The sequence below is a fragment of the Odocoileus virginianus genome, chromosome 9 (assembly GCF_023699985.2).
Source record: "Odocoileus virginianus isolate 20LAN1187 ecotype Illinois chromosome 9, Ovbor_1.2, whole genome shotgun sequence".
NCBI lineage: Eukaryota > Metazoa > Chordata > Mammalia > Artiodactyla > Cervidae > Odocoileus > Odocoileus virginianus.
Window position 1 is genome coordinate 63,715,428 of NC_069682.1, and position 144,179 is coordinate 63,859,606.

General features: G+C 43.1%; 2 long non-coding RNA genes across 2 annotated transcripts; one reads left to right on the forward strand and one right to left on the reverse strand.

Moving 5' to 3' along the window:
- Nucleotides 1–44,011: 44,011 nt before the first annotated feature.
- LOC110122281 (uncharacterized) lies at nucleotides 44,012–92,755 on the reverse strand. Its single transcript, XR_011489275.1, has 4 exons — nucleotides 92,721–92,755; nucleotides 77,650–77,775; nucleotides 75,849–76,030; nucleotides 44,012–44,263 (listed from the first exon to the last, which is right to left on the reverse strand). It is a non-coding gene; the product is annotated as an uncharacterized lncRNA (long non-coding RNA).
- On the forward strand, nucleotides 91,851–97,969 carry LOC139036510 (uncharacterized). The gene is made up of 3 exons (XR_011489276.1): nucleotides 91,851–91,932; nucleotides 94,042–94,793; nucleotides 97,740–97,969. It is a non-coding gene; the product is annotated as an uncharacterized lncRNA (long non-coding RNA).
- The last annotated feature ends 46,210 nt before the right edge of the window (nucleotides 97,970–144,179 follow it).

The window sequence follows — 144,179 nt, forward strand, 5'->3', positions numbered from 1 at the left end:
CAATATCTTCTGCCTAGAGCATTTTCATCCCATCAGTTCAGTTCAGTTCAGTTCAATCGCTCAGTCGTGTCTGACTCTTTGCAACCCCATGGACTGCAGCACACCAGGCCTCCCTGTCCATCAGCAACTCCTGGAGTTTACTCAAACTCATGTCCATTGAGTTGGTGATGCCATCCAACCATCTTATCCTCTGTCTCCCCTTCTTATCCAGCCTTCAATCTTTCCCAGCATCAGGGTCCTTTCAAATGAGTCAGTTCTTCACATCAGGTGGCCAAAGTATTGGAGTTTCAGCTTCAACATCAGTTCTTCCAATGAACATTCAGGACTGATTTCCTTTAGGAGGGACTGGTTGGATCTCCTTGCTGTCCAAGGGACTTTCAAGAGTCTTCTCCAACACCACAGTTCAAAAGCATCAATTCTTTGGTGCTCAGCTTTCTTTATAGTCCAAATCTCACATCCATACATGACTACTGGAAAAACCATAGCCTTGACTAGATGGACTTTGTTGGCAAAGTAATATCTCTGCTTTTTAATATGCTGTCTAGGTTGGTCATAACTTTTCTTCCAAGGAGTAAGCGTCTTTTTATTTCATGGCTGCAATCACCATCTGCAGTGATTTTGGAACCCAAGAAAATAAAGTCTGTCACTGTTTCCCCATGTATTTGCCATGAAGTGGTGGGACCATAGATGCCATGATCTTAGTTTTCTGAATGTTGAGCTTTAAGCCAACTTTTTCACTCTTCTTTTTCACTTTCATCAAGAGGCTCTTTAGTTCTTTTTCACTTTCTGCCATAAGGGTGGTGTTATCTGCTATCTGAGATTATTGATATTTCTTCCGGCAATCTTGATTCCAGCTTGTGCTTCCTCCAGCCCAGCATTTCTCATGATGTACTCTGCATGTAAGTTAAATAAGCAGGATGACTATATACAGCCTTGACGGACTCCTTTTCCAGTTTGGAACCAGTCTGTTGTTCCATGTCCAGTTCTAACTGTTGCTTCTTGACCTGCATACAGGTTTCTCAAGAGGCAGGTCAGGTGGTCTGGTATTCCCATCTCTTTCATCCCATATCCCTCTTGAAAAACAAAGAATTCCTCAGGGTTTAGTTTGAACATGTCCTCAACTCTCTAATCATTTTGATTTCTTTCATACCTTCTTTGCTGAGTTCTAGTACCATTTTTCTTTCTTTCCTTTTTCTTGCAATCATCACATACAGCATTAATACTGCTATATCTTTCTCATTTTTTTGCCTCTCTATTTCTTGTGATCTACTGTGAGCATCCTAAAGATTTCTTTGATATATGATCTCTCCATATATTCCTGGGCCCAATGTAGACCTGGTACATTAAACATGGGTCCAACGAATGAATGAAATGAACAGTGTGTTTGAGGATGTGTATTTGGATCAGCTCTTTCAAGTGCAGAAATAACAACCTTTAAAGCCATCTGCTAATGGAGGCTGGATGCTGACTGTAGAATGAAGGACTATTCTTCTCTTGTTATATAGTCTGAGTGGGGGCTGGAGTGCAAGACTGGTTGGGGCTGGTTGTTCTGTCCAGCCCCTCAGAAATCTCTCAAGTCCTTCCTAAATGTTTAAATGAAGTAAAGTGGTTGGCTTTATAAGTAATAGAAGTCAATTGTGTTTGCAGCATCTAATGCAGGAACGGCATTAGATGGCTGAGATGGGGCCAGTGCTGAGAACTGCTGAGTGGGCAGGAGGCCTGATTTTCAGCCTCCCTCTGCATCCATTTGTGATAATCCAGGTCTGGCTTTCAACCAGTCACTCTCTTAACGAGACTTGCATAAGACAGCCTTTGCCCCCAGCACAGACATACCCTGAATCAGGAGTTCACTTACACAGATGTCTAGAAACTCCCGCACATCTACACACACTCACTCACATTCTTTCTAAATACATTCTTTATCTTCCTTGTTATCAATGCTCTCCTAACGGACTGGCAAACATTCAGACAGAAATTGAAATATTTAGATCGACCGGGTGAGGGGGCACCTACACCCCCTTACAGAATGAACTTTCAGTGGAAAGACAGAAGGAAGTCGATATTTTGCCTTGCTTCCATGAAATCCGAGTTCTGGAGAGTAGCTTGCTCCCGGGCTAAGGCATGAGGGCTGAAAAAAAGAAATAACACACATTTGTTCTGCCTTTCTTTCTTGTTGTTTAGTCGCTAAGTGTGTGCGATTCTTTTGCCACCTTATAGACTATAGCCTGCCAGACCTCTCTTTTCATGGGATTTCCCAGGCAAGAATACTGGAGTTGGTTGCCATTCCCTTCTCTAGGGGACCTTCCTGACCCAGAAATCAAATCCGCATCTCCTTCTTGGCAGGTAGATTCTTTACCACCAAGCCGTCAGGGAAGCCCTCTACCTTTCATAGGAGAGCTCCTATCTTTCCCATTGCAGGCTTGGATCTGCTTACTGTTAGGATGATAATAATGAAGACATCAAAATAAAGATGAATGTGTATTGTTTCATGACATGGTTCAAAGACTTTACAGCAATGTGTAACATAGCCATCATGACAGTCCTGATTGGTGCTTTTATTATCTCCATTTCACAGATGAAGAAACTGAGGCTTAGGGGGGCTTACAATTTGCTTAAGATCACAGTGAGTAAGATGCCCAGCCTGGAATTAGGTTCATATGTATCTGCCCCCAGAGCCTGTATTCTTAAATGCTATATTTTATAGAACAGAGAAGCTGGTTCAAATCTCTTTGAATGAAATTCTAGGGAACCTCCCAGGAGTGAACTCATCCCATAGAAATAGGATGTCAGGTTTACCAAGCTTTGTCCCATAAAACACTGAGGAAGTATGATTTAGGAACTTATTTGAGGGTACCTCCTTGTGTGAATGTCTTAGGTTTGTCTGTAGACTCATCTTTCTGTAATCTTGTGCTGGGAACCTATGATGAGTGTGAGTGGATAAAATTATTTGACTAGAAGGTGTCAGGAAATACAGGACCCAAGCAAGGTGACTTTGGAGCTCCCCTGAAAGAAAGTGATAATCAGAAGGGGAGAAATTCACTCCCACTCTGTAAGCTCTGGGACCCAGGATGAGAGTAGGATCTCGGGGCCCCAAGAGTGGATAGAAGGGCCCTGGGGAAGACCTCACCATGTCTGGCAGAAGTAACCATACAGTTGGCAGAAGACCTGTGGCTTGGGGAAAGGAACAGTCACTGAGGACAATCAAGAAATGATGTGGGGTGGGGAAGAGCCCTGGAGAAGAAGAATAAATTTGCAGACATCAGTAGCTGATGATGTTCTTTAACTAGCACACGGGAAACACTTTTTAATTTTTTTTCATTTATTTTTATTAGTTGGAGGCTAATTACTTTACAATATTGTAGTGGTTTTTGTCATACATTGACATGAATCAGCCACAGATTTACATGTATTCCCCGTCCCGATCCCTCCTCCCACCTCCCTCTCCACCCGATTCCTATGGGTCTTCCCAGTGCACCAGGCCCGAGCACTTGTCTCATGCATCCAGCCTGGGCTGGTGATCTGTTTCACCCTAGATAATATACATGTTTCCATGCCGTTCTCTCTAAACATCCCACCCTTGCCTTCTCCCACAGAGTTCAAATTTCTGTTCTGTACATCTGTGTCTCTTTTTCTGTTTTGCATATAGGGTATCATTACCATCTTTCTAAATTCCATATATATGCGTTAGTATACTGTATTGGTCTTTATCTTTCTGGCTTACTTCACTCTGTATAATGGGCTCCAGTTTCATCCATCTCATTAGAACTGATTTAAATGAATTCTTTTTAATGGCTGAGTAATATTCCATGGTGTATATGTACCACGGCTTCCTTATCCATTTGTCTTCTGATGGGCATCTAGGTTGCTTCCATGTCCTGGCTATTATAAACAGTGATGCGGTGAACATTGGGGAAACACTTTTTTTTATGGGTTCCCTCAAATCCTTTGGAGGGGGCCCTTCTTTCCAGGGAATGTGAGTTTTTAAAATATCAGGTTGCATGTGACTGTTCAGTTGCTCAGTTGTATCTGACTCTTTGCGCATGGACTGTAACCCACTAGGCTCTGTCCACAGGGTTCTCTAGGTAATACTGGAGTGGGTTGCCTTTCCTTTCTCCAGGGGATCTTCCTGACCCAGGGATCAAACCCACGTCTCTAGCACTACAGGTGGATTCTTTACCGTCTGAGTCACCAGGGGAGCCCCAAATATCAGGTCATGCTGGTTTATAAAATGTTTTCCCCCATAACTCACTTATCACTGGTGGTGGAATGCTGGTCACAAATTCTTTCCCTCCCTGCTGCCAAGCCCTCACAGTGTAGGGTTGCTATGCTCCTACGGAGAGGCAGACTCGATTTCCCATCTGTTTAATGGGCATGAAACCCATACTTCAAAACACACAAAAAACCATTTTATCCCTGATCTAGTCTCAAAACTTCTGCAGAGGGACAACTACCCCTTCTTCTGGATGAACCTACATAAATAAACACAATCATTATGACCATCTTCACATCTAGGGTGACTCTAGGATTTAACTTACAAACAGGACCTTTTTGAGAATAAAAAGGATGCCGCTAGTAACTCTGCCAGAAATGTCCAAGCAAACTGAAGCATATGGCTTCTCTATCCCTAAGTGTTCCTAATATGGAGAGAACACTTGAAGGTGGCAAAACATTTTGAGATAATTTATTTCATTTTATGTAAAAATCCTACACTGTAGTTCATCTTAACACTGATGCTTTACCTGAAGGGCTCTTTAATCTTCAGAGAATCGAAGTGATTTTCTGATGTTCCTGACGCTAAGTAGGCATTCAATAAATGCTTATTGAACTGAATCGGTAGTTCAGTGGATGGATGGGTGAATGCATACAGGAGAATACATGAAAGTACAGAGAGTAGAAAGCCTAATCATGTCAAATTGCATGGTGTTTTCAGGGAAGTATGACTAAAACAGAGTCACCTAGATGGATGATTCTCAGACTGGCCCCAGAACACCAATGTTCTCCACATGAGGAGATATTTGAGTACCCTTGTTCAAGATCCAGGTCTTACCCTTAGATTCCTAATCTATAAAAGTGTAATAAACCTTCATAGAGATGGGAGGACCAAAGATAAAGCAAATAATTTGTTCCACAGGGTGAGTGACACAAAGAAGAACAAGAAAGATTATAGCAAACATGTCTTGGTCCAATATTATGTTCCAACATCTTGGAAATGCAGGGCATGGATGAATCTCATTTGGTCTCCCCTTTGTCCGTCTAAGTCAGTTACTATTTATAATTCCCATTTCACAGATGATGAAACTGGGGCCTAGAGAGGAAATGTTTTTGCCGAAGGTCAGTCACTCAACCACCAAATGGAAAAGTGGCCTCACATCTCTTTTGTCCATTACAGTGCTGCTGTCTCTCCTGCCCTGCGAATGGGCACTGCTCATTTTATAATCGTGCTCCCCATAGTGGACACTCCTCATTGTATCTGTAGCATTTTTAATTTGAGTGAGTGGGTCTCAATTTTTTTATCCTTATGATCCTTAAAATAATCACAACTGAATCGGATGTGAACAGCCTAACAGGTAGAACAAAGTCAAAGCAGAATTTCTCTGATTGAACCCATCCTGCACCTTCTGCATAAAACCCTTTGCCCTCTGTCGGGCACAGTTGGAAAACATTGGTCTAAAACACAGCTGAGTGGATTTGCTGCCTGGCACATCTAATCTTTTTGTCTTCAGTGACCCTAGCTTTTCTTAAAGGATCTGAAGACATGTTTAAACTCATATGAAGAAGCCCTGGAAGATCATAGAGTGTGGGAAAGGAGAGAATGGAGAAATCATCTTTCTGAGTCTTGGGAAGTAAAACCTGGGCTACCGTGGAGTTCCTGGGGAGTCCACAAGACAGATTTCCAAGAAAACTCATTCTTACAAAGCCAGGACTTCTAAAGATAGCACTGGCTCAGTGGCAATGAGGAATGACCTCTCTTCCCTCCTTCTCCCACCCCCACTCCAATTAAATCTTTTTCCTTCCTCTCCACCTGTACCTGGGGTTCTCTCCAGGCTGCAGGCAAATGTGTGCATTAATCACACACGGATCGGCCGGTGCACTGGGATGGTGGGAAGCGGCTGATTTATGAACCAGCCAAAAGTGCGGGGAGGCTGGGAGTGGGCAAGGCAGGCCCAGCTCGGGGAGCATATGGGAGCCTTTTCTCTAGGACTAGACCCATATGCTCCGCTGCAGGTCCATATGCTGTGTGGGCTGGTCCTCTCCTTTGCCAGAGTCAAGGCTGCCTGTCTGCTATAATGTGTAGGGAGCTGGATTCGCTGCGTGCCCTCCTGGCATTTAAATACACCTCCTCCAATAGTGTGAAACCTTAAGGGTTAGGTCTTGGAGTTCTTCTTGTAGACAAAAAGAGAGCCACATGTGTGCCCTTGTCAATACCAGTTATTATCATTTGCTTATTTAGGGACGTCCACAAAAGACAGATGAGACCAGATTATTGTTCTTTTTTCTTGTTTTTTTACTAGAAGAGGAAATTGAGACATAGTACTAGAACCATAAGATGCTATTACTAGTAACTGGTCTTCATTTGCCACCTGGAGTAGATAACTCAGTGCCTATAATGGCACTGGAAGCACAGTAACATTGATGGGACCTGGGTACCTCCTCAGATTTAAAAACCATAACTGATTCTTTCAGATGTGTTTCTGTTTAGTAAGCTCTAAAATGATATCATTACTTCACCCTGTTAAGTTTGTACTATTTTATCACTATACATTATTTCCTTGGCATAATTTTTTTGAAGGTATCAATAGCTTTGGAAATTTTATCACTTTTAAAAAATATTTTTAGAATTGATAAAATTTCCATTCTAGTGGGTCTGACCTCAATGATAAGATCTAATAGTTTGGAAAGATAAGATTTTATTAAACAAACATTTTATATAGAGATAGATGGGCCCAATATGGATCTAAGTGTGTTGCAGGAATTAACATATTTCATCCTATAACAAACCTATATGGTGGATAGATACTGTAATTATTATTATTCCCATTTTTACATATGAGAAAATTAAAGCACTGAAAGATGAGATATTAATAAAATAGCCCCAAAGCTATTGAAACATCTGTCCCATAATAAAATATCCCAAAGGCTATTGAAACGTCTGTCCCAAAGTGAAAGTGTTAATCGCTCCGTCGTGTCCAACTCTTTGCAACCCCATGGGCTGTAGCCCCCCAGGCTCTGTCCATAGAATTCTCCAGGCAAGAATACTGAAGTGGATAGCCATTCCTATCTCCAGGGGATCTTCCCGACCCAGGGATTGAACCTGGGTCTTCCTGCATTGCAGGCAGATTCTTTACTGTCGGAGTCACCAGGGGAGCCCTTCACTGTGGTGGAAATTTCCTTGTGTAGAAACTACGGAGCCAGGAGGCCCGCTATCTAGGACTCGGATTTGCGTTGGGTCTTCCCTTGGCCCTCACTTCTAGGGAGCCTCCTGTGTGGCAGGGCAGGGTTTAGGATTTGGAAGTCAATGTCAGAATGGAAGGGCAGAGGGAGAGGGTTGAGCTCTGGAATCTGATGGGTTCTACTTGGCAGCTGGAGCACTTTAGTCCACGCCGGAAGTGAGTCTGAGGTACCTTAGAGTTTGCATCCTCCAGGCAGGCCTGGTCCAATGACTGAGGGGGTGCAGGGGAAGGGAAGCTCCCGTACCCGGGGAGAGGCTGACCACTGTGAGGGCGACTTACACGGCAGGGTTCCCTGGAGGATCAGACTGTGGGACTTGGCCGGAAATCACACTCTTGTTTGGCTTCCCCACTGCCCTCTCCTGCTCCTTTCCTGCCTGGTTTCCCTGGGGAGCACTGCCTTTGTGAGTCACTTGTATACACATCCCTATCTCAGGGTTGTCCTTGCAGGGCTGACCCCAGACTCACTCCTTAAAGAGATCTGGGGAAAGTCTCTAAGGAGAGCTTGACGTGAAGGAGCTGCCTGGGCCAAAAAAGCAAGGATGCATGGTGGAGGGAAAGGAAAAATTAAGCATGGTAGATTTAGAATGGCAACTTATCATTTCTCTCCATTTTAATGACTTTGTAAAATGAAAAATATTGGGGAGATGAGGTTCCTCACGTGCCTGCAATTTAATCTTATAGGGATTCAGTGAGATTGGAGCCTCACGGCTGGTGGCACTGGTGGTGTCCGCATAGTTCTTCTTTCTAGCATCACAGACTAGCAAATGTTCTGTGACCTCCCTTTTTCTCTACTTGGTGTTTTCCTGTCTCTATACCTATGAACCAACTCATTGGAAAAGACCCTGATGCTGGGAAAGATTGAGGGCAGGAGGAGAAGGGGACGATGGAGGACAAGATGGTTGGATGGTGTCATTGACTCAATGGACATGAGCTTGAGCAAACTCTGGGAGATAGTGAAGGGCAGGGAAGCCTGGCTTGCTGCAGTCCATGGGGCTGCAAAGAGTCGGATGTGACTTGGCAACCAAACAACAACAACAACAACAACAACAACAACAACAACAACTCTCTATGAAAGAGGTTGATCTGTCATCAGACTCAGAGGAAGTAGGCAGGGAGGTACACACTGATCCAAAAGAGTTACTTAAAAAAAAGTAAAATTAAAGAATCCCCTTTTAATATGGAGAGATAGAGAAATGTAGATAGATATTTGCTTGTATTTTTAACATTGTATTTTATTGCTATGGATCACATATTTTGGTGAATCCATGATATCCATATGTTAAGTGAAGGTTCTATAATGCCAATGCCAATCTGACTTTAAAGAGAATTTCCAGCATCACCTCTCATAGCCCTTCATCCCATCTCCTCTCAATAGCCCTAATCTAAAATAGTTGCCATGAAAGGGAAAGCCATCCTCAGGGTTGAGCTGGGGTTGGCTTGTACTAGCTCACAAGAGCCTATGATTGACTTGCCAGGAACTGTGCAAACTAGTCGAGATCCAACTGGGGGCACAAAAGTGACCAGGTTGGGAATATTTACACCATGGAAATTGGCGAACGCTACAAGTCAGGAAATACTACAATGCATTGGCAAATGTTACAATGCTACAATGCTTCCCCATACCTGCCTAAGAAAGCTGACTATTCAGTGTTTCCCAGCGCATCACTGGAAAGTGCTCAACACTTGATCTGCCCACCTGCTGTTTGCAGGACCGATGCACTGGCTGGGTGAACAACGGGGAGTCCAGGTAAGTGTCAGGATCAGGATTGCAGCCAGGTGCTCGAGGTACTCCCTCCCTCTATCCACCGTGACCCATGTCTCAGTGTTGAAGGCTTTTCGTCCTGCCAGCAGGCTGATTCTTTCATTCAAAAAGGAGGTGCCTGGTCATCTTTCTACATTTGGAAATATGTATTTCATGAGGTAAATGAAACAATGTTTGCAACTGGCATTTTTTTCCTTCTAGACTATGTGAATATTCTGAAACTTTGGTTTCATCATTTTGCTGAGAGGGAAAGAAAGTCAGTCTGGTCCTTGGCTTGTGGATGCTGAGACTTGTGATGGGCAGACTGAAAAACATCCTCCTTGCCAGAGCTTGGGCCTCAGCCTCTGGTGAAGAGGATAGGGGGTATGAATGTATATATGTAGCATCACTAAGTTTTCATATTCATGCAATAGACATCAGTCTTGTAACAGCCCAGCAGGGAAGATGAGCATGTAAACAACTAATGATAATAAAAAGCTTCATAAAGCTTGTGACCTTATGAAGCATGCATGTTCAGTTGCTAAATCGTGTCCTACACTTTGCAACCCTATGGACTCCCAGAGGAGTCCACCAGGTTCCTCTGTCCATGGGATTTCCCAGGCAAGAACACTGGAGAGGGTTGCCATTTCCTACTCCAGAGGATCTTCCCAACTCAGGGATTGAACCTGCATCTCCTGCTTGGCAGGTAGATTCTTTACCACTGAGCCACCTGGGACTTGGGATAAACCAGGATCCTTGTGACCTTATATTATATGCTTATTGTAGGCACATGGCATAGTGTAGTAGAACCAAGCTGAGGCTTTAAGTTGAACAGATTTGTGTTTGACTTTCAGCTCAAACGCAAGAAATGAAAAAAGTGGAATACAAAATTTTATGTACACTGTGAGTAAAACTGTAAAAATGATGTCTACATGGGAACAGGCTCTGTAGTAAACAGAAAAAAGGAAAAGAGCTTTGTTTGGGGTCCTGTTTAGCCTCAAGAAAGTTATCTTCAGTTTTGTCATTTGTGAGATGGGCATACTAATACTCACCTTTCAGGGAGGGAATAGGAGCTTCAAATACAAATAAAAGGGGGTGAAATCATTCCAGGAAGACGGAACATTTTATTATGGAAATGTGGGGAAGGATTCACTTGCTGCCCAGATGGCACTAGTGGTAAAGAATCTGCCAGCCAGTGCAGGAGATGCAGGTTCAGTCCCTGGGTTGGGAAGACCCCTGAAGAAAGAAATGACAAACCCACTCCAGTATTCTCGCCTGGAAAATCCAATGGACAGAGGTGCCTGGCAGGCAATAGTCCATGGCAAAAATACACAGAAGAACTATACACAAAAAATTTTAATAACCTGGATAACCATGACTCACACACCTAGAGTCAGATATACTGGAGAATGAAGTCAAGTGGGCCTTAGGAAGGATTACTACTATGAACAAAGCTCAAGGAGATGATGGAATTCCAGATGAGCTATTTAAAATCCTAAAAGCTGATGCTGTTAAAGTGTTGCACTCAACATGCCAGCAAATTTGTAAAACTCAGCAGTGGCCATGGGACTGGAAAAGATCAGTTTTCATTCCAATCCTAAAGAAAGGTAGTGCCAGAGAATGTTTAAACTACCATACAGTTGTGCTCATTTCACATGCTAGCAATATAATGCTCAAAATCCTTCAAGCTAGGCTTTAATAATATGTGAACCAAGAACTTCCAGATGTACAAGCTAGATTTAGAAAAAGCAGAGAAACCAGGGATCAAATTGCCACATTCACTGGATCATTGAGAAAGCAAGGGGATTCCAGAAAAACATCTACTTCTGCTTTATTGACTATGCTGAAGTCTTTGACTCTGTGGATTATAACGAACTGTAACAAATCTTTAAAGAGGTTGGAACACTGGACCACCTTACACCTGTCTCCTGAGAAACCTGTATGCAGGTCAAGAAGCAACTGCTACAACTGGACATTGAACAATGAACTGGTTCAAAATTGGGAAAGGAGAATGTCAAGGCTGTATATTGTCACCCTGCTTATTTAATTGATATGCAGAGTACATCATGAGAAAAGCCAGGGTGGGTGAATCACAGGCTGGAATCAAGATTGGCAGGAGAAATATCAACAACCTCAAATACACAGATGATACCACCCTAATGGCAGAAAGTGAAGAGGAACTAAAGAGCCTCTTAATGAGGGTGAAAGAGGAGAGTGAAAAAGCGGGCTTAAAACTCAACATTCAAAAAACTAAGATCATGGCATCTGGTTCCATTACTTCATGGCAAATAGAAGGGGGAAAAAGTGAAGACAGTGGCAGATTTTATTTTCTTAGGCTCCAAAATCATTGTGGACAGTGACTACAGCCATGAAATTAAAAGATGCTTGCTCCTTGGAAGGAAAGCTATGACAGATCTAGACACCATATTAAAAAATAGAGACATCACTTTGTCAACAAATGTCCATCTAGTCAAAGCTTTGGTTTTTCCAGTAGTCATGTGTGGATGTGAGAGTTGGACCATAAAGAAGGCTGAGCGCCAAATAATTGATGCTTTCAAATTGGGTTTTGAGCAAACTCTGGGAGACAGATAAGAACAGGGAAGCCTGGAGTGCTGCAGCCAATGGGTTAGCAAAGATTCGGATATGACCGAGTGACTCAGCACCACCACATGGGGAAATATGATGTGACAGAAATGTAAAAAGTGGGCAGATATTTATGGGATAGAATATTTGAGCTTTCTAAGAGATCAGTGAAATTTTGATATCCTCTCAATATCAAGGCTATATGTGGAGAGGAGCAAGATTCTAATTTCTCTAACTGTAAAATCCTTGGACTTGCTCCCCCTAAGTCAAGCTTCAACCTTTGTGCAAAGGAAATATGTCCTTCATCACTCTCTCCATCTTCTCTTTATTTCTGTTCCTTCAAGTTCAAGCACAAGAACAAGAAGATGCCAAGAGAACACTAGATTCTTCCTTCTTTGGGGCAATTGACAGTGCTCCCAGAGGCAGGACTGAGCCTCTCTGAGCATATCTGAATTGCCTTTTAGGGCAGCCCTTTTGTGACGTGAGTGCAGTGATGAAAGGCCACAGATCTGTGGCTCTAGGTGGAATACCAGGATGGGACTGGATTATTTGGGAAGCCTTCTCTAAGTTCAAGGACTGGACTCAAATCTCCAGTGGTATGAAAAGTCTCTCTGGGAGACTGAGATTCATCCTTTCTTTCCCTGCCTCTCCACTCCTTTCTCCCATCCACGGACCTCATTGTATGGAATGTCCTGCTGGGAAGTCTCACACTGTAGCATTTGGAGGTATCGGCTTTAAGAAGCTTGGTATCCTTCGTTAGGTATTTTAGTCATGATTTTAAACACAATCCATTGTGCCAATTGTAATATTTTTCCCTGGGAATAAAAACACAAAAAGATACCACAAATAAGTGACTGCCACTCTGAAAATTGCTCCTTTTGGTCGAACTCTTTCATCGTTTATTTTTAAGGGTTTTTTAAATTTACTATGCAACAGCATTATAATGGCAATAACAAAAACTGCAAATAAAGCTGTTTTCATTTTTCATGTTTACTCCAGACCCTGTTCCCATGCAGACATAATTTTTATAGTTTTACTCACAATGTACATATAATTTTGTATTCTGTTTTGTGCATTAAACACTATATCATAAACAAATGTTGAGTTTCTTTGTCATATTGCTAATTAACATTTTTATTGGCTGCATACTATTCCATCAAGCTGGTATAATTTTACTTACATAATCATTTCTCTGTGGATATTTATGCTACTTAGAATTATTTTTAATTATACATTAAACATGCACAGAAATAAATATCTTCACACACAGTCCTTTTATCATTTTTTGGTGTTTGTTTTTAAAAGATTACAGTCTTTGAATAAAATTCTCAAATTTTGCAGAATGATTTAAAAATATTTTTGAGTACAAGCTTACAGTGTGACCAGTGATATTCACCAGCTTCATCAGACATTTGTTCCTGGTGGATTATTACCCTTGTTTAGAGGTATTATTACTAAATGTGATTGAGCAAGGAAGACCACAGAAGAACCAGGCACATGCTGGGTTAGACATAAGAATAGGCACACCAAGCTTGTAAAAGTGTAGGCTAGAGGTGTGACATCACATACTTCTGTCAGATGGACATGACACATTTGAGAGTGAATATGAAAAGTGTTATAGTCACTTAGTTGTGTCTGGCTCTGTGTGACCTCAAGTACTACAGCCCTCCAGACTCCTCTGCCCATGGAATTTTCCAGGCAAGAATATTGGAGCAGGTTGCCATTTCCTACTCCATGGGATCACCACAACACAGGGATTGAACTCGTGTCTCTTGCGTCCCCTGCATTGGCAGGCGGATTCTTAACCTGCACAGTAAAACTGCCTACATCACAGCGCCCCCTGCCGCACAACTCTACAATGTAACCTTCACCGTTCGTGTCACATCTGATGCATGCCGCTCAGTGAATGTCATGGGAGCAAAGCATATTGGCAGAGCATCCCAGTCTTGAAAAACGGCTGGCGGACCCATCAAGAACAGTTATAGACCAGCAACTAGGGGCTGCCCATCCTATGGGCCAGGTAGGATCAGATAGAAATTGTAGCCATTTCTTGACCCTCCAGCCATTGCTTGACCCTCCAGCCATTGCTTGACCCTCCAGAGGTACAGAGAGAGCTGGCTTCTTTGGTCCTCTGTCCTCCAGTGCCCAGCAGAAAAATGATTCCTTCCAAGCCTGGCTAGGTTAGGAAGGAGTTGCTAAATTTCTGCTGGCCTGTGACCTCAGTGATTCTAGTCCTGTGAGATGTTGAGTACAAGTGGCTGAATAGTTCTGAGGCTGGGATTTGATTTATGATTACAAGTAATTTTGTGTGTATCTTACTTTTATTACTTTCTCTCTGCATTTTCTTCTTCCTCATCGCTAATTTGCTCAAGTTTCTCTAACCCTAAAAGGTTTTTTAAAAAGTCACAACCCTTCTCTGCTTCCTTGACTTTACCCCCAAAATGTGGACATTTGTTTTTTCTTTTCAATTTGTCTTCCGTGAAATGCTGAGTAAAAATAAATGATTAACATGCTGTTTGACAAAGAGATGGCTAATTAGATGGTAGAAAAATTGGGCAAATTCTGTTTATTTCTTCCAGCAAACATCTCAGACTATCTCTTTCTTCAATCTCTTCTCTCCCAGCTCATAAGGGCCTCATTTGCCATTTCCTTGTTTCCCCTCTGATCTAATAGTAGCTGTCCACCAAGCAAAATGCTGCCACATGGATGCCACGATACAGAGCTGAGAACCACTAACTCCATGCTGCTTCCACAAACAGTTATAGGACAGAATTTACACTTGTTTTCAAACAGTTTTGTGAATCAATAAGACATATTTCCTTCTGATCTTTTTTTCTTTTTATGGACTCTGTTTCATTAATCTTTTTCTGCAAGTTTTTAAATTGAAGTGTAGTTGATTTAAAATGGATTAGTTTCAGGTGTACACCAAAATGATTTAGTTTATTCAGAGTATATATATATATATATGTGTGTGTGTGTGTGTGTGTGTGTGTGTGTGTGTGTATGTATATGTATGTGTTTATATATATATATAATTTATTCAGATTCTTTTCAGATTATTTTCCCTTATAGATTATTGCAAAATATTAAGCAGAGTACCTCACGCTATACAGTAGGTCCTTTTTGATTATCTAGTTCATATTTAGTAGTGTGTATCTGTTAATCCCAAACTCCCAAATTTGTCCCCCTGTCCTTTCCCCTTTGGTAACCTTGAGTTTGCTTTCTATGTCTGTGTGTCTATTTTTGTTTTGTATATAAGTTCATTTGTATCCCCCCCCCTTTTTTTTAAGATTCCACACATAAGCCGTTTCTGATCTGTTAAATTTAGGAAATTCAGCTAAATGAAATATTTTCAGATAGAGTGGTTTCTTCATGACTAGGTAAAAAGGATTTTTCAGATACATTTTCTGATTATATATTACCCAAAATTTTATTTCAAAATTCCACTGGCCTTGACAACTTTGTAAAGATGGTGACTGCTAAACTTCTTAACTGAAAAGTTACTATTTTTTCTCTTTGTAATGAATAAACATCTTGATGGTAAAGATAACAACTCCATTTCATTTTGTTTTCTATTAAGTGAAGTGAAGTCGCTCAGTCATGTCCGACTCTGCGACCCCATAGACAGTAGCCTGCCAGGCTCCGCAATCCATGGGATTTTTCAGGCAAGAATGCTGGAGTAGGCTGCCATTTCCTTCTCCAGGGGATCTTTCCAACCCAGGGATCGAACCAGGGTCTCCTGCATTGCAGACAGACAGAGGCTTTACCATCTGAGCCACTAGGGAAGCCCTTGTTTTCTATTAAGTAAGATGAAATCTTTTCTTTTCCTTGTCTTTTGAACCTTATCTTTGTCCAGTGGGTGGACTGATAATGTAAGGGCAAGCAGAATATTCAGTTATTATTTGGGGAGTATTGATGTCAGGACACAGGCTGTGATGATATGTGAAAATTAGAATAAGGTCATCTGACACACTCTGGGAGCATCCTGGAAGAAATTTAGGAATGAGGAAGAACAATTTTATTTCTGAAGTAGCTCTTAAAAATCCATTTTAAAACATGTTTATGTATTTATGTATTTATTGGGCGGTCCTGGGTCCTTGTTGCTGCCCGTGGCTTTCTCTAGCTGCAGTGAGCGGAGGCTCCTCTTCATTGTGGTGCACGGGCTTCTCATTGCACTGGCTTCTCTTATTGTGGAGCCCCGGCTCTAGGTGCATGCGGGCTTCAGTAGTTGTGCACGTGGGCTCAGCAATTGCATTGTGTGGGCCCAGAGTTGTGACTTGTGGGCTCAGTAGCTGTGGCATAAGGCTTAGTTACTCCATGGCATGTGAAATTTTCCCGGGCCAGGGATCGAACCCATGTCCCCTGCATTGGCAAGCAGATTCTTATCCAGTGCATCACCAGGGAAGTAGTTCTTAAGACCTCTGAGCATCATTTTCGTCAGCTGAAAATATGGATAATAATAACCCTCATAGGGATATAGTGAAGATTAACATCAAATGATGCCCAGACATTTCCTCACACAGCGCCCTGCACAAAATCAGTCTCATGACATCGTCATTGTCTTTAGGATTTTAAAAGGCGAGTGCTCAGATCCTGGACTTCCCTTCCTGCTTCTGCCATGCATGGGGATTCCTTGCTCTGTCCATTGCCATTTCCAGCCTCTTGCCATTTCCTAGAACCTAAAACGACTGAGAAAGGAAATTGTTGCCTGTTTCCTGCAACATGCAGCCCTGATGCAAACTCGTTTTAAATTCACACTGGTGAAAAATGGGCCTGCATCCTACTGTGAATTTAAATACTTACAACCCAGGAATAAACGGATCGCATGGCTCATTTATCTCACAGCCATTAATTAATGGTGGTTAATTGTAGTTATGAGCTGTTGAATTCCAGACTCTTGTACCCATACATTTTCTTTAATGTATGCAGAAATCCGTGGAGGCAGTCAGTTAGGAACTGGAAACTTACTACCCCACCTCTTCAACTTCATCTTCTCAGCACTATCCCTTATTGCACTGACTCCGCAGGCTGGCCCAGGTCGGGGGCTGAGGCTCCACCATGCATGGCTTCCTGGGACACTCCCTTCAATGGTTATTGTCTACCCCACTGCTGGGACAGACCTGCTTGGCTGAACTTTCTTTATATGTTCTGCCTGTGAGAAGTAGGGCTTCCCAGGTGGTGCTAGTGGTAAAGACCCCACCTCCCAGAGCAGGAGACACAGGAGACGGGGTTTCCATCCCTGGGTTGGGAAGATCCTCTGGGGGAAGGCATGGCAAACCACCCCAGTATTCATGCCTGGAAAATCCCAAGGACAGAGGAACCTTGAGGGCTATGGTCCATAGGGTTGAAAAAGTCGGACACAACTGAAGTGATCTAGCACACATGTACACACTGTGAGAAGTAACTCTGTAACAAAGATGAAAAAACTAAAAAAAAAAAAAAAATCTGGCAATTCCAGGAAGAGATTTTCATGTCAGATAGGATCAGATCTTTGGCTAGAGGGAAAATTATACTTTTGAATATTTCTGTTGTCTTATCCATGGAGGAGTCTGCCAGAGAAGAGCCTGGAATGGATAAATTAAGACATGTCTAAATGGAGAAGCCATGCCTCAGACTCTTTCAAGTAAGACTTCTGGAGCCATCAGTAGTCTCACAGCTCAATAGTTAGCACTGGATTAGGAGTGTGATGGAATTGTAAGGTGGTCTGCAAGATTCCTGCACTCTCAGTGATACACCCTAGATAACATTCACTCAGGACTTCCCTGGTGGTCCCTTGGTTAAGACTCTGTTCTTCCAACGCAGGGGGCACTGGTCAGGGAACTAAGATCTCGCATATCACACAGAGCAGCCAAAAATAAATAAATAAATAAAATAAATTAAAAAAATAGATAATACTCTCCCCCAAAGTGTGGTGGGTCTTACCCAATCAGGGGAGCCCTTTTAACCAAGGGGTTAGAGGTTAAGAAACAAACATAGGGAGATTTAAAACTGCAGCAAATGCTGTCCTTGTTGACCTTGAAGGAGCCAACTACCAAATTACGGAAGGGGCCTGTGAGTGGCCTCTGGGAGCCAAAGTAACCTCTGGCTGACAACCAGCGAGAGGATGGGGGTCCCCAGTAATACAACTGTTAGGAAGTAAACAGTCTCAGGGAATTCAGAGCTGAACTTTACCCAGTTGAACCTCCAGATGAGGACGCAGCTAGCTGGCATTTTGATCTCCAGCCTTGTGAGCCCCTGAGCAAAGAACATAGCTAAAATGCACCAGATTCCTAATCTATGGAGAAAGGGAGATAATAAATTTGTATTTTTCTCAGCTGCTAAGTTTGAGGTGAATTGTTCTACAGCAATATATTATAAATTCATGGAATTTGTGCTATTCCCTCAACTTACAAGGGTTATTATCACAGCCAGTACTTTTTTTTCCAGTTAGAGTCCATTGTCTATCACAGCACACAGAGTTTGGGCTGATGGATTCATCTTCTGGAAAATCTTGAAGCATGTCATCCCTGTGCTTTAAAATGGACAGTGGCTTTACACTGCTTATAGAATCAAGGGTCCCCTTAATCATATCAGTGATGTTGGGAGGAGAACTAACTTTGCCTGGCAGGGGGTAGTGGTGCAACTTTTAAAATGCACCAGTGGTGAACTGGGGTGGGAAACTAATGCAGGATGACACACAGGTGAATGTGATACCTGTAGATTTTTAAGATGTTTAAGGGGTGTAATAATTTTAAGGACAATGGACTGGGAGACTGGCATAATTGATGCATTAGAAAAAAATTGAAATTCTGAAGGTGATTAGTCACCAGTATAACTGAAAGAGTGAAAATCAGAGGACTTTCTTGACAACTATAAAGGAAGTTTCACCTCTGGCAGCTGGAGGACAGAAAAAGGCTGATAGTTGGGCCCAGAACACAATGATAAGGGTTGTAGGTCTCCAAAGAAGGTTACATCTTCAACCCTACTATATCTTCTGTGCTGAGACATCAAGATGCTCACTGGGACTTCTCTGGTGGTCTAGTGGTTAAGAACCTGCCTGCCAACGCAGGGGATATGGGTTAAATCCCTGGTCAGGGAAGATTCCACATGTCATGGGGCAACTGAGCCCATGAACCACAACCACTGAAGCCTGTGCATTCTAGAGCCCTTGCTCTGCAAGAAGAGAAGCCCGGCTGACCACAAATAGAGAAAGCCCATGTACAAAGACAAAGACTCGGTGCAGCCCAACATAAATAGAAATGTTTAGGAGAAGGAAATGGCAGCCCACTTCAGTATTCTTGCCTGGAGAATCACATGGACAGAGGAACCTGGTGGGCTGCAGTTCATGGGATCACAAAGAGTCGGACATGACTGAAATGACTTTGCAGCAGCAGCAGTCCTCACTAAGAAAAAAAATGCTCACAGAGGATGCTTTTGCTTCATTACAATATGAGTTACACTTCAAACACATTTGTCCCTTTGGAATATCCTCTATATTTCCTTCTAGATATAATGGGTTTATTAAACAACAACAGAAAACTCTATTGGTGACCCCCAACATTATAGAATTTCCCTGGATTAGTTCTTCTTAATCTATGTGTGATGATGCTCTGATGAAAAGCAAATTTAACATCTAGTGAAACAGAATCAGAATTCTAGCTTTTTCTATTTCCTTGGAAAAGTTGACTGTAATCTGTGTGTGTGTGTGCGTGCGCACACACACACACTATGGCTACATGTTTGGGAACCTTTAATATCCTCCCAAAGTTCTTAGGAAGGCAAACATCTTTGCAGCCAGGCATGCCATAGATCATGACCTAGTGCCCATGTACTACATGCATGTCTGCATGCTCGGTTGCTAAGTCTTGTCTGACTCTTTGTTTTATTTATTTATTTTTTTTGTCTGACTCTTTGTGACTCTATGGACAGTAGCCCACCAGGCTCCTCTGTCCATGGGATTCTCCAGGCAAGAATCCTGGAGTTGGTAGCCATTTCCTTCTCCAGGGGATCTTCCTGACCTAGGGATTGAGCCTGAATCTCTTGTATCCGCTGCATTGGTAGGTGAATTCTTTACCACTGAGTCACCTGGGAAGCCAGCCTACATGCTTGGGGGATGCCAGCGTGCCAGTTATAAATTATTGCCCTGTGATCTGAGCCCACCCTGCCCAGCTCATCCTAGTCAACTCCCTGGGGGCTTCTCCGAGCTCAGGCTGGGGGAGTGCCCAGTTCCCCGGAGGAGGGGGAACCTCTTGCTGTGATGGTGTCTAATTGTTTCTAGATTGAGTATTTCCCTGGAACAGCAGTCCCAGCCGGTGTTTCCTGAATTAACATGCTCACTGAAGGATTGAGGATGGTGATTAGACTCGACAGCATCCGTTTCGGTGGGACAGTCGCAACGCCACAGAGCTACGTGGGACGGTGAGGAGATTTATTTATGTGGAATGGAGACATATGGGTGGAATCATTCGCTCCCTTTCCTCTGTAATTAAAACATCTGGGAGCCCCAAAGGGCTGGGGAATGAGAAGAAAACAGCGCACAGCTCTTCCTTGCCCAGCTCTGAACAATGCAGCTGTGGGACTGTGACATCAGAGGTGCTGACCACCTGGCCTGGGCTGGTTTGGGAACTGCCATCCCACCAAAGGCCAGGTCAGTTGCAAACATGACTTTGGGGGGGTCTTGTCTTTGGTGCTTCGCTTTATTTTTGTCTGAAAGTGCACAACCTAAGTTTCTTTCTGAAGATCTTTTTTAGAGTGTTTTACAAAAAAAATGGGGGTGGTGATAAATGAAAGGGAAAATGTAGGGCTCAATTTAGGGGCTGGTGTAGATTGTGGCATTTTTGGTCACATGACAAATTGGGGACCATGGAAGTTGTTTTCCCTGAGATGGAAGGAGACCTTGGTTCCTCTTACTCAGGATCCCTCATCTAAGACCTAGACCTCAAATGGATCCCATTAGCCTAGTTTCAGGCCCCTCAGCAAATATGCTGCCCTCTGCTTTCTTTAGAGGGGACTGAGGTGTGATGGTTTAGCAGAAGACCATTTTCAGGAGACCTGGATTGACTAGAATCAGGGACCAGTTCTTTCTCTGGGATTCACTTCTTTGTTTCTCATCCACACCCCCCCACCCCGCCCCACCCTCCACTCAGGACTCCATCTCCCCAGCCATTCAAGCAAGGAAGCTTTACAAAGCACCATCATCTCCCAAGTGCTGCACTTGGTGACGGGGACAGAAATCAGGGCTCTCAAATAGGTCACTTGATCTCGAATGAGACAGAAAACAATTCAAAAATGCACTTGATAAGAAACTGAGTAGTCTATGTCTTGTGAGCATGCAGAGGAGAGCATGGGCCTTTGCCTCCTCTATCTTGATTCCTGAATGAAATAGTGGTACCCATTATTGAAGTCTCTGTTCTGCACATCACACGGGGAGCCCAGTGCCATCAGCAGGAAAGTATGTAGGTGTGTATTTACTGAGTACTTCTTAAGTGCCTAGAGGCTTCTCGGGTGGTGCTAGTGGTAAGGAACCTGATTGCCAATGCAGGAAACATACAGACACGAGTTCAACAAGTTCAATCCTTGGGTCGGAAGATCCCCTGGAGGAGGGCATGGTTACCCGCTCCAGTGTTCTTGCCTAGTGCATGATGTATTTGATTTCTTTTCATCTTCAAAGTAACTCTTTGAGCTGAGTATTATTCTGTCCATTGCACAGGTCAGGAAACCAAGATGCTAAGTGAAGAGAGTGGCCCGGTTGGCATTTGGACCCTCAAGTGATTAAATCAAATGGACGTGTTTTTCTGTCTCACTAAGCTGCAGTTTTCTTGGACTTTGTCATTGCTGCTATGGAATAAGCACTCTTCTGGGAACCCTGTGACAGCTTAAAGCCCCCCTGTGACTCCTCCTGCCCTCGACATTGGCCCACCCGCTAACCTGTCACCAGCGCTGCCCAGGTTCTTTGTCTCAGAATCCGGTTTCCTGGACTTCACTCAGCTTATGTAACCTCTGTCCCTGCTGAGCAGGGTTCTTTCGCCTCCGTCCAGACTCCACTGGGCTGTGACTCAGCTGAATGCCTGGGTTACGTCTTCTTTGTCTCTGAAACTTTTAAATCTGTTTGTCACTGGGGATCACAGGGCCTGACACACATGTTTCACATCTGCAAAGTGAGTCAACTGCTTTATGGATTTTCCCCACCATAGCTTCTTACCATCAGCATTTATTAATCCACAACTGTTTATAGGACCATCTTGTTTGGGCATCTTGTCTGTCTTGGAGCAGCAGACCGACAAGATATACAAACAAGATGGTCCTATAATATCACAAAGCAGGAGACCCGGGTTTGATCCCTGGGTCAGGAAGATCCACTAGAGGAGGAAATGGCAACCCACTCCAGTATTCTTACCTGCAGAATCCCTTGGACAGAGGAGCCTGACAGGTTGTGGTCCATAGGGTTACAGAGAGTCGGACAAGACAGAAGCAACTTAGCACATACGCCCTGTTTTCATGGCAATTACAGCCCAGTGCCTGCTTGAAATAATCTCTATTTGTAAATTGCCTTTGGGAGGCCAGCCCTAGCTGGGTGGCATTCCCTTTATCTGGTCATATGAATCCCTGCCCAGCCTCCTCCCAAGCAATCTCTTCCCAGCACAGCTAAGTTTCCAGGATCCCTTAAGAGAGAACTTACCTGTTCACCTAACAGAGGATCATGTCTCTGGAATCCTGGGGAGAGTTTGAGAAAGCCCTGCTCACGTGGAGTGAAAAAGCCCTACCAAATTTACAGGCTAAATTTGTCCCCAAGATTCAATTAAGACCAATCCCCTTCCTGATGAAAGAGTCTGACATCCATTCAGGCATAAATATTTATGCCTGATAGACTTTTTCCTCAACAGCAACACAATCTGCAGTGACAACATTAAAAATATGAATACATTCCTGGTGAAGACTCCATTATCAGTACTAATAATAACAGTTTCAGCATGTGTCACAAGGCGATGCATGCAAATGCGGGGCTCGTCTGTCAGAAGCAGTTGGAAGTGGACTGGCGGGTCTGTCACACGCCTTGGTTGCAGCCGGTGAGACCTCATTTCACAGACAACGGTCCCGTGTACTCATTTGCCAGCATAATGCTCTGCGCTCATGTATCACCCTTCATTCAAAGATCATGCATCAGCTTGGCAGACTCTGCCGGTGGCTCCGTGAAGCCAAAACATCTGGATGAGAAGTGAAAAACCCAGTCTTTCAGCAAGTCAGCGCAGCCAGACATCTTCCCTCATGTATTTGTTTAATGCCTACTGTCTTCGACGGATGTTTCATCTACACGCTGTCAAACATGCAGATGAAAGACAGATTCCTTTCCCTAATTCAGCTAAAATTTGGGTACTGGGAAAACACAATGCTTCTTATAACATCCGCGACATCTGTTATTCGTTTGAAAGGCTTTGGTTTTCTTGTGGGCAGTTTTTCTTGGAATCGAGCTAAGCTTGTGCCAGAAGGTGGGTGCTATCTGGTTTCTATCCTGGTGTTTCGAACCTCGAGGGTTTCTAGAGATATGGATAGTTGAGAGTAAGCATCGTTTTTCTAAATGACACTCTTCCAAACTATAAATATGAAATCTACATTGGGATTTATGGATAAATGACATTGTGAGCCTGAACAGCTTACTCCAGTATCTATGGTCCTATTAATTACCAATGGGGTGTAACGACAAATTGTTATGTCTGTAATGGAAGTGAGGGAAAGGTGCCATTTATATGTCAGAATTATCAAAGAGTTCCTGCTAGACATAGTTCAGAGGAGGAAGGACTGAAAGATGAAAATACATAGCAGTTGCTTCCCACATGTGAAGCAAGAGTCTGCGAAAACAGGACCTAGAAAAGAATCTGGTAGAGTGACTTTATCAATGAACAAGGAATGATTGGAAGGGAAGACTGTGGATATTTAGGGAGGCTTGTCTGAATCCCACCAATCACTCTGGGTGGTCATGCCAAGCATTGGAAACTTATTCTTGGCAAGGAGGCTGGACAAAGGACACTGGCACCACCAGTGCCAAGTCCCAGTTGCGTAACTATTGCTGTCAAAGAGGGTGGGCCATGTGAAACTAACTTTTGGCCATTTTCAAATAAAGGAAACTATCCAGCCTAATGGTGAAATGATGAAATGTGTCTAACTTGGGCCCTATTTCCACTTGCACCATGTTAATGGACTTCTGAACTGGCAGTATTTATGAAAAATAAATCTAAGAGCCAGGTAGGAACCTACACCATTTTCCCAATCTATCTTGGCTCCTAGTGCTCAGGGTGAGCAGAGAGAAAGTTCTTCAAGCATAGGAGAGGATAGATAATGTCAAAAAAAGTGCTCAGTCCTCAATTGCTAGGTCGTGTTCACCTCTTTGTGACCCCACGGGCAATAGTCCGTCAGGTACTTCTGTGCATGGATTTCTCCAGACAAGAATACTGGGACAGGTTGACATTTCCTCCTCCAGGGGATCCTCCTGACCAGGGATCAAACTTGCTAACCCACATCTCCTGCGGCTCCTACACTGGCAGGCGGGTTCTTTACGACTGAGCCACCTGGGAAGCCTTGATGTCAAAAAAAGGAGACTTATTTGAATAATTAGAAAAAACATCTCCGTGTTAAATAGTTATTCTAAGAAAAGAAAAGTTCATAAAAGTTAGAATTTGCATCTTCAACAATATTCTAGAGGATAGTGCACGTAAAAAGTGTGAGGAGGCAGGAAATAACATGAGACTAGTAAAGAATGGATACAGATGAAATATAAGATTGTTGAATTTAAAACTACAACTGAGTCACTACTAACCCATTAGATACTCAGAGCATTGTCCAACACATATTTCTGTAATGGTGACAATGTTCTAAGTTAAGGGTCAGCACACTTGTTTATATAAAGGATCAGATGGTATTTAAGTCTTTGAAGGTAACATAAACTCCATTGCATATTCTTCATGTTTTTAAGCAAAAATTTTTAAGAATAAAGAACATTTCAGCCAATGGGCCTTTATAATTATGATATAAAACTTTATTGTGCATGCAAAGCCCATTATTGTGTACACTGTGGGTTTAATATGAAATCAGTAATTCCATTCAGAAGAATTGTATGATACTGACATGAAAAAATGTTGGAAGAAAAAAAATTTAATCTTTTATTAACAAGTTGTAATGATTTTGACCACTACAACAGCTTCACTGTTTTAATGTTTCTATCCATCATGCACTGAATCTCCATTAGACAAGAGCAGAGGAAAGTGAATGAAGCAAATATCTTGAAAAAATTATAAAAGAATAATGATGAGATAAAAGAGGACAGATCCAAGGAGAATTCTAGGAGGATGGAAAGAAAAGAGAGGAGAGACAAAATAAAGGAAGGAAAGAAAAAAAAAATTAGGTCTTAAGTGTCTTTGTTCGGTGAACTGACTCAACATGATAATATTATCAAAATGTAATGAAAAGGCAGCAATGCTGAGATGTAGCCTAATGAAATTATTTTGAATTTGAAAGTTAAAATAGATTTTGCAACAAGCCCTCTTGCATGAAAATAAATAGATTATCTAGAAAGGAACAAACACCAGAATGGTCTCAGATCTTCTAGGGAACTCTAAATGCTTTAGACAATGGTTATAGAGTTTTGAGGAAAAAAAATCCTGAGATTTAACAAATTTTACTTAGATAAAATGGATATGCCTGGGTTAGAGCTTGAGAAATCCATTTTCAGAAAGACAGATCCTCAGAAAGTCAACACTCATTTAAAAGGAAAAATTCTCATTTAAATAACCTTGTAGAGAAGATTCCACACAGCAAAAAAGCTACAAAACAAGAAGAAAGAAAAGCTCCCAAATCCAAGAATAAAAAAATCATGGTGTTAAAGAATTGGAAGAAAACAGTTAAAACTGAAAAATACAGAGTTAAACATAAAATTTTTTTTACTGTGGTTATAATATATATGTACTTGGCAAAATCAAGGAATAAATAATACAAAATTTATTTTATGCCAATAAGTGATGACACATTTATTACATCAATCAGACTTGGACCTGACTGAGGAAAAGAGAAAGTAAACTTGTTCAAACTGTCTCAAATATGTCCATGTTTGTATGTGGACTTATTTAGGTCACATTTATTCAGTGCTTATTTTATGATATGCTTTTGACATGGGTTTTTCTCTACACAACAGGCTTTCTCATCAATCATATGATGGTGTTAGAGACAACTCTATCAGGAAATATCATCAAAGGTGGCAGCTTTCTTCCTGAATTTGAAGATGTTTATTCTAGAAGGTCTCTATCTTTTTCTCATGAGTTTCTGGCCTCTAGTGAGTGTTGTCATATCCTTATAAACGGAAGCATTCTGATTTTATGAGATACTTCAGTAGCAATTTATGGTTTCCATCATTTCTCTCACCCAACAGTAATAGATCAGTTTAATTCTCAAATTATTTATGTTTTCATATATCTTCAGGGGAAAGTTAAAAGCACCATAAGATATTAAATGAGCTTCCCTTATTAATGGGTGGTCTCATCCAATTGATAAAGTAAGCCCAAGGGTCATGTAAATACAGAGGAGACCAAAAGTTTGTCTAATCCAAAGACTGAAGGAAGGGAAATGTTTGCCATGGCAGATCTGTCACTGTGTAATCGAAACATCTGGTGCATCATTGTGCTCTGTCATTCAGCCGTGTCCCACTCCCTGCGACCCCAGGGACTGTAGCCCGCCAGGCTCCTCTGTCCATGGGATCTTCCCAGCAAGAACACTGGAGTGGGTTGCCATTTCCTCCTCCGGGGGATCTTCCCGATCCAGGGATCCAACTTGCTGACCCACATCTCCTGTGGCTCCTATATTGGCAGGCGGAGTCTTCACCACCGAACCACCTGGGAAGCCCAAACGTCTGGTATGACTCTGAAATTTCATGTACTTCCTCATTCTCTACCTTTCCCCAAAGAAACAGAAATGAAGCACTCAATAAGAGAGTAAATGTACCAGTTATTATAATAAATGCAAGTGTTTCAAATCCTTTTACTAAAAGATACAGGACTTCTTAAAATCCTTTCACTAAAAGATGAATTGAATTAAAAAATAACCCAACTTTGTGCCACCTTCAGGAGGTATGTCTAAATGTCCACTGATAAATATTAAAACTCAAAGTATTAGAAAAGATATTCCAGGCATATGCAAACAAACAGAAAGCAGAGACAGAGAATTGATGTTACCCAAAGTATAATTTAAAGCACAATACAGTGAATAGGATAATGAATAGTTTATGTGATAAAATGTGTGATCACAAATTATGCTGTCATAGTTTGTTTAACTATATTTCATATATATCATTATCAAATGATATAAAAATGTTAAAAATGAACTAAAAATTTTAAATGCAATTACCTGGGATATGAAACAAAACAATTTCATTTTTTTCATAGATCATGAAGACAAAGGTCTATTTATGGAATTTTCTATTAAAATTTATTAGGCTCAGTATAGGAGTGTTTAACATTAGGTTGCATAACAAAAAAACTATTTCCAATATCCCCAGAAATATACTAAAATTTAACATATTCTTAGACATGAAAGTGAAAGGGTTAGTTGCTCAGCTGTGTCTGACTTTTTGTGACTCAATGGACTGTAGCCCACCAGGTTCCTTTGTCCATAGAATTCTCTAGGCAAGAAGACTGGAGTGGGTTTCCATTCCCTTCTCCAGGGGATCTTCCTGACTCAGGGATTGAACCTGTGTCTTCTGCATCGCAGGCTATTTACCATCTGAGCCACCAGTGAAGCCCTTAGCCATGAAGAAATCCTCAATAAATTCTCATGAGTAGAAATTAGACAGTTCCTGTTCTCTAACCAGAGGACACTAGATTCTAGAAACTGAAAGAATAGACTTGAGTGAAAACCGCTTGGAAAGTGTGGAGGAAGAAAAATCCTCAATTAAAAGTTAAAAGCTAGCATTAACTCTTTAGAAAACAATGGACTTAGTGCATTCAAATCTCATGGGATATAGTCAAAACTACACTAGATAAGAAAATCATAATATTAGTGTTCAATAATCAAGAATTAAAGGAAAATATTCAACTTGAGAAGTTGTTTGGAGGTTGGCAAAATCAGCATGAAAGTAGCTCAAGAAAAGAAATTTTAAAAAAGAGTTTTGAAAAAAGAATTCAGGGGACTTCCCTGGTACTCCAGTGGCTGAGAATCTGCTCTCCCAATGCAGAGGTCCCCGGTTCAATCCCCAGTCAGAGAACTAGATCCCACATGGTCCGATTAAAACCTGGTGAAGCCAAATAAAAATAACAAATATTTTTTTCTTTTTAAATAAAAAGAAAATTCAAGAAATACTAAAAAATTTTAAATTATGTGCGAGCCTAATCAAGAAAAATCAAACACGGAATTCCCTGGTAGTCCAGTGGTTAGGATTCTTCACTTCTACTGGAGGGGGCACAGGTTTGATCCCTGGATGGGGGAACTAAGATCTCATGTGCTGCGTGATATGGCCAAAAAAATTTTTTTTTTAATTTAGAAAAAATTAAAAAAAAAACAAACAAACAAGGACATTTTGCAGATGGGAAAAATGGAACCCAAAAAGCTGAAGGAGCATGACTGAAGTCATACCTCTCATACAATGGTTCAGGTGAGGGATGATGGTGAATTGAATCAAGACATTGGCAGTAAGACTGCCGATAAGAGATTCCTTAAAGAGGTGGACAGAGATCCAGGCACCACCTTCTTGGAACAGGTAGTTGATCCTTTGGTCTTGGTCATCAGTTGTGTGATAATAGCCCTGACCTTGGAATCACAGAAGTCTAGGCACAAAGCCTGTCCTTGACAACTTGCTTGCTGTGTGACTTGAGGCAAGTTACTAAATTTCCCTATTGTCAATTTCCTCATCTAAAAAAATTAGGTTAGCAATCATTCTTGCTTCATAATGATCTTGTAAAGATTAAGTGAGATAATGAATGGATGTAAAATTTTACATAATGAATCCTTAGTAAAATTTTGCTGTTGTAATTACTTTATTATTAGTGTTACTAAAAGTGGGGTCTGGCTGCTTGCCACTCAAAAGCCGAGAAAGAAACAAGGTTGGTTGGAAGGAAACTTTGCTTTATTTCAGAGGCAGGCAAAGAGGGGTAGGTGGGGGCAGAATCCTATCCAAAGGCCAGCTCTTGCCCCTTCAATGACGACCAGTGAATGAGAGCTTTTATAGGCAGAGGGAGGGGGCTACATAAAGAAAAAGAAGTCAGCTCTGATAGTCATCTTGAAATTGGTCCTGCAGCAGTCTCATCAGCATTATCTTGACTGTTTTAAGTACAGTTAGTCTTCAGTTCCAGGGTCCATCTGTTTCCATTTCTTTGAGGCCAGGTTTTTAGAACCATGGCAGCTTTTGTCTTGCCTACAGCCTGGTCATCATGTTATTAACTTCTACCTGGAGGATGTTTTGATATCTACAAAACAGGACATGGCTCAGAATATTATTTCTAGGCCCTTGAGGAGGAGCAAAAAGTCCTTGATTTTGTTTAATGACTAAACTATTATTATTTGATCTTGCTTGACTGTTTTCCTTTGCTTCTTCATTTTCTAACTTCTTTGATTAAACTAACTCTGTGGTTGGACTTTCCTGGTGGTCCAGTGGTTAAAACTCTGCACTTCCATTGCAGGTGGAGAAGGTGGTGAGGCTAAAAAAACACAAAAAACAACCAAACCAAACCAAACCAAAAAAAAAAAAAAAAAAAACAAACACTTAAGCTTATCCTTTGGCTAAAGTTTTTCTGCAGACAAAAGGCAGACAGAAGACCTGGGGGGAGGGACCACAGGGTCATGTTCTGTCTGAGTAGCAGTGGAAGAACAAAAGAGGAGATTAGTTGACAACCACAGGGAAGGACCTTGAGAGGCTGCTTGATGGTTCCTTCTCTGAGGCAAGAGTGTTGGAAGATCAGAGAGGGTGCGGTAGAGACGGCATGAGCGTTCCAGGTTCCATCAGGAGTGAGGCAACCAGTAGGCGTTCTAGGTACTCCTTCCTGACCACTGATTGGAATCCTCTCAACTCCTGTGTCTTGCTTTCTTTCTCTTTTCTTTCCTTTTGGAAAACTAATGCTCCAAGTTTCTGCCTCAGTACCCCAAAGCTCTTTCTCTCTGTCCCCACCTCCATCCAGATTCCTCCTTCAGTTCCCTTGGCATCTTGCAGCCCCATCCCTGTGTTTTTCTGTGTCTGACATCCAATTCCAAAATGTTTACTAAGAATCAGCTATGTTCCGGGCAGAAAGAAAGCATGCATGCTCTTCTCCTCATGGAGCTTGTCCCTTCTAGGAAAGGAGACATCACACTCTCCTCTTGAGGCTCAATGTTCCTTGGTGGTTATTTAAAAAGTTGCCTGAGCCACTGATTCCAGAAGGGGGTGATCCTAGAAGAAGGGAAGGAAAACGATGCAGAAACTTCCATTCTTAGACTTTGAAGATTTTATTACTGCATACTCTGGAGCAGGTTCCCCATGAGGAAGCAGGGATACTGGGATAAGATGACATAGTCATGTGCTATCTTCCCTGGACACTTTCATCCCACTGGGAGAAATAGATGGAAAATTGGTTAACAGATTAATCAAGTAACTAAAACTTGTGAAGCACATAAATGGCCATGAGAGAGAATAAAAGGAATCAAGCCTGCTCTCCTTACATGAGGTGGTGGTTATAAGTTTGCACATGTGTGCTTAGTCACTTGGTCACGTCTGACTCTTTGTGGTCCCGTGGACTGTAGCCCACCAGGCTCCTCTGTGAATAGAATTTTTCAGGCAAGAATACTGGAGCAGGTTGCCATTTCCTACTCCAGGGGATCTTTCTTATCTAGGGATTGAACCTGTGTCTCTTATCTCTGGCATTGGCAGGCAGGTTCTTTACCACTAGCACCCCTTGGGAAGTGTAAATAGTTACTTTTCAGCTCTTCAGATCAAAGAATAGTTTAGAAATATTAAACTGAGGACCTCTAGCATTTTTTAATGAAACTTTCACTTTGGAATGACTTTAGGTTTATAGCAAAGACAAAGGATAGAGAGTTTTTGCATGGCCTTTCCTAAGGCTAACATCTTATAGAGTCAGGGTGTTTTTGTTTACTAGCTAAGTTGTGTCCTATTCTTTTATGACCCCATGTACTGTAGCCCCCCAGACTCCTTTGTCCATAGGATTTCCCAGGCAAGAATCCTGGAGCGTGTTGCCATTTCCTCCTCCAAGGGATCTTCCTGACCCAGGGATCAAACCCGTGTCTCCTGCGTCTCTTGCATTAGCAGGTGGATTCTTTACCAATGTGCCACCAGAGAAGCCCATAGCTAGGGTACTTCTGTCCAAACTTTGAAGCTAAAGTTGGTCCATCACTAATAACAAAGCTGCCCACTTTATTTGGATTTCACCAGCTTTTTCACTGTTATCTATCTTTCTGTTCCAAAATCTAATTAGGGAGAACACATTGTGTTTAGCCTAGCATCTTTGGAATCCTCGTGTATTCATGCCTCCATGATTTATTTAGCACACAGATATAAAAGCAGGTACTGAGAGTAAAGCATCCTTTGCATAGGTAGTCTGTGTACTCACGTGCACAGACAAATCCTTAGGAAACTGGACAGCTATTACTGCGCCAGCCACTGATGTCAGCCAGGCCTGTTGTATTTTTCAATTCATCTCCAGTGGGCATCTGAGACAGATACTGCTTTCCCACCCAAAGTCTCTCTCCAAATTCGATTCTTTAAGCAAAACTGGCCTTGGAATACAGCATTTATAAATTACCTGTGAGGGCCTGTAAACATCAGATTGCTTTTTTTAAATTTAATTGCCCTTTTGAATTTTTCATCCAGAGACAGGGCGAGTCGGGGAGACACGTGGGAGGTGTACCGGTGAATTCCAGAACGGTTTCCGTCCGTCAAATGGACAGCCCGCCCAGAAAGATTAACCCAGATTCCCCCAAAGAAATCTGTGTCAAATTGATGCTGAGTTGGGCTGGCATCTGAGGAGAATCTTGACATGGCAAGATTAACCCTCTCAGTGCCCTGGGGCTCTGGGAGAAAAGACTTTCAAAGGCTCACCTGTGCAGAGCTAAGCGCTGAAATTCTCTGCATCAGGCATTCAGCAAGGGAGGAGGTCAGGGCAAGGGATGAGGAGGTGTTATTACTCAGAAGGGATTTCCCACCTGATTGCACTGGATTTGTCACTGATGCTTTATCACACCACACACTGGCTCTGCTTTTGCCATAGAGGAAAACTGCAGCTGACTGGGTACAGACGGTGTGGTCCACAGCCCAGCTCGGACACCCACCTGCCACCAGATGAGTAACCCAGTGTTCTGGATCCTCTGGTCCCTGACAAGACTTGCATCAAATGCTAATGAACCTCTGTCCCTCCTGGATTTCTCAATCTTGATTCACTCCCCCTCGGAGCATTTTCACTTGGATGGGTGACCTCCTCTGCTAATTCTTGTAGAACCTCTTCGAGCTTCCTCTATACACACTGCTGTATATGAAACAGATAATTAATCAGAATCTGTAGCATAGGGAATGCTACTCAGGACTGTGTAATGGCCTCTATGGGAATAGAATCTACAAAAGAGTAGATACATGGATACGTTTAACTGATTCACTTTGCTGTACAGTTGAAACTAACACATCATTGTTAAATCAACTACACTTCAATAAATTTTTTTTAAAAAAGCTTCCTTTGATTCTGAGTTGTTAACCACCTCCCTCTTCTCCACATCGCATGGATTGTGCATATCTTTTTAAGGGTTTCTCTACAAGAAAAATGACTGATATCAAGTGTTACTAATCAGAGGCTTAGGAAGAGGATGATTTGAGACAGAGAGACACACGGAGAAGATGCTCCAGGGCCTAGGAACTATTTTGTAAAACATAATTTTATTTATTCGTTTGTTTATTTTGGGATATGCTGGGTCTTCGTCGCTGCATGCAGGCCTTGGTTGTGGTAAGTGGGGGCTACTCTCTAGTTACAATGTGAGGGCTTCTCACTGCACTGGCTTCTGTTGCGGAGCACCGGCTCGAGGGTGCGCGGACTTCAGTCACTGCGGCACACGGGCTCAATAGTTGTGGTTTCTGGGCTCTAGTACCCAGGCTCAGCAGTTGGGGCACACAGATTTAGTTGTCCATGGCATGTGAAATACTTCCAGACCAGGGATCAGACCCATGTCTCCTGCATTGGCAGGCAGATTCTTTATCACTGAGCCACCAGGGAAGCCCCAGGAGCTCACTATTTTTTGAGTGTCAAACACAAGGTCTCATATCACTCCTTTCCACATTGAGGCAGGTAGCAAAGGTCCAGGATGTGCCTCTGCGCCACCCCACACCCCCGAACTCAGCCAGAAAAGGAAGCTCAAGACTCAGTTCTGAGCCCTGACTCAGGCCACTCTAGTGAGCCTTGTTTGTTTGAATCAGGTTTATGATGTGTGCAGAACTTACTCCATCTGTCACTCTGCATAGAGGATACGATCTTTTTTCTAGTTTCTCCCAAGCAAGGAGTGGATGGTGAATCACTTGTTCAGTGTTTTGAGCTGAACCTCAGACTTTAAGGAAAATCCAGCATCTTTAGCTACCATTACAACTGCGATTGGCATTTCAGGGGTTTACTGTGACATTAACTATAAGGGCATCACCTGTGAAAAGAAGCATCCAGGATTGCCCTGGGTTCCAAATGGGCAACCATGGACCATATCTTGATGCTGGATGTGTTTTATTTGGCCACACAGAGTTAGCATGATTGGCCTTGGATGGGACACATACTCTCTAATAAGCCACAGTCCCCACCACTCCCTATATTTTTGGCCCAGTCTGCTTCATAGATTTGTCTTACATGTGGTGGGTTGAATGGTGGGTCCCCAAAGATATGTCCAAACACTAACCCCAGGAACCTATGTTTGTCACCCTATTTGGAAAAAGGGCCTTTGCACATATAATTAATACAATTAAGTTGATGTGAGCTCATCCTGGATTTAGGGTACACCCCAAATCTGATGGCAGATGTCTTTCCTTCTGAGAGAAAGGCAGAGGTAGATTTGAGACAAAGAGACACAGAGAAGGTGAAGTGAAGATAAAAACAGAGGGTGGCATGATCCTACCACAAACCCAGGAAGGCCTGGGGCCCCCAGAAACTAAGAGTTAGGAGAAGAGTCTTCCCTAGAGCCTTTGGAGAGAACACAGTCTATCAAGACCTGATTTTGGATTCTGAACTGTTAGGGGATAAATTGCTTTTGTTTAAGGCAACAGATTTGTGTTAATTTGCTCTAGCAGCCATAGGGAACTAATACACCCCTCTAGTCATAACACAGCTCTGTGTTTCTCTTTGTTTCATAGCCTGTGTGTGTGTGTGCGTATGATTTGTGTGAGTATGTATTTAACTGCCTTTGAGACTCACCTGGCTGCTAGACATCGTTCTCCTGTGTTTACATCCTTCTTCTCCGTCTGTATCTTTTCTCCATCCTTGTGGTGCATGTGCTTTTTGTCCATCCAGCACCCTCTTCCCCTTGCTCGAGAGACTGAAGCCACTGCTCTGATAATAGGGACACATGGCCCAGGCTGGGTCAGTCCTGGTTCCCCCCTATCTTCACAGCCATAGCGATCAGTTCAAAGACAGCATGTGATTCATCTTCAGAGTCATTCCTTGGATGTTTCTAACTTGAATTGACAGGAGAAAACTTTTCCTCTCTAGTCACGGAACTGTCAGTTTGCGAACGCTAAGAGTCTCACTGACAATTTTGCAGGAGTCTGTGCAGGGAAGAGGTAAGAGGCCGATGTTCAGAAAGGAGGGACAAGAAGCAGTAGTATTTTGTTGCTGTGTTAGTTCAAATTGAGTTTCTCCAGTCACCTGTGACTGAGAACTCCTAGAATAATAGACCCCTAAATACTGAGCATGTTGGGTTTTCCTCTGTGGTCTGTATTTTTTTTTTTCTCAACTGGAGAAATGGAAGGGAAGTGCTAGCCCTTGCTCGATGATTTTGCTCTGGATCTCACCTCTGGGCTCCACACACACGCACACACATCTGGTTATTGGGTGCCCCATTCTAATCGAACATGAGCAACAATGAACTTGCCCATTGTCAGTGGTTGCTGGTAAATGATGCCATCAACTACCTCCCTGCTCAAGCCAGAGTTATTTTCATCTTTTCCTTTTTAAATATAACTGTTTTTTAAAAAAATTTTATTTATTTGGCTGGGCCGGGTCTTAGTTGCAGTATGAGAGTTCTTTTTCAGTTGCGGCATGTGGGATCTAGTTCCCCAACCAGTGATCGAACCCAGGCCCCCTGCATTGGGAGCTGAGTCTTAGCCACTGGACCACTAGGGAAGTCCCTTCTTTCATCTTTTCTTTCACCATCTTTTCACTCACATCTGCTCACCTCCCCATTTCCATTTCAAATGATCTCTTCAGACTCAACACAAAATCCACCTACTCCAAGAGTTTTCCATAGGACACCTACCTCAAGCTTCCATTCGGGCCCAAGTGTCCCTGTGCCATGCTTCCCTGCTGTTGCTCTTTAGTCGCTCAGTGGTGTCTGACTCTTTGCGACCCCGTGGATTGCAGCCCACCAGGTTCCTCTGTCCATGGGGTTTCCCAGGCAAGGATACTGGAGTGGTTTGCCATTTACTTCTCCAGGGGATCTTCCAGACCCAGGGATTGAACCCGAGTTCCCTGCTTCACAAGCAGACATTTTACCATTGAGCCACCCGGGAAGCCTTCTACACTTCCCTATAACGTGCATATTTCTATCTTAAATTTCTGTAATTGATTTTCTGAAGGGGGAATCCCTGCCATCTCACGTCTAGAAAAGACCAGTGGAAGTCTCCATGTAGAAGAATTCATGAAGGCAGTATGCGTTCAGGTCTTTTGCTTTGAGTAATTAATTAACCACAAAGATTTTTGAGTGCCTCCTAAATGGCCCATTCTCTGGCAGGGACCGTGCATGCAGTGGTGGGCAGAATCAGACACATTTTTGTCCTCTTGTGGCTTATCCTCTAGGGCAGGTGTGGAAGACCACATAGAGATGCACCATCCAGATCCCTCCAAGGAAGGACAGGAATGTGGTCAGCAGAGAACCACATCAGCATCTGGCTCCACTGCAGAGGGCTGCTTCCTCAAGGTCATGCCCTCCCAGGTGCAGCCATGAGCAAGTGGGGTGTCAGTGAGCAAGCCACTCGACCTCTCTGGACCTCAAATTCCTCAACTGTAAAAGGGCTTGGTGGTAGCATAGTAATAGTGCTCAGTTGCTTAGTTGTATCTGGTTCTTTGCGATGCCATGGACCATATGTAGCCCTCCAGGCTCCTCTGTCCACAGACGTTTCCAGTCAAGAATACTGGAATAGGCTGCTATTTCCACCTCTAGGGGATCTTTCTGACCCAGGGATCAAACCTGGGTCTCCTGCATTGCAGGAAGATTCTTTACCACGGCACCACCTGGATGATAACAATTTCATTCACTTCACTGTTCATTTTACTTTTTCATGAGTTTTTCATGGTTATAAGGATTCAATCAAGCAATAGATTTAAACATACATCAGAGTGCCCAGGTTTGCCCAAGTTCAAGTTTCTGAGAGTGAGAACTTCCTTAAATGTTGCATTGTCTCTTGCCTTAGCCTACGCTAGATCCTTTCAGGAATATCACAGTTGTCAATCCATTCCAATATTTGTTTCTTGTTCATTAAGATCCACTCAATTCCTCTCTTTTCTGTTTCCTTCAACAGAAATAATTATTAAAGATTCATTCGTATTAGTCTAGAGCAGTGCAGTTCAGTTCAGTTGCTCAGTTGTGTCTGATTCTTTCTGACCCCATGGACTGCAGTACACTAGGCTTCCCTGTCCATCACCAGCTCTCAGAGCTTACTCAAACTCATGTCCATTGAGTTGGTGGTGCCATCCAATCATCTCCTCCTCTATCTTCCCCTTCTCCTCCTGTCTTCAGTCTTTCTCAGCATCAGGGTCTTTTCAAATGAGTCAGTTCTTCGTATCAGGTGGTGAAAGTATTGGAGTTCCAGCTTCAGCATCAGTCCTTCCAATGAATATTCAGGACTGATTTCCTTTAAGATGGACTGGTTAGGTCTCCTTGCAGTCCAAGGGACTCTCAAGAGTCTTCTCCAACACCACAGTTCAAAAGCATCAGTGCTTCGGCACTCAGCTTTCTTTACAGTCCAACTCTCACATCCATACATGACTACTGGAAAAACCATAGCTTTGACTAGACAGACCTTTGTTGGCAAAGTAATATCTCTGATTTTTAATACGCTGTCTAGGTCTAGAGCAGGGGTTGACAAATTGTGACCAAGGGCCGAATTCAGCCACGTGTGCTCGTTTTCATGTTTTCTATGACTGCTTTTGCAGCAGAGTTGTATTAATGCAACAGAAAGAAAAAAGGCTCACAGAGCCTCAGACATTTACTATCCGATACTTCACAGACAAGTCTTAGCCACTGGACCATCAGGGAAGTCCCTTGTTCACCATCCTCTTATGGGCCTTTGATGCTGAGGGTTTGGGCAGGTCCAGTTGGGCCTGTGGTTAGAAACCCTCTCCCTCTAAACCCAGTGATGATACTCCTTTGATGGGACAATGAAGACCTTTGCCTTTTAAATTAGGCTGACACAGAACTCAGCAAGTCAAGTCCCCCTTTCTCTTGCCTCTATTTATCATGAATATGTTGAACTTCTCAGCTGGCAAAGGGTAAAACAGTTGATAGCAGATGAATTAGATATCAATTAATTTCTAAAGCAAACCTAATGGGCATTTAAGAAGAGAATTTAATGTCTCATTTACTCTCTATAGCTATCTTGTTAAATGCCAATTAAGTATCTAAATATTTCCTACTAGCTTAATGAATTATAATAAGTAATAAGTGATTACCACTTTTTCCTAAGATCTTGGCACTTCTTGACTTCTAGTGTAATGATACAGGATTTTTTTCTTGTCCTATTTATGATACAGATAAGATACACTCCAACCTTCTTAATGAGTGTTGGCTACCATATCTAGTCATAAAGAATACAATTTATAGTCAATTCTGAAAATTAAAAAAAAAGTATTGAAATGCATACAGCTAGAGAACATGTGAGTAATAAAGATTTTTACTTGGAAAATTAAGGGAGTGCTTTAAAAATGTTAACTACAAAATGCCTGCTATTTTTTTACCTATTCTGCAAACCATTTCTAAATACTGAAGCAGAATGTGTGTTAATAGACTCAAACCATGAGTGGATGGGAGTGTGGCTGTGATTGGTCTGGTGCACAAAAACCTAAAGCCAGGCTGGACGGGACCCTGGACCCCAATAGAGATGGGGAAAGTGGAAGAGGCCTGGCCTAGGGTCTAGTCCTTTAGGGTTGTATTGGTCCCTCTGCGGGAACAGGGCAAACCCCAGGTGTGCTCAGCCAGGCTTTGACATCTGACAGCGCCCTGTGGGGCTGGGAAGGGCTAGCAGCAGATGTCCATGTGGCAGTTTTTGGACTGCCCTTCCACTCTAGGAAGATGCTCTTCTTTGCTGGGGGTGGTGTGGAGAGTGAAGAAGCAGCTTGTGGAAGAGGATTTTTGGAGGATGGTGGGAAGGAGTGGGGAACCCTGATCTGAGTAACACAGGGCCTTGAGCAGTCCCCTCAAGCAGATTATAAATTACACATTCATGTCTTTCAGACTAGGCCCTGATGCAGGTGGCACCAGACCCAAGGTCAAGGGTGTGGAATTTGGGATCAGTTAGACTTGAACATGAGGCTCAACTTGCCATCTACATATCAGGTGAGCTTTTAGGCAACAACTTCTGAGTCTCAGTTTCCTTGTTTGTAAAATAGGGACAGTTTCTCCCTCAAGAGTTTCATATGATGATGAAGAAAGATGGTTTATTGAGAGCGTGCAAGAACTTGCAAATATGATTGATGGCCAGGTGGCTTTATTTCTGTTTCTGAGAATGTCTGGTTTGGGACTACTCATTTGACCCTGTTCCTTTCCAAGGGAAGTTGGTTCAGTTATAAGTGTTCTGAGGCTTGGACGAGTCCCATGCAAAGAGCCTGTGTGCCTTTTCTAACAACGTGGACACTGCATACAACCTTCACATCTCAACCTTGAGAGGGGAAAAGCCCATTTTATTGCCCCAGAGATGCAGAGATGAAGCAGTAGCTGCTGCATGTCAATCATTACTTCTCCCCAAGCCCCCTCTTCAGGAAACACCCTGCTCCAAACACACCGCAAAGCCGGAGGAGGAGGAGGGTTCTCTCAACTGGGCACAGGGGGGCAGTCCCACCCCGATTTGCAAGGACAGCCTGCTCTTTGATGAGGCCATTCATCCCGGCCCCGGCACAATTACTGTCGCTTACATAAACAGTTATGAGGCATTCGGATGACAAATGTCAGGCAGCCATTCAAGTCACGTTTTTGAAAAATATTTTTATTACAGGAAAATGCTCATGTTGTGGGCATGAAAAGAAAAAAAAAAAAAAAAAGGGAAGCAAATCAAAACCAGCAGAGACAATAACCAGAGTGGATCTCTGAGTTCAACTAGGCCTCTCTTCTTTCACCTTGAGGCTCATGTCAGCAAACTATCAAAGGGAAAACAAAAAGAGATGAAGCTACAGCTAACTCTACATGTATTGACCAGCAACATGGGCCTCTATTATGTTTGCTGGGAAAATATTCTATTGCTTATCATATGGGGAAAATTCAGAGCATGTAGAGATGTTCTGAAGATTAAATTAGTGAGTACATATGAATTTCATAGAGCTTTTTCTTAACTGAACAGTTGTTTACTGTTGTTATTATTGCTATTATTATCATGTGGGTCAATTGACTTTCAGCTTCTTCAGCCTTCCTCTATACCCATAAAAATGGCTCTTCTATTATAAGGAAGGAGAGGGAGGATTTTTGAATCATTCTGACTTAATATCTATTTAAATACTGTCATAATACATAGAAAAAAGTGCTTGGAAGGAAATGCGTGTGTAATAGGCAGAATGTATGTGTGTGTCTGTCACTCAGTCCTGTCTGACTCTTTATGACCCTATGGACGGTAGCCCACCAGGTTCCTCTGTTCATGAGACCCTTCAGGCAAGAACAGTGGAGTAGGTTGCCATGCCCTCCTCTAGGGGATCTTCCCAACCCAGGGATCAAACCCACATCGCTTGTGTTTCCTGCATTGGCAGGTGGGTTCTTTACCACTGTGCCACCTGGAAGCCCAATAGGTAGAATAATGACCCCCAAATGTCCACATTGTAACCTCTGAAACCTGTGAATGTGTTACCTTACATGTCAGAAGGGGCTTTGCAGATGTAATCAGTCAAAGACCTTGAGATGGGAGATTATCTTGGATAATCTGGGTGAGCCCAGTGTAATCACAGGGGTCCTTATCAATGAAAGGAAAAACAGAGGACAGTCAAAATCAAAGAAGGAGATACGACAGAGATGAGAGTAGAGACTAGTGTGATGCCATTGCTGGAAGGTGACCGTGAACTAAGGAATGTGGGCAAGCTCTTGAAGTTGGAAAAAGCAAGTTATGGTTCTGCCCTGGAGTCCCCAAGAGGAACTCAATCCTGCCAACATCTTGGCTTTCTCCCTATCAGGCTTATTTTCAGACTTTTGAGCTCCAGAAGATAAGATAATAAGCTGAAAGTACAAGGGAAAGTATTAGTTGCTCAGTCATGTCCGACTCTTTGTGACCACATTGACTGTAGCCCACCAGGCTCCTCTGTCCACGGAATTCTCCAGGCAAGAATACTGGAGCGTTGCCATTCCTTTCTCCAGTGGATCTTCAGACCCAGGGATTGAACTTGGGTCTCCTACATTGCAGACAGATTCATGTCTTGGGTCTTCCATCTGGGAAGACCAAGATAATAAGTTAGTGGGTGGTAATTTGTTATAACAGCAATAGGAAATTAAAATAGCATCAAAGCTATAGGTAAAAGATTTATGAAAAATTTTAGTTTTCTTTCTCTTGAACCTGTCTCTGTTTTCCCAAGTAAGTTTAAGAAGTAAATGATCAATTACAGATGCATACCATGTGACAGTGCTGGCTATTTTTTTTTAATTTATTCATTTGGCTGCATTGGGTCTTAGTTGCAGCACACAGGATCTTTGGTGTAGTACACAGGTTTCTCTGGTTGTGGCAGGCAAGTTCAGTAGTTGCAGCACATGGGCTTAGTTGCCCTGCAGCATGTGGGATCTTAGTTCCCTGACCAGGGATGGAACCTGGGTCCCCTGCATTGCAAAGTGAATTCTAAACCACTGGACAGTCAGGCAAATCCTGCCAGTTTTGTTCTTATGCTGCTGTAGAAAGTACCCAACCATGCAGACTGGAGTTACCACTAATGTATGCTCATCACACATCACTGAGTTTATCATCGTTCCTGGCCTCCTGTACTGTGTATGTAAAGCAAAGGGTATGGCTCTTGTAAAAATGTAGATTCTTTCTTCATTACTGAGCAGGAAAATGCAAACCCCAAAGAGGTACTACCACACAGCACTGGAATCATGAAAATTAAGGAGATGAAGAAGAATACAAGTGTTTCTGAGGGTATGGTTCAACCCCACCTCACATACACTCCTCATGGGTATGTAGAATGGTTAATACCACTTTGGAAAACTGGTATTTGCTTAAAAAGTTAAGCATACACATGGCTTATGATCCAGTTGTTTCAGTCTCAGGTATTTACCCCAAAGAAATGTTTTCACAAAGGCTTAACAATGAATGTTTGTAGTGGCTTTATTCAAAGTAGTCAAAATCGGGAAACAATGATGTCCCTGGTGGTTCAGTGGCTAAGACCCCGTGCTCCCCAATGCTGGGTGGGGGGGGGGGGTGTCCGTATTCCATCCCTAGTTGGGGAACTAGATTCCACAAGCTGCAACTAAGACCCAGTGTGGCCAAGTCAATAAATAAAGATAAGTATTTTAAAAATCTAGAAACAACTTAAAGACCCATTAACTGGTAAATGGAGAAACAAAACAAAGTACATATACATCATGGAATAGTACTCCATGAGCAACTAATAAGGTCAACTACAATGGTGAATCTCAAAAGCATTCTTCCCAGTGAAAAAAAGCCAGGCCCAAAGGGGAGCATATACTATATGATTCTGTTTACATAAATGTCAGCCAATCTACAGTGACAAAAAAACTCAGACAAGTGGTTACTAGGGGACAGAGCAACAAGAAGGAAGGATCGCCAAGATGCACAATCTTTAGGGGGTGATGGAACTTTTTAGGGTTTTGATTGTCAAGGTGGTTTCATGTGCATTGATGACTGCAAAAATGCATTAAATTCTGCAGTTTAAATGAATGTGATTTATTCCACAATTAGTTGATAAAGAAATCAAAAGTAGATTCTGATCCAGAGCTGGGCAAGCCAGCAGCATTTGTATTAATGTGTGTGCTAAGTCATTTCAGTCGTGTCTAACTCTTTGCGACCCTATCGATGGTAGCCCACCAGGCTTCTCTGTCCATGGGATTTCCCAGGCAAGAATACTGGAGTGGGTTCCCATCCCTGCCTCCAGAGGATCTTCCTGACCCAGGAATCGAACTCACGTCTCTTATGTTTCCTGCTTTGGCAGGTGGGTTCTTTACCCCTAGCACCACCTGGGAAGCTCGCATTTGCACTAATAGTTGTTCCCAACTGCTGGTCCCAAGACTACCCTGTAAGGAGGAAGGTTCTGAAATGTCCACTTTTAACCTCTTCTACTTGAAGCAGATACATTTATTTTCCTTTTTTGCTAAGAAAATATAGATCTTCAGTTGGACACTCACTCAATTTCCTGTCTCCGACCAGCCACATACTATAAAGTACTTGAGTTTGTGCAGCAGCTTGGATCTATATAGGGTAAAACACTTCAAAAGGTGTTTCCAGTGCTTTTGCAGTGGGCTTAGCATCCCACCTCTCACCTTTTCATCCTATCCCTGGCTTAAGCTCTAAATGGAAGCACATATGATTAACGACAAAACTTGCACTGGGATTACCGTGCTCTCACTCTAAATCTTTGAACAGATTTCTAACCTTCACTGAAACATTGGTTTTCAGGTGTGATTAGGAGACAATAAAAATGTGGCGTGGGGGACATTGAAACCATAGAGTTAATACTTTCTGACCACTGGGATTAGAGATAATTTAAGACCCAAGCAGAAAGGCTGCTGGCCATCTTGTGCTCTTGCTTGGTGATATTCATTGTGCACTGGTCAGAGCTGAGTTTCTTTGGAGGTTGTAAGGCATCCATATGTAAAATAATCTCATGGACAAAAAACCTTCACAAATCTTCACATACTTGACACTCTGAAGAATAACGCTTCATTGAGAAGCAGTTTCTGGGTGGTCCTCAAGATTCTCTCTCTAGCCAAAAGACTGTTTCTTCTTCTCATTACAGTTATATCCATGTGCAATCCAAACACATATCTTGACAAAATAAGAAGTTATAGTTTAGGAATATGAATAGTAAGTAGTGAAATGAATGCTGTATTAATAAGTTCCAAATTCCTTGTGTACTGGTCCAAATAAAATAAACAAATAAGCAAACAAACATGAGAAAATCATTGGATATAACTGTGACATTTTGTAGATTTCATGAACTGCTTTCCCTTTTAGACCAATGTGTCTTTAAATCTTTGGTCAAACATTGAGAAAGAAACTATTCATGGCTGTCTTTCGGCCTGCATTTACTCAAAACTTACACCACATACAAAAGATGTTCTGCCTTCAGTATCCAGATTGCATCAATTGCACGTCTGTTCCTCTAGCTGTTTATTCAGCATAGTGTCAGTTTCATAGATTCATGGAAACATGGAGAAGGTAGGGAGTATGGTTCTCCTCCAGGACCATCAAGTTTAATGTATATTACTTAGTGCTTAGCTCATAGTAGCAAGTCAGTAAAAGTTTGATTTCTGACAAAATAATTGACTTTCAAAGGTTTTAAAAATAATCTTTTAAATCTGGTACAAGATTGAACAGAAAGATTGCTAAGGCTTAGTTCAGAAGCCAAATGACTAAAGTGACCTTTTTATGAATGCCAGATGCCATTTTTGTCTTCCTGCTTGGAAAAAAAAAAAGCAAAACCAGAGTCACCTGGCTAAGTGGCTTCCTAAGTGTCCCCCCTCCTCAGCTCCTCAAGACTTTATGAAACAAACAACAACAAAACTCCTCTAAAGCTAAACTAACGTGAAATAACCCAGAGTTTGAACTTGTCGCATGACTGTCGCTTTAAATTTTAATGCGAACTCGGGAATAGATTTGTGAACAGCAAGGTAAAGCAAAGGCCATGAAATATTGATTCTGTACATTTTCTTATGCATTTTTATTCTCCAATTTAGTAAATTTTTCATCCCGCCTGCACTTAGAGGCTGCCTATGAAGTCGTTACCACCAATTGTATTAGCTGTTGTAAATAAATAATCATCGCTTGGGCTGTCTGCATGACAGGAGGTGGACAGGACCCCACTTCTTCGGAGCACAAACTTTCCACAGCCCAGTCCAAAGAAGAGGAAAGGGTTGATCACCATTTTCCACACGGCACAGCGGCAGATGCTTTCTAAAGGAAGGAGGGTTTTAAATAAAGCAACGATGAACATTTCAGCAGAGAAGGTACTATCATCATGACAATTACCCATTTTGGCCTGACATGAGATGTCACTGATTTTTGTTATTAAAATAAGAACATGAGGATAGAATGTCATGACATATGTGATTCTTGGACACACTCTAAGATAAGAGGGAAATATTTCACAGCCCACTTTTAAAAAGTATAGTTGATGTAAGTATGAGAGCTCACTCAGTTGTGTCCAACTCTTTGTGACCCCATGGACTGCAGGCTGTCAGGCTCTTCTGCCCATGGAATTTTCCAGGCAAGAATACTGGAATGGGTTGCTATTTCCTATTTCAGGGGCTCTTCCCGACCCAGGGATGGAACCTGTGTCTCCTGCTTGGCAGGTGGATTCTTTACCACTAAGCCCCTGGGAAGCCACGGGTGTAATATAGTGATTCACAATTGTTAAAGGTTATACTTCATTTATAGATATAAAATATTTGCTATATTCCCTGTGTTGTACACAATAACCTTGTCGCTTTTTTTTGTGTGTGTGCCTAATAGCTTGTACCTCCTAATTTTCTTCCTTTGTATTACCCCTCCTCTTTTCCCTCTCCCCACTGGTAACCACTAGTTTATTAAGATGATATCTAAGCCTCCTTCTTTTTTTGTTATATTCACTAATTTCTTGTATTTTTTAGATTTCACATATAAGTGCTACCATACAGTGTTTGTCTTTCTTGGTCTCACTTATTTTGCTTAGCATAATGCCCTCCAAGTCCATCCATGTGGCTGCAAATGGAAAATTTTCAATCTTTTATATGGTTGAGTAGTAGTTATATACATATATATATATACACACATGGATGTATATATAAAAGTATATATATCACATTTCCTTTATCTATTCATCTGTTGATGGACACTTAGATTGCTTTCACAGCCTTACTTTAGAGAAAATAAAATGCAAGACTTTCACCACTAACCCCTGTGTACTCACTCATTTTATCAATCACATGAAAAAAACAGCACCTTTGTCTTTATTCCATCATCAGCTTCTTTTTCCTAGACTACATATCTACACACCTACATTCAATATCTGATAAGATGGGAGAGCCCAAAGAAAGATGGAAAACCGTTCTGATGAAAAGTTCTGCATGGGAGCATCCAGTGTGGTTCTGTCTCTTGTGAAAACGCCTGTGATTCTTTGTACAGTTTTGTACATGGTCACAACTTCTCTGTTATTAGGTCAGATTAGCCATCTCTCCAGTTTCCAGATCACACGGACCAAAGACTCATACGGGACCGCAGACCCCCTGGGTCCCAAATGTCATACTTCACTTTTCCCAAACACAACAGGAAAGGAGGGGGTGTAACATCAGGCTGAATATTTAGCCTTGAAATAGATGAAAATATATCTCCTCTTAATGTAATGAGCAATGTGGTTATCCTGTTAGGTGAATAACAGGTTCCCTCATCCTCATTTTCCTCCCTGTTCTATATTTATTAAAGTCACACATGCTTGCTAATTGTAGGGAAAACTTGACCTCTGAAAACAACGAAGATTAGTTGAATTCTCCACCCCTCTGCCACCTGCCAGAAAAGCAATAACACAGGAGGAGCGTAAAAATCCCCAGTAACATGCTACTTTAGGTTTTACCTTGGTGTTCATTTTAATAGTCTTTTAGTTGTCTTTAAACCCTTTCAAAGCCATTGCTAGTTCCGAAGTTCACTTTTAAAAACATATTTATTTATTTCTTTTTGGCTGTGCTGGGTCTTGGCTGCTGAGCGGGCTTTTTCTCTAGTTGTGGAGAGCGGGGGCTACTGTCCAGTTGCCTCGTCCATGCTTCTCACTGTGGGGGCATCTCTTGCTGCGGATCACGGGCTTTAGGGTGCTGGGCTTCAGTAGGCGTGCTCCCAGGCCCTAGAGCACAGCCTCAGTAGCTGTGGTGCACAGACCCCGTTGCCCTGCAGCATGTGGGACCCTCCACAACCAGGGATCGAACCTGCGTCTCCTGCATTGGCAGGCAGACTCTGTACCGCTGATCCACCAGGGAAGCCCCGCTGTTTCCTTTCAAATCTTTAAATATTTGATTCATAGGCTATCTAGATGTATGGTGCCAAAGGAAAGTAAAAAGATATTTAATTGCCTAAATGGGTCCAAGTAGGATTTGTTTTTTTTCCTTTTTCTAGGTTTGGTAGGTTTTGTGCTTGTTCAGGAAATCTGCATATTGGGAGAGTAATCTTATCTGACTCCGTAATCATTTGATCACACTGAATATTGTTGCCTTAGGCCATACACCCTGCACAGGTGTCCACCTCCATATACTGTCAGCTTAAGACAAAAACGGTGCCCACACAAGAGAAGCAAGGTTCATCAAGTAAGATTAAATGTTTCGATTAGACGTCAAGGTGAGCACACACATATATCTCCTCTTAAACTCTTTTTAAACTCTACTCCACTTCTGGCCAAATCCTCATTCGAGAAATAACAAAGGGAAGGAGTGGGCAGCGGAGAGCTGAAAACCAGGAAATGGCCCAATACAGCTATGGGAGACTGAGAAAGTGTGGGTAGACATAGGATAGAAAGTATTGGACTGAGAAATATACCAAGGGTTCAACTTATAACTCTTTCTAAGAAAGGGCACTCATACCACAAGTGACATAAAGGGATTCTAATGAAATCTTACACACTTACATGGAGGAGTAAGACTTGGATGCACGGACAGGCCACGTGGAAGAGGATGACCTCCTTTTCTCATAATTTAGTTTATTTATTTTTAATTGATGGATAATTGCTGCAGAGTATTGTTTTGGTTTCTGCCAAACATCAGCATGAATCAGCCATAGGTATTCCTATGTCCCCTCCCCCTGGAGCCTCCCTCCCATTCTACCCCTACCCCAGTCTGAGCTCCCTGAGTCATACAGGAAATTCTTATTAGCTATCTAGTTTACATATGGTAATGTATATTTCCATGTTACTCTCTCCATACATCCCACCCTCTCCTTCTCCACCCCATGTGTCCATAAGTCTGTTCTCTATGTCTGCGGAGGATGACCTCCTAAATTTGGGCTTCACTTGAACTTTAAGGATCAACATCATTTGCATCAGTAGCGCTCTGAGAGTCCAGGATTAGTGTGGTAGCCACATGAAGAAGAAAGGGGCCACCGTGGTGAAGACTTGTGCATCATGGAAAGATGCGGGTGGATACCCTGAGGGAAATCCTCCAGTTTCCCTAATTAGGCACAGGATGTGCTGAAGGTGAAGGAGGCGCCCCTGGTGGCACCTTGCCTCTGTGACTTGCGCTGAAAAAGATCAGAAGCTTCTGAACCAGGGCCACTGGGAAGACCTAGCATCAAGTAGCTGCCACATCAAAGAAAGTCCTCCCGGGGGGGATTATAGAGGCATTTCCTCCAAGTGTCAAGCAGTAGCACCAGGAAGGAGCCTGGGCATCGCCAAAGTTTATACTGGAGTAGAGGCTGTGCCAAATTAAAAGTGAATGCAAAACACACAGCTGAGAACAACAACAGCTTCACCAGGCATGGAAAGAATTGCTGCAGAGATAAATATTCCTGTGAACACTGCTCACAGCTCAGGCTTCCTCCCAACTCCCCTCCGGCTGCTCAATAACAATGAGAGTGTTATAAATTTACACCGAAGAAGCCCTCCAGTTGGAGATCTGTGAGGCCAAGAACAACCAAAGGGAACCAGAAGGGGAAGCAAAGACAATTTACTCAAAATGTTTATGGAAAAACACCAGCCCCGCTTACATATCCCATGGCTTAAAGATGAAGATCTAAAGCGGCACCATCAGCTCTGTGAAACATTTCAAATTACAAAAGATTGAGAAAATGCATGCAATATGCAAAGGATGGAAGAATCAAAGACAATGTCGAGAATGTCTTCTTGTGTTTTTAATACTATGGAAGAAATGGGGTCTCTGAAAACAGGTGAGAAGTGAAATAGCAATAAGATTTACGTGAAAACAGAGGTGGGCAAAATGTAGGGAGTGTAAAAAAGAAAATTATATTACTTAAGAGAGAGGGAAATAAGAACAGACTTCAGTATCTGTTTTAGGAATCCTAAAATGAAAAGGCAGCACCGCAAGGGTTAAATATGTGCATGCATGCTAAATCGCTCAGTCATGTCAGATTCTTTGCCATGTGGAGATGTGGAGCTTGATCTAAATTGATCAAGAATGATTGGAATGGGGACTTCCCTGGTGGTCCAGTGGTTAAGAATCTGAGCTTCCAGAGCAGGGGGCACAGGTTTGATCCCTGGCGGGGGAACTAAGATCTCTCATGCTGCATGGTGCAGCCAAAAAAATAAACAAAAATAAATTTGAAAAAAAAAATACTATTAGAGTGGGGACCCCAGTTCAATTCCTGGGTCAGGAAGCTCCGCTGGAGAAGGGATAGGCTACCCACTCCAGTATTCTGGCCTGGAGAATTCCAAGGACTATAGTCCATGGGGTCATAAAGAGTCAGACCCAACTGAGCGACTTGCACTTTCACTTCACTTTTACTTTAGAGTGGGGAGGAAAGAGCCAAAATAAGGATGGTGATGAGAAAGAAGAGGTGAGAAGTAGGAAATAGGAGATGGAAATGAGATGGAACAGATCTAATTTGTTCCTGAAAAAGATCCATGAAGAAAAATAAGAAAGCAGTGATCAGAGACATAATAGAAGAAACATTTCTGAGCCAAAAAAAAAAAAAAAGAATTTTTTGGAAAAGCCATAGTGTGAGCATGAGTGAAATACCTAAATATGCTTGGTAATTTTGCTTTCATCTTAAGGAAAAAGGAAGAGAGAATGAGAAGAACATAAGAAAGGGTGTGTGCTAAGTTGCTTCAGTTTTGCCCAACTCTTTGCAACTCTCTGGACTGTAGCCCGCCAGGCTCCTCTGTCTGTGGGATCCTCCAGGCAAGAACACTGGACTGGGCTGCTGTGCCCTCCTCCAGGGAATTTTCCCAACCCAGAAATCGAACCCGAGCCTCTTACATTTCCTGCATTGACAGGAAGGTTCTTTACCACTAGTGCCACCTGGGAAGCCCCTAAGAAGGGGAAGGTTTGTTAAACAGAAAGAATGAGAAATTCAGCCAGCTCTGGACTTCTTTTCTGCCACCAGAAATGTTAGGGGGAAAAAAAATGGAGTTATGTCTGTATTACTTTCATGATAAGAAAGCTGTGATGCAGGGCTTCTAAACTCGGCCCAGATTCTGTTCATATATAAAAATAAGAAAAAAAAAAAAAAAAAAGAAAAAAGGAAGAGAGGGGGAGAAGGAGAGATTGATTCTAATTGAGACCTTGATACCATTTCTGTTACTTCCAATCCATGCTCAAAGCAGCCAGATTGATCTTAAAATGTATATCAGATCATGTCACTTCTCTTTCCCATCAATGCTAAAACAAAACAAAACAAAAATCAAAACGCCCATAAAAGCTGCCACTGACTATCTGGTTTCACCTGCAGCCACAGTTTTCTTTGTTCCCTGTCCTCCACCCACCCTGGCTCCTTCTCATTCCCAAATGTGCCAGTCAGCTCTTTCTCACTTGATGGTTTTCCTGGATATTATTCACTCTGCCCAGATTCTGCTGCCTCCACTATTCCCCATACTAACTTCTATTCATCCTTCAAGTTTCATATACATGCCACTTCTTCAGAGTTGCCTTTCCTTGGCTTCTGCTTTAAATTAAGTGAAAGTGAATGTTAGTCATTCACTTCTTATCTGACTCTTTTGCGACCCCATGGACTGTAGCCTGCCAGGCTCCTCTGTCCATGGAATTCTTCAGGCAAGAATACTGGAGTGGGTAGCCATTCCCTTCTCCAGAGGATCTTCCCCACCCAAGGATCGAACCTGGGGTTCTTGCATTGCAGGCAGATTCTTTACTGTCTGAGCTAGCAGAGAAGCCTTGTTAAACTAGCTCACCTCATAATATTCTGTCTCTGCCTTTTTTTTCTATTATGATAAAGTTCACACCCCAAAAGGTAACACTGTACCCAGTAGGCAATTACTACCCATTGCCCCTCCTCTTGGGCCCTGACAACCACCTGCTGTGTTCTGTCTATCAATCTATCTATTCTGGATATTTTATATAAATGGAATCATATAGTTTGTGATCGTTTATGACTTTTTTTTCCACTTAGCATGGCATTTTCAGGTTCATTCAGGTTGCAGCATGCATTAGTACTTAATTCCTTTTTTAAGGCTAGATACTGTATTGTATGTATCAATATGTACCATATTGTGTTTGTCATTCATCCTCTGATGGGCGTTTGGGTTGTTTCCACCTTTGGATATTGTAGGTACTGTAGTGTTGCTGTGAACATTCATGTATAACATAAGCAGCTGATTGAGTCTGTTACGAGCTGAATGATTGTGTTCATGATGTGATGATATTAGGAGATAGAGTCTTTGGAGGGTAACTAGATTTAGGCTAGGTCGTGAGGGTGGGGCTCACTTTACGGAACTAGTGCCCTTAGAATGAGAGGAAGAGCCTCAGAGCTCCCTCTCTGCCCTGTGTGGTCACGGCGGGAGTGCAGCAATCTGCAAGCCAGGAGGAGCGAGCTCGCCAGGACCTGGTCAGCCTGGCACCCTGACCTCAGAATTCCGCCTTCTAGAACTGTGCGAAATACGCTTCCATTTTTGAAGGCACCCACCTTTGGTGTTTTGTTAGGGTAGCCCCAAGGGCTTCCCTGGTGACTCAGATCGTAAAGCGTCTGCCTGCAATGCAAGAGACCCAGGCTCGATCCCTGGGTCTGTAATATGCCCTGGAGAAGGGAATGGCAACCCACTCCAGGATTCTTGCCTGGAGAATTCCATGGACAGAGGAGCCTGGCGGGCTACAGTCCATGGGGTCGCAAAGAGTCAGACATGACTGAGCGACTAACACTTTACTATGGTAGCCCCAGCTGACTAAGACAGACTCTGCTTTCATTTCTTTGGCGGTCCCATGCTCCTTTAATTTGTTGCTCATATTCATATTCCTAGTGCAATTCTTACCTGTATTATTCTTTCTTTAGTATCTGCTTATTTATACTATGGGCTTGCCTGGTGGCTCAGTTGGTAAAGAATCTTGCCTGCAGTGCAGGAGACCTAGATTTGATTCCTGGGTCAGGAAGATCCCCTGGAGAAGAGAATGGCAACCTTTCCAGTATTCTTGCCTGGAGAATTCCATGGACAGAGGAGACTGACAGGCTACAGTCCATGGAGCTGCAGTCAGACACGACTGAGCGACTAACATTGACTGACTAGCCACACAATACATCAAACCCTTTGGGTACTAGGGACAATTGTGTTGTGTGCCACTTTAGCACCTGGTGCGATGCTGAACCACAAGAGGTAGCTGATAAATGTGTGTGAGCAGATGAGTGAATAAGGAAGTAAGTTGCCCAGATTGATACATAAGCTGATAGAACTTGAGAGTAGAGTGTTGAGGAATTTGGAAAGAGACCAGTTTTATTTATGTGGCTCGAAAACAGCCTCTCACTGTCACGAAAAAGCTGTCTCTCTCCAGTGACCAGGAATTATTTTATCGGGCATTTTTTATTTTAGAGTTTATTCCAAACTATAAAAACTTTAGAAGTCATAAATTTAGGGGAAAAAAAAGTTTTGGTTATATTTTGCTTGTTCTACTAAAGTCTCAGTTTGGTTCTGTTCACAGCAAAGACCCAGATTCTTGCTAAGAAATCCAGTTAGGGGACTCCCAAGGAACCATAGGCCACAGACCAAACTTTTCTCTCTGGATCTTTTCAGAGAGGCAGGGTCAGATGAACGTGGATGACATCCAAGGTCAATCTTGCTGGTGTTGAGATTCTGGCGTCTGAAGTTGAGTTTGGTTTCCATTGGATCTCTTGATGGCTTTTTCAATTTTCTGTGTGTCTGCACTCTCTATTTGTCATACCTGTTGTAATCTGTGCTGTCCCAGAGCAAGCATGCTGTAGAGAGCGAGGGATATATTAATACATAGCAGCTTGGGCATCTTTCAGTTCAGTTCAGTTGCTTAGTCGTGCCTGACTCTTTGCGACCCCATGAATCGCAGCACGCCAGGCCTCCCTGTCCATCACCAACTCCCAGAGTTTACTCAAACTCATATCCATTGAGTTGCTGATGCCATCCAACCATCTCATCCTCTGTCATCCCCTTCTCCTCCTGCCCCCAATCCCTCCCAGCATCAGGGTCTTTTCCAATGAGTCAACTCTTCACATGAGGTGGCCAAAGTATTGGAATTTCAGCTTCAGCACCAGTCCTTCCAAGAAATACCCAGGACTGATCTCCTTTAGGATGGACTGGTTGGATCTCCTTGCAGTCCAAGGGCCTCTCAAGAGTCTTCTCCAACACCACAGTTCAAAAGCATCAATTCTTCAGCACTCAGCTTTTTTCACAGTCCAACTCTCACATCCATACATGTGAAAACCAAAGCCTTGACTAGATGGACCTTTGTTGGCAAAGTAATGTCTCTGCTTTTTAATATGCTGTCTAGGCTGGTCATAACTTTCCCTCCAAGGAGAAAGTGTCTTTTAATTTCATGGCTGCAATCACCATCTGCAGTGATTTTGGGGCCCCAAAATATAAAGTCTGATTTACCCCCCACTCAATGTCTCTGATGCCATGCTCTTGGGTCCACTTTTGTCTGTCTACCTCCATCTATGAATCTTGTCTGTGTCTCTCTATTTTAACTTTGCTTTCTCTATTTGTCTCTTCTTCCCACTCCTCTCACTCTTTTTCCATCTCTCCTTGTCCTTGTCTGTCTCTCCTAAAGGACAGAAGCATGTACCCCACACACCACGTGTCTATCTTGCTCTCTCCCTTCAGGACGGCTGTGTTCCCTTTCAATAAACTCCTTCCTGTCTCCAAGTGGCTGGTCCTATCTCCTCTGCGATCAGAGGAGACCGGAACTGGCTGCGATGAATGTGAGGAAGTCTTTATAATGAACAGGATCTCTCTGCTGTTTACACAAACACTTTTGGCGGCACAGGGAAGCCAAGCAGACCATTTTGCAATTAAGTGTAATTAAACATGGGGGAGCGAGTAGAAAAGAGGGGGTGGGGGCTAAGTTATAGGACAAGGGGTGCTGGAAGCCAGCAGATTAACACAGGGGGGACATGGCAACCCATTCCAGGATGCTTGCCTGGAGAATCTCTTAGATTCTGATGGGCTACAGTCCATAGGGTTTCAGAGAGTCAGACATGACTGAAGTGACTTAGCAGCAGCAGGCTCTGTAATTATGCCCTGACAGTTACTAGGGGCAGGGCTCTGAGCTGGGATAAAAGGACAGGGAACTTTGTGGATAGCCGCTGCCCTGTGTGAGTTGAGTTTAATGACATAGTGGCTGGGTGCCACAGGGATATAGTGGGCTGTGGAAGCTGCAAAAAGGAGACTAGGGAGGAGGAGATCTTAGAGGTGTGGTGATAAGCTTAAGCAGAGCCTTGAAGGGAGAAATCGACTTGGGAGAGAGAAGAGCTGGAGAAGGAAGGGCCTTCTAGGCTATCGAGACAGACTAAGCCAGAGCTCAGATCAGGAAGGCCTAAGGTGCTTGCAGGGCTGAGAAAACGCTCTGATGGTAACTCATCTGAGTAGGCAGGGAAGGAGAGAAATGGACAGGTGGGACTGTGAGGGCAGGAGCAATGTATATCATGTACAGCACTTGGCTCTCACTCTAGGGAACCAGAGATGCTTTGAATTTCTGTGGCTCGGCCCCCTAGCACCTTCTGCGATGGTAGAAGTATACGTGTGATGGCAGCCACATGTGGATACTGAGGATATGAGCTCTTGAAGTGTGGCTAATAGGAATTTGCATTTTTTTAAATTGTAATTCATGAAGGCATACATTTAAATGCTTCTTAGAGGGAGTGGCTACTGTATTAGCCCAACTTTGAGAAGTCAAGGCCAGCATCTCTGGAGAGATGCCATGACCATCTTTTTGGAAGACCAGTCTGGGGCCAGAGTGTGGTGAGAGGGTTGGTGGATTGGTGGGGGAGAATAATTAGGTTGCTGATGTTTTAGGACCAGGGATACTGAACGTGATTCAGGACCTTGGCAAGGAGGTGTCACACTGAGAGTTAAGTTGGGGGCTGAGCCCTGGGAGTGGCAAGCTGCAGATGTGTCCCCACGCTGGCTGATCCCATCAGCCTGGGATCCAGCTTGGGGATGTGATGGTGACATTGTGCTTGTGTATGTGTGTCCAGCCGTGCACGCTCAGTCTTGTCCGACTCTTTGCGACCTCATGGACTATAGCCTGCCAGGCTCCTCTGCCCATGGAATTTTCCAGGCAATGATACTGGTGTGGGTTGCCTTTTGCTACTCCAGGGATTGAACCCCAGACTCCTACCTCTCCTGCACTGGCAGGCAGATTCTTTACCACTGCATCACCTGGGAGGGTGATGCTGAGAAGTTCTCTAATGGTAGCACAAGAACCAAGGGAAACTCCTGGCTCCAGTGTCCTGAATCCCAAAGGTGCCTCTCCTACTTCCTTTTCCTAAAAGCATATTTTATCTTTTGATGAAAAATGAAGTCAGTCTAAAGTAAAAAAAAAAAAAAAAATGACCAAATCCAAACAGAATTTTTGTTTGCTTGTTTTTGGTAGAAATTGACAAAACCAATCCTAAGTTATTCCTAGAAATATAAAGGTCCAGAGATAGCTACAATATCTGAATGATATCTGTGAAGCTGGGGGAGCAGTGGCTTGCTGTTTCATATCCATATATTGATAATATTTATTTTAAAGATAGGGTAATTAAAGCAACGTAAATTTGGTACAGAGATAGACAAGTCAATCAAAGGAAAAGGATAGTGCAGAAAAAGTCCTTACCATACCCAGAAACTTGGTACAAGACTGAGGTGGCATAACAAAGAGTTGTAGTGAGGGGAGGGGGTATGTTTTATTCAGTAAATGCATTGGGGAAAATGGCTATCTTTACAGGAAAAAAAAAAAGACAAAAATATTTTATTTCTACTTTAGACCATACACAAACATCAAATCTTCAAGTAATAAATACTAAAATAATAGAACTTTTAGAAGAAAATTTATGGGAATATCTTTGTGATCTTGGAGTAGAGAGGTTACTGTTTTTTTTTTTAAATAAACAAAAAATGCAAAGCAAAAAGGATAAGCTTCATAAATTTGACTAAATGAAATAAAGTCTTCCATATGCCAACAGACATTTGTATAAATAACTGACAAAAGTTTCCTCTCTGGAATGTAGGAAGCATTCCTATAAATCAACAATATAAAGACAAAGAGTCCACTAGAAAAAATGCACAAAGGATATAAACAGAGAAAGCACAGATTATGAAAGTCTAACAGCTGTACATATATAGGAAAAAATGCTCAACCACATTAATAAGTCATAGATATGCAAGTTAACATGAGACATCATTTCCCACCCATTATGCGATGCCAGTTTTCGCTGAGTACGTGAAGAAAGGGATGCTCTCACAAACTGCAGAGTGACTGTAAGTGGGTAGGTCTCATCTAGGGATCAATTTAGCAATAACGGGTCAAACTGAAGATGTGCACACTTTATGACCTGAAACTTCAATTGCTGGGTAAATAATCTTTTGCATATGTGCACAAAGACAGAAAGAAGCATTGCTTGCGAATAAGGAACATTGGATTCACCAACTGCAACAGTGACATGTATCAATGACATCCTATCAATATCAACACATATCAATACATTAATGACAACCAGTGGGGAATGGATAAGTAACTTGTAACCAGGGATGAGAGGTTACCGATCAAGATATAGGTCGCTGTGCAGGCAGTATCTGTTGAGAGATGGGATCACTGCCTAGTAAACACACCTGCATGCATTTCTGGTTCTTTATTTTCTCTTTCTGGCTTCCATATAGCTGGATTGGTGAGCTCATTCACCTGTTCATCTACGAAACATGGCTAGGCATATTTAGTGACAAATGAAGCCCTGAAAAGGGACATTTCCCCCCATTGAGTCTGTTCACAAATGGGCTATAAATTCCATATACAGCTCCAAAATAAGAGGCCAAAAATAGTCCAGACATTGGCAGCCTCACTGAGACTGCGGCTTCCCGCGGGGGCTGCTTCTGAGAAGACAACTTCATTTGGACAGATTTGCGCTGGTGTGTCTGTTAACAACATGGTCTCCTCGGTTTACAGACTTCTTGAAGATTTCCCAGGGCTTGGAGAGATGTTTGCACAAACTGGCTTCCCAAGATAAATCCCAAGTCACGTAGCCAGGGGCTGGCATTAGATTGAAAGACAGTACAAAGGAAGCTCATTAAAACCTGGCCAACAAGATCCAGCAGAGCCAGGCATCACAAATAGAATCAATAAAATATCACCTCCAAGAGGGCAGAGAGTTTTGTGTATTTTGTTCTCTGCCGAATCCCCGAATCTCATTCCTGGCACAGGAGATGGGGTTTGTAAATATTTGTGGAATGAATGAACTGAATTCGGTTCATCCAGTATTTGTTGAATTGCTACTATGTGCCGAGTTGGGAGCCGGATTTGCAAAGTACTATCAGCCTAATAGAGAAAAGAAATTTGAAAACAAATAACCACATAAGACACTGTGCTTCCAATGGTGGGGGCCTGGGTTCAGTTCTCAGTCAGGGAAATAAGATCTCACATGCTGTGTGGTGCAGCCAAAAAATTAAAAAAAAGAAAAAGAAAGCAAACAAATAACCATAATGGAATAGTTTAGGTGCTATCATCAAAATGTGTGAAACTGCTGGGAGAAAAGTAACCAGGGTAAGATTAACTGTGATGGCAAAAGAAGGAGTAGATGCAGAAAGAGGGTGACATTCCAAGGCTTTGAAGGGGAACAGGAGTGTTCAGACAGGCAAAGAGCTATTGAGAGGGCATTCCAGGTCAAAAGGGGGCCAAGGGATCCCAAGAAAATGCTTGTGTTGTGTTCAACTCTTTCCAGCCCCGTGAACTGTAGCCCGCCAGGTTCCTCTGTCGATGGGATTTTCCCAGGCAAGATACCAGAGCGAGCTGGCACTTCCTTCTCTAGAGAATCTTCCTGACCCAAGGATTGAACCTGTGTCTCTGGGGTCTCCTGCTCTGGCAGGAGATTCTTTACCCACTAAGTCACCTGGGAAGCCTGGAAAATGTCTGGAGCTGTGAAAACCAGGGGCGTATTTAGGGACCACCTTGAGGAGTCAAAGGAGCAACTGCCTAAAACAGGGGCAAAATGAGGCTTTCTCCCAATGACATGCAGAGCTACTGATGAAAAAAAGCATCACATCTACCAAGTTCCCAGGCACCATGTTACAACAGCAAATAGCATAGATAAGGCTTGGCAGCTTGAATAATCCCCAGTGCGACATGCATAAAGGGGCTGTCTTCTCTGTCTTTGAGTTTCCAAGGCCTGAAATGTGCTTGGCAAGAAGCAAATGCTCCATAAATGTTGGATGAACATAGGAAAGAACATTTCAGAGGAGTTTGCTAAATCAGGATGACAAATAAAGCAGAGGGGAAACGTTCCCAGGGGCTAAGACTCTGAACTCCCAAGGCAGGGGTCCGGGTTTGATCCCTAGTCAGGGAACTAGATTCCACAGCCTGCAACTAAGAGTCCCCATGTCACAACTAAAGATCCTATATCCTGCAGCTAAGATCCGGCACAGACAAATACATAAATCAGTCAACATTAAAAAATTAATTAAAAAAAGAAAGGGTGGGTTTAGGCTATACTTTAATGCAGAGCAAGGAAGCAGGGGAAGAGATAGAAATGGCATGGGATTTGACATTAACTTGCCCAGGTTCCAATCCTGGTCCCATCCAGTGTAGATGGGCTAGGACGAAACATTTGAAACCCACGAGCCTCTGTTTCCTCATCTGTAATACCTAGATTAAGAAGGCTAGTATAGCCATCTGTATAGCAAAGGCTTACCTGATCTGTTTTTTGGGGGGCCACACGCTCCGCATGGGTGGTTTTAGCACCTGAGACAGTTCAGTATTTAAGAGCATCCGCTGAAGTTAGACCCAGGTTGAAGTAATGCTCCACTAATTAATATAAAACTGGGTAGCATTGGGAAAGCTAGTTCACGTCTTTGTGGCTCAGTCTCATGTGAAAAATGGAGATAATGATTGTATATACCTCACACGTTTGGTGAGGATTAGAAAGTGTCATCAGTGCCAAGTACCTACAAGATCTCTTAAAATTTTTTAAAAATTATATACTTTTGGCTGTATTCGGGTCTTTGTTGCTGTACCAACTTTCTCTAGATGCAGCAAGTGGGGGCTACTCCTTGCAGTGTGTAGGCTTCTCACCGCAGTGACTTTTCTTGTTGCGGAGCACAGGCTGTAGGCATGTGAGCTTCAGGAGCTATAGCTCAGGGGTCTAGATGCCCCGCAGCATGTGGCATCTTCTTGGAGATCAAACCCATGTCCCCTGCATTGGCAGGTGAACTCCTAACCACTGGATCACCAAGGAATTCCCTACCCAGCTCTGTTAATAAATGGAGTTTGATAGTTGATTCTAGGTGGGCTTGATATTTGCTACCTCAGCTTCTAAATTGTGATACCCTGTTAGGAATATAAACTACACAAGCACTGCATTAGCTATATATGGCTGTGTATCAAATTATTCCAACTTAGTGGCTTAGAACAGTGCACATTTATTATCTTACAATTTCTGTGGGTACAGAGCACTGGCAGGGTTTAGCTGGGTTCCTACAAGACTGCGATCAAGCTGTCAGTCAGGGCTGGAGTCTCCTCTGAGTTCATCTGGGGAAGAATTGGTATATGTAGTTGGCAGAATTCAGTTTCTTGCTGGCCATTGGCCAGAGGTTGCCTTCACTTTCTAGTCATGTGGCTGGTGTTCACAAACTTAACCAAGTTCAATTGTAACTCTTCTTTGGTGTATAATCCGGAGTTAATACTGCAGTACAACTCAGCATTTGGACATTTTCCCTGATACAAGAAGTGAATACTTTTGTTAATAAAATAAGACACAAACATAATTAAAAAATTATATGTGTGCGTGTGTGTGTGTGTGTGTGTGTGTGTGTGTGTGTGTGTAAACAGAAAGAAATAAAAGAGGGAAAGATACTAAAAAGAATAAAAGAAAGTCACCTAAATTGGGTTCCCAGCCCTTCAAAGGAAACCTTGGCTGTGAAGAAAGCCTCAGTCCTTTCCTTGCACAAACTGAGGAGAGAAAAGAACTTGGAGCTAGAGGGACTTCTCTGATGGACCAGTGACTGGGATTCCGAGATCTCAATGCAGGGGACTTGGGTTTTGATTCTTGGTCCAGGAACTAGATCCCACATGCTGCAACTAAAAGCCTGCATGCAGCGACTGAAAGATCCATATGCCACATGCAACTAAGACTTGGTGCCACCAAATAAGTAAATACATGAATTAATTAATTAAAAAGAAGAAGAACTCTGAGCCAGAGCTATGGGTTTGTGAGATTCTGGTCTGAACTCAGTTGTATTTGAGGACAGAATGGGTTGTCACCTGAACTTATAAGAGGCCTTTAAGAACAGGTAGTCTCTAAACTTTAGGAAAAATCAGTCTTGTCCTAAAATGGACATGTGCCTAAAGGTAGGAAGGACTCTGTCTTCCCTCTGAGTGGCTGGGACTTGAGGGGAGCATGGCTTTGTGGCTGAATGGATTAAAGAGATGATCAGTCTCACCTAGCCCCAAAGAGGAGCAGAGGCTACTCAAATACTATCTCTCACTGCCCTAAGTGCCCCCAAAGTCCAGATGATGGCAAGCAAGACTGACCAGCTTCTTGTACCACTTACATGTTCCAAAGGACCTTGGGAACAGGTTTTCATGGGAGGGGGCAACATCAATGCTTGGGTGGATGAAGTCTACTGAAATCAATGAGAATTGATTTAGAGCATGGGGGTGACCATGTTAAAATCTCCTACCTCTTGATAGAGCCTCATGAATATTAACAAGGTTAAGATCAATAAGGAAGTGATTTTCAGATGCAAACCTGACTTCATGTGCAGATTAAAGGAAGGGAACGATGATCTGTCTTTCTGCACTGTTCCGGCTCAATGCTAGGTGGACCTAAAATCCAAAAACCCAACTGAAACCTGCAAGATGTAGATCTCATCATGCATTTTCACATTTCACCCTGTTGGACATCTTTTCTCCCTGTGCTTTGATCTAAGGACGTTCTGTGTTTGAGGCATGTTTGCAAAAATTATGTGTATGTGTTTATGTGTGTTTATTCTTTTATTGATTCATAAGTCTTGCTTCAATCAGTCTTCCCCATCATTATTTTTGATCTTCATATTTCGTTTAGACTTTTACCATGGCCTTGTAATTGGTCTCTTTGCTGTCGATCTCATCCCCCTTCGATTCATCCCACAACACACCACGAAAATGATTTATCTGAAGCTCTGTTTCGGATAAGTCCTCTGCTCAAAAATCTGTCAGATCTTCCCCATTGCCTTCAGGATGATGTCCTAATTCCTTAGTGCCCTATTTAAGACATGTCATGATTTAGCCCTAACTGCACTGATATCCCCACAAAGACATTTCAGCCAGGACCTGAACGATGGGAATGAGCTAGACCTGGGAAAACAGGAAGGGAGAATATTCTAAGCAAATGTTATAACAAATTTAAAAGGCCCTGGGGTGTAAAAGACCACAGTGTGTTAAAAAAACAGAAAGACAGTGTGTTGCTAGGCTAGGGGAGAGGACAAGGGGTTTGTAGGTAATGATCAATCAGTTATGAAACACCCTTTCCTATTTGGGTCTGTCCTGGACCTTCACTCAGGCACTTCCCTGGTAGCTCAGATGGTAGATAACTCACCTGCCAATGCAGGAGACATAAGAGATGAGGGTTTGATCCCTGAGTTAGGAAAATTCCCTGGAGGAGGGCACGACAACCCATCCAGTATTCTTGCCTGGAGAATTCCATGGACTGAGGAGCCTGGTGGGCTACAGTCCATGGGGTTGCAGAGTCAGACACAACTGAGGGATTAACACACACTGAACATTCACCCAGGATTTATTATGAAGGAAGATTCCAGGTGTTTTGAAGGGCATGTTAATCATTATCCCTGTGATGCAGGTGGTGCCCTAGGATATTTTTATATCAAGACTCTGTTCCCCTAGTAAAGAAAGAACTTGGCCAGAGGCTAGGATCCCACCTTAGTTCACTGGGAGAGGGTGCAAGAATTCTGAGAGTCACTTTTCTCAAACTTCTTTCTCAAACCATCTGTAGGACGTGGCTAAGGGTCTGTTGACTTCTGCTGGCCAAACTGGTAAGGCCAGAGCTCCTCCCCCATATTTCTGAAAAGTCACCTTCCTTCTTTGGCGCCTTTGAGTGAGGTCAAACACTTCTCGGAACACCACTTATCGGGAATTTTCTCGTGCCCTGAGCTTGGACTGGGTCACGTTCACTTAGCTGCCTTCCATTATTGACTGACCCTTTATCTTCCACTGAGATTTATTAGGACTTGAATACCAGGAGCTCTGGTACTTTAAGACATGCCCTGCACTTTATACCATGCCCAGGTCTCCCCCACTGCTGTCTCCTCTTGTTCTCATCAGCACAACGATGCAGAGCCATAGGGTATGTACTATTCTTCTCCCCCATTTGCAGATGCTGAAACTGAGGCTTAGATTTGATAAAGGATGCCCCTGGTCTCACTGTGAGTGAGAGGTAGGGTTGTGAATCTGGCTTCCTCTGCCTGATGAACATACACCTATTTCCTTTCTTCACGTCTACTCCAGGGTTCCAAAATAAGAGCTCACATAACAGGAAAAATGGATTTCAATATAAATTCATATCCCCTAGCTCAGCTTGGACCTTAACATTTCCTGCACTTGCGCAATGGCTCACCTCACAAGCCTATTCTTCTCAAGGACTATTTCAAGTCTTTTCTACTTTCCCCGAAGCTTGGATCCCAGCTCCTCAGCCACGGCTATTAGCCAATGATCTCAGCTCCTGATTTATAAAGCATCAGCTCAGAGGTCCTCACATTCCAATTACAGGACATACCAACAGGCTAAGGTCTCCCCTTCCCTGCTTTCCTGCCTCCATAGTAGAGAAATGCAGTGCCCATTGCGCTGGTCCTGCATGGAGATCTTAATCTAAGGCTGCTCCCCACCCTCTGTTTTCTTCTCTTCCCTTACTAGTGAAGTGAAATTTGTTCAGTCTGACTCTTTGTGATCCCTTGGACTGTAACCCACCAGGCTCCTCTGTTCATGGAATTCTCCAGGCAAGAATAATAGAGTGGGTAGCCATTTCCTTCTCCAGGGGATCTTCCCAACCCAGGGATTGAACCTGGGTCTCCTGAATTGCAGGCAGATTCTTTATCATCTGACCCACCAGGGAAGAGCATTTCCCTTGCTGGGTTGATCCACAAAGGAGCTCTTGACCTGGACTTTGTTCTTACCTGAGTTTCCTTTCCCAACTCTAGCTTCCCCTTCTCCTCCATCTTCTTATCCATTCTACTGTCCGATACCTCAATCAATCCCCAGCCTCACCCAGGCAAACACCCATGGGCTTCCATATTTTCTGTCTCTTTTGCCCTCACCCCCTTGCTCCTCAAAATTCTCTCTCTAATTTATTCAGTCTTTCAAATCTATCTCATCTATATATTCCATTCATACCTCATTTATCATTTATCTCTCTGTGTATCTGTCATCCATCTATCTTATCTGTCTATCATCTACTTATCACTCTTTCACTTTCACTTTCAATCCATCTAATTTATCTCTAGATTAAAGCTAGTGGAGGTGAGGGAATTCTAGTTGAGCTATTTCAAATCCTAAACGATAATGCTGTGAAAGGACTGAACTCAATAAGCCAGCAAATTTGGAAAACTCAGCAGTGGCCACAGGACTGGAAAAAGTCAGTTTTCATTCAAATCCCAAAGAAAGGCAATGCCAAAGAATACTCACACTACCACACAATTGCACTCATCTCACACGTTAGCAAAATAATGCTCAAAAATTTCCAAGCCAGGCTTCAACAGCATGTGAACTGTGAACTTCCAGATGTTCAAGCTGGATTTAGAAAAGGCAGAGGAACAAGAGATCAAATTGTCAACATCCATTGGATCATCAAAAAAGCAAGAGAGTTCCAGAGAAACATCTACTTTTGCTTTATTGACTATGCCAAAGTCTTTGATTGTGTGAATCATAATGAACTGTAGAAAATTCTTAAAGATATGGGAATGCCAGACCACCTGACCTGCCTCCTGAGACATCTGTATGCAGGTCAAAAAGCAACAGTTAGAACTGAACATGGAAATCCATGACTAATTCATTTCAATGTATGACAAAAACCACTGCAATGATGTAAAGTAATTAGCCTCCAACTAATAAAAATAAATGGAAAAAAAAAAAAAAAAGAACTGAACATGGAACAATAGACTGGTTCCAAATTGGGAAAGGAGTACGTCAAGGCTATATATTGTCACCCTGCTTATTTAACTCATATGCAGAAAACATCATGCAAAATGCCAGGCTGGATGAAGCACAAGCTGGAATCAAGATTGCCAGGAGAACTATCAATAACCTCAGCTAAGCAGATGACACCATCCTTATGGCAGAAAGCGAAGAAGAACTAAAGATCCTCTTGATGAAAGTGAAAGAGGAGAGTGAAAAAGTTGGCTTAAAAGTCAACATTCAGAAAACTAAGATCATGGTATCTGGTCCCATCACTTCATGGCAAATAAACAGGAAAACAATGGAAACAGTGAGAGACTTTATTTTGGGGGGCTCAAAAATTACTGCAAATGGTGACTGCAGCCATGAAATTAAAAGATGCTTGTTCCTTGGAAGAAAAGCTATGACCAACCTAGACAGCATATTAAAAAGCAGAGACATTACTTTGCCAACAAAGGTCCGTCTAGTCAAAGCTATGGTTTTTCCAGTAGTCATGTGTGGATGTGAGAGTTGGACTATAAAGAAAGCTGAGTGCTGAAGAATTGATGCTTTTGAACTGTGGTGTTGGAGAAGACTCTTGAGAGTCCTTTGGACTGCCAGGAGACCCAACTAGTCCATCCCAAAGGAAATCAGTCCTGAATATTCCTTGGAAGGACTGATGCTGAAGCTGAAACTCCAATACTTTGGCCACCTGACTCTAAGAGCTGTCTCATTTGAAAAGACCCTGATGCTGGGGAAGATTGAAGGCTAGAGGAGAAGGGGATGGCAGAGGATGAGATGGTTGGATGGCATCACTGACTCAATGGAAATGAGTTTGAGTAAACTCCAGGAGTTGCTGATGGACAGGGAAGCCTGGTGTGCTGCAGTCCGTGGGGTCACAAAGAGTCAGACATGACTGAGAGACTGAATTGAACTGAATCTGTCTCTAATCGAATCCAGTCTCTTTCCATCTTTTAATCTATCAATCCCTCTGAGTTCAAGTCTGTCTCAGCCTAAATTATCAAAATCTCATCCACCTTTTCAAGGACATGGTCCATATAATTTCCATTGTTCTTTTAAATGTAGTTTAATTTCACCGTTAGTACATTTTCAGTTTAAAAATGTTCAAATATTATGAAACAGAAGTCCCTACTGAACATCCTTTCCACTAGCAGGCTCACTTCCTGCCTCAGAGGTGAACCATTTATCTAGTTTGATATGTATGTACACAAACAAGTGCATAGTGCTGTGTGGTTTAGTTCTATAGTATCTTGCACATGCATGAGTGTATGCTAAGTCACTTCAGTCGTGTCTGACTCTTTGTGACCCTATGGACCATAGCCCGTCAGGCTCCTCTGTCCATGGGATTCTCCAGGCAAGAATACTGGAGTGGGTTGCCATGCCCTGCTCCAGGGGATCTTCCCGATCCAGTAATCTAACCCACATCTCTTACTTCTCCCTGCGTTGGCAAGTGGGTTCTTGGCAAGTGGGTTCTTGGCAAGTGGGTTCTTTACCATTAGCCACACCTGGTTAGCCCATATTGCCCTGCACGATAATATATTGACAGTGACCAGCACCCATTCATGAGAGCCAATGGGCACATGTCTTTCCAATTCCACATTCAGTAGCATCACACTGATAGCTTGTAGCTGACCATGGTGGGAGTATTCACATCATGGGAAGAAGCAAACTGCAAGTCAGGGTTTTTCTTCCCTGGTGAGTCAGGTGTTAAATGTATTCTGCTGAGTATAGATATTGTCTTATGTCTATTGGTAGACACTTATTTTATTTGCTTAATTGTTGCAAACTGTTTAACATTGTGGACACGTACAGGTTATTTTGTCATTCCTTGAATGAAGTGTGTTCACATTCTATCCTTGTTTTCACTTGCACACACAATGCTTCAATGAACCACAAGGGTTTTTTGTTTTTGTTCTTTTTTCATTTTTTGGACACATCTGTGAATATTTTTCTCAGAGAGTTACTTATTAGTAGTGCTTTTGGATTGAAGCAAATTTAAGTTTTCTATTTTAATGGACAAGGTTAAATTGTCCTTCAAAATAACCACTAATGTATACCTTTATCAATAATAGTACATGTCAGATCTTGGAAATCGGCTAGTTCTCTAGGTAGATAAAAGAGAAATTGCTCTTATGCTAAAGTATCACTGTTAGTAAAAATATAATGATAAGGTGATGACAATGATAAAATAATTTTAAAAGTAGTCATGAGTAATCATGCTTTCATATATGGTTGCTGGTTGTCCAAAAAAAATTATATTCTAAATTTATATCTTATTGCAGGAGATGTGGTTCCTAAAAGTCACTGAACTAATTAATTGGGGGTTTGGGTTTGTCCCGATACTCTGATTAAAACTATTCTCTTATGGATTCTAATCTTTGGACAGCCCCCCCCCCCCAAATGTTAACTATAACTTTTTTTTGTACAGGACATTTAATTTAATCATGGTGACCTAAAATCATACTTTCCCTGTAATGGTTGTAAAGTACCATTTCCAGCCACTCAAGATGAAGTGTTCGGGAATAATTCAGGTGCCTCATCTAATGCCCTCACTTATAGACCTCCGGCAGAAAATGGGGATTGTGCAGTTTGTTTTTACTGGCTGTATTGATCTGATCCACAGAATTTCTTTCCTCCACAGCTAAATCAGTAAATCCCACACTTAGCTGGCATTTTGCTCCAGTACTTTTAAGAAGAGTTGAATTTGGAGTCATGAAACGATATATTGTCACTGTTACTGATTCTGACACATTGCTATTAAAGGCAGTCTATAAAATTCTTGCCTGTGTGTGGAAAATCACTATTGCCAAACATCAGGGATGAGGTAACCCTTTTGAAAATAAGATATGCCTCCTTGTATTCCACTGGACATCTCTTTAGCAGCCATCAGAGTGAATTGTGTTTTTAAAGGGCACGTTTGGATTTTTCAAATTATAGGCATCACAGAATTTTTCTTTCATGATCAACCATAAACTTCTCTCTCCCTTTTCAGAATCAGGAGTTAGTGATGTAAAAGGCTCTTTCATATCACAAGATCTAAACTTTACTGAGCTGTTACTGTGTGCCATTGTGCATGCTAGGTGCTTTCTCTTTATTGTTGGCTGAAAAAAAGTGCAAAATCTAAAATTTGAGAATTATGTTTTATTTGGTGGACAAATTGAAGACTTAAGTTCTAGAGTCAGCCCCTCTGATAGCTCTGAGGGACTATTTCAAAGAACTATGGGAGGAGACATGAAATATAGTTTTTGCAAAAAGATAAACAGGTAGTAAGAACATCAAAAAGATTACTGTTAATTAAAGAAAAAAAGACATCTCAAGTTAATGAATTTAGCCCTTTTCTACATAAGGGAAGCTGTTAAGAGTATGAGGTCATTGAAATAATTCTTTTGATATGCACCTTAACTATCTAGGGCGAGTATCCTCTCCGTTTTTGTTTTTTTTTCCTATTCTGAATCCTCTTAGGGTGCTTAGACAGGGGAGATTACAGTGGCTGAAGACTTGATGGCTGCAACAGCATTTGTTTACTGATATGGCAGGTAACATTCTCTGCCCAAGTTATTATCTCATTTAATTTCCACCACTACCTTGTGAAGCTTCCCTGGTGGCTCAGATGGTAAAGAATCTGCCTGTGATGCAGATTTAGAAGACTGAGCAACTAACACCTTCTTACTTTCTTTCACTTTACCACCTTGTGAAGTATATCCCATTATCACTCCCATTTCATAGATGCTGAAACTGGAACTTAGCACATCAGTCAAGTCAGAAAGCTAGTAAGTAATGAAACCAACCCAATTCTCTAGGCCAGAATACTAGAGTGAGTAGCCTTTCCCTTCTCCAGGATATGCCAGCAAATCTGGAAAACTCAGCAGTGGCCACAGGACTGGAAAAAGTCAGTTTTCATTCCAATCCCAGAGAAAGGCAATGCCAAAGGATGTTCAAACTACTGCACAATTGCACTCATCTCACACACTAGCAAAGTAATGCTCAAAATTCTCCAAGCCAGGCTTCAACAGTATGTGAACTGTGAACTTCCAGATGTTCAAGCTGGATTTAGAAAAAGCAGAGGAACAAGAGATCAAATTGCCAACATCTGTTGGATCATCAAAAAAGCAAGATATTTCCAGAAAACATCTATTTTTGCTTTATTGACTATGCCAAAGCCTTTGACTGTGTGGATCACAAGAAACTGTGGAAAATTCTGAAATAGATGGGAATATCAAACCACCTGACTTGCCTCCTGAGACATCTGTATGCAGGTTAAGAAGCAACAGTTAGAACTAGACATGGAACAACAGACTGGTTCCAAACCAGGAAAGGAGTGCGTCAAGGCTATATACTGTCATCCTGCTTATTTAACTTATATGCAGAATACATTATGCGAAATTCCAGTCTGGATGAAGCACAAGCTGGAACCAAGATTGCTGGGAGAAATATCAATAACCTCAGATATGCAGATGACACCACCCTTATGGCATCATCCTCTTGATGAAAGTGAAAAAGGAGAGCGAAAAAGTTGGCTTAAAAGTCAACATTCAGAAAACTAAGATCATGACATCTGGTCCCATCACTTCATGGCAAATAGATGGGGAAACAATGGAAACAGTGAGAGTCTTTATTTTCTTGGGCTCCAAAATCACTGCAGATGGTGACTGCAGCCATGAAATTAAAAGACGCTTGCTCCTTGGAAGAAAAGTTATGACCAACCTAGACAACATATTAAAAAGCAGAAACATCACTTTGCCAACAAAGGTCCATCTAGTCAAAGCTATGTAGTCATGTATGGATGTGAGAGTTGAACCATAAAGAAGGCTGAAACGAAGAATTGATGCTTTTGAACTGTGGTGGTAGAGAAGAATCTTGAGAGTTCCTTGGACAGCAAGGCAATCAAACCAATCAATCCTAAAGGAAATTAGTCCTTAATATTCCTTGGAAGGACTGATGCTGAAGCTGAAACTCCAATACTTTGGCCACCTGATTCGAAGAGCTGACTAATTTGAAAAGACCCTGATGCTGGGAAAGATTGAAGGCAGGAGGAGAAGGGGAGATGGTTGGATGGCATCGCTGACTCGATGGACATGAGTTTGAGTAGGCTCCGGGAGTAGGCTCAGGGAAGCCTGGTGAGCTGCAGTCCATGGGGTCACAAAGAGTTGGACACAACTGAGCGACCAGACTGAATGAGACGGAACTGAACCCTACGGGGCTCCGGGGCACGAAAACCTCTCCTCGTCCCCTCTTCTCTGACTTACAAAAGGCAGATTCAAAGAGTTGCTAATCAGGGAACGGAGGGGATGTGGAGATAAGACAGCAGCCAAGAAACAATAGTGCAGCCTTGGAGGCAGAGTCCTGGTTCTTCCTCAAGGGATGCACGTCATCTTTGAGCTCTTCTGCAGAAAACCCCCACCAAATGGAATGTGTTAACTCCTTGATGGAGCACTCTTCATTCCAGAGAAGGTCACAGTTCATCCATCATCACCTGATGCTAGGTGATCTCTGGGTTGAAAGAGCGAGGGCCCTGCACCTAGTCTGACTCTTATCAGCAATGCTGCTGGACTAGAAGACTCCTCAGAGCCCCCCTCCAGGATGGGGAGACATAGGTTTGAGAGTGTTCTGCCCGATGTCTGAATCCCTGAGCGGGAAGAGAGAACTTCCAAGACAATGCAATTTACAAAAAGGGAAGTTTTATTACTGACTCGAGTCAGGGCCTTCTGCTGCAACCAACACAGTGGCGCAAGGTCAGAAAAGCCTTGAGCAGAGGCTGTTATCCAAATTTATAAGGTATGCATAAGAGGTTAGTAGCTGGCTTAAGCGGATTGGTTACATGTTTGCAAAGCAATTTTATTGGTACAAACTTTCGCGGGCTTTTTCCAACCTGGGCATTCGCGGGCTTTTCAGCTCTTCCTTTGTTTCTTACTGGGCGCATATTGGCTGGCTTCAGGTTACCTGATGGGGGTAGGGAATCTTATCATTTCGGGGGAAGCCAAAACTTAGGTCCAGGCCGCCTCTCATGGTATTAACCCTGGCAGCCTCACAGAGAGCATTAGCCCACTCTGGCTCCAAGATTTAATCCAGTGTTAGGATACAGAGGATTTGGCTTTAGTTAACAGAAATTAGTTAATCACTCAGTCATGTCCGACTCTTTGAGAGCCCACAGACTGTAGCCTGCCTGGCTCCTCTGTCCATGGAATTCTCCAGGCACGATACTGGAGTGGGTTGCCATTTCTTTCTCCGGGGGATCTTCCCTACCCAGGCCTTGAACCTAGGTCTCCTGTGTTGCAGGCAGATTCTTTACCAACAGAGCCACTGGTGAAGCCCAACTCAGAGTCAAACCCAGGATTTTCAACTTACGGTACTGAGAAATGGAGTATTTCCTGCCATGTCAGAAGGCAAGAATGTCACAGTCACCAGGGATTCTGGCCCTCCAAAGGTGAATTTCTGGACCCCAGGGGCACCCAGGAGAAACAATGCTTATTACTGCTTCCACTCCATAAGATGAACACTGAGGCTTTGGGGGTGGGGGTGGGGTAGAGAATGTGAGAAACCTGCAGTATACTGGCCCCAGATAGCTGAGATATATAGGCAAGGAATGATTTCAGTGAGCCCAGACTCTTGCATCTTTCCATACATAGAAAAGGGCTAAATTCTTTAACTTGAGATATCTGGTTTTCCTTAATCAACGGTAATCTTTTGGTATTCAGACTACCTGCCTCTTGTTGCAAACTTCTATATAACCTTATTCCTTCTTCCCATCTCCAACCCTCCTGCCTCCGTGGAGCAGTTCTCTCAGGGTTACTTGAGATGCTGTCTCCCAAGCTTGAAATTTCTAAAAATTCCCACCAAAGAAAGCATAACTCTCAACTCTTAGGTTGTGACTGTTTTTTTTAGTGGACAATACCCATTCCTCTCCTAAGGGGAGCACCTCTAATTTCATTTCTCTTTGGGTCCTGACAGGTCCATAGAGTCTTTGAAGAGCAGCCCTGATCAAGAATGAGAGTAAAGGAACAGATGAACTGGAAAGTCTCAAACCCCGGGATGAGCTTCTTTGGTTTTTTTGGATAAGAGACTCTGCTGGGCTGTCCCCCTCCTCATCCCTTCTGAGACTCGGGCAGTAACTAACTCACTGATCATTTCTGCTTTTTCACCTTAGGTAGGCAAAAAGCCATTAAAAAAAAAAAAGGAAAAAAGAGAAAAATGAAAGAGAAAACACACACACGCATCCCTCATAAGCATTAAAAAATAGTATTTCAGGGAACAAAGAAAATGCTTGATCCCACAGGCAGCCCTGCTTGAAAGACATCTTGTTAAGCTAGAGCTTGTGCAAAAGAAAAAGACTGCAGTTTTCCTGGGTTTGATGTTTATCTCCAGCCGAGCACCGCCATTCAAACCAATCAAAGTTTGACTGGGTTCAGAAATGCCACACCAGCACATTCTGAATTCCTAGTCCCCCCAAAACACTGTAAGTGAAAAACATCTGCATCTAAAACAAGACAGTTAAGAAGACAGGCACAGTGCTAACGCTGGGTGTCTATTTTTGGTCACCAGCTTACTGAGGAGCAGAAGCAGGGAAGAGAGTGTGCTTTCCTCTTTTATTTTTTCCATTTATTGTTATTTTTTAAAACTTGGCAAAATATACACAACATAAAATTGGCCATTTTAACCATTTTCTAAGTGTACTGTTTAATGACATTATGTACATTCCTGATGTTGTGCAAGCATCAAAGACATCCATCTTTAGAACTTTTTCAGGTTTTCAAACAGAAACTCCATACCCAGGACTTCCCTGGTAGTCTAGTGGTTAAGAATCCATCTGTCAATGCCGAGGACATGGGTTCGATCCCTGGTCCAGGAGGATCCCACATGCCTCGGGGTATCTAAGCCTGTGCTCGAGAAGCTGCTGCACATCACAGTAAGAGAGTAGGCCCTGCTCTCCGCAACTAGAGAAAGGTCAGGCACAACAACGAAGACCCAGCAGCAACCCTAATTAAATAAATAAAGTTTAAAAAGAAAAAGAAACTCCATATCCACTAAACTGGGGTTTCCCAGGTGACTCAGTGGTAAAGAATCCTCCTGCAAATGCATGAGACGCAGGCTCAACCCCTGGGTGGGGAAGATCCGCTGAAGAAGGAAATGACAACCCAGCTCCAGTATTCTTTTTTTTTTTTTTTTAAGATCTATTTATTTATTTATTTGACCGTGGTGGGTCTTCATTGCTGTGTGCGGGCTTTCTCTGCTCTAGTTTCAATCAATGAAGGCTTCTGTCTCGTTGCAGCATGCGAGCTTCTCATTGCAGTGGCTTCTCTTGTGTAGCATGGGCTCTAGGTATGCTGGCTTCAGTAGCTGCTGCTCTTGGGCTAGAGCGCTGGCTTTGTAGTTGTGGTGCACTGGTTTAGTTGCTCCTAGGCATGCCTGATCTTCCCGGACCAGGGATTGAACTGGAGTCCCCTGCATCGCAAGGTGGATTTTTAACCACTGGACCACTAGAGAAGCACCCCTCCCCAGCCCCCACCCCAGTATTTTTGCCTGGAAAATACCATGGACTGACGACCCTGGTGGGCTACAGTCCATGGGGTTGCAAAAGACTTGGACACGACTGAGTGACTGAGGACTCACACACACACATCCATTAAACTCTCCATTCTTTCTTCCCCATGATCCTTGGCAACCACCATTCTATTCTCTGTCCCTATGAATTTGACGACTTTAGGTACTTTGGATAAGTGGAATCATACTAAATTTGTCCTTTTGTGACTAATTTATTTCACTTAGCATAATGCCTTTAAGGTTCGTGTTGCAGCATGTGTCAGATGTCTTTTCCTTTTATGGCCAAATAATATTTCATTGTGTGTACAAACCACACTTTGTCTATCCCTGAATCTATTAATGGGTATTTGGACTGCTCCTACCTCTTGGCTATTGTGAATACTACTGTTATGAACTTTGTGTACAAGTATCTATTTATGTCCGGGCTTTCAATTTTGGGGGGGATATAGACCTAGAAGTGGAATTGGTGGGCCCGTGCTAAGTCTATATTTAATTTTTTTGAGGAAACTGCACACACAAGAGTGTGCCTCTCTTAATCTTTCTTGATTTCTTTTCTAATGAGCTCAGCTCCCTGGGAAGTCCTGGGGGAGGGGCACACCAGCAAGGTCATTGCTAGAGGAGTGCCACTACTAAGGGTCTTCCAGGGAAGGATGTTCAGTGAGAGGCTGTCAGCATCCAACTGGTGGAGAAGATGCCTGCAGGGAAAGACAGCAACTGTCTCCTGGGGTCAGAGATTGAATGGCAATTGAATTCATAAAAAGAGGGCATTTCTGGGAGCCTAGTAAATGCTAATACCAAAGAGGCTGTGTTTAATCGCTCAGTCAGGTCCAACTCTTTGCAACCTGGTGGACTGTAGCCTGCCAGGCTCCTCTGTCCATAGGGATTCTCCAGCCAAGAACACTGGAGTGGGTTGCCATGCCCTCCTCCAGGGGATCTTCCCAATCCAGGGATCGAACCCAGGTCTCCTGCATTGCAGGTGGATTCTTCATAGTCTGACCCACCAGGGAAGCCCACCAAAGAGACTGAACTGGTAGAAAAAACTATGTATAAGGCAAAAGTGATGACTTAGGAATAGGTAAGGCTTTTCTTTTAGGAAACCCAACAGTGATGATTTGTTGATGTAACCAAGCAGGACTCTAAGGGGCCTTCCTGGGACAGGCCTTCCCTCCCATCTTCTGCTTTATCTCCTCTCTGAAGTACCTAGATAACAGTATCTGATGCACATTTCCTGAGTTGTTTTAAGGATGTGAAAAATTTCTCACCATGTTAACTATTTGAAGATGTTAACTATTTGATGACTATGAGTACATAGCCTCAGGCCTCCCGGTGCCCAAGAACTGATAATGTTAACCCCTGTGAAACCGCCCTGTTTTCTCACCATCAACCAGTCTTCCCTGGGGGGTGCAGGGATGGGAGATTGCCAGTGATTGGGGGAAGTACATCAAGTTGGCTCTTTCCTTACCAGGGGAAACAAGCAGAGGGGCGTACCTCTCACCAGTCCTTTGATAAAAAACAGTCACTAGCTGGGGCCTTGGGATCTGTGCCATGAACCATCATGCTGCTCCTGCTAAGTCACTTCAGTCGCGAAGGACTCTCTGCAATCCCAAAGACTGTAGCCCGCCGGGCTCCTCTGTCCATGGGATTCTCCAGGCAAGAACACTGGAGTGGATTTTCATTTCCTCCTCCAGGGGATCTTCCTGACCCAGGGACTGAGTCTCTTTTGTTTACCTGCATTTGCAGACTGGTTCTTTATCACTAGTGCCACCTGGGATACTATTTTTTAATTCCTATCTAGGAAAATTTGGCAAATACTGCCTTACAATATAAAACTTCTGGATGATAAATCCAGAATGCTATGTTATTTTACTATACTCTTAGAAGGAAAACAATCTGCATCCTGTCTCCTTTGCTTTTTTATTAAAAAAAAAAATTCTGTCCTTCATCAAGTGCCCCCCTACTTTCAGCACACTCTTCTGTTATCTTGTCAGTTACAACTCCTGCAGAAATAATTATGATCTGACTTACCAATGTGTTTTGATACGAGCTACCACATTTCTGGGACATCTTCTCATATGTTGACTGAGATCCCAAAAATGTGGAGGTTACAATGTTAGGCATTTTCCATATATCGTATCAATTTTTCTTTTCTCATTAGTTCTCTATATCTGTGAGCCTGTTACTTTTAAAACATTTGTTTATTTTATATTGGAGTATAGTTGATTAACCATGTTGTGTTGGTTTCAAATGTAGAGCAAAGCATCATTTAATTCTCAAAGCAACCCCTAATATTGCTTTTACCATTCCCATTTTTCCCATAGCAAGAAAAAGTGTCCCAGAGGTTGAATAAAGTTCCCAAAGCCTTGGTGAGCTATTAATCACACCAAGGTGTTAGGCTTGGCAATAGCTCTTCCAAGTGGTACCCAAAGCCAAAGACTCAGATGTTGCTCTTAAACGCATAAGTATCTGTACCTGAAGACTTTTTTAGTTGAAAGTCACAGAAAACCCAATCCAAACTGGCTTAGGCAAAAAGGGAATTTATTGGCTTATATAACTCAAAACTCTATGAGTAACAGCCTTCAGATGTGACTCGATATAGGATGTCAAATGATGTCATCAGCATGTATATATATACATATCTATGTGCCTCTCAACTTGAATAAATGATTTTTCTGTTTTGTTACCGTCCCCAGGTAGACTGTCCTTCTCCTGTCAAGTGGCTGCTAGAAGCTCCTTCTAGCTTTATGTCCAATGGAAAGGAGACTTATGTAGTCATAGACATATAGTCCAGAGGGTTTTCCTCATCAGAGAGGCTTAGGACATGCGTCCATCCTTAACTGCATCCTGGAGTGGCCGTTCTTTGGGTTCTATGCTCCACACAATTGAGAATTAATCCTCTGAACTCTAAGAAGTAGGTACTATATTATATCCATCATACAGATGAGGAAGCTGAGTGATAGGAAGGTGAAGTGACTTGTCAGAACCTGTGTTAAAGGTAGGATTGAAACTCAGGTAGTAGACTGCGTCCTGAATTCTTTTTCTCTCCTACCACCCTCTGGCTTTTGACAGTTGTGTGTGGTTGTAGTACAGTGACAGTTCCATGCCATGGGTGTCCCATGATCTCTTTCTGAACTAATTCTAGGTTATATTCAGCATCAGGTGTCTTCCCCTACAGTCTATGTAACTCACACGTCTTCCCAAGAAAGATCCACGTGTTCTCTCACCCACACCGGCCACCTGCCTGGCTCTGCTCTAGACACTTTAGAGTGGGGTGGGGACCCTGTGGTCAAGAAGAGTCCTGCCCATACCGAGAATACCTAGACAGTTAAACTAGTGATTGTGAAGATAATTCAAAGCTCTTCGCTGACCACCTGGCGAGAAAGACATCAAATAAGTAAACCCATATGGTTCTTGAATTTTCCCTTGCTGTTATTTCTCTGCCTTAAGTGGAATTGGCTAAGGGATCCAGAGGCGGTCTTTATTCCAGATAGCTTATATATTCTAGATCTCAAATTCAACATTTTGAATTGGACCCAATGGTGAGTTCTTGGCCTATATGAAATCTAAAGCATGATGGTTTTCCCCAGTGGTTCTCCAGATGTACCAATATCTCTCAAGTGCACATAGCTTATGTCTTTGCCTGGAGGCTCCCACTGTGGTTATGACAGCAAGAATATGTCACACGATGTGTCATAAGCATCAGGTGTTACCTTCCAGGAATGACATTACTCTTCGGTACTGATCCCGACAGCAGATCCATCACACACATCACACTGGGAAGTTGTGGACTGGTAGTCAGAATTCAGCATCACTGCTCTCCTATCACTGTATCTCTGGGTGATCTCTCAGAAATCTCTTGCCTTTCCTACATCCTCGACTTCTCCTTTGCAGACTGAAGAGATTGAAATAAATGCATGTGAAGGAGTATCCCACTGTGCCAAGACTGAAGAACAAAAAAGGCCCTGGAGAACATTTTTGAGATCCTTAGAGAAGTCAGATTCTCATCAGGGGATGGAAGGTTATTAGGTAATTATGTTGAGCATGTACACAGAAAGATATCAGGACAGGAGCCAACTCTAGGAACCAGGAGTTAAAAATGGACTTTAAGTGTTCACATCTCACGATTACGATTGATCAGGGGAGAGAGGACGTTGGTGAGGCCGGACAGGGCAATGAAGTATGTCCGCGAGACACACGTGTCTTTGTGAGGTTGCCTCTCAAGGTTAATTCCTCGTAGTCCCACCCATAATCTGCTTCTTTCTGGAAACGGAGACTTTGCCTGCCTCATAGCTTTGCTGCAGGCAGTTAAACTAATTACACTGATGGGAAATTCTCATCTACATCAGAAAGACAGAGAACTTCTTTCAGATGTGGCAAGTGTTAGACACACTTGCTGCTTTCAATCCTACTCCCTGTGTCTGTGGAAGACAACACTAATCAATTACTGCCTCTTTCCTACTGGGCTTGGACAAAGCTTCAGAGTCTGCCATACAGTCTTCTAAGCAGCCAGTACCAATCCATTAAAGATGGCGCTTAAGATACAACTGATTTCTTAAACTGGCTTCTGGGCTGTCTCCTCTATAGTCTTTTTTAGAATGTAACCTTAGGATCCTCCAGTAGTGGGAGACAAAGTGGTCTGAGCCTTGATTTTCAGACCCAGTGTGAGATAATTTGAGCTGTAAAGACAGAGGCAAATGTAAAAGTTTTGGGCATGTGCCTAGAGAAGGGTTTGGTAACAGCACCTGTTTAATGCGATTGCTTTGGGTCAGACTGAGATCATAGGGAGCCCCTCAGACATGGCCAGGGATTCTCCCACTCAAATCTGTCTGGCTTTACTATAAATGGACTTCCACTGTCTCCTCAGGCGTCTGATGTATCATTTCAGCTTCTTGGCTTTCATTCAAAATAGATCTTAGGTACTGACAGGATCTTGTCTACCCATCCTTTTGCATCATCCATGTATTGTTATAATCCATCAGTTTATTAAGAATTAATAGATAATGGGCTGGCCCTGTTTCCTGCCCTCTTCAGCTATGTTTCAGTGGTCCAGGGAAAGGACCGCAAGTGAGGGAGCACCCTGCCTCCCTATTTATATTTAATCAGATGCTAAGAGAGCAGGATTTCCAAGTTGCCAGGGTCTTAACTCTTAAAGGGACAGTCTTTTGTTGGAAATACAATAATAGTGAGTGCAAGAAAAAAACGAGCAGATAAGACGCTTGCCTGATGTTTTAGTAGTCATCTTGCCTAAAGTGAAAGCAACACAGACTATAAATTCTGGTGTGAGGTTTGATCTTTTAATTTCACGTACATTGAAATAACATGGAAAAATGTGAGCCTTAACAGAAAAGTTTAGGTTGTCACTGTGACTGCACCATAATAAAAGTGAGCTATTAATTGTCTGCTCTACAGAGAGAGGGTGGTACAGAGAAAAGAGATTTTAGGTCTGGTATACCTGGGTTTGAAATTCAGCTTCATCACACAATATATATGAACTTGAGGACATTACCTTACCTCCCCTAAGCCTTGGTTTCCTTTTCATAGAAGCTGGAACAACTTGTTATTGTTTAAATTCTTCAAATGATGTTTCTCAAGCAAGACAAAGGAACCAAGATATTATGTGAGGCAGAGGCCATCTTACTGAAACAGAAAAGTAGGAGATGGTGTATATAATATGACAAAAGCCAAGATAGAGCAATTAAAGTCTATTTTAGAATCAACTGGACAAACTGGAAGCTAGGGATAGATTTTATTAGGGCACTTATAGTTACATCATTTCTGCCATAGGACAATGGATTCTCAGTTGTCTACCTAAGGGGAGACTGAACAGAATAGACAGAGCAGTCTTGAACTCGTTGTAACCCTAGGGTTTGCCCATAGAGACATAGATGTGCTGGTCAAACTACACCAACTTTCCTTTCCAGATAATGGTAAACATTTTGTGTCATTGAATTCAAATCATACCTAAGAAGACCAGGACCACTGCAGGATAAGTAATAATACACTTCATAATTGGAAATGAAATTTTTTTTTGAAGGGCAGTTAAATGGACTAGATGGGCAGACATAGGATTTTAAGCCTGGACATTGCTCATCCTGGGAGCTGGGAACTTGCTCAGATACGTCCACGCACATGAGGCTCAGAGCTAGGATGCTAGCTGCTCTCTCCAGATGAGTTCATCTTCTTCCCTTTAGTGGGCATGACAGCCAGGCAGCCTATTTCTTTCCTTTTCTCTCCAGCTTGGCTACTAGGAAGCATAAAGCAATTGCATGAGAGGCTCTTTTGCTTTCCTCACTCTTGCTCTTTTTGGAAATAATTTCCCCTCCCATGTTATTTATTTTTTTTAAATCCCAAACTAATGGTTCTGGTTTATTGGCTTTGTAATAGAAAAAAAATATTGGCTGTCACTACGGAAGACAGTATGGAGATTCCTTAAAAAACTAGGAATAAAACCACCATATAAGCCAGCAATCCCACTACTAGGCACATACTCTGAGGAAACCAAAATTGAAAAAGACACTTGTGCCCCAATGTTCATTGCAACACTATTTACAATAGCAAGAAGGTGGAAGCAATCTAGATGTCCATTGACAGAGGAATGGTTAAAGAAGCTTTGGTGCACATATACAATGGAATAATACTCAGCCATCGAAAAAAAGGAATGCATTTCAGTCAGTTCTAATGAAGTAAATGAACCTAGAGCCTATTATACACAGTGAAGTAAGTCAGAAAGAGAAATAGAAATATCACATACTGACACACATTCACGGAAGAATCTTAAAATATGGCACTGATGAATTTATTTGCAGGGCAGCAATGGAGTAACAGATGTAGAGAACAGATCTATGGACACTGGGGAAGGAAGAAGGGAGCGGGTGAGATGTATGGAGAGAGTAACATGGAAATTTACGTTACCATGTAAGTAGATAACCAATTGTAATTTGCTGTATGCCTCAGGGACATAAACAGGAGCTCTGTGACAATCTAGAAGGGTGGGATGGGAAGGGAGATGGGAGAGAGGTTTGAGAGGGAGGGGACATGGGTGTACCTATAGCTGATTCTTGTTGATGTATGACAAAAAACCACAAAACTCTGTAAAGCAATTATCCCTCAGTTAGAAAAAAAAAAGATTATAGTAAAATACCATTTTATACCCATTCAGTTGCAAGAAATGAAGAAGTCTGTGTCCATGCATGAGAGCACATGGTCTACAGCATACATTCTCCAAAAAACAAAAAAATGGCTGTGCTGGGTCTCAGTTGTGGCATGTAGGATCTTCATTGGTTTGTGGGATCTCTAGCAGCAGCACGAGAGGGATCTAGTTCCCTGACCAGGGATCAAACCCAGGTCCCCCATACTGGGATCTCAGAGTCCTAGCTACCGGACCACAGGGAGGTCCCTTGGCTTTGTGATTTTTCAGGCAGATGGTCATTCATTCACGAATGTATGCTTAGGCTGAAGCAGTGGAGTCTGACTTGAGTAGGTTAGAATATCAGTTTCCTGTTTTTGCCATTGTGCAAAAATGTTACTCAATAGCTCTGTCTTCCCCTTAAACTGGGATACTGATAGAAGCAGATTGACAGAGTCATTGTGAAGATTCAATGAGATGCTGTGACGGAGTGCCCTAACAGAGCCTGGCACATAGCAGCACACCCTCAGACCATTTCATTTCTCATCCACTTCTGAGTTAGGATGTTGGCAAATGATAAATAGAACAGATAGACACCTATAACACACAATGGCGGTGACAACCCTGGCTGGCCTCCTTAACTACTTTTTTCCACTTAGGTAACTATATACCCTGGGCTTCTCAGGTAGCTCGGTGGTAAAGATTCTGTTTGCCAATACAGAATACTCAGGTTCGACCCCTGCATTGGGAAGATCCCCTGGAGAAGGAAATGGCAGCCCACTGAGCTATTCTTGCCTGGGAAATCCCATGGACACGGGAGCCTGGCAGACTACAGTCCATGGAGTCGCAAAGAGTTGGACATGACTTAGTTACTAAACAACTACATACCCTGTATTCCCAAACTCTGAGAAATCTGAGTCCATAGAGATCTGTCCATAGGCACTGGACGCTTCCTGGTTACCTGTCTTTAGCCCCCATAGAGCAGCATCATAAATCAGCAAATGCCAGACAGCTTTCCCACTCGAATGGTAACTGTGCTTGCACTGCCAGTTCAGACTTTCTCTATTTAGCCTGCATTCCAGTCTCACTGGCGATTCTCCTGAGGCCACCAATGAATGTGGCTTAAATGGAAAATGTTGTTTGTGCATGCAGTGTCAATGAAGACGTTATTAATACAGCTCTCAGTAGACAGCTGCTGCCAACCTGCTGGAGAAACCGCAGCCACAAACAGAGTCTGATGGGTCATCCCACCATTTCAGGGCTGGGAGGCAATTCGAAGTCCTCAGGTCCAGCCTATTTGTGATGTTTAAGGCCCACTGTCCTGAGGCCATCTCACTTGGGCTTCAGTGGCTCCAAGGGAAGGAAATCGCTCCTTAATTATAGATCCTATTGTGGCTTTTTCCATCTCCGGGAAAATTTGTTCATTACAATTTTTTTTCCCTAGCATTGGATTCAAAATTGCTTTTTCAGAATATTATCTCACTGATACTAATTCAGATTCTTGTCATTACAAGGTACAACTACAAGCTCTCTTACCCATGGTAGCTTTATAGATTGGAAGAAGACCACTGTGACTCTGGGGAGACTTCTCCACTGGCAAGTTAAGAATTCCCAGGCCCCCTTATCTCAGACTCACATCCCATCTTCACCTTGGATAAGCTGTGGGACATTTGGGAAAATATTTAACCTCACCCAAATTTCAGTTTTCTTAAGTAAAACTAGGGCATGCATATTTATATATCTATTTAAAATAGTATGTAGCCTGGAGAGAGGTGAAGTTAAATGAGCTAAAGTATAAGGTTCTAGACAATGCCTGGCATCTAAGATGCACTTAATACATATTAGTGATCATTACTGTTGCTGTTTTATCTTTGGGCTTTGAACATAATACCTCAGGTGTGCTCTGACTACCCCAGAAATGATTCCCAGCTCATCAGGGTCTGTAAACTTGTGAATGGTCTGGTCTCTGCCTACCTTTCCACCCTCACCTCTCACTGGTTCTTTCCTTGGTGGGCCACACTCCAGTCATGTTCATATTCTTCTAAGTCTTATGCTTGTGCTAAAGTCTTTCCTATCTTGGGGTCTTCACTTCTGCTGTCCTCTGTGGTATGCTCCTCCTTCTCACCTGGATGCCCATAATTTTTATCATTGTTCCTTTCTCATTGTCATGTCACACTTTTCTAAACCCCACTTTCCTAAAGAAGCTTCCCTTGATCTTCCATTTAACAATTTTTTTTCAATATATTTCTCACACAGTACCCTATGTTCCTCATAACATCAAAATATGCAGTTATATATTTGCCTGGGTGTTTAGCTTGTTTAATTATTTTTTTCACTGCTGAAATGTCAGCCACAGGAACACAGGGAAAGCCTTTTTGTATATTTTAAAATGTTTTTTCCTCAACATGCTCTAATGGAAAAAGCTAAACATAAAGCGTCATTGAAAGAACTGTAAAATGAACCTCCATATACACATCCCTTATATCACACAAGTAATATTTTAATATATTATTTTTAACACATATTTATCCACCCGTACCCTCTCCCTCCCTCTATCCATCATTCTTACTACTTGATGCATTTCAACCTAGCATGAAGACATCAGTGTACTTCATCCCTAAGCACTGCAGCATGTCCATCATTATGAACCAGAGTTCAATATTCATTTATGATTTCTTCTTTTGTTCTTGAGGTAAGATGCACATAGAGTTAAATGCACAAGTATTAAGTTCACAGTTTGATGAGCTTTGAAAGTGTACACCGATATGACTTAAGGGGCTTCCCTGATAGCTTAGTTGGTAAAGAATCTGCCTGCAGTGCAGGGGACTTGGGTTCGATCCCTGGGTCAGGAAAATTCCCAGGAGAAAAAAATGGCCAATCACTCCAATATGCTTGCCTGGACAATCTCATGGTCAGAGGAGCCTGGCAGGCTATAGTCCATGGGATCGCAAAAGCAGGATATGACTTGGTGACTATACAACCCAATATAACCCAAGTCCCTATCAACACAGAAAATTTTAATGCCACCCAAAAAAGTTTCCTTGTGTTCCCTCTTAGTTAAACTTCAACTCCACTCGTCCTTGAGGCAACTGCTATTCTGATTTTTTTGATATTGATTAGTTTTTCTTTTTCTAGAATTTCATATAAATGGAATGATAGAGTATGTATTCTTTTTTGTAGGACTTCTTTCATTCAACATAGTGTTTTTAAGATTCATTCAAGTTGTGACAAATATCAATGGCTCTTTCTTTTTATTGCTGAGTAGTATTCCATTGTATGGATATATGTTTATACTACAATCTGTTCTACTGATGGACATCTGAGCTACTTTTTATTTTTGAATATTATGAGTAAAGGGGTTCTATGCATTCCATTATATCCTATTACATTCATTTATTTTGTTTTTGGTGATAAAGAGGCCACACTTATTTGATTACATGCATTTATCTTAGGTAAATAGCTAGGAGTGAAGTTTCTGAGTCATAAAGTAAGCATAAGTTTAGTTAATAAAATACTGTTGGAGGGACTTTCCTGGTGGTCCAGTGGTTAAGAATCCATCTACCAGTGCAGGGGACATAGGTTCAATCCCTGGTCCAGGAAGAACCCACATGCTGTGAGGCAACTAAGCCTGCAGACCACAACTACTGAAGCCTGAGTGCCCCAGCAAGAGAACCCACTGCAATGAGAAGCCTGTGCATTGTAACTGGAGAGTAGGCCCCGCTTGCCACAACTGGAGAACGCCCTCACACGACAATGAAGACACAGTACAACCAAAAATCAATAAATGAATAAAAAGTAAAACATTCCCAAAGTCATTGTACAAGAGTTTATTTTATTCACTAACATCAACCGGCTAGTGAGTCTGGCACCAAATTAGTGTCTAATAAATATTTGTGAAACTAATGAAAAGAGAACATAATATTAGTATAGTGACTGTTCTAACCTTTTCCTATTATTTTACTAGCTAAGTGTGACCCTTCGAGAATCAGTTATGTTCTATGGGTTTTCAATTTCATTCTATTTGGGAATAATAAAACGTGCCTCAGACAGTTACTGAAAAGATTAGAACACAAGAGCCAAGGATATGGTGGGAAATTTTAGGAGGTGAGTGGCACCTTTTATTTAATATAACTCTGCCCTTTCTTCTGTCCCCTCTTTTTTACTTATCACAGAAATGTTGGCAAAGGCAGTCAGGGAAGATGCCAAAACTTAGGTATGGGAGGAGCCAGGCAAAGCAAAAGGGCAAGAAGCACTTGGACCAACCCATCGTCCCTCTCCACGGCAGATTAATGTTTCTGTCTAAAGTTGGCATTTATATACTTGACTTCTCCTACATTTTCTCCCCTTCAGATTTAATGTCTAGGTTTGTCTGATTTTCAAACTGGGTTATTTGAATGTCAAACTTTCGATAACACTTTAATAGAGGTGTCCATTAACCCATGCTAAATTAGAGCCCAGCGTCTCTGGAAATACATGTGACATCCACATGAATACCAAATGCCTTCATTAGGCTCAGCACTTACGTGATGAATACCAAATGCAGAGCCCAACTCAGCAACTCAGACTCAGTTCCCAGGAGTTGCCAACACATCTTTGCGTTTCCTCAGCAGTAACAGTCAGCCCCGTTTGCTGTTTATTTCCAGGTGATGAGACGTGGCAATTGTGGTTTTGGCTGAGATAAATACACAGCATCCTAATCACCAGATTCAGGGATAGAGCAGCAAGGAGGCTGGGGTGGACCACCAAGGAGTCCGCAAGAGAATGCTCACTTAGTATGCAAGACAGAATCCAAACACTTCATAAAAGGCGAGAACTTTCTTTGACCAATGAATATATTATTTATAAGTGATTCCAATGCCTCCTTCTCTCCCTCCTTCCTTGCCGGTCCTCCCTGCCCCCCATTTCACAGTACATTGTAGCACTCGTTCCATGATGAAGCCCCTCATGATAAATAATTTATAAAGCAATTTACAAGTACATTATTTTTAGCAATAAGATAAGACCTGGGAGAAAGTGTTTTACACACACACACACACACACACACACACACACACACACACACACACACACACACACCATGACTTATAAAGAACCGGTTATCAGGACACCAGTGAGTAGTGGGGGCTGGGCCAGAGGCAAATGTTTATAAGCCACAAAGCTGGGCTCTTATACAAGAGCCTGGAGAAGCATATAAAGCACATTTGTATAACATGCAAGAGAAAACTCACCAAAAAGAATCTCCTTCTCATCTTTCTTTGTACACAGCTGCTAAGGTCCTTCACACGGCGTGAGTTGAAGCAGAGATGTTTTCCCTATAAGGTCTAACTTCTCTTGACCTGCCCGTTGCCCCAGGTTCAGTGTTAAGATTTCTCCACTGAGATAAACAACCTCAGTTTATCTTCAGTATCTCTATGAGGCATAAATTATTATTCCCATTACAAGGATGAGGAAATTATGGCTATCTCTAGGCTCCGATATTCCCCTTTTGAACTTCAATCCAGTTAAAGCCACTCATTTACTTTTTCATTCACTTACTAGCATCTGACACCTGCTTGGTAAGTTTCTCTTCTCGGTCAGATGTTGTGCTGACATTTGTGAAAGTGAAAGTCGCTCAGTCGTGTCTGACTCTTAGTGACCCCATGGACCATACAGTACATGGAATTCTCCAGGCCAGAATACTGGAGTGGGTAGCCTTTTCCTTCTCCAGGAGATCTTCCCAACCCAGGGATTGAACCCAGGTCTCCCACATTGCAGGCAGATTCTTTACCAGCTGAGACACCAGGGAAGTCTCAAGGGAAGCCACAGGGGAACCGCTGACAGTTGGGAGGTGTCCATGGATGATGCGGCTAGAACAGTGCCGTCTGAAAGAAATGAAATGCTATCCACATATATGATGTCAAAACTTCTAGGAGTCATATTATAAAAAAGGTGAGCAAAAGGTGGAATTAATTTTCATAATTATTTTCTTTAGCCCAGACATGATTTTAAGCAAACTCTGGGAGTTGGTGATGGACAGGGAGGCCTGGCATGCCGCAGTCCATGGGGTTGCAAAGAGTTGGACATGACTGAGTGACTGAACTGAACTGAACTCAACTCATTCTAATCTATTTTCCTGGGCTCCAAAATCACTGCAGATGGTGACTGCAGCCATGAAATTAAAAGACGCTTGCTACTTGGAAGAAAAGCTATGACCGACCTAGACAGCAAATTAAAAAGCAGAGACATTTCTTAGAAGACAAAGGTCTGTCTGGTCAAAGCTATGGTTTTTCCAATAGTCACATATGGATATGAGAGTTGGACTATAAAGAAAACTGAGCACCGAAGAATTGATGCTTTTGAACTGTGATGTTGGAGAAGACTCTTGAAAGTCCTTTGGACAGCAAGGAGATCCAACCAGTCCATCCTAAAGGAAATCAGTCCTGAATATTCATTGGAAGGGCTGATGCTGAAAATGAAACTCCAATACTTTGGCCACTTGATGTGAAGAAATGACTGATTGGAAAAGACCCTGATTCTGGGAAAGATTGAAGGTGGGAGGGGAAGGGGATGACAGAGGATGAGATGTTGGATGGCATCGCCACCTCAATGGATATGAGTCTGAGTAAGCTCTAGGAGTTGGTGATGGACAGGGAAGCCTGGCGTGCTGCAGTCCATGGGGTCACAAAGAGTCAGACATGACTGAGCAGAACTATCCTAAGCATTCTATTTCATGTACTGAGTATGAACATCTTTCATGAGATAGTCTAAATTCTTTTTGTTCGGTCTTCTAAACCCAGTGTGTATTCCTCACTGACAATCGTAGTGAGACTGGCCAAGTGTCCAGTGCTCAGGGTCTACATGTGACTCGTGGCTCTTGGACTGGGTGGCACAGATTTAGAGCAAAACAACGGGGGCTGACGCAGGAGGTGAAGATATCACTAGAGTGTGACATTTGCTCTCAGAAAGATTAGCACAGGGTGGGTGTAGGTGGTAAGGTGAGGAGCTCAAAGCCAGGAAGGGGAATTCAGCACAAGGAGAGTGAAGGAGGCTAGGATGGAGTCAAGTTGAAAGTCTGGAGCCATCAAGATCTGCCCTCCCTGAGCCTGAGTTACCTCTTTACTCCCCTAGTGAGGAATGTTCTGATTTCTTGCCCAGCTGTTTCTTTATTATTTTCTTTAAATTGATTTAATGAATTTACTTTTAAACATGAACAAATCCATTTAACTCTGGAGCTTTTTAAACTTTTTTTTGGCCATGGTGTGTAGGATCTTAGTTCCCAGACCAGGAATCAGACCTAGGTCCCTCGCATTGGAAGTGTGGAGTCTTCCCTGGACCACCAAGGAAGTCCCTAACTCTGGAACTTTTTAACGTTTTAATGTTCCATTAATGGAAAATCAGGATAGAGTGTTATAAATAAATTAACCATAAAAGAAATATAAAGCAAAGAAGACAAAGTTACTCAATTTTAACCCTGTATTTTTGCCTAAGCTTTCGGGTCTACTTTATCTTTGCTTAAAAAAAAAAGAAGAAATGAGGATTCTTCACACCAAGATGGAGTATGAGGGTTATGTTTTTGCTTTCTATTAAAACAACCACAACAACAACAAAAAGATAAAATATATGCAGTAATATTTTTCAAGACCTGGGCAAGAGGCAGAATGAGGTGAACTCTGAGACTGCCCCAGCTTCCTGTTTAGGGAATAATCTGCCTGCCAGTGAGAACTGCTCTGATCCCACTTAACAAATCTTAGAAACAAGACCTCCAAGGACCATACTGTTTCCAAGTAATTTAACTTCCTTCTAGAACAAAGCTAAAGAATATTTATAGGAATATAAAAATCAGCAGATTGCAGCGTAGGGAGGAGAAGCCCAGGTGGAGCCTGATAGCTGAGAAGACAGAGCTGAGAGTCCAGGGATATGAAGGCAGTGAGAATTCACAGAACAGTGTACTGGGGGGCTAGGGGGTTGACAGCTGCACAGAGGGAACCCCAGGTATCTGCAGAGGCACCCCCCTCACCCGCCAAACATCCAACTGAGTAGTGATCACTACACTTAGATGAAGAAGGGATTCAAGTTAAGAGTGACCTGTGTGAGGACTGCCTACTCCCATCAGACTGGAGACCTCGTGACTCGTGGAGCAAGGGGGTAAACACACAGATGGCTTCTGTGACAGAAGTGGGCGATCAGTACACCTCTGATCTTGTGCTTGCATACGTGCTGAGTCATGTCCAACTCGCTTCGGGAATGTCCAACTCTTTGTGACCCCATGGACGGTAGCCAGCCAGGCTCCACTGTCCATGGGATTCTCCAGGCAAGAATACTGGAGTGGGTTGCTGTGCCCTCTTCTAGAGGATCTTTCCAACCCACGGATTGAACCCGCGTCTGTCTCCTGCATTGACAGGAAGGTTCTTTCCTTCTTATACCACCTGACAAGCCCTCTCTGATCTTACCTAACCCATTTTCGAAACAAGATCCCAGAAAATTAAACTGCTTCCAAATAACTTACCTATAACCAGGAACAATCTAATATTTTTAGGAATATAAAAATCTCCAGTTGTAACAAAGTAAAATGGACAATGTCTTGCATCCAATTGGAGATTACTGGGTGTGTAAAGAAGTAACAAATTATGATCCATGATGAGGAGAAAGATACATTGAAACTCAGCCAGAACTCACATAGATGTTAAAAGGAGCAAACACATTTAAAAAATTTGTGATAATTATATGCCAATTGTGCCTCAGTAAATCTTTTTTTTTTTTTTAGAGGAGGGATTCAGCAAGTGGTCAAAAATGTTTGTCTAGTACTAAACTGTCTTCTCAATAACATCAGAAGGAGAGAAAAACAGATGAAAGAAGAAGTACTTTCTATGTGAGTCAGTGTTGCTCAAAGATGTGGCCGAGTGCCATGTAAATCCATCACCCAGAGTGACATGGGGGAGTACCCCAAGCCTGGGAAAGCTCTTGGTCAGCCTGTGGACTGGAGGAAGAGGATGCTGGCACTCTTTCAGAAATTGTAAGAATGCCATCTAGCTGGAACATATCGTGCAAAAGAAAGACTAGGGAGGGGTTTCTCTGGTGGTCTGGTGGTTAAGAATCCATCTTGCAATGCAGAGGACACCAGTTCAATCCCTGGTGTGGGAAGATTCCACATGCTTCAGGGAAACTAATCTAAACTTCAGAGAAACAGTGGCCATAACTACTGAAGCCTGTGGGCTCCAGAACCCATGCTCCACAGCAAGAGAATTCATTGCAATGAGAAAATCCATGCACGGCAACTAGAAAGGAGCCCTCACTCGCTGCAACTAGAGAAAGCCCACACACAGCAATGAAGACCCAGTGCAGCTAGAAATAAATACATACTTTTTTTTAAAAAAAAGAAAGACCAGGGAGAGGGGACTGTTTCTGTAATTGAAAGCTGACCTGAGATTTTAAACTCTTCTGGCCTAAGTGAGGTTGGTATATTAACTCAAATATTGGTCTGTATTCAAATTCCCATTCCTGTCTGTTCTGTTGGAACTTCCGTAGGTTAAATAACCCCTCTGAACATCCTTTCTCTCAGAGATAACATAGGAATATTAGCCCCTGTCTACTGTGATGATTTGAGGAGATTACATTTTGTAACATAGGTCACTCACTTCTTTTCCTTCATTTACCTCATAGAGGTGAGCACCATCTGAAATTATGATATTTTGATATAGCTGATATTCTGTACTCCATATTTCACCATCACCCAATGAGGGATCCTGTCTATTTTGTTCAAGGTTGTATATTTCACACTTGATATGCATAGGGCTAGACCACCAGCAACCCTCAGTAAATATTTGTTGAGTGAATGAATGAACTCAGGGAGAGTAACACTACATCTGGAACATGATAAATGAACATTAAAAAAAATGTTTATTTAGGTTCTTAGGACAAGGCGATGGAATCAAAGTTATGAAGTTCTTCCACCAAGATCTTTCTAATTTGTCAAATGATAAGTGAAGCAGGGTAGCTGGTAGTCTAACTCTGAGTTCTCCCAAAGCTCACTGTTTCATCCAAGGTCAAGAAAACTTTTTCTGCCTTGGGCCAGGTTGAGTCATCCTAGATTTAAGGAGAGAAGCAAGTAAATAAAATGTTCCGTCTGATCTGCCTGGATGAGCCACGGTCCTGGCCCCAGGAACTGGACCCCTGGAACGGCCCAACAGACCATGGCACAGAAGAGAGAGTTAATAATAAATTATAACCAGGGCACAGTAACTATAGGCAGATCCTGTATCCACTCCCCCAGCCCACATGTTCACTCACTGACCTGTTCTACCCCATGGGCTTAATTGGCATCAAAGAGAAACAAATCCAATAAAATGTTTCCCTGAGGTGGGAGTGTGTTCAATGATTCATTCTCATTCATTTCTCTCTCTATTTCTCTTCTCCTGCCAAACAGCTGATCCCAGCTGATGGAAGAACAAAGGAAGGGTGCTTTGGAGAAGTCATCCTGTTTTTCCCTGTGCCTTAACTCTCTCACAAGACTCAAGACTTAGTCCTAAAACTTTCCAAGACTTCGTGATAAGGCCACTTGGATAACAGTAACATTTGTGTCCTCCGAGGAGTAGGAGGCACTAATGTGGCACCTTGTTTTTACCTTTTTGTTGCCCCGTGGTGGCCATGAAAATGCTGTGTGGGGGATGCCGTTGACTGATGACTTCCAGCTGGGGCATTTCTGGATCTGCCCCAAGAGTGGCACCTTGGCCAGGCTTCCCACGAGACACCAGTGAGTCACTGCAGTAGGGGGTGCTAAGGCAGCTTCATTCCTGCAAGTGCCCTTTTAATGATTGACTTTTTTTTTTCCAGCTTTGAAAGTGAAGTGAAAGTGAAGTCGCTCAATCGTGTCCGACTCTTTGTGACCCCATGGACTGTAGCCTACCAGGCTCCTCCGTCCATGGGATTTTCCAGGCAAGTGTACTGGAGTGGGTTGCCATTTCCTTCTCCAAAATAAAGTTATAATACAATAAGCCCCTACATATGAATCTTCAAGTTGCAAACTTTCAAAGATGCAAACGTGCATTTCATCACCGTCAGGGGTGAGTGAAACTGCAGCTTGCCCTTCATCTCCTATTGTTGACGATCCTTCAGCTCTGCCGTCTCCCACCTCCTCTCCCTCCTCTAGCCAAGAACAGTAACTCTTCTTGACTGTTCACTCAGTGGCGGCCCCTGGTACCAGCTGTTGTACTGTACCACTGTACTTTGCAAGATTCTATACTGTGAGATTTAAAATGTTTTCTTTATTTTATGTTTGGTTTTTTAAAATGTATTGTTTGTGTGAAAAGTATTATAAACCTATTACAGTACAGTACTATATAGCTGGGGCTTCCCGATGGCTCAAGGGGTAAAGAATCTGCCTGCAATGCAGGAGACGCAGGAGACTGTGGGTTCGATCTCTGGGTTGGGAAGATCCCTTGGAGGAGGAAAATAGCAACCCAGTCCAGTATTCTTGCCTGGAAAATCCCACGGACAGAGGAGCCCAGCAGGCTATAGTCCAAAGGGTCACAAAGAGTCGGAGGTGATGTAGCAACTATGCGCTATGTAACTGACTGCGTTAGTTGGGAACCTAGGCTAACTTTTTTGGACTTACAAACAAACTGGACTTAGGAACACACTCTTGGAATGGACCTCATTCGTATGCAGAGAATGTCCAATGTGATGATGTGATACATGGATACATGATGAAAGGATTCCCACTACCCAGTTAATTAGTGCATCCATCACCTCACGTGTTTCCCTTTTTTGTTTTGTTTTCAGTGAGAACACTTAAGTTCTACTCTCTTAGCAAATTTTGGTGATACAGTACAATATTTTCAACTACGGACACCATGTTGTATGTTAGATAGACAGCTGGTGAGAAGTTGCTGTGTAGCATACGGACCCCAGTGCGTCCTAGCATCCTAGCTCTGTGATGACCTGGGGGATGGGATGGGGGAAGGGGAGGGAGGCTCAGGAGGAAGGGGGAGTTTGTATAATTATGGCTGAGTCGTGATGTTGTGTGGCAGAAGCTAACACAACACTGTAGAAATTAAAAAACCAGCCAAACAAAAAAGGGCACAGTCAGATTGGGTTAAGGCCATAAAAACCCCATTTTAACTTAATTATCACTTTAAAAACCTTACCTCCAAATACGGTTATATTATGAAATACCAGGAGTCAGGACATGTGGATTTTGGAAGAACACAGTTCAGCCTATAATCCAGTCACCCAATCATCAGCTTTGTGTGGAAAGCTAAGTAGCCCGAGGTGAGAGTGTATCTAGACTCTGAGGCAGTGGTGAATGACTTGGCCATATGGTCAGGGACCTGGAAGGAAATGGCCTAGACAGTCTAAGCCAAGGAAGTCTTAGGTAGAGGCATGTGGATGGACATGGGAGAGTGGGCAGAAAGCCTAAGGATTTTTGTATCACACCTCAGTCCCAAACAGAAAAACATTAGCTGTGTAAGAAGCCCTGGAACAACCAAGTAGACAAAAATGACTCAGCCTGGTGACATTAAACAGCTCTCATTACTGGCCACCCCAGAGCTCAGCATGTGGACACAGTAACCGTGGCGACAGATGGGAGTTTACCGTGGCCTCAGTAGTGTGAGCTTCCGCTTACTCAAGCCAGTCTAGCTGCCGCTGCCCCCATATGTCCAACTTTCCCAGCAACGACAACCAACACTGAGGTGCTATTTCTTGAGGAGACCAAATGGTCGTTTGTTAGCAAACTGGTTTCATGTGGCTCCTTCCTTCCCAGAAGAGCCAGCAGATCTCTGCCATCTTCTGGCAGAGATGGACACCTATTCTGAGTCTGAGTTTACCTTTTCTTCCCACAGATCTTCAGCCAGTACCGCTCACAGGTGCTTAGGGATCAAGAAACTGGCTTCACAATGGAGGAGGTATTGAGGTGGACTCTTATCCCAGTCCTAACTGACTTGAGAATTTTCTTGAAACTGCTCAGAAGTCTGAAATCTTTACTGCTTAGCCCTTCTTCCTTCCTACAGTCCTTTGCAGATATCAGATCTGCATCATGGTCTGAAGGCTCTTTCTACCTTCTCTAGCTCAGTCTACTTTTACTTCCAATGCATCTCTTGTATTTTGGATCCTGTCTTAGCACCTACTTTTCTAAGAACCCGAGCCAGTGCCAATCCCTTCTCAAGGCAGTAACTTAAACATGGTCGGCTTCCATCAGCTGATTAATTCTATGTGTGCCCTTTTATCACCTTAAATGACTCTACTTACAAGTTCTTAATTTAACTGGGACTATTCCAAATGTATTATTAGAGCTTTATTTCACCTTTTCTTTAGGGAAAAAGAACCCCCACAATTTTGGCTCAAATTCCTTGATCACAGTAAAAATCACCGAATTCTTCTATTAATGCATTAAATGTAATTATATTTGAACTTTTTGTCTTAGGAGGAAATGAGTATTTTCTGCTAATGGATACATTCAAATAATTTTTTAAAAACTTACTTTCGTGATAGTAGCAGTTGGAATCTCAGATGTTAATCTTGTATGACATCACATTTCATGGATTTTGTAATGTGTTCCAAATGTTACATGTCTTAAATTTCAGTGGTGACTAAGGTGGTTTAATCATCTAGGAAACCCAGAATATCAATGTTTCCACTTTGTATTTTTTTTAAAGATATTTCACTTTTAGGACAATACATACCCTAGAAATATAAAACAGCAGTCAATGAGTTAACAGAAAATATGTGTAATTACTTGATTTGCCATACTTGCCAGCTTTCAATTAATTTAGATTTAGCTAACTTCCAAATTTTGAGGGTTTTCAAAATATAGTAATTTTTGCCAATTCACCATAGTAAATACTTGACTTTTCCTGCCTCATTCAAGCATTATTTCTGATTTCCCTTAAACACCTTACTATTATTCCCAAATTTGTAAACTATTACAACAAGTGATAAACATAATAAAATTTCCCCTCAAACATCCCTGATTTTTCTATGCTTCTTGTACAAACTTGAGACTCCTAGAAAATGGTGAGATTCCTGGGGACAGAGAATAGGGACTCTCATGTTTCTGTGGTCACCAGCAAAGCAGTGGACAGGTAGTTAGCTTTTAGTAACTGCTTCTCTTTTCTCTCTCAGATACTCTCCTTCCCATTTTGAGAAAAATCTTGCTTTGAGGATCTAGGACAGTAGTAATGAACCACTATTTCCTGCATGGGGTTTGTACAAAGAGAAAATGAAAAAATTTGAAAGTACCTGTTAAAAAAGAAAAAAATTCTAAGCTTTTTACTTTTTCAAAAATTCTTTCTACTCTTCAACTAAAACCCAGTGTTCAGAAAATCGCGATGCCTGCTTCATTGTATTCTTCTGTGAAGTCCCCTTTGGACCAAATCAGATGCTAGAAGGTCATTCCCATGATCTGTTTAGCATCAAGATAAGGTCAGGCATTAATTAATGTTGAATTACCAAAGAATTCCTATGGAAATGCATATGACATCTACATTATAACCATAATTAGCTAATTAACCAATCAATTATAATGATTAATGTGATCATAATGAATGTATGGCAAATGGTTATTAATTCCTAGAGTTCCCAAAGTGAATGCATTAATCACAGTTGAATCTGTGGTATAATGTGGGTGCCTAATTGTCTTTCTGAACTCTGGGTGTGATGTAATAACTTACAACTGCTTAGAACTTTTGCAGTTTATCAAGCACTTGACACATGTTATCTTATTTTTTTTTCCCTTAAAACTGACTTGTGAAGCACTAGAAGGAAAGTGTGTTATTGTTATTATTATTGTTTCCATTTCACAGGTGGTGAAAGTCAGTTTCAGAGAAGTTGCAGATTTTCGCAGTATCACACTCTGCATTTCCTCCTTCAAACTGCTCTTCCAACAATCTTGATTGGTAGATGGAGCTCTGGACATGAGCACTTGTACTAGGACTTCCTCTCCTTTCCCAGACCTTTTATTGCATTATACTGTCTGGTGTTTTCTTAAAAAATTAATCAGTCTGTCATCATATCATAGATAAATGAGAAGAGAATCCTACCACTGAATGTGGGGAAGCCCGAGTCACTTAAGAGAAGAGAAGGAGCTTTGAGGCTGGGATCCCAGTGCTTCTACTGTGTGGCTGGATGGGAAGGAGGGGTCAAGAATCACTGCTTGATTTTCCTTAATTTTCCTCCAATGCAAATCTTGTAAAACCCAGAAGCATTCCAAGTGTGTATAACAATTAACAGGTATACTTGCTGGATTAGTATATGTAACTGAATGAAGAGTAAAACCAAAACCAACAAAACAAAACAAAAATGAAAATACTGAAGCATCCTTTGGAATCAGACACCAAGCCTTAGTGTGTACAGAGATACTTTTAAAAAAATTTCTGCAATCCATTTTATTGAATATGATGGAAATATTTCAAACCAAAAAAAGGCACAACTCCTCAGCTACAAAGCGTCTGTGTGAGTCACAGCCTCTATGTTGGACTCCTTTCTTTGCTCAGGGCTCTGCCCCATCGAAACCGTATCTCCTGCTCACCCCTACACAAGGGTCTTTCTCTCGCAGGTGAGTTAGAAATGTGATTTCCAGTCTGGTGAAAATAATATGTTACAAGAGGAAATCAAGGTTGAGTTGTTCATCTTTTAGAAGAATTTATGGTGGGCAGGGGGTGTCCAAAAAGGAATGGTTCATTCTAGATAAGAGCCATAGCATCTGATGAGAGCAGAAATGGAAGAGAAAATAGTAAAGAGAAAAAGCCTTACAGAAGGTAGGTATTCACCAGCAAGTAGTAGGAGACAGTGTGGGACCAGAAGACCAGTTGAGGGAGAGTTCATCCTGGAAGAACTAACTTGAAGACCAAAGAGGAAGTGAAGGCAGCACGCGGTGGGAGTGAAACCTAGATTGGCTGTAGCCAAACATCACTTTGAATGTCAATTTACAGGACACACTTTTACACTAAGGGATGTTTGAGTTGTGGATGAACATTCGAGGTTTTGCTCTATTTCAAAGTCATTTACCCTGCAAAACATCAGAGACATTTGAAACTGACTCGGATCCTGGTAGAGTTTTGGTAAAGATCTTGATAAGTGACATCAACGGTTCTGGAAGAGGATATAAGAAGAGGCCCGGCAAACCAGGATGCCATGTACACCTGTGCCTCAATTGGCTGGGGAATGTAGCTCTTGCTAGTTAAGGAAGGACTGTAGGTTCAGGTCAAGTTTTTAAGGTGTAGTTAAGTTAAACTCTATGCAGTTTCTTTTTAAACTCATTTTGTGGTTAACTCACTTTCAAATAATTATTATGTTGCAGGCATAAACAAAGTGAAAGTACCTCTTCTAACATATATTAATTCATTGTTCAGTTTATTACTTAAGCATTTGCCACCCAGATGGTGCTAGTGGTAAAGAATCCACCTTCCAGGGCTTACCTGGTGGCTCAGACAGTAAAGAATCTGCCTACAATGCAGGAGACCTGGGTTTAATCCCTGGGTCAGGAAGATCCCCTTGAGAAGGGATTGGCAACCCACTCCAGTATTCTTGCCTGGAGAATCCTATGGACAGAGGAGCCTGGCAAGCTACAGTCTATGGAGTCACAAAGAGTCAAACATGACTGAGCAACTAAGTGGCCAATGCAGAAGACATAAGACATGTGGGTTCGATCCCTTAGGCTGGGAAGAACCCCTGGAGAAGGGAATGGCAACCCCAACCAACTCCAGCATTCTTGTCTGGAGAATTCCATGACAGAGGAGCCTGGCAGGCTACAGTCCATTGGGTTGCAGAGTCAGACATGACTGAGCGACTAATACATAGACACAAAGATGGACTCCGTGGAGACAAGGATAAATAACATTTTTTTTCCATCGGAAGCTCTCAGCTTCGGTATAGGGCAGGCAGATGTGAAAGTGAGTATGTGCCTCGTGTAACTGTGCTCTGTGTATCCAGCCACATCTGACTCTGCGACTGTAGCCCACCAGGCTCCTCTGTCCACAGGATTTTTCAGGCAAGAATGCTGGAGCAGGTTGCCCTTTCATCCTCCAGGGGATTTTCCCAACCCAGGAATCAAACCCCTGTCTCCTGCGTTTCCTGCATTGCAGGTGGATTCTTTTACCTGCTGAGCCATTGAGAAAGCCTACCTGGTGAGGGCAGTCCTGGTTAAAATGTTCACAGTGTATCGAGCAGAAAATATCTTTATAGTCCAACCTAATGAGGCTGATCCGAGTCGTTGTGCTTTAGTTTATGTAAGCATGCTGGGAGAAGCTTACCAACAAGTTTCACCATATTTAACTGATTGCTAGAAAGCCCCATCACCAGTTGGAGGATGGAATCACGTATAGTTTTTAGGAACATAAACATTGAAGTGCAAGAGTGTATGTTTTAATCTTGTCCCTGCCACATATTGGGTGAATTGCCTTGGACAAGTTAACTGTGTTATCCTCAGTTTTCTTTTCTATAAAAAGGCATATTGATACTCTGTTAGAAGGATGGTCAGGGATTAAAGAAAGTATAGTGTATATGAAGTGCACAGAAAAGTGCCTAGCAATTAATGTCTTAGTCTGGATGCCCTAGAACAGAATCTGAGACAAAGTGCTAATGTCTTACTGGAAGGTGCAAATCCCAAGGCTGTGAGAGTGAGGTAGGGAAAAATGGAAGCAAATACCTAAGCGACTACCACTTCATGAAGGGCCAGAACTGATCATTCAGCCACCCCAGAGATTTCTTTTCAGCAATACCAAGCTTCAGAACACCCCGGCAAAAAGGAGTGAGAGTCTCTTTATTTGCCAGATGTCTCCTTAATCTGTGTCCAGCCTGGTTTCAGAAATGTCAAATGTTGAGGCAGTGGGAGGTGGTGGTGGCAGCAATGTTTTTCACAGAGTCCCCACACCAGGCTGGCCCTAGGAATACCTGCTATAGAATCCCCAAGCTGCGTAACTCCAGCTTGGGATATCTTACTTTCCCCCGATGCCTGGTTTTGATTTAAGGCATATGTCATGTTCAATGACCCCTGCTCAGCACAGCCCCTGGGTTCCCTTATGTAATTAGTTTGTTTAAACCATGTCTCCGATTATGTCAGGTCTTGACTGTGGCCCTAAGTACAAGAGTGTAATGGGATATATCTATTAAACAGATGTTGGACCTTAATGGACATGTTTTGAGCAATCAATCGAAATGAAACTTTCAATAACTACTGTAGAACAAGAAACATATCTCCTTACATTAAACAAAGCAATATGGCCTCTTACTGATTCTCTAGAGCAGTGGTTTCCCCAGATGGGTTGTGCATCAGAATCTAAGAAGAGATATTTTACAATTCAGATTCTCGGGCCTCCACTTACCAGATATTTTGATTCACAGATCTGGGACAGAACTTAGGTATCTGAATTTTTAAAGGATTCTGTGATATTGTGATTTATAATAAGAAATTTAGAGTCCCTGTTTCTGGCATAGAACTCCTAAAACTCTTGAAATTTCCTTACTGATGAGAACCACCTTACTGATGTACCTTTTGTTGCAGGTATGAAGTGCCTTTTGGACCACACCTAAGGATGGGGGCTGGATGCCAGGACATCAGTCTTGTGATTGAAGGGTCAGAGCTTTCAGCTCCACCCCCACCTCTAGGGAGGGGAGAGAGATTGGAGACTGAATCAATAATCAAAGGCCAATGAAGTCAAACATTCTGATGTAATGAAGCCTCCGAAAAGCCCAAAAGGATGGAGTTGAGAGAGCTTTTAGACAGGTGAATACAGGGACGTACTGGGGGACTGATGTACCCAGAGAAGGCATGGAAGGCTATCATGCCTTCTCCACACCTTGCCTTATGCCCTTTTTCCAAGTGGCTGTTCCTGAGTTATATCCTTTTATAATAAAATAGTGATCTAGAGAGTAAAATCTTTCCTGACTTCTGTGAGCTGCTCTGGCAAATTAATGAAACCCAAGGAAGGAGGGGGTCATGGAAATCTCTGATGTATAACCGGTTGGTCAGAAGCATGGGTGACAACCTGGGCTTTCAGTTGGTATCTTAAGTGGGTGGATTGAGGAGGGCTATCTTGTGGGACTGGACCCATAACCTATGGGTTTTGATGCTATTTCCAGGTAGATAACGTCAGAATTGGGTTGAATTGTAAGACATCCAGTTGGTGTCCAGAGAACTGTTTGGTGGTGGTGGTGGTTGGGGGGGAATCTCCCCATGGATTAGAACTGAGATCTATATACTTTTAAGTCCCTTGAAAATGATAATGTGCAGCTGGCTTTGGAGGCCTTGAGCCTAGAGACAAGCAGAGATGGTCACTTATAGACAACAAATGGTTATTAGAGACCAATATTTTCATTCACTCATTCATTCTTCATCCATTGATTTATTTATTTATCAATTGGTTGACTGATTCTTCATTAACTTAATATCCCCTGAGTATGCACAAGTCATTGGTCTAGACTCCTTTGGGATATAAAAGATGTTTACCTAAGACATGCTTCTTCTGTTAAAAGTCCTTGCAGTTAGCTGAGAATGGGAAGATCAAATGTTTATTTAGCGCCCAGTCTGTTTCAGGCACATACTATATACTTGCGTATTCAATATATCTTACAATAGCAGCAAAGAGGAGGTAGTGTTATCTCCATTTTACAGGTGAGAATACTGAGTTTAGACAGGTTAAGGAAAACATGTTCACTATTACTCTACTGGGCTTTCCAGGTGGTGCTAGTGGTAAAAAAAACCCGCCTGCCATTGTAGGAGACATAAAAGATGTGGGTTCGATCCCTGGGTCAGGAAGATCTCCTAGAGGAGGCATGGCTACCCACTCCAGTATTCCTGCCTGGAGATTCCCATGGACAGAAGAGCCTAGTGGACTATAGTCCATAGCATCGCAAAGAGTTGAACACAACTGAAATGGCTTAACACACGTTACTTTTAGTAAATGCCAGAAGTGAGACGTGTGCAGAGAAAATAAACATCCTGAAAGAGAGACATCAATACATCTTGTAAACTAGTCAAGATAAAAAAAAAGAGAGAGGATTAATATAAAGGGAGGTCACATCCATCCGGACTTAGAGAAGACAACAGCCTAAACTTAGAAGAAAGCAGGGAAGGACATTTTTGACAAACTAGACACTTAAGCCAGGAATTTGCCAACCTGGCAAGTCATCTAAATCACCTAGGAGCTTTATAAACAGCTCTGATTCAGTGGGTCTTAGTGGGGTCTCAGAATCTGTATTAATTTAAAAGCACCTGAGGTGATTCTGAATTATCAGCCAGATTTGGGAGTAAGTTACCTGTTTGCAGAATGGATAGAGGCAGCAAAGAGCTTTCAGGCATTTGCGCAGCACAGAACTCAACTCTGAACAGAATCTAGTCTTTCAGGAGTAATTTGTCGCCATTATCTCCATTCAGTTCATCACCAAGTCCTACCAGTTCTGCCTCAGGTGGTTGTTCTGATTCTACTTCCCCTTCTCCATCTCCATTGATATCCTTTGGATTCTGTCATCTTACTCCTGAATTAACTACTTCTCATTTTTGCCCCTTCAATATACTCAGCCTCAACTAGATGGCAAAGACTCCGCTTGCAATTCAGGAGACCCGGGTTTGATCCTGGGTCAGGAAGATCCACTGGAGAAGGGAATGGCAACCCACTCCAGTATTCTTGCTTGGAGAATTTCGTAGACAGAGGAACCTGGTGGACTACAGTCCATGGGTTTGCAAAGAGTCAAACACAACTGAGCGACCAACACTTTCACTTTCACAGTGACTTTACCTCTCTCTCTGAAATTCAACTGATCATGGACTGTGATGGGCCATGACCTAGTTAAAAATTGTTCCCACTCCCCATTTCTGGATTCCTCAGAATGGCCTTCGAAGCTCTCTCAGGTTTTGCATTACTCCTTCATTCATTTGCTTGTTCATTTATGAAATGTACTTCGTGCCTGTGATGTGCAAACACTGTGCTGGACAATGGTGATGCAGTGATGAATAAGACACAATTCCTGCCATTCATAAACTCTCACACTACAATGAACATTGTCGAGAGGTGAACTCCAAATGTTGGGATTGGGGAAGGCTTCCTGGAAGATGTGATGTCTGAAGGACGATTAAGAGAAATTCATCAGGTAGAAAGGGGGGGTGCAGTTGTGCTAGCACACAGCAGGTCGACAGGGTAAGCACGTACAAGGACATGGCAGTAAGAGGGAACATAGTTTGCTCAGACAACTGTTTCATAGTTCAGGATGAATAGCATTTGTGGAATGGGTAATTATTGAGATGTTATTAAGCTGGAATGTAAGCATGATTCTAGGATTGATTGGGTAGAGAGGGTGCAATACCTAGATCCAAATCTAGCTGGATATATTGAAATCAATGATGACACTTGGCATTTTACTTACAAAGGTCCATGCATTGACCTGGAACCCAACTACACTCTAACAGGCTAGGAGGATGTGGTTTAACATCAGAAGCACACATGGAACATGTCAATGGTAGGAAGTGGCCCCTGTCCAGACTCAATCTTAGAATGTCTAGAAGTCCCAGGATATCTGGGTCCTCATGCTTAGGGTTAGGATTCACAGAACAGATGGCACAAGGAACAATGGATGCCCAGAGGTGGGTTAGCGGGGAGGAGAAGTGCTAAACTCTAACCCATGAGAGAATCTTGGAGGAATTGGAGCTGCTTCTCCCAGTAACATTTCTCAGCTAATTCTTCAGAGAACTGCCTTGTGGAAGAGGAGCGGAACTCTGGGACCCTAGGGGTCAGAGGTAAGTCCAAAAGGCAGAATCCCCAGGTCCACAGATCTCTGAGGAATATAAGGAAGAACTTTCTTAGGACAAGAATGATCTTCCTAAGGGGCCATAAAGGAGAACCACGTATCAGATAATGGATAATACACTGCAGGGTTTCTTCTCTCTCTCTCTCTTTAAAACCATTTTATTGAGGTATGATTGACATCTACAAATATGTGCATGCATGCTCAGTTGTGTCTGACTCTTTGTGACCCCATGGACTCTAGCCTGCCAGGCTTCTTTGTCCATGGAATTTTCCAGGCAAGAACACTGGAGAGGGTTTCCATTTCCTTCTCCCGGGGACCTTCCCGACCCAGGTATCGGACCAGTGTCTGCTGAGTCCCCTGTGTTGCAGACAGATTCTTTACCTGCTGAGCCACTGGGCAAGTGTAAAAAATATGCACATACAAAATGTAAGCATCTCAATGAATTTGAAGATAAGTATATACCCTTAAAACCATAACCATCATCAAGGTCATAGACATACCCACTGCCTCCCAAAGTTTCCTGATGCCTACTTCATGATTATTGCTATTGTTATAACAAAACTTCACATAAGATCAACCCTTTTGGCAAATTTTACATACACAATATTGTTAGCACTAGGCATTTTGCTCTGTGGCAGATCTCCAGAACTTACTGATCTTGCACAACAGGAACTTTGCATCCTTGACTGTCACTTCTTCATTTCCTTCTCCCCACAGCCCCTGACCACTACCAATCTACCATCCACTTCTGAGTTGGACTATCTAAGATTCTAGATACCAATGAGGTCATACAGTTTTGTGTTTCCGTGTGTGGTTCATTTCACTTAGCATAATGTGTTCATCCACATTGTTGCAAATGGCAGGATTTCCTTCTTTTTTAGGGCTAACAGTCCAATGCATGTAGTGATCACATTTTCTTTATTTATCCACCAATGGGCATTTGGATTATCTCCATCTCTTGATTATTGTGAATAATGTTGTAATCAACAAGAGACTGAAGATATCTCTTTGAGATTAGGGATGTAAGCCCAGAAATGGGATTGCTATAGCATTTCTTGCACTCACTAGATTTGATCTTCTGATCAAAGAAACCGCTTTTTAGTGAAGGAAGCATTGTGTAATATTTAGAGTCGTCAGGAGTTAAGAAGTGGAACTCCCTGGTGGTTCAGTGGTTAAAATTCTGTGCTTCCACTTCAGGAGGCACAGGGTCCCATCCTTGATCCATGAACTAAGGTCCTGCAAGTAGTACAGGATGGCCCAAAACAAAACAAAAAGGTTAAGAGGCTGTTTTAGCACCTGGATTGGCAAAGTTTTTCTGGAAAGAACTAGATAAAGACACTCAGTTTTGTGGGCTCCTCCATCTCTGTGGCAACTACCCAAACAGCCTTTATAGTAGGAAAGAAGCCACAGACATAGACAACTGGATGTGGCTGTTTCCATAAAACTTTGTCTGCAAAAACAGACAGTGGGTTCAGTTCAGTTCAGTTCAGTCACTCAGTCGTGTCCCCATGGACACTCTTTGCAACCCCATGGACTGTAGCACGCCAGGCCTCCCTATCATTCACCAACTCCTGGAGGTTATACAAACTCATGTCCATTGAGTCGGTGATGCCATCCAATCATCTCATCCTCTGTTGTCCCCTTTTCCTCCTGCCTTCAATATTTCCCAGCATCAGGGTCTTTTCATATGAGTCAGTTGCAGATGGTGAGAGCTCTACCTCTGAAGTTATTTGATCAGCTTTGAGCATTTGCACTAAAATGATCCTGGTAAGAGAATATAACTATAAGTGTAGACAGTCTTTGCAGAAAACTTGACTTTTTATTGAGAATACTTTCCTCAGTTCTCTACAAATAAGAAAACTAACCCCCATCCTCAAAGAAAAGGCACGCTTACATGCATGCTGGTCACTTCAGTTCTGTCCAACGTTTTGCAACCCCATGGACTGTAGCCCACCAGGCTCCTCTGTCCATGGGATTTCCCAGGCAAGAATACTGGAGTGGGTAGTCATTTCCTCCTCCAGGGGATCTTCCCAACCCAGGGATAAAAAGGGAGTCACCCCCAAATGTAGAACTAGGTAGTAGACTTAGTTATGCATAAAGAAACCTTTTCCCTTTACCTGAATATTCAAGAGATTGGGGGTGGGGGGGAAGGAGAGGCGGGCAACACCAGTTTTTCTGGTTTGTAAAAGTTTTTAAACTTTCTTGCCTTTGATGAAAACCTTTTCTAACTGGTTCTAGAGCCTTCCTCTGAGGTGTGTGTCTGCTCCTCTCAAGTAGATTAGCATGCGCATTATGAATTTGCTGTCAATGTCAGCCGCCTAGCTTTGCCAATTTCACAAACGTCTTTTCTTTCAGGAGCTGGAAATGTTCTCAAAACTGTCCTGAAAGCAAGTAATGCTTTCGGTCGTTGTCACCTTGCTGAGGAACAAGCTGCAACTTCGCTTTCTGATTTCATTCTCTCGGTGACATTTTTCACACAGGCTCTGACAGAGACAGCAATTATAAAGACATCCAGGTTGGCATTCAAGGATTCTTGAAGTTAACAAATTGTCCAGGGATAAATGACAATGAAGTTGGCAGACTACACATGCCTTCATGAAAATGCAGGAGCCAGAGGATCAGAATGGAGCCTTAAGAAGCAGCTGCCCCTAACCCTGGAGGGGCATGGTGGGGTTACCCCAGTACAGTCTCCTTGGAAAGCAATCCAGCTTAGGGCAAGTGGGCTGTGACTTCTCAGCAGATTCGAAAGGTAGAAAGATGTCAGAGATAAACAATGAAGAAAATATATACGTAAATCCAATATATCTTCTTGATTTGCTGATGACACCCAAGGGCAGGGAGGGTGTTAATTACAGGAAAATTCCATCCTGCGTACATTGACCATTGTCCACTGTCTGTCCTTTCTGCAGCTTGGTCAGGTGCCTGTTCGTATTTTGGTTTCATCCCATTGTTCCAGCATTCCGGAAGTCCTCTTTTCCAGCTATTAAGGACATCTCTATGTGTTGGCGCCCTGTGGTCTGTTCCCTCTGCCTGGAGTTGCTTCCCCCAGCTTCCCACTGAGCATCCCAGTTTTCCTACAAAGCCTCTTTTTATTCCCAAGAGAATCATCTTCATTCATGGATGAGATGGAAGCCCTGGGGCCCAATGGTAGTGCCTCAAGAGTCCTGGGAATATCTGGAAGTTTTGCCTTGGAATATAGAGGGTGTAGGGAATTCAGGCCCAGGCCAATTCCTGGGGAGGATTCCTTGTAGGATAGCTGAGGTTGTCATGAAGCAGAAAGCCCAAATGTGGACCACGAAGTCCAAATGGAGCGAAGGCAGTAACTTAGTGCCGCTAAGCGCTTACTGTGTGGAGATGCAATTTAGTCTTGTACATTTACTAGGAAGGGGGGAAGGGTAGGGAGCAGGTGAGGAGGTGGGAGGTGGGCTGGGAGGAAGGGATGGGGCTTACGTAGAATGTAGACAGCTGTAGCTGAGAAATTTTGAGTTTGATTGTCTTGTCCTCATTAAGGACAATAATGGTAACACTTATGAGATGCTTTGTTGTTTAATGTTCAGTTGCTAAGTCGTGCCTGACTCTTTGCAACCCCATGGACCGCAGCACACCAGGTTTCCCTGTCCTTCACTTGCTCTTGGAATTTGCTCAAACTTATGTCCACTGAGTTGGTGATTCCATCCAACCATCTCATCCTCTGTCACCCCCTTCTCCTTCTGCCCTCAGTCGTGCCCAGAATCAGGGTCTTTCCCAATGAGGTGGCTCTGTACTTTGCTTTGCTCTATTTAATCATCATCAAAACCTCCACTCTGCTGATGAGGAGGAGGGGCTGAGAGCCACGGAGCCCAAGGTCATGCAGCTAAGAAGAGGTGGACCAGGACTCAAACCCAGCTCTCTGTCCCCAGGGCTGGAGGGCTGTTTTCTGTTCTACTGCCCAGAAAACGTGCAGCTCAGTCATCCAGACCAGGCAAGGGGCGCTTCCCAGCATCCTTCGTGGACACGGAGTGTCAGAAGGCACTCTGACTTTCCATCTGGGTGGAAGAGGTAGTTCTCTTCAAGTTAGGTCTGTCTTGGTCAGAGAGCAAGACAGCCATATGCTGTCGGTAGGGCCCTGGCGTGCTCGTGTCTCTGTCTCAGATCCGGTTCTGGACACAGGGCTTGTCACCAGAGACCCACTGCAAATGGTTCTTGATCGTGTGTGGAAGGACTCCTTGGAGAATGCACTTGGTGTGGCCCCTCTGTCACCTCTCCCTAGCCTCAGATAACACACACAATCCACACATGGGAGAATGCTGATACAAAGATCTTCTCCAGTGTCTCAGGACATCGATCTCCCTTGGTTTAAATGGTTCTCAGCGGTGGTCCAGTGATTAGATTCCCTGTTTCCACTGTAAAGGGCTCAAATTCAAACTCTTGCATCTTGAGGGTTGAGGGATTAAGATCCTGCATCCCTTGAGCACAGCCAACAAACAAACAAACAAACAACACTTTTTGAAAAAAGTAAATAAAGAAAGAAACACCTCTCAACCTGGGTCTATAACCAGTCATTTCAACCCGTCACCCGCCTCCTTCCCATTAGCCTCTTATTCTATCCACTGGTCCCACCCACCCAATCCATCTCCAGCTCAGCATTAAACCTGCCATTTTCTCTCCCTGCTCCTACTCCTTGATCTCTATGACCTCTGGAAGAGAAAAAAAAATACACATGTGAACAAATGGTTGTCTTTATGAGTGTAAAATTTCAATCTCACGAAATTCGTGGACTTTGAAATTATTTCACTTCTTTGCCATGAACCACTGCAGGCATTTGAGATTTTTGGAGAGAGGTTGTGTGATGTAAGGGAAAGAAAAGTCAGGTGCTGTTTACTTGGGATTGTAGGTGATAAGCAGCTTCCAAGATGGTGCAGTGGAAAAGAATCAATCTGCCAATGCAGGAGATGCAAGAGACATGAGTTTGATCCCTGGATGGGAAAGACCCCCTGGAGGAAGGCATGGCAATCCACTCCAGTATCCTTGCCTGGAGAATCCCATGGACAGAGGAGCCCGGCGAATTGTAATCCATAGGGTCGCAGGGAGTTGAACACAACTGAATCGACTTAGCATGTAGGTGATAGGTTTTAATGTCTTGAATTGATGAATGAAAATATTTGTTACCATCCCCTCACACAAACTGACCTATAACGCCTGAAAGACAGCATATTTTATGTACCGTTGACAGAGTCGTCATGTTTATGACAGTAGTTGTTCTTCTCTGGCTGCCAGATGGGATATTTTGCTCAAATCCACTATTTTTGTCTCCCACTTGAGTATTCTGGAACTTTATTTGTCTCTGCAACACATTTTGCATTCTCTTGTGTCAAAACTACTGGAGTAATTTAAGAGCTCCCTCCTTCACTCCCAGCATGTGGATGTGCCTCCTTATATATATATTCTTTATCTCTCCATAGTTCTCGAACGTTTAGTGTGAGTCAGAATTACTTAGAAGGTTTCTTAGCACTCAGGTTGTTGGACCCCATCAGCAGGCTTCTAATTCACTGGGTTTGTGGTGGACGAAGAACATGCATTTCTACTTAATCTCCAGGTGATTCCAAGCCTGTGGGTCTAGGGACACCTCTTTGAAAATGACTACTTTACACTCATCCTTCCTTTTTTTAACTCGGGTCAGACAATCAGGGGTCCCCTTTCCTTTCTGCGGCTGCTCTCTTTAGCACTGGGGACACTAATAATTTCTTCTTGAATTACAGGTAGAAGGTTCATTACGAATCAAGTCCAGTGCTCAGTCCTATTGATTCAGCAGTAAACAAAGCCAAAGTGGACCCTCCCTTCAGGGAACCCAGCCTTCCCCTGGGAAGAGATGCATTGATAAGGTGAGAATAAACGTGAGTAACTCTGAAAATGACACAAGTGCTGCTTTTGCCAAATTGATGATAAAAAAATGTAACCAAGCTTGTCTACATGATGGAGAAATGAGTTAATAGAAACATTAAATAGATGTTAAATCTGTCTGATAAACAGCGAGGAGAATCTGCCTTCTTCACACTGGGCATTTCAGCAAAGAATATCTCCTTTCCTTTTGCAAACTGGTCCACAGTGCCCCATGGATGTCAGCTTGTTGTTTGCCTAATGGAGTCATTTATGCCTCGATTTCACATATCTTGCAGTGTATTTCCAGGGGGACTCAACCAAAAGAAAAAGAGTATTACATATCCACACACACATACTCGCACGGAGGAAGGTTGGCTGGGAGATACAGCAACCACCTTTGGCAACTCTTAAATCATTTGATCTTTTTGAGGCATTTTTTTTTGCTCAGATGAGAAACTGAGAGCTCTGCAATCTTGGCCCCAGTGGAGACGGATGGAGACAGGGGCAGCACCAAACCAGCGTGAGGGGTTTTCCTGCAGCAGCTCAGAAAGCACTTGTGATTGTGGCAGGAGATGAGATCTTAAGTCAGCGCATAAAACAATCAAACCCATCAGAGCCTCGGAATGGCCCCTCGTAGCTCAGGGACGCGCAGCACTTGGCGTGCACCGAGGCAGTCCTGGGAGAAGTGACGGACCCAGTTCCGAGTCTGCTAAATCCATTCTGGCAGCTGGAGGAATCTATCTGCGAAGCCAAGTCACATCATTTTCCCTGAGCTCATTTGACTGCAGGCTAAGAAGCTATTGCAGAAAACAAAGGGATGGTGATGGGGGTGCTGGAATAATGAATATTAATGAACTTAATTCTCCCGCTTGCAGTTGGTCTAGTGCTGGTAGGACACAAAGGCGATTAAAGAAAAATAAGTCCAATCTGATGTTTCAAAATGCTTGACCACCCTTCTTATCCATCCAACCTAAGTTTGCTGGGTACCTACTATGTGCCAGCTACCAGAGCTTGGCAAAATGAAGAATACCCTACCCTCTGTCCTCAGGGAACCCAAAGTCTATAAATGCACAAGTAATCGTGACAGTTCAGGGTTATGCTTTCATTAAAGGAGACACACATGAAGTGCAGGAAATGTCAAGGAAAGCATCCAGGAAGATGTGACTGCTTCATCCCCATCCCCAGACATGTTGTCTGATTCTCCTTGAAGGATGAGCTTAGGATTTGATGAAGGTTGGTGCTGTGAAGGTACATTAACCAGAACTCCCAATTTCCCAAGAAAATCTTGATTGTACTCACTTCCCTGTTTCCCCCATTGTGGGTTACTTGCATGCTCCCCAAAGATATGTCCAAGTCCTAATCTCCAGCACTTGTGAAGATGGTCTTATTTGGAAATAGGATGTTTGCAGATATATTCAAGTTAAGATGGCATCATACTGGATTGGGATAAGCCCCAAATCCAATGACTATTATCCCTATAAGAAGATCATATGAAAACACAAAGATGTAGAGAGGCAGGCACAGAGGGAGAAGACCATGCAAAGGTGGAGACAGGCATTGGAAAGATGAAGCTGCAAGCCAAGGATTGCTGACAACCACTGGAAGCTAGGGGATGTAAGCAAGGACTTTGCTCTAGAGTTTTCAGATTCCTCCCTGCTGACTCTTCGACTTCAGGCTTCTTGCCTCCTGAACTGTGAGAGAGTAAATTTCTATTGTTTTAAACCTCCCTGTCTGTGACACTTTGTCACAGCAGCCCTGGGAAATGATGACCAGCCCTCAGCTAGAATTTTGATTTAGAATGCTTGGTGCCTATATTTTAGTGTTTTCTTGGATCTAGAATTAGGCTGGGAGGAAGAAAACTCCCAGAGGTTTTTCTTGCCCATGACTCCCTGCCAAACTCTTCTTGGATTCGGTTTTGGATTAGGGGTTTACTTCTGCCTCCACGTGATGAAGGCAAGACGGTGGAGAGGTATTGCAGAGGTCAGGCACTCGCTAACATCTGTGGACTGATGGGTTTGATTTACGATGGATTCTAAGTAAACTCTGCATTTATCATTTCTCCAGAAATAGTTAACTGACATCTCTGGTTTGGAAGAGGCCCAGATCTCATAGCAGGTATGTTCAAAACTACTAAAGAGAATGATTTTTATGACTATAGACACTCCATTTGGGGTAGCACTCTAGATCACTGATGTTTACAGATTCTATTAGCATATACTTTTGGGGAAATTTTTGTATTTTTATCTGTATCTATTAACGCATTTTGATGCTTTGACTCTGTAATCCAACTTCAGGGAATCTACCCTGAAAACAACTCCAAAATGCAGACAAAGTTGTTACCACCATGATGTCATAGTGAAACAAGAACAGAAATTAAGCAAGATGTCCATTAGAGAAATGATTTAGTAAACCACTATAGCATATTATTAAAATAGAGTATTATACAGCTACTTAAAAGAATGACCTTGAACATTATATAGCAACTTTGAAATGCTTGAAATATGACATTAAGTAAAAGGAACATGTTTAAGACGTTGACTTGATGACAATGATGTTAAGTCTTCACTGAAACTTGATTGGAAGGAAATATGCCGAAACGGTAATTTGTATTGGCTTGGCCAAAAAGTTCATTTCAGTTTTCTCTGCACCATGTTACAAGAAAACCCAAACAAACTTTTTAGCCAACTCAATATTTGTGCTTTCTCTTATGAAAGCTCTTTTTCCCTCTCTGCTTTTGAATTTTTCTGTAAAAAGTTTTTTCTTTTAATTTAAAATACCAAAAAAAAAAAACCACCTGTAGCATTATTTATTTATCTGTTTATTGATGGAAAATTGCAAATCATTTTGATGTGTCCTTTAGTTACACCAGTCCATAAGATCTTTTGATTTGTTCCATGTGTAAGTGTTAAATAATCTTGCCTATGCCTACTAGGTATCCTCAATGAAATTGCCTTTGTTTAAACTATGACCTCTGGCCACCAAATCCAGCTCACTGCCTGTTTTTGTTGATAAAGGTTTACAGGAACACAGATCTGTCTATTTATCTAAGGCTGTGTTGTAACAGCAGTTGATTAGATCACACGACCTGCGAAACCTAAAATATTTAATTCCTGGCTCATTGTAGAACATTCACCGGCCTCTGCTTTAACATTCACTGACTTTGATTCCAGATCCCTCCAATAGGCCTTTGCCTCTGTCATTCCTGATAGAAAAATGTAGCTGTGCTTTTGGAACGGGCAACTGACATTAATGAATTCATTCATTCATTTATCCATGAACCCAGACTTTGACATATTTTATACTGGCATTTATGACGTGACTGAGTTTGGATTTGGTTGGAGGGCTACTATGGATTGCTAGAAAATTCAGAATTCTTTATTCAATCTGACGTTCAGGCCTCTGAACAACCCCTCCCCTCCATCTCAACCACATAGGTTCTGGATAACTAACTCCCACCCTCATGCTAAATCCACTTCACTTCCTTAAAACAAAAGTCCAGGGTATTGGTTGTCATCCACTCCAACAGATACAATTGCATTCCATTAACAATATAGCAAGAAGGTTGTTCCTCCAACCAGTGCATAGTCTTACCCAAAGCAATCCAAGTTCATTAAAATCACAGTTATCTGACTCTCAATTAAGTGTGATGATAATTTAATTAACAATGCCCACTTAATTGTCAATGGCAGGAAACTGAGACAGGCAGGGTCCATGGTGGCTTGGACGACTTATGGCAAGTCTTTTGCTTGAAATACGGCAAAAGGCTTCCTGAACCAGCCAAGTGAGTGACCTCTGTGCACTTTGGCAAATGAAAGCCTGAAAAATGTACCCTAGGCTGTACTTGAAAAATGTAATTTTGATCTGGAAAAATGATGCCAAAATGTTTATACCAGGTGCCCCAAATGAAGATCCTCCTCCAGCATCCTTAATGATTGTCATTCATTCATTTATTCACCTTCTCTCTCTGTCTCTCTCAACTCTTCCCTGCCTCTTTTAAGCATCTGTCAAATCCTTGAAGTCAAAGTGTTAGTCACTCAGTCATGTCTGACCCCATGGTCTGTAGCTCACGTGGCTCCTCTGTCCATGGAATTCTCCAGGCAAGATTATTGGAGTGGGTTGCCATTCCCTTCTCCAGGGGATCTTCCCAACCTAGGGATGGAAACTGTGAGTCTTAATGTCTCCTGAACCGGCTGCCACTTAGTTGCTCAGTCACATCCAACTCTTTGTGACCCTGTGGACCGTAGCTTGCCAGGCTTCTCTGTCCCTAGGATTTTCCAGGCAAAAATACTGGAGTGGGTTGCCATTCCTTTCTCAAGGGGATCTTCCTGACCCAGGGATCGAACCCGGGTCTCCTGCATTATAGGCAGACAATGTCTTTAGGGTCCCACAAATAATGAAGGGCAGAACTGAGATGCAGCACTAGAAGGTCTGATGTGCTTGTTCTTAAAACCTAGCGAATGCTCCCTCTATTAGGGCAACCACTGTCTGAAGCTGCTCACCTGGCCCAGCACCATAGCAATCACTTGCATGAGTTATCTTAAACAAGCGGTCTCGGTAAGGAATTCAGAACCAACAAGCTACCACTAGGAAGAATTTTGGAAAGGTCAAAAGAAGGGAGGAGACACCAGTCCATATGTCCTGCCAACCTTCCAGAATACTTCTCTCTGGAATCCATCTTGTCTGAGTGATACACATGATAAGAATTCTGTACCAGGTTAAAAAAATGTTTCCAGACTCTTCAAAAATATTTCTCAGAGCACTGACCCACAGACTAGAGATGGTGTCCTATTAAAAATGTAAATTCCTGGGTTGCAGCTTAGAGTTGGCTCTCTGGCAGGTCCCACCTGGGAATCTGCATTTTTAAGCACACATCATTATCAGGACACCCCTGATTGTCAAGATGCCAGCACCAAGCTGTGGTGACATTGAAAGTCCTGGATGGAAATCTTCCTGGGGTCTCCTGGTAGGGATCTGGGTTTGGGGTGGAGCTTGGAGGAGCTGGCGGGGTGGGGCCCGGGAGGCTGCTCTTCTGCAGGCATGCAAAGGGGATGGATTTGTCACATGGCCTTTTCCCTGGGGTTCATTTCGTCTGGTGAGCCAGCTCTGTTTCCATTGTTCTTGATGACTGGGACTGCTGCTGGCTGTGGGGAAATGTGAACTCTGGAGCTCCTTTCAAACCTTGGGATGGGCTTTCTTTCTGAGCAGCCCCTGGGGCTCGGTTTACAAGGCAGACTCGAGGCCTCTGAGGTCAGGGTTGCAGTTTTCTCTGTTTAGGGGCAGCAGGAGCTCCAGTTGCTTTTTCCTTAGCCTTCTGCAGCCTTGTTAATGCTGAAGTTTGTGTGCTTGCTTATACTTTACAAGCCCCCGGAGCCCTCAGGCTTGGCTTGGCATAGGGAGCTTGGGGCTGTTAAGTGACTCTGAGGACCCTGGGCAGAAAGCCTCCTGCCTGAAGTGCCAGGTTCAAAACTGGTCACTTTGTCACAGCTCCAACCACCACGATGAGCTAGTGACACAGCTAGACCCACCTCTGACATCCACCCCAGCGGCTCAGTTCTGGGCCTTCTGCACTTCCAGTAGAGAACAGGTCACCCCACAGCACAGACCACCAGCCAATTTCTGTAGGATATGGAAAGGACTGTCAACTACAAATTGGCACGTGGTGGCTCAGAGGGTAAAGAATTTGCCTGCTATGCAGGAGACCCGAGTTCGATCCCTGGGCCGAGAAGATCCCCTGGAGAAGGGAATGGCAACCCACTCCAGTGACCTGGAGACTAGATAATCCTAGTCTCTAGGATTATCCCATGGATAATCCCATGGACAGAAGAACCTGGAGAGCTATAGTCCATAGGGTTGCACATGACTGAAGTGACTGAACACACTGCCTCTTTGGAGCAGTCTCTTAGAGCTATCAGAGGTGCTAAGTCCTCATTTTGCCCCAGATAAAACTTAACTTGCAATTCTCACATTGTGTATGTTTTTAGTTGACAGGTTCTTTTCCTTTTGAACCAACCCCTTCCCTCTCTCAATACCTCTGGACCAGAAAGTGGTGTGAAGGCTAATGAACACCAGGAATTACTTTCGAATCTTGGCTATTGATGCCAGTTTCCTGGAACTTTCTTCCCAAGGTTTCTGAAGTTCAAAGAAAAGACAATCACATAGAAGCCAGTCATTAAAGATCTAGTGAGGACTTACTCTGGTGGGGCTCCATGTAACGTAGTAGACTGTAATCTCTGGAGATGACACACTTCCTTCTTCGCCCTAATTCCCAACTGAGCCCACTGATCTCTTAACTTCATCTACTTCTCTCCGTATCCTCACTTTTCCTTCTGGCCCAGATTTCCTTCTCCAGAGGCTGAAAGAGGGATTCAGCCTCCTATTTCTGTCCCCTGTCGTTCCTGTCCCCACCCTACTTTCATTCCTTGTAAAGTAGCCAGGACAACTGAAGAAGGAATTCATAGGGCCTGGACTCCACCTTAGGCTTGTCCATGCTGATCATGCTCGGCCACCTCTCCAATGGACTCTGAACTCTGCTTAGCGCCTGTGGAAACTACAACAGAAGGATAAGACCCCTCTGGACAGGGGAATCTTGAAGATCATATCCAGGTTACTCATCGCCTAAGAGAAAACATACTCTAATCACCCCTGCCTCCCGACAGGTCATACATTTTTTTCTGTATCTATCGGAATGTAACCACAGGCTTATCAGTTATTAACTGGTTGGAATGTAACCGCGGGCTTTTTGATTATTAACTGTTTGAACACATACCACATGAATGATGGGGTTGTTGTGATTGTATTTACCCTTCCTTTGTAAGGCTCAAGGAATTTGGGGTGGTGGGTTTGGACATGTACACACGGGGTATAAAAGATTTTCACAAATGCTGGTCGGGGTCCTTGGCTAAGAGGAGACTCTGCCTTGGGCCCACTGGTGTAATAAACTGCACTCCACTATCTGCATTGTCCTTCTGAGTGAGTTTGTTTCCCAGGACGCGTGGTTATAACACAGTCTTTTCCAAAATGCAAATTTTATTATGTCATTCCCAGCTAAAGCCCCACTGGGAGAACTTTGGATCATCTGCAATAATTACAAGGTCCCCTCGTAACAGGGTCCTGTGAACGCTCCAGTTCCACTTTCCCTGTCAGCTAGGACTTTTCTAACAGTGCAGCTGGATATTTTCCTGTTTCTAGAAAGGACCGCATGTCTTCTCCTCCCTCCTCTGGTCACTGTGCATCCTCCAGATCTCATCGGGTAACCCCTCCTCCCAACCGGCCAGAGTGATGAAGTCGCTCAGTCGTGTCCGACTCTTTGTGACCCCAGGGACTGTAGCCCGCCAGGCTCCTCTGTCCATGGGATGCTTCAGGCAAGAATACTGGAGTGGGTTGCCATTTCCTTCTCCAGGGGTTCTTCCCGACCCAGGGATCGAACCCAGGTCTCCTGCATTGCAGGCAGACTCTTTATCATTTGAACCACCAGGGAAACCCTTAACTGGCCAGAAAACCCTGTTAAATGCTCACAGTGTTGTATAGCCCTTTCCCCTGCCTATAATTATGCATTTTCACCTGATTTTTAAATTACTGCCTGTATCTTCCAAACCAGCTGTGAGATCCAGAATGGCAGGGACCGGTCTAGTTTTGCCCTTCTTTTTGCCCTGATCCCCGTTTCTATGCCAGACCCAGAGAGGGAGGTCATCTTATTTCTCCTGACTGAGCCTAATGAATGAGTAAGAGGCACTCTTTATGTGAAACGGGTCTGTGACCTGGATTGGAAACCTTGAAAGCCCCCCTCTCCTGTTCTTGCGAAGCAAATCCTAGGATGTGAGTGACAAAAAGCCACTCATAGCTCAAAACCACCTTGGGGGCTTCATGGGGCCATTAGGTCACCAAGAGCGTGTGGCTTGTGCTCTGAAACAATTAGCCTGACTTGGGCTGCATTGGATTTTGTTAAAGCAAGTGCCAATTGCTACGGAAACTGTTTGCATGTAATCAATCTTCAGCGGCAGAGAGCCGTCTGGTCCAGGAAGGCATGTCACCCTGGCTGCTATGAACTCGGCACATGGCTGAGGATCCTTCCTCCGCAACCCAAGGTCCCCAGTCCCTGCAGGCCCTTCCCTCAAAGGGTCCACTGTGTGAGTTATTCTTCCTTTGCTCACTCGAACTCCAATGGACCTGTGTGGAGGCTAGATAAGGGGAGGATATAAGTCAGATCAGGGAAGGAGCCATGTCCAGAAGAAAGGTGCAATGAGGTAAAGGTCCGGACCTGTGGAAATGGCAGCTTGAACTGTAGTTGTCACTGCTGGATTTACTTGTGGGTACCCAGAACATCCTTAGTGTGGCCAAGTCCTCACTGAAGGAAGGACCAGTTATACAAGTGGCTGTAAGCATCTATACTTTGCACATTTCTGTGCTGTCTTATGCTTCTGTCTGCGTGTATGCCTGCTAAGCTGCTTTAGTCGTGTCTGCCTCTGTGTGACCCTATAGACTGTAGACCACCAGGCTCCTCTGTCCAAGGGATTCTCCATTCAAAAATACTGGAGTGGGTTGCCATTTTTTTTTTTTTTTCTTCAGGGGATCTTCCCAACCCAGGGATTGAACCCGAGTCTTCTGTGTCTCCTGCATTGGCAGGTGGGTTCTTTACTACTAAGGCCACGTGGGAAGCCCCATGCTTCAGTCTCCTCATCTGTAAAATGAGATCACAGTGGTTCCTACCTCCAGGTGAGTGGAAGGAAAATATGAACAGTCCACACACAAAGCATCTAGAATAGCGTCTGGTGCCTGGTCACCACTGAGTAAATTGCACCCTTGCTAGAAGGTTTGCAGAAGCACCTGGATTCCCATTGCTGGTTCTGCTACTTTTGTTCCTGTTTATCAGTGTTGGCTGATGTTAAAATCACCTGAGAAGCAGTCTAAAAGTGTAAATTTTCTGGCCTCATTGAATGAAAATTATCCAGCAGTTTTTGGTATGGGCATCTATGTTAAGGGCTCCCTGATAGCAGGTTGGTAAAGAATCCACCTGCAATGCAGGAGACCCAGTTTGATTCCTGGGTTGGGGAGATCTCCTGGAGAAGGGAATGGCAATCCACTCCAGTATCCTTGGGCTTCCTTGTGGCTCAGCTGGTAAAGAATCTGCCTGTAATACAAGAGGCAGGGTTCAATCCCTGGATGGGCTAGAGTCCACGGGATCACAAAGAGCTGGAAAAGACTGACTAACACTTTCCTTGTTTTATAAGCATGTGTGTGTGTTCCCATTTCAGCTAGAAAATGTTCATTGTGGTCATTGCACACAATTCCAGTGACTATAAATATAAACCTAAATTAAATTAGCCATATCCCTATTTTTGGATTTAGGTAGCTTGCATGTTTTCTTCAGTGTTATAAATAATACTGGTATCTTCAAACATATAGCCTTTCTATATTTAGGAATTTTACTTTGAGTACATTCTTAGAATTATCACTGAGTTAAATACATAAACTCTTTTTATTTGCCTGGAAATCTATTGCCCAGTTTTGTTTCTGAAAAAAATGTTGCCAAAATATACTCTGCCTACCAGTAATTGATGACAGTTTCGTAGCCTCCTTTCTAGCATGGAGTGTAAATATTTTATTTTGTATTTTCACTAATTTAATAGTTAACAGTGGCACTTCATAGTTGCTTTATTTGCATTTTAAAGAGTACTTTCAGTTCAGTTCGGTCACTCAGTCATGTCTGATTCTTTGTGATCCCATGGACTGCAGCACACCAGGCTGTATTTTAGACATGTATACTCCTTGCATGCAACATATACTTCCTGGGGGGTCGTATTACCATCAATCTGATACACGTAGAATTCTGTCCTTTGTTCCTTTACAGAGTTGATGTTAGCAGTTGCCTCAGGTAAGAAGAATACCGCTGTGTTCAAGGTTGCCATCTCGAGCACTGAGGCTGGCAAGATGCTAAGGGGACTAAATGAGTTAGACAAGGAGGATTCTCTGCTCCCTGGGCCACGGCCTAGGCGAGGCACTGGACCATTTACCTCCTAACTCTGCTCATGTGAGACCACATCTCAGCCTCTGCCTTTCAGCATCTGTATCCATCCTTACGTTTGTACAGGGAGCCCTCAATAATTCATTCAATCAACAAGCATGTATTGAGCACCTACCATATACCAGGTAATGTGCTAAAACACTCTTTCCTCTATAAGAATGAGGGGGATGAAAAAGGACAAAACAGACTTTGCCCACATGAATCTACCAGCCCATTGGGAGAGGAAGATGTTTATTAAGTTATCACCCGCAACTGTATGTCACTGCTTCTGTCTTAACCTGTGATGGTCTTGACTCACATAACTCCACTGTGCCTTGAGGTACCTACGTGTGCTGTCCCTCTGTCCTGAAGCCTCCTCACTCCATGGCTGGTACAGACGTCATCTTTGCAGGGGAACTTCTGAGAGCCTCTAATAAGATATCACCAGGCTCCTCTTCATATCCATGATTGTTAGCTGCCTCTCTCTCATCTTTGCTTTTCTCTGTAACACTTAACCCTCTCCGGCTCATGACTCAGGTACTTGTGTGTTTCTTGTCTCTCCCCTTAATTAAATGTAAGACCTGCAAAGGTAGAGCATTGTTTTGTTCACTCCTATGAATGAGGTCTGGCATGGAGTAGCCTTCAGATAAATATTTGCTGAATAAAGCAGTGAATGAACGGATGAATGAATGAATGAGTGAATAGGTTTTATTTTGATCCCCCACCTAGGGAATCTGTATGGACAACTTTTAGCTACAGTAGGCCTTGGAGCGGGGACTGGGCTGGGTAAGAATGGATGAGTGAGGTTTGAAACACGTTATCTGCTTCGGGGTCCTTCCTATAAGCCTGATTCTTACAAGTCATCTGATACTCTGCTTCTAGCTGATTAACAATGACGAGGACAACAGTAATAAATCAGTCTTCTCTAGGGCCCTGGACGCGCTCCGATTCCTTACAACAGGATGAGCGAGAGAATTTTAGAGCCAAAACTTTTGGACTTCATGGAGGAAAGCCCTGGCCTCCAGGCAGCGGCTCAGCCCCTGCACACACAGGCAGGAAGCACCATTGATTTCTGAAGAAGCTGAAGGATGCCTTTGTGGAGGCAGTGCCAGAATTGGCCAGGAAGCCTGTGATTTCCTGTCTGCACAATTAACATCATTATGGAGGTGTAATCTCCTTAATTAGTTTATTTCATCAAGATTTGATTGAAGGCTTCTCTCATCTGCCTCTGTTGCCTCCCTCTACCTAAAGCTCATGAATAATAGGAAGCAAGATTCGTGTCTGACTCGGCTCCCTCCTAAAGAGACCAGCCCATAAATAAAACATCTGGGCCTTGCTGGGGAGGGGACGGCGGAGGGGCTCTGAGTGGGAGCCCACTGATTGATGGAGACAGGAGAGTGTTTTCTTAAGTGCGGGAGGCAGTGATTTGGTCTCTGGCCCTGGGCCACAGAGCTTGGCTGCCCTTAGAGAGCAGCCAGGCTGGACACGGGCGCTGATGAATGGGGAGGCCCCCTGCAAAGGGGCAGCCGTGGTGCCAGCCTGCAGGTTTCCTCTCTGCTTTAGTTCTATTTCCTGACGAAGCTTCTCTTAGAAGAAGGGATAGTTCATGCCTCCAGAATCTTTCCCTAATAAGTTCTAACAATTTTTCACTGTGCCACATAATGAACCAACAATTTCAGTGATTTTGCAGTGACTAACCGAGGGAATGGGTCCACACCCAGCTCACTCCTTGGCTTACCTAGATTTCAGCTACTTGTCTGCATAATGAAAGTCGGACAAGAAATCGGACAATAACCATCCCCCTTTACTCTCATCAGCGGCAGACATTGCTGATCAACCGCAGCTGCTGAGCTAGGAGGGAGACTTCTCATTGCAGTGTCCAGGGTGCCATTTTCAGTAGAAGAGATTTGGTGCAGGACAGCTGAAATCTATTCCTCATCCTTGGAATCAGTGATTCTTTTCAGGCTTGAGTGTTTCTCTAATGATAGTTGGAGGAAAAAAAAAGATCCAAGTGAATTTTCTCCCTTTAAGGGATAAGAAAATTATTGGAAAAACAAAGTAACCGCTCTACAGCCTAGAATTTGGAGGGAAAGTCTTAGAATGGCATCCACGTGACAACACGTAGAGATGATTTCACTTTTAAGAAAATCCTGATGGTGGCACAAGGCAAAATTTGAAGGCACAAAATAAGCATTGAGCCAATCAAACGTATTTGAAATTGCATGTGGTCATTTATAGTAAGCAGATACATTTTACCTTTTCTATGTTTGTGTTTTATTTACAGAGGAATACTATATTGCAACGAGACAGAAAAATCTATAGCCACATCCCTAAATGAGGATAAATGGAGATGATGATAAATGAAAGAAGACAGACACAAAAGAGGGCATATTGTGTGGTTCCTATGAGCTAAGTCACAACAGCAGATGAAACTGCTCTATGGTGTTAAATATTAGAGTGGTACTGCCTCTGGCAAGGTAGTGGCTGGGAGAGGAGGTAAGGACGGCTTCTGGGGGTGGTCATATTGCTTTTTGATTGGCTCTAGTTTATGAGTGCATTTAGTTTTGGGAACATTTATCCAGCAGTGCACTTGTCATAAGTGAATGAGTGAGTGCTCAGTCATGTCTGATTCTTTACGATCCCATGGACTGTAGCCCACCAGGCTCCTCTGCCCATGGGATTTCCAAGAAAAGAATATTAGACTGGGTTGCCATTTCCTACTCCAAGGAATCTTCCTGATCCAAGGATCAAACTCACATCTCTTGTGTTTCTTATACTGGAGGGGGATTCTTTACCACTAGCACCACCTGGGAAGCCTATGCTTATGATAAGAGCATGTCAATAAAAAGTTTGTAAAGTCTTATAAAGAGAGGCATATCTGACAGAAAGAATTCCTGTCATCTTGGAGTCTTCTCTCCATTTTCCTTGACTCACACCTTTGCCTCCTTGACTCATCACATCTTCCTGTGACCAGCAATGGACATTTCTCCATTGAGAGGTGACAGGGAAAATTGGAAAAACAAATTGGAAGAGGAGTCCAAACACCTGGACTTGATTTCAGGTTTTGCCACATGTGGGATGTGTGTCCCCAAACTGACCCCCTGTATCTGTGAGCCTCAACTTTGTTTGAAGGTCTGATGAGTGGGACTTGGTCTCTCCTTCCTTGAGGTTTACTTGGGTGCGCTCTCTCTCACCTCTTGCCTCTTGTCAGTCTTGTTGCCCCAAAGGGGAGAGAGGTGGGCACTGTGAGCTTGTGGCATCAGGTGGCCGTGGAGAGCAGAGCTTTGAGCAATGATTTTGGATTCCTGTAGTCTCTAAGGGAGACTGACGATCAGGTCAAGTAAACACAGAAGCCCTTATGCAAGTCCCCAAATAAAATGAGGCAGTGACCTGGGGAGGTCTCTGAAGCCAGACATCCCCCTACAGTGTGAAACTGGTCAACTCATGCCAAGCAGAGACACTATCTTAGAAACATGAAGTCTTGGGGGCTGTCCCCAAAGATTTGGGCAAAATGTGTGCTGTTTAAGATCTCATTGTGCCTCCCACATCACAAGTCTGTTTAAAGTGTGTCTGCACAGTTAAAAACAATAGTTAAAAAAGTCGTTAAAACAACAGTTAAGAACAATTCCAAAAAAAAAAGGACTGCTGAAATGGGGAGGAAAAGAAAATCTCTCCACCCTAAAGAAACCCAGGGGGGTTAATCCTCCCCTGTGGCTAAGGAAATGCCAACAAACCTTTGGCAACCTTCCTCTTTCTTTATATAACAACATTTCCAAGAGCTGGAGCTAGAACCGTCCAGTAATGCTTTTAATTTGTGTGCAATTGGGAAGAGGCCAGGATTTAATCGAAGTTGTTAGAATGGCTTTGCTTGGAGTAGCTGAGTGCTGGCAGTGGGGCTGGCCTGCGAGGTAGCACTGGAATAATTAAAAGATACCTGAGCTCGTCATCATTGCTTGAGTTATTCCAGATACTGGGCTTCAGAGTAAAAAGGGTGGAATTAAAGAACGTTTTTGTAGCTGAAATAAAATTTGTGCAGAGTTACTTTTCTATTACACTTCAATTTTCTCTCTTCCCATTCACCTAATAAAAGGAGCTGGGGCTCCATGTTTGTTTAATGGGGGTGAGCGCCAAACCCCAGAGACTGGCCTTTCTTCAGTGGACCAGGTCCTCAAGGTTCCTATTCTTATTCTGCTCTGGATTGTGGGTGGTCTGAGCAGGTTCACCCTTCTGAGTTACTCACACTACACAGCTGTGCGGACAATGTTCCACTCACCCCCTCCCCAGAGTAGTCCTATCCTCTTGAGTCCCATCCTTGAGCAACATATGGAAAAAAACAGGCATGAGCTTTGGAATTTCCATACCTTTCCTCATTCCTATTCTCCTTCTAAGGGGAATCATAGGTCCCCAAACCCCCTAGCAACATATGGTCAAGATTAGAAATCATGTCCCTAAAAGACTGAATAATTCAGTTAAAAAAAAAAGCACATCTGTGAAGCAGAGATACTCACCTGACTTATTTATATGTTGTAAACACTTACATGGGTCACAGGGGACCCAGCATATGCCATGCCAGTTATTCACTCCATCAACAAGGGTTCTTTACATCTACAAACCATCCATTCTTTTCTTTTCCTTATAGAAGTAAGGCCTTGTGCTAAGTTCTGTAGGGAAGACAAGAGAGAGGCAAGGCTTCTATTTTGAAGCCAAGCTAGTGGAACAGTGACTAGAGGCAAGTCTCACATATGAAAAGGTTCAGGGCGGGTGTTTGTACCGTTTGGTTGGGCCGATGAGGATTCTCTCTTTCTCTGAGGCAATGTGTCACCTATGGCATCAGGGGCAAAGGCTTTATTGGTGCTCAAGCTGTGTTGTGGTCCAGCCCTGTTTTGCGTTCAATGTTAGCTGCTCAAGAAAGCAAGGTCACTGCTCCCAGTAGGTGATGAGAGGAGGATGGTGGTGGCATCTGGGAACAGGTGTGACCACAGGAGTCAGGTCCATGGGTCAGGACCAGACGACAGAATCACGAGTATCCGTTACCTTTGGCAAAGAAAAAATATCTCTTCTTTGGGATGGGGAAAAGGTTGGGTGAAGACTTGGGATACATTTTCATATAGGGAGCCACATGTAGGAGAGAGGAAAGCTAAGAGGGAGAAGTTTTGTCGTCGAAACTTTGAGTTCTCCAGTGGGGAAAATATCACTTATCTATTGCTGCTTATCAAGCCATCAACAAAACAGGGGCTTACCACAATTCACTTCTCCAGGTGCCACCAGCTGATGGGGCAGTTGGGAGAGCTACTCAAGCCAGATCTCTCCCTTTCTCTCTCTCTAGATGTTGTCCTTCATCCCACGCTTCTTCATGACTCAGTAGTCTGGGGGTTCCGAGAGGGTAAAAGTAGAAGCTTTAAGGCTCTTAAGCCCTCGAAGGCACACAAGGTCACTTCTACCACATTCTATTCACCCAGATCGGCTCACAAGACCAGCCCAGATTCAAGGCAGTAGAGAAATAAGCTCCACCTTTCAATGGGAGGAGCTATAAATGCCATTACATGGGGCACTGGTCCAGGGAAGTGTGATTTATTGGCACCATGATAATCAATGACTTGTCACCAAAAGGAGGGCAAGAGGAATGGGCATAATTAAAAACTGAGGTTGAAGGAGGTGAATTTGAAAGTGTCAGAAGCAGATTCCACGAGGAGTCCACCGGAGGGTCAAACAAGGAAAGGTCTGTTTCGCCAAACATCTTAAAGGCAATCACCTTCATTTAGAGAGTCATCCTCCTTTTCAGGCTCAAGTCTGGACTCCCAAACAAGACTGGGCTGTGAAAACGCAAAAACTATGATCTAGACTTGACTGGAGTTGCCAAAACAGGAGGTGCTCTGGAATTGTTGACCACAGGACCCCACACTCTATTTCCGGCCTATGTCTTTTGACTGAGAGGGTTCCATGCATTTCTGTGTGCTAATTCACTTCAGTCATCTCTGACTCTTTGAGACTCCGTGGACTGTTGCCTGTCAAAAATCCCCTGTCCACGGGATTCTCCAGGCAAGAATACTGAAGAGGGTTGCCATTTTCTCCTCCAGGGGATCTTCCTGACCCAGGGATCAAACCGAGTCTCCTTCATTGCAGAAGGTTTTTTTTTTTTTTTTTTTTTTTTAACCACTGAACCACGGGGGAAAGCCCCAAAGGGTTCCATAGGCAGTGACATTTTCAGAATCCTGTGGAAAAGACAGTGAGTCTGAGATTATATCTCTCCTGAGAAACCTCTGCTCACCTGAATCCATATACAGACAGCCTTTCCCATGCTGGGTGTGCCTGCTTGGGAGATTTTGGGGCTGTCAAGTTTGCGGCTGAACATTTAAACTTGGTAATGGGATGGAATTTGTTTCCCAGGAGGATACACTCACCTGGGTCACTGAGTGGCAATGAGGTCCCTAAACTCCAAGCCTGGGATGTTAACTCGATTGACAGCCAAGATAAAAAACCGTAAGGTAATGCAGCGTGCCTCAAAGGGAGGCAAACGAGAAGTATCTCCTTCTGAAGTGAAACTTAGAGGCTCTGGATTTAACAGAAGGAGGATAAAGTTCAGATCCCAGCAAGCGGCAGTAGTGAGTGTGTGATCCAAGGGGTGTGACCTGCCAGAAGTAGGGGCTTTCTATTTGCTGCTGCGGGTTCCCTCTGTAGAAGAGCCTGAAATGTGGTTCCCTCGTGTGTCCAGACTGGCTGGATATTAACTTACACATATATTTTATATGTATGTGCGTGCATACATGCTCATGTATGTCTGACTCTTTGCAACCTCATGGACAGTAGCCCTCCAGGCTCCTCTGTCCATGGAATTTCCAGGCAAGAATACTGGAGTGGGTTCTCATTTCCTACTCCAGGGGATCTTCCCAACCCAGGGATCAATATCTGAGTCTCTTGTGTCTCCTGAATTGACACGTGGATTCTCCATCAACTGCGCCACCTGGGAAGCCCTTATATGTATGCTATTTATATATTTATACTAAAATATATATTTATAATATTAAATACAGACATTAAACATTTATAATTATACAATATTTATAATGTTGCACATATTATATTAAATTAATTATAATATATAATTATAAACACCATATTATAATTTATAAATATAAATCTTTATAATATAACATATATTTAAATTGTATGTTGTTATTGTTCAGTTGCTAAGTCATGTCCGACTTTTTGCTACCCTATGGACTGCAGCATGCCAGGCTTCCCTGTCTTTCACTGTCTCCTGGAGTTTGCTCAAATTCATATCCATTAAGTTGGTGATGCTGTCTGAACATCTCATCCTCTGCTGCCCCCTTCTTCTTTTGCCTTCAATCTTTCCCAGCATCAGGTTTTTTTCCAGTGAGTTGGCTCTTCCCATCAGGTTATTATATATTAGGATTATATATTATATGGGTTAACTGCATATATATTTTATATTTGCATATATGTTATATTATGATATATAAATATATTATATAATATATTATATATATATGTTTATACACACATATGTACCATTAGGGTATATATCTAATACTTTTTAAGACTGAATTCTTACATTTGTTTTGTTAATAAGTCACTGCTCAAGCCATTGGCCTAGAGTCTTAAATGCACCTTGGTCACCATGTTTCGAAATGGTCCTGGTTTCCCTGCCTGGTATCCTAGTTCCAACCTAGCCCATAGCAGCAGATGCTATCTGTACCCATCCATACTCTATATCTGTTTGATGCCCTTAGTGCTAAGACTTCCCCCTCTTAGCTCCTGCACCCTTTTCCCCAAGGGCTGTTCGAGGAGACACCACTCTGCCTTCATGCTTTGCAGGCTTCAAGAGCTTTCTACATCTAACCCATCCCATGATCAGTGATCTGACCTTCCCCTTCTAACAGGGGTCTAGCTGGCATTCCTTGTCTTCCCTCTCACTTCTTCTCTGGGCCCATGAGTGAACACACATGTCAAAATCTAGATCTGGTGGCTGCCTGAGTTGTAGAGGGCATTTTCCTGTAGCAAATGGAAATGAGAAATGGCTTATGACAGCTTATGGCTTAATAGTATTTTATAAACACTTTTTCTAAACATGATTTTTTTATACTTACTATAGATGTAAGAGGAAAGTTGTAACTTAGGATTTGGTTGTGGTTCTTTGTATTTTTTTGGATGATTGGTTAATTTTTCTAATTTTACCAATGTTTGCTACTTATATCTCTCAACAAAGCAGGAATATTTTAGATCACATAATTGCAGACAAATTGAAACAACATTATTTTAAAAAGTCTCTTTTTCCTCTTAATTATTAGATTAGGAAGAAATAACAACATCCTACATAGAATTTTTCTAAAAAGTTTGATATTCTTTGTCCAGGTTTTAGATTCTCAGAAGAAATGCCTTTTACAGACACATTAAAAAAAGAGTTTACATCCAATTCTCCTTGTTCTTCCATGCCCTTTAGTCTCCACAATGAGATTCTCTTAGTCGTACCTGATAGCATTTAGGTGGCTCAGACCGAGACCACCAGGTTACTAAAGGACCCTTAGCGCCCACACAGTTTCACATTTCCAACCAGAGGGCTTGGCATTTTTGGTTTTTTCAACCGAACCATTTCCCCTTCCATGATGGGCAATGTCTTCTATTTTGCCCAAAACAAAAGGATTAAGTTGTTTCCCATACTTGAGGTCAGTTCTTTTGTCAGCAGTGGCAGCAACTTAATTTTTCTCCTCTGAGGCAGAGCTGGAGCTGATTCAAGCATTCCACCAATGGCTAGCGGGAGAAAAAAAAAATCATTAGAAAATCAATTTTTACTTAATTGAAGATTCTTCCTCCAAACAGGAACAAAGTAGGATTTATCACCTCAGCCTGGGTAATAACCACATTTTTGTCTGCCTGAATTTTCCTTGGTAGATCAGATGTATCCGGGATCCAGGTCAGTAGCAGCACATGTGCTGACTTTTTGAGGGTTTGAGGAGGTCCAGGCAGGCAATAACCTGAGTGATACATCCACTCAGGATGTGGGCAAAGATTCCTCCAGCAAAGGATGATGAGAAATTATGCCGAGAAATTGGGTAAATAAAGGCAAGTCTGATCTACTCATCTCTCTTTTTGCAGGTAATTTAAAGTAAAATAATTCTTCCCAGGGCTACTTTTTATCTTTAGCCTTCACCATTGCCTATGGCATTGAGCAGCTTCCCAGATGGTGCAGTGGAAAAGAATCCCTCTGCCAGTGCAGGAGATGCTAGAGACTCAGGTTCAATTCTTGAGTAGGGAAGATCCCCTGAGGAGGAAATGGCAACCCACTCCAGTATTCTTGCCTGGAGAATCCCATGGGCAGAGGAGCCTGGTAGGGTACAGTCCATGGGGTTCCAAAGAGTCCGACATGACTGTCGCACACACACACAGCACTGAAACTCCTAGAAAGTGCCAAGCCAAGGGCCCCAGAATCTGCTGGGATAAACTGCAGTGACTTCAGTATCTGTGGGGATCATATTGGAGTCCTGACACTCCAGGACTGATGACCAGAATCAAGACTCATCCAGGAACCCTATCATCTGAGGACCAATTAAAGAACTGAGGGCATTTTGTTTGGAGAAAGGAACATTCAGAGGATGTGTGAGAATGGCCTTCAGAGTCACTGAAATGGGAAGAATGAAGGTGCTCACATAGGGAGAGAGATAATGGTACAATTAACAAAGAAGGAGTTATTAGCAAAGCTGATTAGAAAAGTTTAGGATTGTGTTCAAGAAGGCTGGATTTGAGGAAAAGGACATTTTGAGGTCCTAAGTTTCCCATCATTCTTTGCAAAACAAATTCCTGTCTTTCTATCTATCTATCCAACCATGCATCCACCTATCTATCATCATCACCATCATCATTTATCTTTACACATCAACTGAAGAGCAAGTCCCAATTTAACAGGAATTTTAATAAGATATCCCTTGAGAAGTTCATAATGTAGTCTCTGGAAAAGTCAGGCCATGTTAGCATCTATCTAAACTTTAATTTAGGGCTTCCACAGTGGCTCAGAGGTTAAAGCGTCTGCCTGCAATGCAGGAGACCTGAGCTCGATCCCTGAGTCAGGAAGATCCCCTGGAGAAGGAAATGTCAACCCACTCCAGTATTCTTGCCTGGAGAATCCCATGGAGGGAGGAGCCTGGTAGGCTACAGTCCATGGGGTTTCAAAGAGTCAGACACAATTGAGCGACTTCAGTTTAGTTTAGTTTAAACTTTAATTACTCTGTTTTCTGAAATTGAAATGGAGAACTTGTGGAAGAGAACATTATGTCCCTCACAATCTGTCTCCAGCCTTCCTCCTTTTCTTGTCCCTTCTATAAGACCTCATTATGATGCAGACACAGTGACATACACTCCTTCCCTAAGAATACGGTGCCCTTTGCCCATCAGCTTACCTCTGTCAAACCTATTCTCCTTGAAGATAACTTCTCCCATCCTTTTGGGAATTATCCATTCATCTTTCAAGACAGAATTTGTGGGTTTTGCCTCTGTGCCTCAGGATATCATTTTTATGCTTTTCATTATAGTATACTTTGAACTTTTATGTGTCTGACCCTCTAGAATAAGGTCCTCTTCAAAGATAATTATCATATATTACTATTTATTTGGAAAAATTGTCTCTACAAGTCCTGTTTGAAGTGGTAGTCATTGCTTGTAGTGTGTTTTTTATCAAGAAATATGTGAAGAGAAATGAGTTTATATTGTGAGTGACACACTGGGAAATAAAATAAGAAAGAGATGAATATCAAGTAGAAGAGTGAGAGGGACTTTAGATTTGCCCAAGAGGCATCCAATGGGGTTGCCATGATAGATGAAGAGCTATGAAAGGTCACTGGGTGTCTTGTGAAGACCAGGAGATGAAGATAATAAATAACAGCTACCATTTAATTGAGGAAAACCTGGTGACTACTATCCAAGAAAATGCTGTGTAGGTATCATCTTATTTAATGCTCACAATACAATGAGATGAGAACTAAAACCTTGTTAATTATTTTCATTGGATTTTCATTGAATATTCATTGGAAGGTCTGATGCTGAAGCTGAAGCTCAGCTTTGCCACCTGATGCGAAGAGCCAACTCATTGGAAAAGGCGTCGATGCTGGGAAAGATTGAAGAGGAGAAGGGGATGACAGAGGATGAGATGGTTGGATGGCATCACTGACTCAATGGACATGAGTTTGAGCAAGCTCTGGGAGACGGTGAAGGACAGGGAAGACTGGTGTGCTGCAGTCCATGGGGTTGCAAAGAGTCTGACACAACATAGTAACTGAACAACAGCAACCTCTATTTTACCAAGTAGAGGATGAAGTCCCACAGAGTTTACATCTGCGGCCCCACAATATTAGGGTTTAAACTCAGATCAGACATAAAATGTCATTTTTTTTCAGTACTATGTAATATTATCTCCTGAGATCAACCAAGTTGGCTTTAGAAACCTGCCTCTTGGATGGACCTGTGTATTCATTATCTATTTGTGCCTAACAAATCAAACGGACACATAGTGCCTTAAAATAAGAAACACTTTTCATCTCCCAGTGTCTGTGAGCACAGCTGAGTTGAGTGCCTCTGCCTCAAGGTCTCTCCTGAAGTTGCATCCAGCTGGGGCTGGGCTGTGGTTTCATCTGAAGGCCTGACTAGGGAGGGTGCCCTCTCTAGCTCCCTCATATGGCTGTTGGTCAGGCATCAGTTCTTTATCACAGGGGCCTCTCTGTGGAGCAGTTCATGACATGGAAGCAGGCTTCCCTCTGAGTGACCAATGGAGAGAGAAAGAGAACAAGGTGAAAAAGACAGAAGTCACAATCATTTGGTACCCTAATTTCAGAAAGGACATCTTGTCCCTTCTGCTAGAAATGAGACTTGGGGTCTACCCCACTCAAACCAGAGAACTATCCTGGGGAAGAAGTACTGGAGATGGGTCATGGGGGGCATTTTAGAGGCTGCCTCCCACCCGCTGAGTTGCTTGCTATGCTCTAGAATAGACATCAGGGTATTTGGGGAGGGTGGCGCTGTGAATGTGATGCTTCCCCCAGTCTGGGGAAGGCTTTCTTCAGCAGCCATGTGTAAAGACCTCTGCTTCGCAAGGACTCTCAGAGGCAGGCAAGGCAGGCTCAACCCTATTTTCAGGTGTGCAAACTCAGGCTCAGACAAGCTAAAGGTACAGGAATCTTCTATCAAGAGCAGAGGAAGAACAGAAAGTTCTCATGTTGCACCCTGGAGAAGGTGGCATATGACCTCATCTGGCTGCAGCCCCTTCCCTCCTGTTCTGTGCTGTGTTCCTTACCTGGAACTTACCTGCAAGCTGCCTGGAACCACCTTCCTCAAGGCTTGTGTGAATCAGAACTAAGATCTTTACTTAACAGCATTTTAACTCTTGAGTTCTCTCAAGTTTAATGTCAGGAGCAAAGCGCTGGCCGCTGCCACAGTTCGGTTGCATCTTGGCTACACCCTTAGAAGTCCAAGGACAGCCACTGAGGTCAGATCTGGGTCTAGTGTGTTCCAGAGTCTGTTCACTTTCTCACCAATTGGTCTGAAAGATTCAGTTTGAAATAAGGACAGGAATGGATCATCGGGATAAATCAGATATGGGTGAACTTATCAAAGTTCAATAAACATAAAAGTGATGAATTTTGAAGTCACGTAATTAACTCAGGATTACATGAGCAATAACTGAGTAATTACACCTTTAATAATGCATTGAACTTGTCAGGAATACTTACTCATTCTGCTCAAATTTTTTAACAAGATAGCCTATAGCAAGTGACTGTAATTAGATATTGCCTCGGAAAACATCGACAGCTCCTAATTGATATCTTTTATTATAAAGCTAGATGCCAAACATTGCTGTTTAGTAGATTAAGGAATAATATTAGAGGTGTTAGGACCATAATACCTACTTGCAAGAGTCTCATGCAAGTGGGGAAAAAAAAATCCAGTTCGACACATCAATCACCCACTTAAAGCTGGTTCAAGTTTGCACTGGTTTGCTTTAAATTACAGCCTGACGGCAATTGCTACTGCCAGAGCTGTCAGGAAAAGAAAGTGGAAACACAGGGGGTGGGGATGGAGCAGGGGCCCTTTCTGTTTCCTTTCTCACATAGATGGCCAGAGAGATGGGTCTGGGAGAAAGGAGGTGGCAGTAGGTCTTATTGTGGGAGTGAAAGGAGAGAATATATGTTTTACCTTTAGATGAGAGATGTTTTTTTCCTCACTTCAAGGCTGATCTTTGGGGCTTTTTTTGTTGTCATTGCTGTTTTATATTTTCTTGAGGGCTATTTGAGATAGGACTCTAAACTTTGTAAAGAGGGGAGAGAGAGGCTGTGGTTTAGGGGTGCTGGAGGGGTGTTCTCCACCCTCTGCTCCAGCCCTGGGATATTTTCTCTGTGTATTTTTCCCTGGACTCACAATTCCTATTAACAAGGAAGGCTTGAGAAATTTCTGTGTTGCTGTTGTTGTTCAGTCGCTAAGTCATGTCTAACTCTTCGCAACCCCATGGACCGCAGCACGCCAGGCTTCCCTGTCCTTCACTAGCTCCAGGAATTTGCTCAAGCTCATGTCCATTTTAGTCGGTGATGTCATCCAACTATTTCATCCTCTGCTGTCCCCTTCTCCTCTTGCCCTCAATCTGTCCCAACATCAGGGTCTCTACCGATGAGTAAACTCTTCGCATCAGGTGGCCAAAATATTGGCGCTTCAGCTTCAGCATCAGTCCTCCCAGTGAATGCTCAGGGTCTCCAGGAGGCAAGTGTTTTAACTAGAATCAGGGCTCCTACAGCAACTCCTTCTGAAGGCCCCCGAAAGGCAGTGTCTTGGTTGAGAGCCTGGGCTGCCCCTTGTTTGGGTCCAGCTCTGTCAGGGTTCCCCTCTGGGGGGAATCAGGTAAGTACTGTAACTGCTCTGTGCCTCAGTGTTGTGGTCTGTAAAATGGCCTTACGGTCTTGACCCCTGATGTTTGCATATCCCGGGAATGGGTCCAGAGAACTTCATACTAATGACTAAATATTTAAAAGCTGTTCATCGAGCTAGCAAGCTCTTTATGCCAGTGTTTTCTATCCTTCAACTTTGATACATATACCTTCAAAATGAAAATGTGTAAAGTTGTACTACTTAAACAATTAAAACACATCAAAATAGAAAAGATGGCTCTATAACTGTTATTGCATGGGTTTGAATGTGCTGTTAGTGGAATAGGGATGTTGGTGAGTAGCATAAAAGGACAATGTGATTCATGAGCTATTTTATATTTATTCTGTACAATTTATTTATCTTTTCAATTTTCTCAGCAAAATCACTAATGATGCTATCATAATCAGATTTTCACATTTGTTTTGTCCTTTTGGCATTAATGACCTACACAACTGCAACATAAAATATAATTTATTTACAGTGTATATATTTTCATATAGTAATATTTTATATCCATCAAAAATGCAAGCCAAAGTCAGTGTTGTAAATGCCAATATAAATTTTAAAGAAGTAAATGCAAAATATAAAAATAATTTTAAGTATTTTCAAAACAGTATTCTAGGATATTGAAAAGTACTTATTAAAAGTAAAATTAAAAGTTTATTTATAAAAACAAAGGCAAACACATATTAAATTGAATTAATGTCAATAATCTAATGACATTTCAGTAAAGTTACCTTTTTATTTATGAAAAATTTGATTAAAGTTTCGTGGAGAAATTTGAAAAAACAATCACCACTCTGGGATTCAATATTCATCTAGTTATTTGTGTAACGAAGTGGTATCAGGCTTCATGCATGCAATGTCTAGACTTATGTGTGTTCAAATTTTAGAGTAATGCAAATTGCTTAACATTGCAAAACATTCCATGGCTGCTGTGTGTGATGGTTGTGAATACTGTGCTGATTTGTGAATAGCTTGAAAACTCTAAATTGGAACATGAAAAGCAAGAAAATGGGTACTTGTCACCACCAGGAAATAATATTTGGGTATAGCATTCAAGTGGGTAGGAAAGATCTGACAAGCTAATTCATTTATCTTTTCCCTTTTCTCAAATTCTTCCCAACTCCAGAGCAGCATCCATCTCTGAAGATGGCAACAGTGTAACCCTCAGATCTCCTGAGATTCAAATACAGTGTCCTTTGGCATCAAGGTCAATACATCGGGCGAGGACGGTGACAAGCATTTCTCTGGGATCTTAATCGTGTAAATGATGAGAGTGACACTGTTGTGCACTGTGTCCCACGTGACAGAGCACTGTGAGGTATTTGAAATTTTTATTTAAATAAACTTTTTATTTCAAAATAGTTGTAGATGAATAGAAATATTGTGAAGATAATACAGGAAATTCACAGATATTAAGTTTTCCCTCTTTTTAAAATCTTACATTCATACGGCATCTTTGTTACAGTTAACAGCCCAATATTGGTGCATTATTACTCACGAAAATCTATACTCTATTCAGGCTTCCTCAATTTCCCCCTAATATCCTATTTCTGCTCCAGGGTCCCCTCCAGAATATCACATTATATTTAGGAGCCATGTCTCCTGAGGCTCCTTTGGCATGTGAGCGTATCAGGTTTTCCTTGTTCTTGATGGCCTAGAGAAATCCAAGATTTGTATTTTGAGACAAAATTGGGGTCCGTCTGGTGTTTTTCTTATGTTTATACTGGGTTTACCGATTTTAGGAAGAAGACTCTGGAGGTGGTGTACCGTTCCCATCCAATGATACCAAAGGTACATAGTATCTACAGGACTTATCACTGCTGATGTGACCTTGTCACTGACTCAGTAGTATTTGTCAGTTTCCTCCATATCAAGTTACTTATCCCCCTCCCCCTTTCTCTTCTGTGCTCTTTGGAAAGAAATCACTATAAGCTGCTCAGACTTCAGGTGTGGGGGAGATGGCTTCACCTCCTTGAGGATGAAGTCTTTACATAAATTATCTGAAAGTCTTCTGCGTGGGAGATTCATCTGTTCTCTTCCATTTACTGTTGTCTTAAATCATGCATTTATATCAGCATAGACTCATGGATATTTATCTTATATTTTGGTTATAGTCCAACAATATTTTTTTTCCCTCAAATTGTTCTAGCTGTGGTCCCTGAAATCCCTTTCAGTTGACTTCTATAACCCTTCGACATACTCCCATCATTGTGTGTATATGTGTTTAAGTTTTTTGAGCAATTCCTTTCCTTCCTGCTCTATATAAGATGCCACAGGCTCATCTTGTATATTTTCTGTCACTGTCCATGAATCAGCTATTTCTCCAAGGAGCCCCACCATGAGATTTGAACAAGCCTATTTGTGTGTGTGTGTGTGTGTGTGTGTGGAATGCAGTGTCTAAATGGCAGGGTCAGGAGATAATCTTCTTTTGCTCAGGTCCAAGGGCAGCTTTGGTCACGCTCCCTACATCACGGAGCTGAAGCGGCAGTTAAACCAGTTAATGCGTACCAAGTGCTTAGAGCAGTTCCTGGCACATGGTAAAAAAGGCAGTAAATGTTAGTTATTATACACCCGCATGCTATATACACTTCCCTCGGCTAGCCAATGAGTCCTGCTCACAGCGCATTAGAAGCTGGAACCTATGTTTGGTTACACTCTACAATGTAGAAGCATCCAGATCTGACCTGCATAAAGGGATGATTATCTGTGGTTCTCTCTCTGGGGCAAGCCTTTGAAAACTAATGCCCATGGATTGCCCTTTAAGTAAAGATACATCTTCTGTTATCTTTTCCAACTGGAATGGACTGGCTAGTATGTTTTTTAAAATTTATTTATTTTTGGCTGTGCTTGGTCTTTGCTGCTGATCAGGCTTCCTCTAGTTGTGGTCTGCAGCCTTCTTGTGGGGCCTTCTCTTATTGCGGACCACAGACTCTAGGACCCGAGAGCTTCAGCTGTTGCAGTGCGCGGACTCGAAGCTGTGGTGTACAGGCTTGGTTAGCCCACGGCATGTGGGATCTTCCCAGACCAGGGGTCAAACCCCAGTCCCCTGCATCAGCAGGTGGCTTCTTTACCACTGGACGACCAGGGAAGTCCCGGCCAGTGTCTTTTAATTCCTCCTTATATTTCAGTGTCTTAAGTAGTGTCATACAGGTCTCTATCACTTTTTAAAAGTTTGCTTTTTGCTGCTCTCCTTTCACGAAAGACCTACATCTGTACCTGTCTTCACTAACGGAAAGAAATCCAAAGAGATTTTTCATTTTTATGAAAAGAGACAAAAAGTCAGAATAGCACTCAGAGGTAGCATGTACCCCAAACAACAAGAGAGGCACCCCTAAATCCTTTCCTGGGTACCTCACTCCACATCTCTGTATCAAGCTGCTATGGCTTTGAACTGTGTCTGTGAGCATCTGTGCTTTTTGTTTCATGTGTCTTTCAGCAAGATGTATCCAGAAGTAATTATTTCAGCTTACAAGAAATATCAAAGGAATGCTTTACTTTCAGATTGTGAGGGAAACGTGTATTCTATTCTACTCACGCTGGTCTTGCTTTCCTTACTCTACTCTATATACATTATACTTCGTTGGCCTCATGCTGAAGCTGCTTCTTTTTCAGGGTTCCTCTCGGATAGTCAAGCCCTGCTTCTGGCTGTAAAACTCTCATAATTTAGGCAGGAAGATGTCTTGTCTGGAAGTAGAGGCAAAATCTCCCAGGGGACTTCCCTGGTGGTCCAGTGGTTAAGAATCCTCCTGTGAAAGCAGGGCACGTGGGTTCGATTCCTGGTCCAGGAAGACCCCACACGTGGTGGGGCAACTAAGTCCATGTACTACAACTCCTGAGCCTGAGCGCCTGGAGCCCAGGCGTTGCAACAGGAGAAGCCACTGCAATGAGAAGGCCGCTCACCACAAACAGAGAAAGTCCACTCCGCAACCAAGCCCCAGTGCAGCTATAAAGAAAAATGTTTATAAAAACCTTTGCAAATGGGACAACTCCCTGGGACCACAGCAGAATGGTAGGGTGTCCAAGGCTTGCTGAGGCCACTTGAAGTCTCACGTTACTGCTTTTACATCTAACGTCTCACTGCCCAACTCAGGAACGGTTTCCAAAAAGTTATTATGCTGCTGTCAGAATATAAATACTTTGGAGGGGTTGGGTAGGTGAGACGATCACATGAAATTGTAATATAAGGCATTATGCAGTAGCTGTCAAATTACTGTTGAGGATGAGAGATTCTGTAGGAGGTTGGAAAGGGAGGGTGATAGAAGGGGACGATATTTACTGAGTTGCACAGCTGTAAGGGTGTGGCAGAGGATGAGATGCTTGAATGGCATCACCAACTCAATGAATGTGAATCTGAACAAACTCCGGAAGATGGTGAAGGACAGGGAAGCCTGGTGTGCTGCAGTCCCTGGAATCACAGAGTCGGACATGACTGAGGGACTGCACTGAACTAAACTGAAAGCTGTGGATGCTGAACCAGAGGGTCTGGGCTCAAATGCCAGCTGTCACCTGTAAGCCTTGTGATCTTGGACAAGTCATTTCATCTCTTTGTGCTCCAGTCTCCTCATCTGTCAAATAAAAATAGTGATATAGTCACATCACAAGTTTGGTTATTTTTGTCTTTTTTGAGGGGGGGTGGGGGGGTGGGGTGGGGGTGGGGGCAGGGAATGCTGCAGCATGTAGGATCTTAGTTCCCTGACCAGGGATAGAAACCATGATCCTTGCAATGGAAGTGCAAGTCCAAACCACTAGATAATCAGGGAAGTCTCACAACTTTGTTTTGGGGATAGAATCAGTTAATATACTCAGAACACTTAATGTAGGGACTGGCACATTTTTAAGGGCTATATAAAGTGAAAAGTGAAAGTGAAAGTTGCTTAGTCACGTCCGACTCTTTGCAACCCCATGGACTATACAGTCCATGGAATTCTCTAGGCTAGAATACTGGAGTGGGTAGCCGTTCCATTTTCCAGGGGATCTTCCCAACCCAGGGATCAAATCCAGGTCTCTCACATTACAGGCAGATTCTTTACCGGCTGAGGCACAAGGGAAGCCGAACAATACTGGGGTGGATAGGCTATCCCTACTCAAGCAGATTTCCCCAATCCAGGAATCGAACCCGGTCTTCTGTATTGCAGGCAGATTCTTTACCAACTGAGCTATCAGGGAAGTCTGAAGGGCTATATAAAGTGATTGCTCTTTTTACAAGATGACGTGTACTATCCCAGGGACCTTCATGGGATATTTCATTTTGCCTTTTATGTAACTGGGTCAGGGCTACTTAACCTACATTTATTTTTCTTTTAAGAGAGCACTACTTTTTTTTTTCTTGGCTGTGCTGGGTCTTCACTGCTGCTCAGGCTCTTCTCTAGTTGCAGCGAGGGGAGGCTACTCTCCAGCGTGGCGTGCGGGGTTCTCACTGTGGTGGTTTCTCTTGTTGCGGAGCATGGGCTCTGGGGTGCGGGCTTCCACAGTGCGGCACATGGGCTCTAGAGCACAGGCTCAACAGTTGCGGCGCAGAGACTTAGCGGTTCTACGGCACGTGGGAGCTTCCTGGATCAGGGATCGAGCCCATGTCCCCGGCATTGGCAGGTGGCTTCTTTACCACTGAACCACTATGGAAGCCCTAACCTACATTGTAAAGACACACTCAGAGAAGGAGATGCTGAGGATGAAGGATGCTTGGCATATATGAAGACAAAAAGTCCAATTTGGGCAGGCAGAAGAACACTATGAGGTAGCCAGGGCCTGGAAAATGCTGAGGTTGGGAAGGATGGGGAGTAAAGATGGAGCCCAAATAATGGGATACAGTGACCAAAACCATCTGGGACTACAAAATCCCTTTTTCTGTCTACTTTGTGACCTTGGGAGTAGAACTTATGTGCCTTGAGCTTCAACTTTCTCACCTGTAAAATGGAGATAAACTGATCTACCTCCCAGGTATATTATATGTTTAAATGCATTTACGTGTAAAACTTATTTATCTTTATCTATGTTAAAAGCATGTTTATATGTTCCCATGTACTTGGTCTGTGCCATGTTTCTTCCATTCTAAGGCGCTGTTACTTGTAGTTGTTGTTGTTTAGTCGCTTAGTTGTGTCCAGTTCTTTTGCAGCCTTATAGACCCGCCGGGCTCCTCTGTCCATGTGATTTCTGAGGCAAGAATACTAGAGTAGGTTGCCATTTCTTTCTCCAAGGTATCTTCCTGACCTCTATCAATTTAACAGTGGGTCTTCTGAGGCCAAAGACATACTGCTGCTTTAAATGTAAATGTTAAATATAAAATGAATTCTTGTTACAGAAATGATCAAATATAAAAAGAAAGTCCTTCTTAGAGCAAAGAAATGGAGCAGTAGAATCTCATCAGGCATCACGCACTCTCTCCTCCATCTCATCTGCTAAACTCTTCTGAATCATAGACCTGCTTCCTTAAACTTAACCCACAGCCCTGGGCTTGCCCAAACTCTGCCTGTGGTCGCCCCACAGGCAAGACCTGCAGGAGAGGGTCCCGGAATGGTTCTGCACTGGACTTCCAGCTCCAGGGAGGTAGAAACTGCCTTAGGGGGTGTACAAATTCCTCAGCTTTGAAGAACCGCAGTTAACCATCATTAAATCATTAAACAGGACACCAGAGGGGAGCTAATACGCAGAGAAGCAAAGCTAATTTGGGCTCTCAGGTGGCTAGCTCAGAATTGCCCACTTAATCCCTGACCCTTTAATTCACAGAAGTATGTTCTGGATCCTAGAGAAGACTTTTTTTTTCCACCCCCTCTTCAAAGTCTGGTCCTCTCTGATGACTGGGGTAGAGGGCTGAGGGAGCTGCGATAGAGTGGATCTCACCACCCAGGAATATTCCAGTAATAATATGCAGAGCAGAGGGCTCTCGGTGAGAGAACAAATTATCGGTTGCCTCTGGGAACTCCTTGTCAGCCTCTAATTTTAATGGATTTCAAATGCAGCTTTCTCTTGCCTGGACCTCCTCGGGTAAGGTTAGACCAGGGATTTTTCAACTGGGGGTGATTTTGTCTCCCTCCCCACCCTGAAGGGACATTTGGGAAGTTTGGAGATAGTTTTGGTTATTTCAATACCGGCACCTAGTGGATGGAGGTCAGGAATGCACAGGCCACCCCCACCCCACCCCCCAGCAGAGAATCATCTTCACCCCATCACCCCCACAAGGTCAATTGCACTGAAACTTAGAAATCCTAGCATAGACTGATGGAAGGGGACCCCCTCTCAGGCCACTCTTTCTGAATGCAAAGGTACTCTGAATGTCCGCCCTCCATCTACCTTTGCCTCCAATTTCTGGCCCTGAAAAAACATGGAGAAAAAGGTATCTGGGTTCTGCAGTCAGAATTCCCTGCCTTGAAAGTCTGCTCAGTAACTCAGCAGTTAAAGAAGACCCTGGGAAAATCAGCGCATGTTTCCAAGCCTCTGTTTTCCTGTCCGCAAAATGACTGTTGCCACAGTAGTCATCACTGGGTCTCGATGTGGACTTTAATCCTTGTGCAGTCATAAGCACTCACATAGAGATCTAGAGAATGAATGCCAGACCTGGGGGAAGGAGGACAGGGAGAGGGATGAATTGGGAGGTTTGGGATTGATGTATGTGCCATCCCTCCCCGTGTGTATGCTCAGTCGTGTCTGACTCTCTGCGACCCCATGGACTCTAGCCCACCAGGCTCCTCTGTCCATGGGACTTTCCTGGCAAGAATACTGGAGTGGGTTGCCATTTCCTTCTCTAGGGCATCTTCACAACTCAGGGATCAAACCCGCTTCTCTTACATTTCCTGCATTGCAGGCAGATTCTTCACCACTGGGCTACTGGGGAGGCCATGGATGTCCAGGGCCGTGTGTTAAACAGATAGCTAGTGGGAACCTGTGTGCAGTGCAGGGAGCTCAGCTGGGAGCTCTGTGCTGACCTGGATGGGTGGGATGGGGGGTGGGATGGGAAGGAAGTCCAAGAGGGAAGGGATATATGTTTAAGTATAGCCGATTCACTTCGTCCTATGGCAGAAACCAACACAACATTGTAAAGAAATTATACCCCAATAAAAATAAATGAAAATAAATGCCCACTGCTATGCCTGTCCCAGGATTGTTTCAGAAAGGTTTGCATGTACTGTATGTATTTGCCATTTCCTTCTCCATATGTATAGTCAACTTGCATTTATTTCCTGAATTGTTGCAGACTTATTTTTACAAGGTCATGGACTCTCAAACCCCAGGCTCCGTTCTCTGTTACTGATCCTGCTGCCCTGCCCCAGGCTTCATTTTCTTCCATCATGATCGCTGCAATAGACTGGATCACCACTGTCCCTGTTGTAATCAGAATCTCTGCCAGAACGGGCTATTGAAAGTGACAATCTGAACAGATTACGCTCATGCTGACTCTTGCCATGGGGCCCAGGTGCTGCCTGCAGAATCAGATTCATATGTCTTTTCATTCCCTCAAGGGCCTGCACCCTGAACTCTTGCTATTTGCTTGGTCTCACCTTCAGCCATACTCACCTTATCCTATTTCCCTAAAATACTGATCTGTGTCTTCCCTTTAAGCCTTTGCTCATGACATTTCCTCTGTCTGGAGTGTTCCCCATCCCTTTAAAATTTTTCCCATCAAATGTTTATTTTCCAAGACTCAGGCCAGGGGTCACGCAGCTGGGACGCCATCCTCAGAGCCCAATGTCGTCCAGGCTCCTACACTGGATCCGACACAGAGGACATGCTGTCAATCCACTAAATTCCTTACAGTGTTGCATTTGGGGGAAATATGTTTCACCTGTGGATCTTTTCACAAAAGCATTCTCCTGGAAACAAATCACTGAAACCAGACTCTTTTATCTCTATAATTTTATCAGGGATCTGTCACAGCTTTGGGACTTCTTAAATCTCCAGCCACATCCACATTGTCTTGGGGTTAAGAAGACAAAGGCAAAGACTTCCCTGGTGGTCCAGTGGTTGAGAATCCACCTGTCAATGCAGGAGATATGGATTCGATTCCTGGTCCGGGAAGATGCTGCAAAGCAACTAAGCCTGTGTGCTACAAATACTAAGCATGGGCACCTAGTGATGTGCTTTGCAGTAAGAAAAGCCACCACAATGAGAAGCCTGTGAACTGAAACTAGAGAAAGCCCATGCACAGCAAGGAAGACCCAGCAAAGAACCAGCACAGCCAAAATTTACATAAATAAATAAAATTTAAAAAGAAGCCAAATGCAGTTGTGCTCCTTCCTGCCCTTGTGACCCTCACTAAGTTTCTTAACCTCTCTGAGCCTTAGTTTCCTTATCCGTGCATGCTCAGCTGCTTCCGTCATGTCTGACTCTGTGTGACCCTGTGGACTGTAGCCCACCAGGCTCCTTGGTCCATGAGATTTCCCAGACAAGAATACTGGAGGGCGTTGCCATTCCCTTCAGTGGCATAAAAATTTCAGCCCCTTAGGTTGTTTTCAGCAGGTTAAACGAGAGTTTATGTAAGGAATGCAGCACCAAGCCTAACACTAGTGCTCACAGAGAACTGTTGTTCCTGTTACTGGCTTCTTCAGCCTTGAAGGCAGGCGTAGACCAACTGTGCCCAGTGGGGTTCATGAGTTCATCCAGGAAGCCAGGCGAACCGGAAGTCTGGAGGCGGGATCTTTGTGAAAGCTGAGCTGTGCCAGGCTGGGTGGCCTGAGCCCTGGAGTGTGAGCTTATATGTGTGTGTGTAGGTGTATGCCTGTGTGTATGTACACAAGTGTGTGCACCTTACATATGTATGCATGTGTGTATGTGCCGGTGGATGATGAGGGGGTCTGTACTGAGTAGCTCAGCTCAGATTCAGAAGCAGGATTCAACCTTGGGCTTCTGTTTTGACGGTTGGGGAAAACTGTTCAAAGTTAAGGGTGATAATGGGATGTGAGCTCCCCTTCTGGGGTGGGATCATGCAATAAGGCAGCGCAGGAGGACCCTGGAAGACCTGTGAGTGGCTGAAAAACTCGGGAGCCCTTTTATGACAAGCCCTAGGGCTTCTCTGGTAGCTCAGCTGGTAAAGAATCCACCTGCAATGCAGGAGACCCTGGTTCGATTCCTGGCTCAGAAAGATCCCCTGAAGAAGGGATAGGCTACCCACTCCAGCATTCTTGGGATTCCCTGGTGGCTCAGGGAATCACCAGGGCCTGGGTTCGATCCCTGGGTTGGGAAGATCCCCTGGAAGAGGGCATGACAACCCACTCCAGTAGTCTTGCCTGGAGAATCCCCACGGACAGAGGAGCCTGGTGGGCTACAGTCCATGCCGTTGCAAAAAGTTGGACACGACTGAGCGACTAAGCATAGGAAGCTAAGGAAAAGTAATTCAAGCAGGATCTCACTTAATCTCCTCTGAGCCACACAAACATGCCCCAGGGGAGAATCAGGCCAAAGATCTTCTGTGGTCGGGCCCTCCCTTAAAGACTTACCCAGTGTTAGTTATATCCCAGGTGGCTCAGTGGTAAGGAATCCACCTGTCAATCCCTGGGTTCAATCCCTGGGCTGGAGGATCCCCTGGAGGAGGAGATGGCAACCCACTCCAGTATTCTTGCCTGAGAAATCCCTTGGACAGAGGAGCTCGGTGGGCTACAGTTCATGGGACCACTTAGTGAGTGAGCGCACACACATACAGTACAATGAAACTAAGACAACATAGTAAATTAACTAAATTCCAATAAAATTAAAAAAAAAAAGTCTTACCCCAGTTTGCAACCTCAGCCTAGGGTGCTAAGGCAATTACTGGGCTAGTGGCTCAGCATCTGCCCTGAGCCCAGTCCCTGCCCCGCGTTGTGCTCTTGGGGAAGCCTGCCTTCCCCTCTCTGGTCTCCGTATTTCCATCCCCTTGACGCTGCTCGGACAATCTGTGGATCTGATTTCATGTTTGCCTCCTGGGGTCCAGCTAAGGACCCATATCACCTTAGCCTTGTAGAGGAAGGGCCCCTCTTCTCCAGGCCTGTGGCTCTGCCCCCTCCTTCTGCACTCCTTGCCCACTGAGGGAGCCACACAAGGTCCAGTGCCAGCCGGCTTTTGCCCCTCACTTAGCTTGCCTTGTGACCAGCTCCTGATTTCTTTTAGGAATGCATCCTTTTAATGTTGGTGGTTAAAAGCATAAATATTATGGTCAGATGTACCGAGTTACTAGTGAGGTGTCCTTAGGTAAAGAATTTAGCTTCCATAAAGGTATCTTCAGCTTCTAGACGGAAATGATAGCAACGGATGCAATTAGTAAAAGTGAGAATGCAGGCGAAGTGATTAACTCAGTACCTGGCCCATTGTGACTCCTGAGGAATGAATGGGCTGTTTAAACAAATGACTTGTCTGGGTTTAGCCTCTTTGGGGCCTGCTGTCACTCTGTAACTGCATGCCAGTACACTCCACTAGCCTGTAAGACCCTGGGGGATATGCGGCCTCTTACTCTACTGTGTATCAGTGTTTGGCACATAAAAGGTGCTCTGGGCTTAGCAATGTCTCTCCCCGCTCCTTTCTTACAGAGACATGAGCCCTTCTTTGCATCTTGAGGCTGTGGACAGAGATGCGAGTGGTCCTGGGAGGCAGGAAGGCCATGGCAGGTCCTTTGAGTTATGGGGAAGGGACTTCCACATCCTCTCTGCAGTTGTCTGCAGGTCTAAGAAAGGATGGAGGGAGGGAAGGGCTGGGCAAGAGGAGGCTTGGGCTACAGGACAGTGCTGACGAAGTTCCAGCCAGTCCAATCTGTGATCTGCGGGGAGTTTCAGGGCCACAGTTGCCCAGTAAAGGCATCTGGGAAACCTGATTCCAATACTCCCTGTTGTGCTCTGTCATTTGTTGGGAGCAGCCCCAGAATCCTGACCTGACATGATCAAAGAGATGGACTCATAGAAGTGGCAGCTGAAGCCTGGTCCTTGTGGGGACCCGTGGTCCCTGTGGCAGGTTCCCATGGCGAGAGATCTGAGCAGATCTGAGCAGATCAGCTCCATGGCGGCCACAACTGAGATGATTTCTTTCTGGAAACTTCAGTCATAAAAGTGTCTGTGACAAAGCCAGTGGTCAAACTTCCCACCACACACAGACACGCACACACACTTGCTCACTATGACAATATGACCAAGCATAAACCATGCACACACAGATATATATATATACACACACACACACACACACGCACACACATATATAGATGATACATATACACACACACATATATGTGTTAGTTGCTAAATTGTGTCAGACTCTTTGCAACCCCACGAACTACAGCCCTCCAGGCTTCTCTGTCCACAGGATTTCCCAGGTAATAATACTGGAGTGGATAGCCATTCCCTTCTCCAGGGGATTTTCCCCACTCAGGGATTTCAAACCCAGGTCTCCTGCATTGCAGGCAGTTTCTTTACCATTTGAGACACAAAATATCTATTCATATGAATATATTCATATTCATTTATATACACATATATTCATATATACACATATACATATTGTTTATCATGAAACACTGAATTAAATTCTAAAGTCTGCTATAGATAAGATAGATAACCTTGAAAAACATCCCTGTCTATAAACAACCTTTTTAAACTGCATAATTAGAGGCAGCACTCAGATCTCTTTGTATGCCAGCGTTTTATGAATAAATGGATCGCTCTTAAAAATCCAACTGGAGAGATAGATAATATCAGAGGACAATCCCAGCAAGGAAGTCCAGCGGGCACACTCATTCCCTCTGCTCATTTATTGAGTATCCAGAGATGGCTGATGCTTCCAGTGGGCTGGTGAGTAAACGATATGGTTCTTGACCTTCTAGAGAAATATTCAAGTAGAGACAGAGAAAGGGAGAGAAGTCGGGAAATAAACGATGGCAGACACTTGTAGGGGATAAACAAGATTCAGTGTCAAAGAACTGTCCAGCATGGGCATTGTTGAGATATTCCCTGCACTGTTCATTTGTCCGATGTGAAGGGTCATTCATCTGCCCCACACATATTTATGGCCCATTTACTGGGTGCCAGGCATGGTGCTATCTGTTAGGTTAAGTGAGTTCTTAGTCAAGCTCATGGACAAAGGCCTTCCTTCTGGTCATTTTCTCAGACCCACTTGACTCTTTGTTAAAACAGTGCTTGTCACAAACTGGCTGGTGCATTTCTTGTTAACAAAAGCATTCCATGGTTCAAGTCCATTGTGTTTTATTTTCTTCTGTGAAAAAAAGACAACTTGGAACGGTCAAAGGAAATGTCTTTGGCAGAGAGTGAAGGTACGGTTGCTTTTTCCCAGCTCCGCAACCTCGGGCAGCTCAATCCATTTCTCTGATTCTCCGTTTTCAGTCTGTGAGATGAAGGTGAAATGACAGCTGACGTCTCTTCCAGCTTCCAGGTAACTGCACACACAAGGTGGCTTTTCTGTGGAATTCAAACAAGTCTGTTTGTTTTATCAATTCATGACTTTATATTT